The sequence below is a fragment of the Haematobia irritans genome, chromosome 5, assembly GCF_050003625.1.
Source record: "Haematobia irritans isolate KBUSLIRL chromosome 5, ASM5000362v1, whole genome shotgun sequence".
Lineage (NCBI taxonomy): Eukaryota > Metazoa > Arthropoda > Insecta > Diptera > Muscidae > Haematobia > Haematobia irritans.
This window is the reverse complement of record NC_134401.1, coordinates 128,462,791-128,606,969: the sequence shown is the minus strand read 5'-3', so window position 1 is coordinate 128,606,969 and position 144,179 is coordinate 128,462,791. Positions and strand designations below refer to the sequence as shown.

Here is a 144,179-nt window from a genome sequence, read left to right as displayed (position 1 = left end):
CATATCCTTAGGCTTTTGTTTTGCTGCAGTGGAGGTATGGGGCTGCATTTGTATGAGCGTGTGTAATGTTCTGGGAAATTGCATTAATTATTCTATTAGAAGCGTAATACTTTCTTAATTGCATGATAAACTTTATTGCTTTTTATTATATTGTATTTCCATTATTTATATAACTTGTTTAAGTGTATGGGAGTGCAGATGAGGGGAGATTATTTCAAAGGTATTAGAAATTTAAAATAATAAGACATTTCGAGAATAATAATAAATTTACAATAATTTTTATACCCTCCATCATAGGATGGGAGGGTATATTAACTTTGTCATTCCGTTTGTAACACATCGAAATATTGCTCTAAGACCCCATAAAGTATATATATTGTGGGTCGTGGTGAAATTCTGAGTCGATCTAGCTATGTCCGTCCGTTTGTGGCTAACTTCCTAATGAAACAAGCAATGGACTTGAAACTTGGTACAAGTAGTTGCTATTGATGTAGGTCGGATGGTATTGCAAATGGGCCATATTGGACCACGTTTACGTATTGCTCCCATATAAACCGATCCCCAGATTTGGCCTGTGGATCCTTTTGGAGGAACAAATTTCATCCGATCCGGTTGAAATTTGGTACGTGGTGTTAATATATGGTCTCTAACAACCATGCAAAAATTGGTCCTTTAGGCGCATACTTATATATAGCCCCCATATATACCGACCCCCAGATTTGACCTCCGGCGCCTCTTGGAGGAGCAAAATTCATCCGATACGGTTGAAATTTGGTACGTGGTGTTAGTATATGGTATCTAACAACTATACAAAGATTGGTCCATATCGGTTCATAATATTACATAGCTCCCATATAAATCGATCCCCTGATTTAACCTCGGGAGCCTCTTGGATGAGCAAATTTTTCGGATTCGGCTGAAATTGGGTACGTTGTGTTAGTTTATGGTCGCTAACAACCAATCCAAACGTGGTCCATAGTTATGTATAGCGCCCAGATAAACCGATACGCAGATTTTACTTCTTCCTAGATAAGCAAGTTTCATTTGATCTTGGTAAAATTTGGTATTAATCACACAAAAATTGGACCATGTAGGTTCGTAATTGTATATAGCCCTCATATAAACTGATATTTCATTTCTGCCTCTCTCGACTGTGGATGACAATCTTTAGTAGACGTTTCTACGCAATCCATGGTGAAGGGTTCATAAGATTCGGCCTGTCCGAACTTACGGCCGTTTATACTTGTTTTTTACTAGAGTTCATCTCTCGCTTATGGTAAATATTAATCACTCCTGTTTTATTACTAGAAACTATTTTTATACCCTCCACCATAGGATGGGGGTGGGGTATATTCACGTTGCTATATTTGATATTTTGGAAATTATGAGCCGATCTAACGATGGTCGTGCGTCCGTTGAAATCACGCTAATTTCCGAGGGAAACAAGCTATCGACTTAAAATTTGACAAAAGTAGACGCTATTGATGTAGGATGGATGGTGTTGTAAATGGATCATATCGGCCACTTTTAGGTATAGCCCCCATATAAACCGACCTCAATCCAAGAGGATCCGCACGCAAAATCCGGTTGAAATTTTGTACGTAGTGTTAGTATATAGCCTCCAACATCCATGCCAAAATTGCTTCATATAAGCCGATCTAAAGATTTTGGTTGCTGATCGTCGTGGAGGAGCAAATTTAGTCCGATTCGGTTGACTGTTGGTATGTGGTTGAAATTTTGTACGTAGTGTTAGTATATAGCCTCCAACGCTCATGCCAAAATTGCTCCATATAAGCCGATCCAAAGATTTTGGTTGCTGATCGTCTTGGAGGAGCAAATTTCGTATGATTCGGTTGACTGTTGATATGTGGTGTTAGTCTATGCTATTTAGCAACCATACTAAAGTTGGTCCATATAAACCGATCTCCAGATTTGGATTACGGAGCCTCTTGGAGGAGAAAATTTCATCTGAACCGGTTGAAATTTGATATGTGGTGTTAGTTTATGGCTTGTAACAAAAAATTGTTACAACCCATAAACTGAGTGCTGCCCGATTCCATGTTAAGCTCAATGACAAGGGACCTCCTTTTTATAGCCGAGTCCGAACGGCTATACCTAACCTAACGTAGTAGGAAACTTTAGATCCGAAGAACATGACAAATTCGAAGGTTCTTGCTCGCAGTATTGCAGAACTAGTCTCTATATGTCACCTTGCCGTGTTTATCTTCGTTGAAAGGGTAAATCCGAAAAACTGGACAATGTCGAAGATCCTTCGTTCTTTATCGATTTATTAGAGAAGTGCATGCAGAACAATGAATATCTGACTGCAAGCAAAAATATGCTTCAATGTACTAAGTCTCTGGCTGTCACTTTTCGGAATATACTTTTTGTTGGTGCGAAATCAAACCGAACCGGTGAGCTAGTTGAGCATTAATTACTTTAAAGTCTATTTTCTTTGCCAACCTAGAAGTGCATTTTTAACAAACATGCGGCCAGAGTAGTGACTAAAGGGTGATACGGTCAAAATTTGGTCAAGGGAAAATGCGTGTAAATCGGTGAAATCGTTTATTTAAAAAATCAAATTAAATTTATTTTTCAAGTTCAATTAGTATAAAATTCAGGCAAAATATTCAGTTAGGCTTTCGCTTTTCCAAATCCGAATTGCCGGGCCTCACGCTTGACACCTGCCATCAGATTTTGTACAGCCACCTTGTCCACCTTCTTCGCCGCAGAAAGCCAGTTTGCCTTGAACTGCTGCTCGTCCTTAGCAGTTTTTTTGGTCTTCTTTAGGTTCCGCTTGACAATAGCCCAGTATTTCTCAATTGGGCAGAGCTCTGGCGTGTTGGGAGGGTTCTTGTCCTTGGGAACCACCTGCACGTTGTTGGCGGCGTACCACTCCATGGCCTTTTTACCGTAATGGCAAGATGCCAAATCCGGCCAAAACAGTACGGAACAACCGTGTTTCTTCAGGAAAGGCAGCAGACGTTTATTCAAACACTCTTTCACGTAAATTTCTTGGTTGACAGTCCCGGAAGCTACGAAAATGCTGCTTTTCAAGCCACAGGTACAGATGGCTTGCCAAACCAGATATTTCTTTGCGAACTTTGACAGTTTTATGTGCTTGAAAATATCTGCTACCTTTCCTTCCTTTTGCCGTATAAAACTCCTGTCGCAGAAGCTGCTCGTAGTCGGCTTTGACGTAGGTTTCGTCGTCCATTACCACGCAGTCAAACTTCGTCAGCATCGTCGTGTACAGCCTCCGGAATCGCGCTTTGGCCATCGTATTTTGTTTATCATCGCGATTAGGAGTCACTACCTTCTTGTAAGTCGATAGACCGGCTCGTTTTTTGGCTCGATGCACGGTTGTAGACGATACACCCAGCTTATTTGCGGCATCTCGGAGAGAGAGGTTAGGGTTTCGCTTGAAACTACTGGCAACTCTCTTTGTCGTCTCAGCGGCTTCCGGTTTTCGATTTCCCCCCGATCCAGACTTCCTGGCTGTCGACAAACGTTCCCCAAACACTTTAGTTACATTTGTAACGGTTGATTTGGCAACTTTTAGCGATTTTGCCAGCTTTGCGTGCGAGTAGCTCGGATTTTCGCGATGCGTGAGCAAAATTTTGATACGCTTTTGCGTGGACGGCATTTTGACAACTGAGGAGTGAATTCCAAAATCAAAATAGGAGCAACATTCTACACACACACACCTTCAAAATGAGGGGTGTTCAGGTTTTTTAAATGCAAAATTGAAAGAAATATGTCAAGTTTATATTGACCAAAATTTGACCGTATCACCCTCTAAGTATTCAGCCTAAAAAAAAAATAAAAAATCCCCACACTGTTTTTCCAAGCAAACTGAAAAACTTAACCAAACCAGCTGAAATTTCGACCTAAAAATTTATGAGAACGTAGAACACTATACTACATTGATTTTGCACTAGAGGGTGAGGCTACTTACTTATTGAACTACTATTGAAATTGGCATATTTTATATCGGTCGAAGGGTTTCAACATACTGGAAGAAGATATGACAGTCAACAACTTGGCAGTACGAGAGGACGAGAATAAAATGGGAAATCCGAACAATATCACCGGACCACTAGAACTTTGGGATGAATTTTTGGAGCGTGTTTTTTCCGGAAGTCACAAACTTGGATATGCCTTGTATTTCAATTGTAGATAGCTTAGGAAATACGCTGAGGAATCGAAGTTTCAAAATGAATTAAGTTATATTGGACGTCTGCCATTACGAGATCGTGAATTTTTATCACATTGAGGTAGCTGTTTTTATGACGCCTAGAAACGGCTGATCAAAAACAAATGCCCGGCCGTGGTGGTATAAAAAAATATATTCTCCTTATCTTTTTATCTGACAGCAGTTAAAACCAACTGCGTGCTCAACAATTATTATTTCCTACAAATAAATATTACATATAAAGGCCTAAGACAAAATACAAAATTAATATTTGCCATTGCAATAGTACTCCATCTCTTCATAATATATCAATTTGCATTCTTTCTTGTTTAGAAGATATTTTATTTTTTATGTATGTAAATTTTTATGACGTTTCAGATAAGCCTCTAAAGTCCTTTAATGATAAGAACCACAAAAGTAAAATGAAATAAAAAGAAAAAAAAAACAAATCACTGTCACAAAATACCCAACCACAACAAGACATTCGAAGCTAACCACATACAATGAAATATTTGCTAATTTATGATTATTACGAGTATTCGAATGTGTAACGGACAAACCCTCGTTTTACTGCTACAGAGATTTGCCAAATGTTTAGAGAATATTATTTATGGCCTACTTTTAGGCATATGCATAGAATGCGAATACAATTACTGGGGCAAGTACTGCAACGTTATATGCCACGTTATGGAAAAATTAAAACAGCGAGAAAACATATTCGATAAAGACGATGATGTCTTTTGTATTTGCCTGGGTATGAGTAACTGTATGGGGAAAGACGACTTCTACAATACTCTACAATAAATGTTTAGTGGTTCAACATATATATTTTATCTTATATATGATTAGGCATAAGCCTGCATCCCATCAACATTTTTTTATACCCTCCATCATAGGATGGGGGTATATTAACTTTGTCATTCCGTTTGTAACACATCGAAATATTGCTCTAAGACCCCATAAAGTATATATATTCTGGGTCGTGGTGAAATTCTGAGTCGATCTAAGCATGTCCGTCCGTCCGTCCGTCCGTCCGTTGAAATCACGCTAACTTTCGAACGAAACAAGCTATCGACTTGAAACTTGGCACAAGTAGTTGTTATCGATGTAGGTCGGATGGTATTGAAAATGGGCCATATCGGTCCACTTTTACGTATAGCCCCCATATAAAGGGACCCTCAGATTTGGCTTGTGGAGCCTCTAACAGAAGCATATTTCATCCGATCCGGCTGCAATTTGGTATATGGTGATGGTATATGGTCTCTAATAACCATGCAAAAATTGGTCCACATCGGTCCATAATTATATATAGCCCCCATATAAACCGATCATCAGATTTGGCTTGTGGAGCCTCTAAGAGAAGCATATTTCATCCGATCCGGCTGAAATTTGGTACATAGTGTTGGTAGATGGTCTCTAACAATCATGCAAAAATTGGTCCACATCGGTCCATAATTATATATAGCCCCCATATAAACCGATCCCCAGATTTGGCTTGTGGAGCCTCTAAGAGAAGCATATTTCATCCGATCCGGCTGAAATTTGGTACATGGTGTTGGTAGATGGTCTCTAACAATCGTGCAAAAATTGGTCCACATCGGTCCATAATTATATATAGCCCCCATATAAACCGATCCCCAGATTTGGCTTGTGGAGCCTCTAAGAGAAGCATATTTCATCCGATCCGGCTGAAATTTAGTACATGGTGTTGGTAGATGGTCTCTAACAATCATGCAAAAATTGGTGCACATCGGTCTATAATTATATATAGCCCCCATATAAACCGATCCCCAGATTTGGCTTGCGGAGCCTCAAAGGGAAGCAAATTTCATCCGATCCGGCTGAAATTTGGTACATGATGTTGGTATATGGTCTCTAATAACCATGCAAAAATTGGTCCACATCGGTCCATAATTATATATGGACCCCATATAAACCGATCTCCAGATTTGGCTTGCGAAGCCCCAAAGAGAAGCAAATTGCATCCGATCCGGCTGAAATTTGGTACTTGGTATTGTTATATGGTCTCTAACAACCGTGCCAGAATTGGTCCACATCGGTTCATAATTATATATAGCCCCCATATAAGCCGATCCCCAGATTTGGCTTGCGAAGTCTCCAAGAGAAGCAAATTTCATCCAATCCGGTTGTAATTTTGAACATGGTGTTAGTATATGATCTTTAACAACCGTGCCAGAATTGGTCCATATAATTATATATAGCCCCCATATAAAACGTTCTCCAGATTTGACCTCCGGAGCCTCTTGGAGGAGCAAAATTCATCCGATCCGGTTCAAATTAGGAACGTGGTGTTAGTATATGGTCGCTAACAACCATACAACAATTGGTCCAATCACTCAAAAATTGGTCCATATCGGTTCATAACCATGGTTGCCACTAGAGCCAAAATTAATCTACCAAAATTTTATTTATATAGAAAATTTTGTCAAAATTTTATTTCTATAGAAAATTTTGTTCAAATTTTATTCGGTTCATAATCATGGTTGCCACTCGAGCCAAAAATAATCTACCAAGATTTTATTTCTATAGAATATTTTGTCAAAAGTCTATTTCTATAGAAAATTTTGTTAAAATTTTATTTCTGTAGAAATTTTTATCAAAATTTTCTTTCTATAGAAAATTTTGTCAAAATTTTTATTTCTATAGAAAATTTTATGGACTTACATACAAGTTAGAAGATGGTGTTAGGAGCTTTTAAGATACCTTGCCATCGGCAAGCGTTACCGCAACTTAAGTAATTCGATTGTGGATGGCAGTGTTTAGAAAAAGTTTCTACGCAATCCATGATGGAGGGTACATAAGCTTCGGCCTGGCCGAACTTACGGCCGTATATACTTGTTTTTAAGTTAAAAAACTTATTGACTTTTAAGAGTCAATGAAAGATGTAGCATATCGATGGACTCAATGAATTGCCACGAAAAGCTACGTGCCCCAGAAATTTGTTTTGCATTAATATTGGCCACAAAAATGTCCCCTTCTTCGGTCTTGCTAAGAATACTCTATTTCTTCTCGATGGACTTATGGTAAGGAACACTAAGAACATAAACGCATGTTTAAAAAAATTGAAATGTAAAATCACTGTTGGTGTTGTGTTTGTTATTGTTTTATACCCCTCCCACCCTCATCAATGGTAAACGGAGGAGATGCGGTTGTTGTTCATTTGTTCACACAAAGCAAATTGCCTTTGTTGTCTCCCACGACAACATCAGGAGAACATTAAGCGATGATGTTGAATACATCCTCAAAACAAAAACCTTGGAGAAAAAATTTGCATATGAGCTCAATTTCAAAGCTGAACTAGTGAAAGAAAAAAAAATTTCGAGACGCGTGGCAAAAATAAAGCCCTTGCAATTCTACATCGTCCTCCCATCCAACAATGTTCCCTTTAGGACACACACGACCATAATGCTAGCTGCCACAAGTCAACAAAATACACTCACCCTGCCATCCACCCCGGTTATTAGGGCTTATCATTCTTATGTGTAAGGATGACAAACCACTCCTTCCCACCCCATCCCCATTCTCGGTGGAATACCAAATTTTGGTTATTGCTGGTAAGTGATAAGAAAGTACATCATGGTGTATTTCCGGTGGCTTTTCCGCTTTATTTCGCAATGCAGTATCTTGGGTTGTTTTTTTTTTTTTTTTTGGGTCTTTCTCAATTTTGTCAGCTCCTTGGCATTTTAGCGTAGTTGTTCTTGGTCTTTGTCAAATGAACTTAAATTCCATATACGCGCAAACATCTTCCCCTTCTTTGCCCTTATCAAAGTGGTTCCCATATTCTTAACAGGCATAGGTCATTGAATTAAAATTGGGAGGTTACAATGGTATAGCCTATGGGAAATTAAAAATTTCACGAAGGCGAGTATTAACAGAACTATAGAAAGACTACAATTTTTTAAATTAAGAATTTAAGTGAATTTTAAAAAATATTCAATTAAAAATTTAATTGACTCAACAATTGTTTTAATTAAAACAAAAATCAATCACCAAAATTAATTGTATCAATTAATTTTTTAATTGACTTTGCATTGATAGTATCATTCCCGTGATTGGATCAATTAATTTCGTTATTGAAGACAAAAACTATTTTGTTCTGTGTAGTCAGGATAGAATTAAAGGCCAACGTTGTAGGGGGCGTGAACAATGTTCCATTCTCTGTTGTACCTCGACCATGCTCTTAGTCGATATTAAGGAAACTTCGCCCATGAGGAATAAACGAGGCCTGCTTCACGGAGTCCCTCTATTAGCGGAAACCAATAAGGAAATCTTTGATTGTACAAACTACTGCGAATTTCAAGAAAGAACACGTCAAAGTGGACTTTTGTCCTACCTTCTTTTAAACAACCACCGTTCATAATCTGAAAACGAAATCGTTAACTGTTGCCTTCACTGAATCAAATGCATGAGCCGATCTAAAGATTTTGTCTTTAAAGATTTTGGTATAGACTTCGAGCCAAAGAAACCGAGATTTGAAGTAACTATACATTTAAGACACAATTCTCTTTTAAATTTAATTTTTGCGTAATTGATTCTAGGAAACAAATTTTAAATTAATCGTTTTTTCAGTTTTTTTATACCCTCCACCATAGGATGGGGGGTATATTAACTTGGCCATTCCGTTTGTAACACAAAGAAAATATTGCTCTTAGACACCATAAAGTATATATATTCTGGGTCGTGGTGAAATTCTGAGCATGTCCGTCCGTCCGTCTGTTGAAATCGCTCTAACTTCCGAACGAAACAAGCTATCGACTTGAAACTTGGCACAAGTAGTTGCTATTGATGTAGGTCGGACGGTATTGCAATTGGGTCATATCGGTTGGTACATGGTGTTAGTATATGGTATCTAATAACCATGCAAAAATTGGTCCACATCGGTCCATAATTATATATAGCCCCCATATAAACGGATCACCAGATTTGACCTACGGAGCCTCTTGGAAGACCAAAATTCATCTGATTCAGTTGATATTTGGTACGTGGTGTTAATATATGGCCTCAAACATCCATGCAAAAATTGGTCGAAATCGGTCCATAATTATATATAGCCCCCATATAAACCGATCCCCAGATTTGACCTCCGGAGCCCCTTGGAAGAGCAAAATTCATCCGATTCGGTTGAAATTTGGTACGTGATGTTAGTATATGGTATCCAACAACCATGCATGAATTGGTTCATATTAGTCCATAATTATATATAGCCCCATATAAACCGATCCCTAGATGTGACTCCGGTGCCTTTTGGAGAAGCAAAATTCATCCGTTCTGGTTGAAATTTGGTACGTGGTGGTAGTATATGATATTTAACAACCATGCCAAAAGTGGTCCATATCAGTCCATAATCATATATAGCCCCCATCCATCCATATCGGTCTATAGTTATATATAGCCCTCAGATAAATCGATCCCCAATCACACAAAAATTGGTCCATATCAAGTTCATAATTGTATATAGCTCTCATGTAAGCGACCCCCATATTCTAAGTCGAATCACTTATTTATAATTGAAAAGTTGATCGTCTTTTGGACAAGAATGGAAAAAAGAGGAAGCACGCTCAAAATAAACCCACCCAACTGCACTCAAATCGATGATTTGACGGTGGCAAAGGAAAAGAGATTTGTTTGTACGCATTTATTTCGGCATAACTTGAACATTCCTTTGTTCGGAAGGTTCAAGTGTGGTTTACTTTTGGGTTTAGTGAACTGCCTCAATTTATTCTGATAATTGGTTGATTGTTTTGCTGCAAGTAGAGGATGCTGATGAGGAATGTGGTAATTCCGAAACGTGCGTCCATCCAACCATCTTGCAGTCTATAGGACTTTGCCCAAATAAATTTGACAAACATTCTTTTCCTCTGTTGGTTAAGCTACACTTGTAGTTTAGTCAATGCCTTGTTTTAAGCTGAATTTATGTATTTTATGCTACGCAAAAAACGCCTCACAACAATATTTTTTCAGAGTTACCACATTACATCACCGACGGAGTTGCCGTAAGAACGTCTAACGAATATTTTAAGACTTTTCATGGCCAAAGAAAAACGGAACGTTTCCCATTCATTTTGGTGATGACGATTTTTGAACGTAATTTGTTCTGTTTGTTTAAGAAGACCAGTCGATCTACTGGTTTTGATCGCTATAATACTAACTTTGTCATTCTTTTTGAAACGCATAGGAATATTAGTCTCAGACCCTAATAAAGTATTTATTCTAGGACGTAATGAAAGTTCAAGTCGATCTAGCGATGTCCACCCGTCCGTCTGTTGAAATCACTTTATCTTGAGAACGAGTCTGCTAATTTTTCTCATTCCATTTGTAACGAAATGTTAGTCTCAGTGGAAATTCTGAGTGCATCTAACGATGTCCTAGGCGGACCCGTCCACCCGTCTGTTGAAATCACGTTAACTTTTGAAAGAAACAATCTGTCAAATTGAAACTTTTTACAAAGCAAATCGCACTTTTAGATATGACCTTGATAAAAACCGATCCTCCCATTTGACTTTCAGAGCCATAAGTACCCAGCAAAAAAATTGGAAGTTCTTCTAAAGGCAAAACTTTAAAATACTGTTACGTTTTTATATTTAGGCGTTTTTAATTACCCGACAATTAAAAAACAGTTCTTTTAAATAACGACAATCTACAATTTATTTACTACGACTTCACACTTTACAATTCATTCACACTGAAGTTATTCGTTTGACGCTTTAATTAAGACTGACTCGTTAGCAGCATGCGAGCGCTTTTATATATGACAGTGTGGCAATACGAGAACATTCTGGTAGCACTACAATATTCTGGCAACGCCAGAACATTTTTAGACAATGTTAGAAGGATCTACGACCATTAAGCTGTTCATCTGGTGGCTGCCAAACACATACACACTCACATAGATATATGCTCGCATTACTACAACAACAATGACAATAGACAATGAGATGAAATGAGAATGCAGAATAACAAAGCAAAGGGGTTGCTATTCTATGAGAGAGTAAGAACTAACATTTCGGTAAGCAAACAAAAGAACATAAAAGAACTTCAGGAAAATACTAGAAAATGAATAGATGATTCTAACAAGTGATAGCGAAATTTTATCGTTACAATTTGAAGTTTTAAATTAACGGAAACTAATTTAAATAAACTTATATCTATATACCATATCACATCCGTGTTGCGGGCTATATATAAAGGTTTGTCCCACATACATACATACATTTAAATATCACTCGATCTGGACAGAATATGATTGACTTCTAAAAAATCTATAGACTCAAAATTTAAGTCGGCTAATGCACTAGGGTGGAACACAATGTTAGTAAAAAACAAGTAAAGAAAGTGTAAAGTCGGGCGGGGCCGACTATATTATACCCTGCACCACTTTGTAGATCTAAATTTTCGATACCATATCACATCCGTCAAATGTGTTGGGGGCTATATATAAAGGTTTGTCCCAAATACATACATTTAAATATCACTCGATCTGGACAGAATTTGATAGACTTCTATAAAATCTATAGAATCAAAATTTAAGTCGGCTAATGCACTCGGGTGGAACACAATGTTAGTAAAAAATATGGGAAACATTTAAATCTGAAGCAATGTTAAGGAAACTTCGCAAAAGATTATTTATGATTTATCGCTCGATATACATGTATTAAAGTTTAGGAAAATTAGAGTCATTTTTACAACTTTTCGACTAAGCAGTGGCGATTTTACAAGAAAATGTTGGTATTTAGACCATTTTTGTCGAAATCAGAAAAACATATATATGGGAGCTATATCTAAATCTGAACCGATTTCAACCAAATTTGGCACGCATAGCTACAATGCTAAATCTACTCCTTGTGCAAAATTTCAACCAAATTGGGCCAAAACTCTGGCTATTAGAACCATATTAGTCCATATCGGACGAAAGATATATATGGGAGCTATATCTAAATCTGAACCTATTTCAATCAAATTTTGCACACTTAACTGCCAAAAATCTGGCATCTGGGCCAAAAATCTGCCATCTGGGGATATATAAGTCCATATCGGGCGAAAGATATATATGGCAGCTATATCTAAATCTGAACCTATTTCAATCAAATTTTGCACACTTAACTGCCAAAAATCTGGCATCTGGGCCAAAAATCTGCCATCTGGGGATATATAAGTCCATATCGGGCGAAAGATATATATGGCAGCTATATCTAAATCTGAACCTATTTCAATCAAATTTTGCACACTTGACTATACAACTAAGTGTTATGTTTGTACAAAATTTCAAGCAAATCGGTAAAAACTCTGGCTGCTGGGTCCATATTAGTGCATATCGGGCGAAAGATATATATGGGAGCTATATCTAAATCTGAACCGATTTCTTCCAAAATCAATAGGGTTCTATTCTGACCCAAATTAGGAACATGTGCCAAATTTGAAGGCGATTGGACTTAAATTGCGACCTAGACTTTGATCACAAAAATGTGTTCACAGACAGGCGGACGGACGGAGGACGGACAGACGGACATGGTTATATCGACTCAGGGACCCACCCTGAGCATTACTGCCAAAGACACCATGAGTCTATCTCGTCTCCTTCTGGGTGTTACAAACATATGCACTAACTTATAATACCCTGTTCCACAGTGTGGCGCAGGGTATAAAAAACGTATGTCTTAAATCCTAAATCAATGACCCGCCACTGTCGACTTGTATCCGTTTACACATGTGCTTTAGCAATGTAATTTCATTTTAACTGGTATTTGTGGTTATTTATGTTAAGCTCTTTGTGTGCCACAGATTCTCGGTCTTGTGTACACGCCTGTGTGTGTGTGTGTGTGTGCGAGTGTCTATGAGGATATGACTTCATAGTGTAACAAAGGAAGTTACTTTGTTTCCTTCGGAATATATATTCTATTTGCTATTTTTCTTTTCAATTCTCCTTTTGATTTCCTTTCATTTTTTGCCATTTCCCGATTTCTCTGCTACATTTTCGATACTCTATTCCTTATTGTCTCTGGTAAATATAGCAACACCATAAACATTGAAAAAGAGGGTGGGTATTTTTTTAAGGATTTGTTTTTTATTGTATCCCTTATTTGTTGTTGCTAGTAAATAAATTCGTGCGTTCTGCGATTGTATCCATGTATCTGTTACCCATTTCAAAATCTATTGGTTTTTCATTGAATTAAATTGCCTATGGATGACAGGGATTTTCTTTCAAAGCCACTGTTAGTGTTGGTACTTTTGTTATGTTTGGTATTGATGGTGGGAGGGGTGGGGTTTTTGCGTGTACGGGTGAGAGTAAATAAAATATTTATGAAATGTTTGTTGTGATGTGGGGTGAAGAGTAGATCATAAAATTAGGCTTTTTGATTTTTATTACCCTTATGGAACATATGATGCTCATGTGTAATTGGCATTCATACTCTTCGGTGTTCCTCAAAAACGTACTTACACCCTTCCCCACATATGATGTTGTGTTTGTTTTTTTTTTATTATATTGTTTTTTTTTTTTGAAAATTGATATTTAAATGTAGGCCATTTAAATGTATGAAAATTGTATGAAGGATTATGGACATATGTTCCAGTTCGAGCTATTATTTAATATATGAGTATAAAATATGGTTTGAAATCTAAATTTTGATTTTATATCTCTAAATTAAATCGTGAAACCGACATATATGGCGGCTATGTCAAATACTTACGGATATAAACAAAATTTTACTTTGATATCTTTGTTTCTTTGCGGTCCTATAATACCTCTCGATTTTCAATTGCAGGCAAATCGGATAAAAAATTGTGGTGTCTAGATGCCAAAACATCGACCGATACACACTATATTCGGCACACCTATTTGTGGGCCCAAAATATTTCTAGATTTTCAATTGGAAGCACATAAGATAAATATTACGATGATTCTCAAGATATCAAATCGCCATTCGTATTACATTTTTATTTTCAGGCGAATTGGATAAAAGTTCGGAGTATATTAGACTAAGAAATCAAATACAAAACATGGACCGACACGCACCATAGACCAGACACCAATTTCTGGACTCGAAAGACCAAAGGGGTTTTTGCGCTTGCGTGGCGCGTTTCCCAACGAGTTTCCTTAAGAAAATAATTTCTCAATTGAGCCATGCGTAAAATAGTCACTTCCGAGGGCATGATAATAAATTGGCTGATAAGTCCCCGGTCTGACACATAGATGGCGTCGCTAGTATTAAATGCATATTATTTTTATATGACATAGTACCAACCTTCAAATGATTCGTGTTAAAATTTGACGTCTGTAAGTCAATTAGTTTGTGAGATAGAGCGTCTTTTGTGAAGCAACTTTTGTTATTGTGAAAAAAAATGGAAAAAAGGAATTTCGTATTTTGATAAAATACTGTTTTCTGAAGGAAAAATACGGTGGAAGCAAAAACTTGGCTTGATAATGAGTTTCCGGACTCTGCCCCAGGGAAATCAACAATAATTGCTTGGTATGCAAAATTCAAGCGTCGTGAAATGAGCACGGAGGACGGTGAACGCAGTGGACGTCCGAAAGAGGTGGTTACCGCGAAAACATCAAAAAATCCACAAAATGATTTTGATTGACCTAAAATGAAGTTGATCGAGATAGCAGAGGCCTTAAAGATATCAAAGGAACGTGTTGGTCATATCATTCATCAATATTGGGATATGCGGAAGCTTGCACAGAGCTTACGTGCCGCGCGAGCTCACATTTGACCAAAAACAACAACTTGTTGATGATTCTGAGCGGTGTTTACAGCTGTTAACTCGTAATACACCCGAGTTTTCCGTCGTTATGTGACAATGGATGAAACATGGCTCCATCACTACACTCCTGAGTCCAATCGACAGTCGGCTGAGTGGACAGCGACCGGTAAACCGTCTCCGAAGCGTGGAAAGACTCAAAAGTCCGCTGGCAAAGTAATGGCCTCTGTGTTTTGGGATACGCATGGAATGACTATTATGCATGGAGTGACTATTATATGGCGTTATTGGAGCGTTTGAAGGTCGAAATCGCGGCAAAACGACCCCATATGAAGAAGAAAAAAGTGTTAGTCCAACAAGACAACGCACCGTGCCACAAGTCATTGAGAACGATGGCAAAACTTCATGAATTGGGCTTCAAATTGCTAGCCCACCCACCGTAATCTCCAGATCTGGCCCCCAGCGACTTTTTCTTGTTCTCAGACCTCAAAAGGATTCTCGCAGGGAAAAAAATTGGCTACAATGAAGAGGCGATCGCTGAAACTGAGGCCTATTTTGAGGCAACACCGAAGGAGTACTACCAAAATGGTATCAAAAAATTGGAAGGTCGTTATAATCGTTGTATCGCGCTTGAAGGGAACTATGTTGAATAATAAAAACGAATTTTGACAAACATTTTTTTCTTTGTTAGACCGGGGACTTATCAGCCAACCGTTAATTTGTGCATCATAATGACCACCAAAAGTATTTCTTCATCTGAAATGATATTATGGGCAGTTGTGACCGCCGAATACCGAATTCAAGCATTTTCATGCCTGCGGAGACTACATGAGATTCAGGATTCGAAAGTTCTTAAATTAGGAGAATGCGGTGTATGGGGCAGGAATTTGTAAACTGATTTGACCGAAGCGAGTTGGAAAGTGTGAGGACTATTTCTTCTTTTTAATTCAGCGTCTAACGTGTCCCATTTTATGGGTAGTACAGTCATGTCATTGTTTTGCTATTTTCTAGGTAGTATATTTTGTTAGCTGATTGTGAGTCTTACAGAAGCTATGATACCACTACCCTTTGGACCGTTGGAAGAGTCTTCGTATATACAGGAGCACGTTCGCTGCATTCATTTTGATGTTGGACTCATCCTTAGACGCCTGTGGATTAACGTCTCGTTGACAGTTATGAAATAAAAATCCCCTCGGATTGTGACAATCACCGCCAAATACTGCTCAAAATTGATCTCAAAATTGCACGCAAACTCTGCTCCCAGTTTTCTCATGCACAAATTTGTTTGCACGGTATGACTCACGGAATTGATTAAAAATTTTAAATGTCTTCTTATTCAGCTTATACACCATTAAAAGATACACAGAAAAAAATATCCCTAATTTAATTGAGTTTTAAAAAATATTCAATTAAAAATTTAATTGATTTTACAAATGTTTTAATTGAAATAAAAATCAATTACATAAATTAATTTTATCAATTAATTTTTTACTTGAATTAATTAATTATACCCTGTGCCACACTGCGGAACAGGGTATTATAAGTTAGTGCATATGTTTTGCAACACCCAGAAGGCGACGAGATAGACACATGGTGTCTTGGGCAATAATGCTCAGGGTGGGTCCCTGAGTCGATATAGCCATGCCCGTCTGTCCGTGAACACATTTTGTAATCAAAGTCTAGGTCGCAGTTTTAGTCCAATCGACAAATTTGGCACAAGTATGTGTTTTGGTTCAGAATAGAACCCTACTGATTTTGGAAGAAATCGGTTCAGATTTAGATATAGCTCCCATATATATGTTTAGCCCGATATGGACTTATATGGCCCCAGAAGCCAGAGTTTTACCCTAATTTGCTTAAAATTTTGCACAAGAAGAACAATTAGTACTATAGTCAAGTGTGTTAAATTCTATTGAAATCGGCTCAGATTTAGATATAGCTCCCATATATATCGTTCCACCGATTTACACTCATATGACCACAGTGGCCAATCTTTTGCTCCGATTTAATTGAAATTATGCATAGGGAGTAGAATTAGCATTGTAGCCATGCGTGCCAAATTTGGTTGAAATCGGTTCAGATTTAGATATATCTCCCATATATATGTTTTTTCTGATTTCGACAAAAATGGTCAAAATACCAACATTTCCTTGTAAAATCGCCACTGCTTAGTCGGTAAGTTGTAAAAATGACTCTAATTTTCCTAAACTTCTAATACATATATATCGAGCGATAAATCACAAATAAACTTTTGCAAAGTTTCCTTAAAATTGCTTCAGATTTAAATGTTTCCCATATTTTTTTACTAACATTGTGTTCCACCCTAGTGCATTAGCCGACTTAAATTTTGAGTCTAAAGATTTTGTAGAAGTCTATCAAATTCTGTTCAGATCGAGTGATATTTAAATGTATGTATTTGGGACAAACCTTTATGTATAGCCCTCAAAACATTTGACGGATGTGATATGGTATCGAAAATTTAGATCTACAAAGTGGTGCAGGGTATAATATAGTCGGCCCCGCCCGACCTTAGATTTTCCTTACTTGTTTTTAAATTGACTTTAGTGATTAATACTATCATTTCTGTGATTGAAGACATTTCAATCAAAAACAAGTGCACAGAAAATAATATTATAATTTTTGAGCGAACAATAAATTATTGTTACAGAAAATTTTAAAGTTCAACAAAATTTTTGTTGATATAACAAAATGTTTGTTGATATAACAAAATTGGTTGCTAAAGTGATTAAATCGTAATTGTATTTACAAATTACGTTGTTAGCTCAAATTTAAACATAATTTTAATTGTATTGACAATCAAACAATTTGATATTTTTTGTGTGTATATACAGCCGTAAGTTCGGCCAGGCCGAATCTTATGTACCCTCCACCATGGATTGTGTAGAAACTTCTACTAAAGACGGTAATCCACAATGAAATTACTTGGGTTGCGGCCGATGGCAAGGCATCTTAAAACTTCTTAACATCATCTTCTAAATTGTAAGTTAGTTCATGCGGCATATATAGTAGACAAAAGAAAGGCCGTTTACATACGTATATATTCAGTTCTTGACCGGTATATATAGGGAAGAAATAATTACGAACCAATATGAACTTTTGTGTGGTAATTATAGAGGCAGAATTGAAATATGGGGGTCGCTTTGTATGGGGGTCTACCAAAAATGGCAGATTTTTTACTGTTTGGTAGATTGGTAGAATTCTTGATGTTTTGGAAGATTTTGCAAAATATTCCTCTCCAACTATGAAACGCTTCATAAATTTTCTATAGAAATAACTTTTTGACAAAAGTTTCTAGAGAAATAAAATTCTGACAAAATTTTCTACAGAAATAAAATTTTGATAAAATTTTCTATAGAAATATAAAATTTTTGGGGGCTATATATAATATAGATCGATACGGACCAAATTTGGCATGGTTGTTATCGCCCATACACTAGCGAAATGTACCAATTTTCAACCGGATCGGATGAATTTTGCTCGTCCAAGAGGCTCCGGAGGTAACATCTTTTTGCACGATTGTTAGAGACCATATACCAACCCCATATATCAAATTTCAGCTATATCGGATGAAATTTGCTTCTCTTTGAGGTTCCGCAAGCCAAATCTGGGGATCGGTTTATATGGGGACTATATACAATTATAAAATTATGGACCGATGTGAACCAATTTTTGCATGGTTGTTAGAGACCCTGTACCATCAGTCAAATCGGATGAAATTTGCTTCTCTTTGAGGCTCCGAAAGCCAAATCTGAGGATCGGTTTATATGGGGGGCTATATATACTTATGGACCGATGTGGACCAATTTTTGCATGGTTGTTAGAGACCATATACCAACACCATATACCAAATTTCAGCTGTATCGGATGAAATTTGCTTCTCTTTGAGCTTCCGCAAGCAAAATCTGGGGATCGGTTTATATGGGGCCTATATATAATTATGGACCGATGTGAACCAATTTTTGCATGGTTGTTAGATACTATATACCAACATCATGTACCAAATTTCAGCTGTATTGGATGAAATTTGCTTCTCTTTGAGGCTCCGAAAGCCAAATCTGGGGATCGGTTTATATGGGGGCTATATATAATTATGGACCGATGTTAACAAATTCCTGCATGGTTGTTAGAGACCATATATTATACCAACAACATGTACCCAATTTCAGACGGATCGGATGAAGTTTGCTTTTCTTTGAGACTCCGCAAGCCAAATCTTGGGATCGGTTTATATGGGGACTATATATAATTATGGACCGATGTGAACCAATTTTTGCATGGTTGTTAGAGACCATGTACCATCAGCCGAATCGGATGAAATTTGCTTCTCTTTGACGCTCCGCAAGCCAAATCTGGGGATCGGTTTATATGGGGTCTATATATAATTATGGACCGATGTGGGCCAATTTTTGCATGGTTGTTAGAGACCATATACCAACACTATGTATCAAATTTCAGCCAGATCGGATGAAATGTGCTTCTCTTAGAGGCTCCGCAAGCCAAATCTGGTGATCGGTTTATAATGGGGCTATATATAATTATGGGCCTATGTGGACCAATTTGTGCATGGTTGTTACAGACCATATACTAACACCTGTATCAAATTTCAGCCGGATCGGATGAAATTCGGTTCTCTTAGAGGCTCCGCAAGCCAAATTTGGGGGTCCGTTTATATGGGGGCTATACGTAAAAGTGGACCGATATGGTCCATTTGCAATACCATCCGACCTACATCACACGACAGCTACTTGTGCCAAGTTTCAAGTCGATAGCTTGTTTCGTTCGGAAGTTAGCGTGATTTCAACAGACGGACGGACGGACGGACATGCTCAGATCAACTCAGAATTTCACCACGATCCAGAATATATATACTTTATGGGGTATGAGAGCAATATTTCTATGGATGGAGGGTATAATTGATTCAATTAATTTCGTGATCGAAGACAAAAAATATTTTTTGTGTGTAACCTGCGGACTATTTTATTTAACCGATAACGCAATTGGTCTTAATTTATGGAGAAATACAAGTTCGGCGCTGCTTAGACTTAATTCTCGAGGGTTTAAATCCTGTGAAAGACCAGGAGACGTCGTCTGTCAGTCTGAACTTGGATTGATGGGGCGTAACGCTCGCTCATTGCTAAATTTAGTAACTTCAGTAGAAACCCGTCCAATGGCCTCGGAATTTGGTAGACCACTTGATGACATGGAATTTCTTTGAACAACAGATCGCTTATTACGACGAAACTCTAGATATGAGAAATCCAATAAAAAAATACGTCCTTCATTTCGACTATTGAAAGACGTTGGCCTAACTCTTGGTCTGTAGGAATCTGTCCACTGGGCCTTGAAGTTTCCTTGATGTACCACCATATAAGAAGAAATACCAATTACGATAGAATCTACACCTATTAACCCATTCAACAAAACCTATTGGCACTTTTCTTATAACGACATTTATCCATTGTTAAGGTTATGGGAATTCCATCATATGTTGCTGGAATCATATAAAAGCATATAAAGATTTCTAATAAACCGCAACCTTTCTAGCAAATTAGTACGCAAATAGGTTTTAAACCCTTAATGATTATTTCCTTTGTTTTTTTCTTCCACTAGAAATCTTCTTTAACACTTCAACTCTTTTCACAGACAATACCTACTTTTAACAAAACTCAAAAATCTTCCAAAATCCTTTTTTGTATGGAATGTCTAATTCATCTCCGAAATACTTCACCTGTGGTTTTCCGTTTACTTAGCAAAATCTTAAGTTCATTCCTATGCCTAATACCATACAAGACGCATAAACGGCTTATTGACACCATATTCACACTCATGAAAATGCGCTCACCCATGACAATGTGTGAGACGAAGTGCCGTTTTACACTTGTAAGGACATTCATATCGCACATGGAAATCCTCGTCATCATCATCATCTTCATCGTCGTCGACATCGATATACTTTGTTAAACGGATGTGTAACCCTTTTACTCGTAATATAACATTTCCTACTTCCAACTTCCTTGGTACGCAAGGATATCAGAAAGCGTGCCAATAGCTTACATGTGTGGTTGGATGGATCTTAAGTTTATTATGCCCTAGAAATACCACGAGCGTCCTTCAGTCATTTGTGGAAAATTTGTTAAATACTCTCATCATCATCTATGTCACCATTTCATCTCTGACACATGCCATCACCATCCCCATTTCTAGAGTAGGCATAGCCATCAAAATCTTCATTGACATCATCATTGTCAGCGTAGTCGTCATTGTGATTATTGGTGTATATTACACGCACATTTCCCCTTTAGATAACTCTTCCTTCCATCATACGAGTAAAATGCTCACACACTCATTTCATAGAGTGTGTAGTTATCCTTATAACCACATACGTATTGAAAGGGGTTCCATATCCCAGAGGCGGAAAATGAGACTTAAGAAGAACGATTTGGTTCTGTATCCGAAATTATATTTAAAGTTTCTATATGCGGAAACGATGTCAAGTTCAGGATTTATATATTGAGGATTATTAAAAAGATTCCGATATAAACCAAATCTGACGTATTTTTTATGGGGCTAAAATACCTCCAGAATTCCAATTTCAGGCAAGTCGGATGGAAATGGTGGTGTCTAGACAGAGAAGAGGTCTAATCGGTAGACAAGCCTATATGGGTGCTAAATGAGGGTTCTTATTTGCCGCTGACAGCTTTATCGTAAAGCTTGAAATTTTTGAACGTTTAGACATACAGGCGTTTTTCGGGTTATTTACAGCCACACAATTCATCTCGCCCAAAAAATTGAATTAAATCGTGAACATTTTCGTGCGATTTTTACAAAGGCATTTTGATCTATTGCATTCAGAAATTATTCGTGATTGAATTCAAGCGTGATAGTGCAAATGATGTATGCTTTCTTCCAGCCAAAGACCACAAGAGGCTGTTGTTAACCCTTCATCATTTAAATGTAAATAAATCTTTCTCGTATCAGTACTCGGTACCGTGATACTGGGAGTGTTGCATCGCATCTAGAAACTGGACGAAAAATAAACGGCCGGATTTGGTGGAAATGAAGGCCAGATTTGGTGGAAATCCACACCACTCCGGTAGAAAACTTGCTCGTGTGCTGACTATATTGCGAGAACGGATGTAACACAGTGAGAAATGAGCGGACTAAAGCCGATGTTCCCAAAAGTGCAAGAGCGCCATGCTTGCACGAAAGTGACCAGGTGCCGGATTTTGTTTTCTCCGATGAGAACCAATTCCAAATTGGGGGATTTCTTAACAAAAAATAAAAATATCGAGTTTACTTGCCAAAGAGCTGAACAGCTGAAAATTTACATCTTCGATTGGCCAAATGTTGTACGGAAAATATCCTAAAGACCGTATTGAAGCCATGGACAGACAAATTTTTCGGCCGCATAAATAGCACCCAGTATGCATTAATGAATGGCTTAAAAACGAGGTTTCTACCGCACAATGACCAAACAATCATTGAATCTCAATCCGTTGGACTTTTGAACCAGGAGCATTTTGGAGAGTAAGGTTGGTCAAAATGGCACTTCGCCAGGAATGGGCCAAAATACCGCAGAGCCACTTTCGTGCAGAGTGTGATGGCTTTGTCGGCCGTGTCATTTGTCATTTGTGCTAAAGATATCCAATTCGCACAAATATAAACAGATTCTAAATTTTGATATTATTTCTGAACAATAAAAGAATTAATAGAATCAGAATCTCATGGACCCTCCTCCTAAAGACTAGGTACCCAGCAAAAAAAGAGCTTCCAAAAAAGTAGTTTGGATCCCCAATCTGTGATCCGGAAGTAGTGCAAACTTGGATCATATCCAATGAATTTTACATGGGCTTATCATAGGACGGAAGTACTTCCTTTTTGGATATTTTGCATTGCTTTAGAAGTTGTGCACTGGAAGTTAATTTGAATGAAGAAATTTAAAAAGCGAAAAAAAAATGTTCAACCAATTTCACTTTTTTTCATCCACATTTTTTATTAACACTATTATTTTCCTATTATCTAATTTTTACAATTTGAAAAACTTTTTCGCTCTGAGCAGGGGTCGAACCTGGGTTTGCAGGCACCATAACAGAACACCTTAGCACACTCAGCCACAAACGCCATTGAACATAAAGCGTCGAAAGGTCAATCCAAATGTTTGTGATATGATCGTAATACGACACCAAGGAATAACATTCTAATTGCTACTCGAGATGTTCTTTATAAGTGTGAACGAAAAAATAAGAAATGCAGTTCAAATCCCAGCGGGGATGAAATTTATTTTTATTATTATTATATTTTTACTTTTTTATTAATTTTTATTATTATACCCTCCACCATAGGATGGGGGTATATTAACTTTGTCATTCCGTTTGTAACACATCGAAATAATGCTCTAAGACCCCATAAAGTATATATATTCTGGGTCGTGGTGAAATTCTGAGTCGATCTAAGCATGTCCGTCCGTCCGTCCGTCTGTCCGTCTGTCCGGCTGTCCGTCCGTCTGTGGAAATCACGCTAACTTCCGAACGAAACTAGCTATCGACTTGAAACTTGGCACAAGTAGTTTTTATTGATGTAGGTCGGATGGTATTGAAAATGGGCCATATCGGCCCACGTTTACGTATAGCCCCCATATAAACCGATCCCCAAATTTGGCTTGCGGAGCCTTCCGGAGCAGCAAAATTCATCCGATCCGGTTGAAATTTGGTACGTGGTCTAAGTATACGGTCTCTAACAACCATGCAAAAATTGGTCCATATCGGTCCATAAATATATATAGCTCCCATATAAACCGATCCCCAGATTTGACCTCCGGAGCCTCTTGAGGAGCAAACTTCATCCTACCCGATTGAAATTTGGTACGTGGTGTTAGTATATGGTCTCTAACAACCATGCAAAAACTGGTCCATATCGGTCCATAATTATATATAGCTCCCATATAAACCGATCCCCAGATTTGACCTCCGGAGCCTCTTGGAGGGGCAAAATTCATCCGATCCGTTTGAAATTGGGTACCTGATGTTAGTATACGGTCTCTAACAAGCATGCAAAAATTGGTCCATATCGGTCCATAATTATATATAGCTCCCATATAAACCGATCCCCAGATTTGAACTCTGGAGCCTCTTGGATGAGCAAAATTCATCCGATCCAATTGAAATTTAGTACGTGGTGTTAGTATATGGTCTCTAACAACCATGCAAAAATTGGTCCATATCGGTCCATAATTATATATAGCTCCCAAATAAACCGATCCCCAGATTTGACCTCCGGAGCCTCTTTTAGGAGCAAAAGTCATCCGATGCGGTTGAAATTTGGTACATTTCGTTAGTATATGGCCTCTAACAGCCATGTAAAAATTGTCAAATTTTATTACTATAGAAAGTTTTGTCAAAATTTCATTTCTATAGAAAGTTTTGTAAAAAGTTTATTTCTATAGCAATGTTTGTCAACATTTTATTTCCATAGAAAATTTTGTCAAAATTTTATTTCTATAGAAAATTTTGTAAAAAATTAATTTCTGTAGAAAATTTTGTCAACATTTTATTTCTATAGACAATTTTGTCAACATTTTATTTCTATAGAACATTTTGTCAACATTTTATTTCTATAGAAAATTTTGTCAACATTTTATTTCTATAGAAAATTTTGTCAAAATTTTATTGCTATAGAAAATTTTGTCAACATTTTACTTCCATAGAAAATTTTGTCAACATTTTATTTCTATAGAAAATTTTGTCAAGTTTTTATTTCTATAGAAAATTTTGTCAAAATTTTATTTCTATAGAAAATTTTGTCAAACTGAATTATATACGTATTTAATCGGCCTTTTTTTTTGTTTTATTACCCCTTTTTTTATACCCCTTATGGACTAACTTACAATTTAGAAGACAGTGTTAAAAAGTTTTACGATACCTTGCCATCGGCAAGTGTTATCGCAACCCACGTAATTCGATTGTGGATGACAGCCTTTAGTAGAAGGTCCTACGCAATCCATGGTGGAGGGTACATAAGATTCGGCCTGGCCGAACTTACGGCCGTATATACTTGTTTTTCTATTTTTTTTGTAAACTTTAATTATCCAAAATTTGCACTTATAATAACCTGATTGCGTTTTTTTAACACTTGTCTACAAGGACAGCATTGGAAATAGAAAAAAATCATTGGGGGATCCCAAGATGCGCTTTAGAAGAAATTTTTGTGCACTTGTCCAAAAGGACTGCATCAGAAGTGGAAACAAACATTGGGGGATCCCACGATGCGCTTTAGAAGAAATGTTTGTAGACTTGTGCAAAAGGACTGCATTGGAAGTTGGAAAAACTCGATGGGGGATTCTGAGATGGGCTTTAAAAGAAATGTTTGTGGAACAACTTCCAATTTTTTTTGCTGGGTATCTAATGACAGTTGTCGATCGCAATGTAGAGTTCAATTTCTTAATATTATATCAAAAAAATATTGACAAACATTTTCTATAGAAATAAAATTTTGACAAAATTTTTTATAGAAATCAAAAGGTTGAAAAATTTTTCTAAAGAAATAAAAAGGTTGACAAAATTTTCTATAGAAATAAAAAAAATTGAAAAAATTTTCTATAGAAATAAAACTTTCACAAAATTGTCTATAGAAATAAAATTTCGACAAAATTTTCTAAAGAAATAAAACTTTGACAAAATTTTCCATAGAAATCAAATTTTGACAAAATTTTTTATAGAAATAAAATTTTGACAAAATTTTTCATGGAAATAAAATTTTGACAAAATTTTCTATAAAAATAAAATTTTCTATAGACAAAATTTTCTATAGAAATAAAACTTTGACCAGATGAAATAAAATTTTGACAAAGTTTTCTATAGAAGTAAACTTTTGACAAAATTTTCCATAGAAATAAAATTTTAACAAAATTTTCCATAGAAATAATATTTTGACAAATTTTTCTATAGAAAGAAAAAGGTTGAACAAATTTTCTAAGGAAATAAAAAGTTGCCAAAATTTTCTACAGAAATAAAATTTTAACAAAATTCTCTACAGAAATAAAATTTTGACAAAGTTTTCTATAGAAATAAAATTTTGACAACATTTTTCATAGAAATAAAATTTTGATAAAATTTTTAATAGAAATAACATTTTGACAAAATTTTTTATAGAAATAAAATTTTAACAAAATTCTTTATAGAAATAAAATTTTGACAAAGTTTTCTATAGAAATAAATTTTTGAAAAAAAAAATCCATAGAAATAATATTTTTACATTTCAATAGAAATAACATTTTGACAAAATTTTCTATAGAAATAAAATTCTGACAAAATTTTCCATAGTAATAAAATTTTGACAAAATTTTCTATAATATAATTTTTATAAAATTTTCTACATAAATAAAATTTTGACAAAATTATCTATAGAAATAAAATTTAACAAAATTTTTATAGACATAAAATAAACAAAATTCTCTATAAAAACAAAATTTTGAAAAAATTTTCTATAGAAATAAAATGTAGACAAATTTTTTTATAGAAATAATATTTTGAAAAAATTTTCTATAGAAATAAAATTTTCACAAAATTTAAAATTTTTAATTTTTGATAAAAACAAAATTTTCTCCAAATTTTGGTAGATTATTTTGAACTCGAGTGGCAACCGTGTCCGGGATTCAAATCTTGGTTCGGTTTGTATGGGGGCTATACCTAAAAATGATCCCACATGGTTCATTTTCAATGCCATTTGACCTACATCAATATCAACTACTTGTGCCAAGTTTCAAGTCAATTGCTGGTGTCCTTAGGAAGTTAGCGAGATTTCATCGGACAGACGGACATCACTAGATCGACTGAAAATTTCATCACGAACCAAGATATATACATTTTATGGAGACTGAGACCAATATTTCGATGTGTTACAAACGGAAAGACAAAGTTTGTATACTTCCATCTCTCACTGCATTAATAAGGCCACAGAACAGGTACATGCCTCCGGGATTTCCTCAAATAGTTGTACAAGAAACAATAATAGCATTACTAAAAGGAGCTAATGTGAGGCCTAAGTGTGGAGGAACTAACCAAATTTGCCGCTGGGATACTACATGCTCATCAAAACACAAACTCAAACGCACATGTGTCGACACTTTGTTAGTGATTTCCGTTTCCTTTACTGATGGGTCTATGATAATGGTGGGCGATATGTGAGCGTTAAGGCGTTGTTACAAATTTTATGCTCATATGGAGATTTCCGTTGTATGAAGCTTTTTCCTTCTGTCTGGGAGTAGCGGTATTTGTGGTGGGCGATAACATCTTTATCAAGGCAATTGTCATTCAGTCGTACATTTATTATCCTTCCTATAGTATGTCTATTTTCCTACCCCCTTCGATTCACTTTTGATGTTTTATTATATACTCTTCTTCTCATCTCGATATTCATTGGCATTGCACATATGTTGATTCCGAAGGAAATATTAGTATTTTACTTTATGAAAAGATGTGAATTATTTGTAGGATTTTGGAGAATGTATTGTGGTGTTTATTTTATCACCCGTTTTGTGTTCTGGTTGAACTTTAACCTTAGAAGGGTAAAATGCCCCTTTTTCCAAATTTATCTTTTATAATTGTATTGTCCGTTTGGTGTGTGTGTTTTTTTTTTCGCTTGAGCAAAACAAATTAGGGTTAATCCTATTTATTGTTCAAGCTCAAACAATTAAATTGAAGAACAAAAAGAAAAAAAATATAACTGAGGACAATTGAGTACAAACGAAACCGATTAAAATTGTTGCTTTGTTTTATTTTTACCAAGGGGTTGAATCCATTTAATGTATATCTTACTATGATTTTTAGAGCTTACTCAATGGGATCGTGGTAGAAAATTTTTTTTCTTTACAGCGCATTGATATACTGAAATGAACTCTTCTAAAATATGTGTGCAATATTTTTAAATGCCCTGCAATTCTTGGAAAATCTGGCAATATCGTTTGCCTGGAGCATCTCATACAAAAATCAAAATTCGACTCTTCGAATAGTGCAAATTTTGTTAAAGAAAAAGTCGAAGTGGCTTTTTGTAATTAAATTTAATTTAATTTTATATATTTTTTGTAAATTAAGTCAAATCAACTAATCGGCGAATTGACTTTTGACAAATGGGATCATATTGCGCTTATTTACTAACAGATTGTTTTCAATTTTAACACAAATTTTTATAGCACCCTTCAATCGAATTTGGTTCAGATTAAGATATAGCTCCCATGTATATGCTACACTCTACAGGTTTCAATTCTTGCGCTATGGTCCTGCAATAGATTTTTTTTTGTCTGCAAGCAGGTTAAGTTGAAAAATTTATTATTTCGATCTATGTTTTGGTATATCCCATATATTGATCGATATCCAATATTTTTATGATATTTTAATTAAAATAAAGTTTGTAATCTTTGCTTCAAATTTTTTCCATTAAATTTAGGACACACATCTTGAAAATTTGCATCGCTTCGTTAAAGTTGCACGTCTTTAAACTAAGGCAAACTTTCTTTAAAGTAAAGAGACATATTTTTGATTTAAAGAAATCGTCCTTAAATTAACTGAAATAATGAACCTTTAGATTGAACATAAAAACGGTTCAAATATAGGCTAAGACTTATTTTGACGATTTAGCATCTTTGGTTTAACGTTTTTTTTTTTTTTTTGGTATTAAGAAAATATTTTTTACTTCGAAGTATACGTCATAATTTGGATTTTAAAGTGGCATACGTTTGTACGTGAATACCGGAATAATATACCGGAAAAATGGAATGAAAATTCGATAAATGAGATCTGCATCCTAATTTTAATTTTATAGATCCTAACTCGTATCTTTGGCTCGGAAGCAATACCAAAAAAAAAATTCGTTTTCATTGAAAAATTTATCGATTTTTGGACTAGGAAAAACAAAAAAAAAACTTTATATCAGAGAAATCGTGTTCTATGCTAAGCAAAATTCCCATTAAGATTTTAAGGACAAGAAAAGATCTGTGTACATAAAAAACTCCACACAAAAGGAAAGTCCCCCTACCCTACCACATATCGAAAACTGAATTAGCGGATCTCTGTCCAGAGGCCACCTTCAATCATCCCTGAATTTTTTAAGCAAATCGAAGAACTTAAGCCCCCTACCAGATATCTAAATATGAGGTACTACATTTTCTCTTTTTTCCTGGAAATTGCAGCCGTTTCCGAGCTATCCTGGAACATACAAACAAACATTACTCGGTTTTCATACCCTAAGCCACACTTTGGCAATAGTGCTCCGAGTCGCCCCCTAAGCCGATCTAGCCATGTCCGTCTGTCTGTGAAAACATTTTTTTAATCAAAGTCTAGGTCGTAGTTTTGGTTCAATCAACTTCAAATTTAGTTCGTGTACCCATTGTGTGTCAGAATAGAACTCTTTTGATTTTTTGGGAAGTTTTCAAAAAAGGCTTTTCATAAAAATATTTCCCACATTTTTTACTAACACTGTGTTCCTATGCTTTAGTTAGCATTGTAATTCTTTGTAGAGATATAAAATTTATATCCAAGTCTAGTTCATAAATTTTTTGAGAAATACTTGGAATAAAGAAAATTTCATTGGGTTGGGAAAAATTTCTTAAAAAATGCAAAAAATATATTTAACAAGTATATACGGTCGTAAGTTCGGCCAGGCCGAATCTTATGTATACTCCACCATGGATTGCTTAGAAAGTTCTACTAGAGACTGTCATCCACAATCGAATTACTTGGGTTGTGGTAATCCCTGCCAATGACCTTTCCATCTTAATACTTCTTAACATCGTCCTCTAAATTGTAAGTTAGTCCATACGTGGTATATATTAGACAAAAGAAAACATATTAAATACGTATATAATTCAGTTTTTGACCCGGTATTTGGTATATAGGGTAGTGTATAAATAATTACTAACGGATATGAAGTTTCGAACGGTAATTAGAGAGCCGAATTGAAATATAGGGGTCGCTTTTTAAGGGGGCTATATAAAGGGTGGTTAAATTGTTAGGGCCGATGTTGAATGTGAACCACACCTAAACGCCAAGTTTTTTTTCGAATTTTATTTGACATTTCTCTATTTCAGACTTACTCAATTTGAACCATGGAGGGAAACACAATCCAACAACGTGTTAAATGGTTCCAAGAAATGGCAACAGTGGATGATCAATTTTCGAAGAAAATTATCTTCAGTGATGAGGCACATTTTCACCTCAGTGGATTCGTCAATAAACAGAATTGTCGCATTTGGGCGAATGAGAATCAAAGAGTGATTGTCGAAAAACCAATGCACCCACAAAGAGTGACTGTTTGGTGCGGTTTATGGGCTGGCGGCTTCATCGGGCCGTATTTTTTTCAAAATGAGGCCGGTCAGGCAGTTACTGTGAATGGTGCTCGCTATCGTGAGATGATAACGAACTTTTTATGGCCCGAATTGGAAGATATGGATGTGGACGATATGTGGTTTCAGCAGGACGGTACCACTTGTCACACAGCTAACGAAACAAGGGCTCTTTTGCGCAACAAATTCAGTGGCCGTGTTATCTCACGTAATGGCGATGTCAATTGGCCGCCAAGATCATGTGATTTGACACCGTTGGACTTTTTTCATTGGGGTTATTTGAAAGAAAAGGTGTACGTCGATAAGCCAGCAAAAATTAAAGAGCTAAATGATGAGATAATTCGGCATATTAACGGCATAGAACCTCCATTATGCCTCAGCGTCATCGAAAATTTGGACCATCGGATGAAGGTGTGCCACCGAGGTCGCGGCGCCCATTTGGCCGATATTTTGTTCCGTACATAATTGAGTAATACTACCAACATATCATAATAAAATAAAATTACAATAATTTCCTAAATAGTTTGTGTTTTATTCAAAATCAACATCGGCCCTTGAAATTTTAACCAACCTTTACAATTACGAACCGATATGGACCAATTTTTGCATGGTTGTTAAAAACCATATACTAAAACCACATTCCAAATTTTAACCGGATCAGATGAGTTTTCCTCCTCCAATAGGCTCCGGAGGTCAAATCTGGGGATCGGTTTATATGTTATGGGGTCTATATATATAGTTATGGATCGATGTGGACCAATTTTCGTTTGGTTGTTAGGGACCATATACTAACACCATGTACCAAAGTTCTGCCGGATCGGATGAAATTTGCTTCTTTTATAGGCTCCGCAACCCAAGTTTGGGGATCGGTTTATATGGGGGCTATATATAATTATGGACCCATGTGGACCAAGTTTTGCATGTTTGTTAGATACCATAGAGACCACCCGGAGCCGTGATTTCATCCGATCCGGCTGAAATTTGGTACATGGTGTAGGTATATGCACTGAAAAAAAAGCATACTCGGTTCCAAAGATTTTATCTTTACTTTAAAAAATTTTGTATTGATTCCGAGCCAAAGAAGCGGAGAATACAAGTAAGGATACTTTTAAGACACAATTCTCTTTTAAATTTAGGTTTTGTGTACTTGCTTCTAGGAAGCAAATTTTAATATTTCGCTTTCTCAGCTTTTTTTCTTCATATGCTATCAAAGTCCTTTAAAAACGAGTTAACGGCAACTTTATTTTCCAAATTAGGACTCGACTTCCAGTAGAAATTATGCTATGTTTGAAGTAAAAAACTTATTTAAAATAAAGTTTTGAAAAACATGTCCTATATTTGAACGATTTTTTGCTTTGTAGTCAAGATGCAAAAAGACAACAAATTTAAACACAATTTCATTAAATTTAAAGAATTTTTCTGAATTATTAAAGTCCAGTTGACCTTAGCCTATAAATTTTTTCTTTCATGTTAAGATACCCATTTTTAAGTCAAATCACTTAATTATAAGGACAATACGACTTCATTGAAAAGCTTATCGACTTTTGGACAAGGAAAATAACTTTATTTTAGAGAAATGCGTCTTCTATGCTAAGCAAAATTTGTATTCGTATTTTAAAGACATGAAATCTTTGACCTCACGACAATATTTTTTTCAGTGTGGTCTCTAACAACTGTGCAAAAATTGGTCCACATCAGTTCGTAATTATATATAGCCCCCATATAAACCGATCCCCAGATTTTGCTTGCGGAGCCTCTAAGAGAAGCAAATTTCATCCGATCCGGCTGAAACTTGGTGCATGGTGTTAGTATATGGTCTCTAACAACCATGCAAAAATTTGTCCACATCGGTCCATAAGTATATATAGCCCCCATATAAACCGATCCCCAGATTTGATCTCCGGAGCCTCGTGGAACAGCAAAATTCATCCGATTCGGTTGAAATTCGGTACGTGGTATTAGTATATTGTCTCTAACAACCATGCAGGAATTGGTCCATATCGGTCTACAATTATATATAGCCCTCATATAAACCGATCCCCAGATTTGAACTCCGGTGCCTTTTGGAGAAGCAAAAATTCATCCGATCTTATTGAAATTTAGTACGTGGTGTTAGTATATGGTCTCTCACAAGCATGCAGGTATTGATCCATATCGGTCTATAGTTATATATAGCCGATCCCCTGTCACACAAAAATTGGTCCATATCGGTTCATATTCATGGTTGCCACTCGAGCCAAAAATAATCTACCAAAATTTTGTTTCTATAGAAAATTTTTTCAAAATTTTATTACTATAGAAAATGTTATCAAAATTTTTTTACTGTAGAAAATTTTTTCAAGATTTTGTTTGTATAGAAAATTTTGTCAATGTTTTATTTCTATAGAAAATCTTGTCAAAGTTTTATTTCTATAGAAAATCTTGTCCCGATTTGATTTCGTTAGAAAACTTTGTCAAAATTTTATTTCTATAGAAAATTTTGTCGAAATTTTATTTCTATACAATATATTGTCCAAATTTTATTTCTATAGAAAATTTTGTCAAAATGTTATTGCTATAGAAAATTTTGTCAAAATTCTATTTCTATAGAAAATATTGTCAAAATTTTATTTCTATAGAAAATTTTGTCAAAATTTTATTTCTATAGAAAATTTTGTCAAAATTTTATTTCTATAGAAAATTTTGTCAAAATTTTATTTCTATAGAAAATTTTGTCAAAATTTTATTTCTATAGAAAATTTTGTCAAAATTTTATTTCTATAGAAAATTTTGTCAAACTGAATTATTTACGTATTTAATCGGCCATTTTTTTTAGTTTAATATGTACCACGTATGGACTAACTTACATTTTAGAAGACGGTGTTAGGATGTTTTAAGATACCTTGTCATCAGCAAGTGTTACCGCAACCCAAGTAATTCGATTCTGGATGACAATCTTTACGCAATCCATGGTGGAGGGTACATAAGCTTCGGCCTGGCCAAACTTACGGCCGTATATACTTGTTTCTATGTAACATAGCGAACTAAATTAGTTTTAACTTCAGAAACCACCCTCTCGAATATTTCACCATGCCTTAAATATTCCCATGGCCTGCTTTTAGGCATCATAAAAAATTCATCGTGGTATAAAATTGTGTCTGTTTTACTGATAAATTTTCCAATTTCGAACATGAAAATACAGTTGTATACTTCAAACGATTTTTCTAATTGCCTCTTATAATTGACGAACAAATCTTCAATTCCCTTACCGATGAAATAGACAGTTCGTTTAAGATACAAAATATGGACATTTACCGGCTTTTTCAATCACCGTCATTATCAACATAGGAAACAGTAGCAGTAGCTATAAAAAAAAAAACTATGTGGTGTAACATAATATCCCAAGAACAGAAAAAAGATAATACATAAAAATCTACGAGTATTGTTGTTACACATTTTATTATTATATATTTTTGGTTTTATTTATTATGACTACGGGTATAACTAAAGCAGTATAAGCGACTTAGCTTATGGGCAGTTAGTTATTTTGAGAAGGCGAAGGAGGAGTAGGAGTGTTATCAGTTTTGGTTCATTTCAATTAATCTATGAGGGGGTGGGTGGCTGATACAGTGGCTGTTTTTCTTCTGAGAAATATATAAATAAATTCCTAGAAGTGCATTAGAAAAAAAAAAAAAAACAATAATAATAATAAGCGTGACAATGTTGTTTTTCTGTTTTGGTGAATTGTGCCTTCTCCCCATATCCAGTGGTTTTATGGATGGTTATTTAGTCATAAAGAAGCATAGGCTAATTTAAAGGTATTAAGGCGGCAAATGATATCAAGAGATCATCACTGTCAGCGTCAACAGCATCGTCATCATCATCATCATCAGTCTATAGGGGTAACCATGGAGTCAAAACAACAACATAAATTTAATAAACTTTTTACGTCTTATGAATGCTTGTCTTAAGATAAAATACCAGAAATAAATACCCATGAGATTGAGGACTAAGATTTGTGTTTGTTTTTTCACCAAAAAATGGTAATATTTTGTATATTTTTATACCCTGCGCCACACTGTGGAACAGGGTATTATAACCCAGGCGAAAAAAGCGTCGCCAAAAATGTAATTAAAATGTTCTTTTTGGATCCGGAAGTAGTGCAAGATTAACGCAGAAGCGATGAATTTAACATGGGCTTGTCATAGGATGGAAGTCCTCCATTTCAACAGCCGGTGCACTGAATTTGCATCACTTTTTTAGGTGTGATCCGTATACAATGTTTTGGATGTAAATTAAAAAATTCTGTGATATTTTGTCAAATAAATAATTTCTTTAATCATTGTTGTTGTTGTTTTGATTTCAGCTTAAAACCATGCATTGACTAAACTAATAGTGTAGCTTAACCAACAGAGGAAAAGATATATGTTTGTACGAATTTATTTCGGCATAAGACGGCTATCAATGTAAAAGCTTTTTTCGGAAGGTTCAAGTGTGGTTCATTGTTGGGTTTAATGAACTGCCTGAATTTATTCTGATAATTGGTTGATAGTTTTGCTGCAAGTAGAGGATGCTGATGAGGAATGTGGTAATTCCGAAACGTGCGTCCATCCAACCATCTTGCAGTCTATAGGGCTTTGCCCAAATAAATTTGCAAACATTTTTTATAATTTTTAATGGATTCTAACGCTTGTCTGAAACGTTTGGCCTCAAATATTTTCAAAAAATTCACAATTTCTTCAGATTGGATTTAGCATTTTTTTCGACAAAATTGAAATAATTTGTACCATTTTATGAATTCTTAAACTGTTTTTAACCAATTTGAAACAAAAAAAGTTTAAATTACCCATTAAAAATATGAGAAAAAGCAGGTTATAGAAAATTTAATGTAAAGAACTTCCTGTGTAGTTAAAATAAAGAGCATCATTGGGAGTACATCTTCTGGAAGTGCTTTTAAAGTTTTGCCTTTGGAAGAACTTCCAAATTTTTTTGCTGGGAAGTTAGTGCATATGTATGCAACACCCAGAAGGAGAGGAGATAGACACATGGTGTCTTTGGCAATAATGCTCAGGGTGGATCCCTGAGTCGATCTAGCTATGTTCGTCTGTCCGTCGGTCCGTCCGTCTGTCTGTCTGTCTGTGAACACATTTTTGTGATCAAAGTCTGGGTCGCAGTTTAAGTCCAATCGCCTTCAAATTTGGCACAAATTCCTGTTTTGGGTCAGAATAGAACCCTATTGATTTTGGAAGATATCGGTTCAGATTTAGATATAGTTCCCATATATATCTTTCGCCCGATATGGACTTATATGGCCCCAGAAGCCAGAGTTTTACCCTGAGTTGCTTGAAATTTTGCACAAGCATAACACTTGGTCGTATAGTCAAGTGCGCTAAATTTTATTGAAATCGATTCAGATTTAGATATAGCTCCCATATATATCTTTCGCCCGATTTTCCGTCATATGACCACACAGTTCAAAGTTGTAGTCCGATTTACGTGAAATTTACGTAGAATTAAAGTACTAAGTGTGCATGTCAAATTTGGTTGAAATCGGTTTAGATTTCTCTATACCTTCCATATATACGCCACATTTTCCTTATAAAATCGCCACTGCTAAGTCGAAAACTTATAAAAGTGACTCAAATTTTCCTTTATTTCTAATACATATCTATCGACCGATAAAGCATAAATACACTTTTACCGAAGTTTTGCGGTATTATAAGTTAGTGCATATGTTTGCAACACCCAGAAGGAGACGAGATAGACACATGGTGTCTTTGGCAAAAATGCTCAGGGTGGGCTCCTGAGTCGATATAGCCATGTCCGTCTGTCCGTGAAAACATTTTGTAATCAAAGTCTAGGTCGCAGTTTTAGACCAATCGACCTCAAATTTGGCACAAGTATGTGTTTTGGCTCGGAATAGAACCCTATTGATTTTGAAAGAAATCGGTTCAGATTTAGATATAGCTCCCATATATATCTTTCGCCCGATATGGACTAATACGGACACAGAAGCCAGGGTTTTACCCCAATTTAGTTGAAATTTTGCACTAGAAGTACAATTAGAAGTGTAGTCAAGTGTGCCAAATTTTATTGAAATCGGTTCAGATTTAGATATAGCTCCCATATATATCTTTCGCCCGATTTGGACTAATACGGTCCCAAAAGCCAGAGTTTTACACCAATTTTGTTGAAATTTTGCACTAGGAGTACAATTAGTAGTGTAGTCAAGTGTGCAAAATTTTATTGAAATCGGTTCAGATTTAGATATATCTCCCATATATATCTTTCGCCCGATTTACACTCATATGACCACAGTGGCCAATCTTTTACTCCGATTTAATTGAAATTTTGCACAGGGAGTAAAATTGGCATTGTAGCTATGCGTGCCAAATTTGGTTGAAATCGGTTCAGATTTAGATATAGATCCCATATATAGCTTTCGCCCGATTTACACTCATATGACCACAGAGGCCAATTTTTTGCTCCGATTTAGTTGAACTTTTGATTGGTTGATAAGTCCCCGGTCTAACAAAGATAAACAAATTTTTTTGTCAAAATTCGTTTTTATTATTCAACATAGTTCCCTTCAAGAGCGATACAACGATAATAGTGACCCTCCAATTTTTTGATACCATTTTGGTAGTACTCCTTCGGTTTTGCCTCAAAATAGGCCTCAGTTTCGGCGATCACCTCTCCATTGCAGCCTCATTTTTTCCCTGCGAGCATCTTTTTGAGGTCTGAGAACAAGAAAAATTCACCGGGGGCCAGATCTGGAGAATACGGTGGGTGGGGAAGCAATTCGAAGCCCAATTCATGAATTTTTGCCATAGTTCTCAATGACTTGTGGCACGGTGCGTTGTCTTGGTGGAACAACATTTTTTTCTTCTTCATATGGGGCCGTTTTGTCGCGATTTCGACCTTCAAACGCTCCAATAACGCCATATTATAGTCACTGTTGATGGTTTTTCCCTTCTCAACATAATCGATAAAAATTATTCCATGCGCATCCCAAAAAACAGAGGCCATTACTTTGTCATCGGACTTTTGAGTCTTTCCACGCTTCGGAGACGGTTCACCGGTCGCTGTCCACTCAGCCGACTGTCGATTGAACTCAGGCGTGTAGTGATGGAGACATGTTTCATCCATTGTTACATATCGACGGAAAAACTCGGGAGTATTACGAGTTAACAGCTGCAAACACCGCTCAGAATCATCAACACGTTTTTTGTTTTTTCAAATGTGAGCTCGCGCGGCACCCATTTTGCTCAGAACTTCCGCATATCCAAATACTGATGAAAGATATGACCAACACGTTCCCTTAATATCTTTAAGGCCTCTGCTATCTCGATCAACTTCATTTTACGGTCATTCAAAATCATTTTGTGGATTTTTTTGATGTTTTCGTCGGTAACCACCTCTTTCGGGCGTCCACTGCGTTCACCGTCCTCCGTGCTCATTTCACCACGCTTGAATTTTGAATACCAATCAATTATTGTTGATTTCCCTGAGGCAGAGTCCGGAAACTCATTATCAAGCCACGTTTTTGCTTCCACCGTATTTTTCCCCTTCAGAAAACAGTATTTTATCAAAACACGAAATTCCTTTTTTTCCATTTTCTTCACCATAACAAAAAATGCTTCACAAAAGACGCTCTATCTCACAAACTAATTGACTTACAGACGTCAAATTTTGACACGAATCATATAAAGGTTGGTACTATATAAAAATAATATGCATTTAATACTAACGACGCTATCTATGTGTCAGACCGGGGACTTATCAGCCAACCTGTTATAACTATGGACCGATGTGGACCAATTTTTGCATGGTTGTTAGAGACCATATACTAACACTATGTACCAAATTTCAAACGGATCGGATGAATTTTGCTCCTCCAAGAGGCTCCGCAAACCAATTCTGAGCGTCGGTTTATATGGGGGCTATACGTAAAAGTGGACCGATATGGCCCATTTGCAATACCATCCGACTTACATCAATAAAAACTACTTGTGCCAAGTTTGATGTCGATAGCTTGTTTCGTTCGGAAGTTAGCGTGATTTCAACAGACGGACGGATATGCTGAGATCGACTCAGAATTTCACCACGACCCAGAATATTTATACTTTATGGGGTCTTAGAGCAATATTTCGATGTGTTACAAACGGAATGACAAATTTAATATACCCCCCATCCTATGGTGGAGGGTATAAAAATAAGGTCGTGTTTCAAGAAACAAGGAGCCGAAATCTGTTCGTATAAAAGGACGTCAGACAAATTATTGACAGAGAACAAAATGCTATTGTAGAAAAATTATAATAATCAAAGGAGAATTCCAAAGTTGTCAGACAAATTATTGACAGAGAACAAAATGCTATTGTAGAAAAATTATAATAATCAAAGGAGAATTCCAAAGTTGTGCAACAAACTAAGCTGAATCAGTTAAGAAATTGAGAAATGTAAGAAAACGGTCAGCATTTTCGATAGCATGAACAATTTTCAGAAAATTCTACAAAATAATTTCGATACTAGCTTCACGTTAATGGCGGTCATCATTACATCCCGACTCAATTATGTTCTTTGAATAAATATAGACGTATACAAGCATGATATACAGAATTATCCACAAATTTATTTTGGAACAAAAATCTATTTACCTCCTGGAATGTTCACATCGTAATGTTAATCGTCTTTAACCTGAGCTTGGATCCGAAATTCGAACAAAATAGGACCAGAGACAATGAATTTTACATTGGCCGGAAGTCATCTTTTTAAGCATTCACTTCAGGTATGATGCTATTTCCGTATTTCAAACATCATTTGAAAAGATAAGAAAAAGGTAAAAAATAGAATTTTTGCCCTATTTAGGTTAGGTTAGGTATAGTGGCAGCCTGATATTTCAGGCTCACTTAGACTATTCAGTCCATTGTGATAACACATTGGTGAACTTCTCTCTTATCACTGAGTGCTGCCCGATTCCATGTTAAGCTCAATGACAAGGGACCTCCTTTTTATAGCCGAGTCCGAACGGCGTTCCACATTGCAGTGAAACCACTTTGAGAAGCTTTGAAACCCTCAGAAATGTCACCAGCATTACTGAGGTGGGATAATCCACTGCTGAAAAACTTTTTGATGTTCGGTCGAAGCAGGAATCGAACCCACGACCTTGTGTGTGCAAGGCGGGCATGTTAACCATTGCACCACGGTGGCTCCCTTTGCCCTATTTAAAGACGTTTTGAATAACACTACCACATATCTAAGGACAGATTTTAGATCAGCCAAGAAAACTTGACCATATGCTAACATACTAGTGATATTTTAATGATTTTTCTCGTTTTATGAAAAAAAATTTCACAATTTTTTTTTATGGCTCATGATCCTCTTCTATAACTCATTCAAATTCGATATTGCATTTTTTGCACTTCTAATTCAAAATTAAATACGAAAAAATGCACTTAAAACATTTCTCAAAATAATCCAAGCTTCTATATAATTCTATGGAATTGATCATAGCAGCTAAACATATGAAAATATATATTCACGGGCAATGTGCTCGCATATTACGAAGAAAATTTCAAAAGAAAAATTAACGTTGAAGGTTCTGTGTTTAGAAAGGAAGGCGAAAATATTTACAAAGCAAATACGATAACAAACAAAGAAAACACAATAGACACCAAGATAATGTGATGATCATCATCCCCATACCGTCTGACCCATTGACCACAGGTCACCGATGTGAGAGTAGGAGAAAGAAAGAACAGTAAATGATTGTTGATCCCCCCAGTCGTATGAGCGTTATTCTAATTGAAAATATCACATTTCAAGACATCGCAGCATCGTTTCGTGTCTTTTTTTTTGTCTTCGCTATACCTACAAAACAATTGTCGCAGTTATTTTATTTACTCAATTTAAAGGTAGATTAAAGCACAGACGAGAAAAGTGAATTTAGTCTAAGTTAGTCGGGCGGTAAGCGCGCTTTAATTCGAATATCGCGATTATCTCGTTGCAGATATGAGCCAAGTAATAAAACTAAAATATATTGAAGTGATTTAAAAAATTATTGTAATGGCATAAGTGTAGTGAATTTATTTATAACAAATGAAGTGGAATGATGATAAAAAATAAAATAATAAAAATTAAAAATAATTGATTATAAGGATAATGCAATTGCAAACACAGAAAATTATTTTAAAAATGTGTTGTGAATATTTGTGATATTTTCAGTTACATAATCCCTAATCGTTGATTATTCAGTAAAATTGGATAGCAATTTCTTCATCAGCGTTTTTGAAATTACGTTGTGTAAGGAGGATGGATGGTTACTTTTTGGAATGATAAATCCAATGTCTAATATTGAGTTGTGGAAGACATAAATAATATACATATGAAAAACAAAAATAAAAACAAACTAGTGCTGAGGGTGTGCAAAGAAAAGTTTTATAAAAGATTATAAGTCAGGCCATAATAAAATTTAATACGAGATAAATTGTTATGTTCGCCTGATATCAATGCAAGCTGGTATTTCATCCAAATTAATTATTCTACATACACAGAAAAAAATTTTACGAAAATGTTTCCAATTAAAATCTTAATTGAGTTTTAAAAAATATTCAATTAAAAATTTAATTGTTTCAACAAATTTCTTAATTGAAATAAAAATCAATCACACAAATTAATAGTATCAATTAAATATTTAATTGGATCAATTAATTTTTTAATTGACTGTCAATTAATTTTTTAATTGATACTATCATTTCTGTGATTGAAGACATTTCAATTAAAAAATTAATTGGATCAATTAATTTCGTGATTGAATCAAAAAAATTTTTTTTGTGTGTATTATTGAAATTTTCATACGAGCTTATTGGACATAAAGATTATGGAATTAGGGTACTATTAAGTTATTGGAAAGAAAATGCCAGATTGCAATCTACACAAACCTAACTATACACATGTTTCATCACTGGCTAATTCGAATTTCCATAGCTTTTAATATAGATCTGGCTGTGGGAGATGATTCGTTTCGGATTTTATATTTTTACTTCTTATGTATATTACATACGAGAATTATTCTTCCCAAGTTGCACTATTTATCACTACATTGTCCATAATTTTTTCCATATAACTACAATCCCTTAATTTTGTTTTGTACTTATCTAAAATATTGATTTAGATCTAACAAAATATACAATGTTCAACTCAGAATCACTTCCTTAAATTTTCATCTGTTCATCTGTTTATTGAAACATTGATCTCAGATGGAGAAAAACGCATTGTGTCGAGTTCTAAAAATAATGGGGGTAAAAAGAGTCTATAGGATGTTCATGTAAAAAAAACTGTAGATCGGACATATCTAATTATAAAAGGGCCCGTTTCTATGGTTCTTGAGAGGTATTGTGGATCAATGGTTGGTCAAACGTTCTCTCGCAGCGTGCGCCAAAGACAATTTGTCATTCAGTTTTCACCTTTTCTCAGTAATGTTTCTGACATTTCGGATTATCCCAAAGCTTCTCTAATGTAGCATATCAATTTTGCAGGATATCTGGCGATAGAGACAATTTCAAAAATGTTTTTTATATTATTTAATGTTTTAGTTATTGAGCTGCGGACCTAAAAAGTTCTGAGATTGAACTGCGAACCAGATGGTTACTATCGTTGAACTACTGACCCATGTGTTTTTTGATAAAACTGCTAAAGCAAAAGGCTCGATAATTAAACGCCTTGTCCGAAGATGGCAAGATCTTTATCATTTCATATAGATTTCTACACTGAGCCACCGTGGTGCAATGGTTAGCATGCCCGCCTTGCATACACAAGGTCGTGGGTTCGATTCCTGCTTCGACCGAACACCAAAAAGTTTTTCAGCGGTGGATTATCCCACCTCAGTAATGCTGGTGACATTTCTGAGGGTGTTAAAGCTTCTCTAAGTGGTTTCACTGCAATGTGGAACGCCGTTCGGACTCGGCTATAAAAAGGAGGTCCCTTGTCATTGAGCTTAACATGGAATCGGGCAGCACTCAGTGATACGAGAGAAGTTCACCAATGTGGTATAACAATGGGCTGAATAGTCTAAGTGAGCCTGATACATCGGGCTGCCACCTAACCTAACCTAACCTACACTGATGGCTCCAAATTGGATGGGTTTCTGAGTACATTCTACAGACCTGGAATTGGAATAGCGAAAAGATTACCTAATCATTGTAGTGTTTTTCAGGCTGAATTGGCTGAAAACAAATGTTGGCATTAATATATACTCAGACTGTCAACCCACAATAACATAAAATCCTTGGATTCTGTGTTCCGTACCTCGATAACGGCCATAGACTGCCGCAAATCTCTCAACGAGAAGGCTGAGTAGTACAATATTCACCTAATATGGGTGCCTGGTCATAGAAACATACCGTGGAACTGCCAGAACAATCTGGATGGTTCAACAGAAGAAAATAATCGAGAAGGTTTTGCGGTTAAAACTAGAAGTGCCCATATGTAATAGGTAGTTTTAGTTAATGTGGTACCACAATGGACTGAATAGTCTAAATGAGCCTGAAACTTAATCGGGCTGCCAGAATCAAAAGTCTCAGTGATTGAAATAGCGACCCGAAGATTTTAATGCATAAGCTACCTCTTCGAAAATCTCAGTGATTGAACTGCAGACCGAACGGTTCTTTGGTTTAAATACGGAACTGAAAGTCACCGGTATTGAACTACATACTTTAGAGTTGTAGTTATTGAATTGCCAACCTGAAAACTTCAGTAATTAAACTGCGAACCAGGTGGTCTCTGTCGTTAAACTACTGACCAAAGAGCCCTAATGATTTAACTGCTTAACTGAAGAGCTCAGTAATAAAACGTCTGGTCCAAAGTTGTCAATCTCTAGGGATTCTTCATCATTAGTGTTTGCCGTAGAACCGAAGGTCTCAGTGATTGAACTGTTTGATTAAACGTCTTGCCCGAAGGTGTTAGTGTCTAGATGCTCTCCATCCTGCCAATCAGTAGGTCTCTGTCGTTGAACTACTGATCCAAGACTCGTAAAGATTAAACTGCTGAACCAAAGGTCTTTCCATCATGAGTGTTTATTGTACAACCGAAGGTTTCTGTGATTGAACTGCAGACAGGGTGTAGTCTTTGGTTAAACTACGGTATATCAAAGTATTCAACGGTGTCGGTAAATAATCGTCTGGCCCAAATATGTCAGTGATTCGACTGTAGATACTATATTTGGGAGGCTTTCTAGCAGACCAGAAGGTCTCAGTGTTTAACTTCGGTAACGGAAGTCACAGAGATTTATGGTTCCGGCAATTGGGGTCAAAGGAAATCCTTTATCATTGAGTTAAAGAGAGAATCGGTCAGTACACTATGATAAGAGACAAGTCCACCACTTGTGGTATAACAATGGACTGAATAGTTTAAATGAGCCTAAAATAACGGGCTTTCACTATACCCAACCTAACCTAACCTATACGAGACGAAGCGAGGTTGGAATTGTGACTGAAACAGAATGGTGTAAAAAAACAGAGAGAGAGAGAGAACCCCTGTACCCTCCACCATGAATTGCCAAGAAACTTGTACTAAAGATGGCAAGATGGCCGATGGCAAGGTATCTTAAAACTTCTTAACACCGTCTTCTCAATTGTAAGTTAGTCCACACGGGTATATATTAAACAACAAAAGGCCGATTAAATTCGTATATAATTCAGTTTGACAAAATTTTCTATAGAAATAAAATTTTGACAAAATTGTCTATAGAAATAAAATCTTGACAAAATTTTGTATAATTATTTTCTATAGAAATAAAATTTTGACAACATTTTCTATAGAAATAAAATCTTGACAAAATTTTGTATAGGGATAATATGTTGACAAAATTTTCTATAGTAATAAAATCTTCACAAAATTTTGTATAGTTACAAAATTTTGACAAAATTTTCTATAGTAATAAAATTTTGACAAAATTTTCTATAGAAATAAAGTTTTGGTATATTATTTTTGGGGATCGGCTATATAAAACTATAGACCTATATTGACCAATTTTCGCATGGTTGTTAGCGGCCATATACTAGCGCAATGTACCAAATTTCACCACGTATCAAATTTCAATCGGATAGGATGAATTTTGCTTCTTCAAGTACCAAATTGCAACCGGATTTGGTGAATTATGCTCTTCCAGAGGCTCCGAAGGTCAAATCTGGGGATCGGTTTATATGAGGGCTACATATAATTATGGACCGATATGGACCAATTCCTGCATGGTTGTTAGATACCATATAGTAACAATACGTACCAAATTTCAACCGAATCGGAAGAATTATGCTCATCCCTGAGGCTCCGGGATGTGTTCATATGGGGGCTATATATAATTATGGGCCAATGTCGACCAATTTATGCATGGTTGATAGAGACAATATACTTACACAGTGTACCAAATTGCAGCCGGATCGGATGAAATTTGCTTCTCTTAGATGCTCCGCAAGCCAAATATAGGGATCGTCGGGAAGTGGACCAATGTTTGCATGGTTGTTAGAGGCTATATACTAACACCATGTACCAAATTTAAACCGGATCGGAGGAAGTTTGCTCCTCCAAGAGGCTCCGCAAGCCAAATCTGAGCAAAATCTGAGCATCGGTTTATATGGGGGCTATACGTAAAAGTGGTCCGATATGGCCCATTTGCAATACGATCTGACCTACATCAATAACTACTAGTTGTGCTAAGTTTCAAGTCGATAGTGTGTTTCGTTCGGATGTTAGCGTGATTTCAACAGACGGACGGACGGACGGACATGCTTAGATCGACTCAGAATTTCACCACGACCCAGAATATATATAGTTTATGAGGTCTTAGGGCAATATATCGATGTGTTACAAACGGAATGACAAAGTTAATATACCCCCATCCTACACTGAAAAAAATATTGACCTATTATGGAATTATGCAACTTAAATTTTATTATTTATATAGACAAAATTCTTTAAAATAATAACATTTTAATTAAAAGAAAATGTTAAATGTTTCTCTTAATTAAAAAGTTATTCTTTAAAATAATAACATTTTAATTAAGAGAAAGTTTATAATCCTGGCTTCAAAATTTTTTTTCATTAAATTTAGGACACAAATCTTGAAATTTTGCGTCCCCCTGTTGAAGTTGTAGATCTTTGAAGTAAGGCAAATGTTCCTTAAAATAAAGAAAAACATTTTTAATTTAAAGAAATCTTTAAGTCTTTTTAAGAAGTCTTTAACTCCACTGACATATTGAATTTTTAAATTTAAGATAAATTTAAGATATTTTAAGGATTTGCGTCATTGGTTTGAAGTTTTTTTTTAGCATCTTACTTTGAAGTACTTGGCATGATTTGGATTTTGAAACTGGAATTTCTTTGTACATGAATACCTTAATTAATATATCGCAAACAGCAAATAAACAAGTATATACAGCAGTAAGTTCGGCGGGGCCAAATCTTAAATACCCACCACCATGAACCAAATATTAGGGTTTCCTTTGAAATTTCAGGAGGGCTTGAGGACTTGAGAACACTTCCCGGAGATAAATTTAAAGATTTCACCTATGAGGACTATATCAGATTCTGGATTAATAAGAACCATTTTTTTTTTGAGTTTTAGAGGAATCCTTAACATCTCTTGTAAGTGTGCAAGAAAATTATGAAATAACGTCATGATTTGAAATCTTAAATCTGTAAAAGTAAAATCTGGAAATTTTGCATTGAGTTTCAAACAATTTTCATGATCAGTGCGCCTTCTACACCATCAAGAAGTGAAGTCGGTCTATATGGAGGCATTACCAAATGGACCGATAAAAACTTAATCCGATACACGTTTTTGTGAGCCTAAAATACCAGAATATTTACAATTTCAGCAAATCAGATAAAAACTACGGTTGCTAGAAACCCAAGGGGTTAAATCGGGAGATCGTTCCTATGGGAGCTATACTAAAATATGGACCGATACTCACCGTTTTCGGCACACCTCTTTATGAGCCGAAAATACCTCTAGATTTCCAATTTCAGGCAAATAGGATAAAAACTTCGGATTCGGGAAGCCCAATAAATAAAATCGGAAATCGGTCTATATGGAGTCTATACCAAAATATGGACCGATACTCACCATTTTCGGCACACCTCTTTATGGTCCTAAAATACCTCTAGATTTCCAATTTCAGGTAAATTGAATAAAAACTACGGTTTCTATAAGCCCAAGACCCCAAATCGGGAGGTCGTTTTATATGGGGACCATACCAAAACATGGACCGATATAGCCCATCTTCGAACTTGACCTGCCTGCAGACAAATGACGAGTTTGTGTCAAATTTCAGCACGATTCCTCCATTATTGAAGACTGTAGCGTGATTACAACAGACAGATAGACAGCCAGACGGACATCGTCATATCATCTTAGAATTTCTCCCTGATCAAGAATATATATACTTTATATAGTCGGAAATCGATATTTCGATGTGTTACAACCGGAATGACAAACTTATTATACCCCCGTCACCATCCTATATATAACAAGTAAGTAAAGTCTAAAGTCGGGCGGTGCCGACTATATTATACCCTTCACCCCTATGTAGGCCAAAATTTGTGTTACCATTTCAACTATTTCACATTTGCTGGAAGCTATATAACATAAAGGAGACAACTTTTTTACTTCTACAAAATCTCTAGAATTAAAATTTAAATCGGCTAATGCTATCCAGTTAATTGGAGGACACTTCCATTGAAAATGGGTCTAAAATGTGTAACAGTCTACCATATTTCCCCAACTCTGGTGTACGTATATATGGAAGCTTTATATAATCTGAACCGATTTTGATTAAATTTGACATGTATAGTTAGAATAATAATTCTGCTATCTATGCGAAATTTCACGTAAATGGCAGTATAACTTTGGCCCCCTGGTCATATGAGTGCAAATCGGACGGAAGATATATATGGGAGCCATAACTAAATCTGAACCGATTTCAACCAAATTTGGCACAATTACCCATACTACCAAACCGATACTTGTGCGAAATTTGAAGCAAATCACGGCAAAACCCTGGATTTTGAGGCCATATAAGTTCAAATCGGACGAAAGATATATATGGGAGCTATATCTAAATCTGAATCGATTTTGACCATATGTGCCACATACAATAGTATCGTTAAAAGTACCGCTTGTGCAAAATTTGAAGTAAGTCAGGGTAAAACTGTGGCTTCTGGGACCGTATTAGTACATATCGGGCGAAAGATATATATGGGAACTATATCTAAATCTGAACCGATGTCAACCAAATTTGGCGCGCATAGCTACAATGCTAATTGTACTCCCTATGCAAAATTTAAACTAAATCGGAGTTAAAAATTGGACTCTGTGGGCAAATGAGTGTAAATCGGGCGAAAGCTATATATGGGAGATATATCCAAATCTGAACCGATGTCAACCAAATTTGGCACGCATAGCTACAATGCTAATTCTACTCCCTGTGCAAAATTTCAACTAAATAGGAGTTAAAAATTGGCCTCTGTGGTCATATGAATGTAAATCGGGCGAAAGCTATATATGGGAGATATATCCAAATCTGAACCGATTTCAACCAAATTTGGCACGCATAGTTGCAATGCTCATTCTTCTCCCTGTGCAAAATTTCAACTAAATCGGAGCAAAAAATTTGCCTCTGTGGGCAAATGAGTGTAAATCGGGCGAAAGCTATATATGGGAGCTATATCTAAATCTGAATCGATTTGGCTGATATTTTGCAAGTTTTTCGAGACTCATAAAATATTCGGATGTACGGAATTTGAGGAAGATCGGTTGATATACACGCCAATTATGACCAGATCGGTGAAAAATATATATGGCAGCTATATCTAAATCTGAACCGATTTTTTCCAAAATCAATAGGGATCGTCTTTGAGCCGAAACAGGACCCTATACCAAATTTTAGGACAATTGGACTAAAACTGCGAGCTGTACTTTGCACACAAAAATACATCAACAGACAGACAGACGGACAGACAGACAGACAGACGGACATCGCTAAATCGACTCAGAATTTAATTCTAAGACGATCGGTATACTAAACGATGGGTCTCAGACTTTTCCTTCTTGGCGTTACATACAAATGCACAAACTTATTATACCCTGTACCACAGTAGTGGTGAAGGGTATAAAAATTCGATGAATAAGATCTGTATCCAATTTTAATTTTATCGTTCATAGATTTAAAGCCAAGGAGGTCCGTAAAAAAAGTTCTTTATTTTAAAGAAGGCGCATCTTTGGCTCGGAATCAATACCAAAATCATTAAAGGAAGGTCAAAATCTTTGGATCCAAGTAAACTTTGTTTTGAGTGTATGGTGGAGGGTATAGAAAAGTATATTCCAATGACCCTGCGGACAAAAATCCGTTCCAAACAGTCGCTCGTTGAGAACGGTAAGGGCTATCGAAAATAATTTTGGGGTTGTGCAGACAGCATGTGCGACAATTTCATCAATAGAGCCATGAAAACACATTTTCTCTCAGTTATCTTGGCGACATTTCTTAATATTTCTGAGCGGTTCAACGAACGTTCTCGACGAAATTTCGGTTCGGTTTGGACATTAGTTAGTCTTATTTGGCTAAAAAATCTCGTGTTCCGCAAAGCACTCAACTTTAGATCTTTCTTACTTGTGTTCATTGAGTTATGTAAAACTCATCATTCTTATAAGTAACGCCTATGTATACATGTGTAGATGAGAACGGAAATATTAATTATCAATTGCAATTTTTCGTAAAGCGTTATCTTGATCAAATCGTTCGTTCTGGTCGCACTTGACAGAGAAAATAAGTGAAATGTCTTAGTCTAAAGAAAAGCATACTAAACAATTAAAAGATACAAATAAATGACAATTGAAGAATATCACATAAATTATCTAAAATCTGAAGCTAAATGCTACAAAGTTAGATTGATAGGCAATTCAAATATATGGACATATCCGCTGTGTGATACATTAAGAAATGTCATTATTTATTTTGCTTTTTTTAGGATTAGTTTTAATTCGAAATTTACCCCAAAATATTTTCAACGGGATTAAGATTTGCTCAGTTTTTAGCAACTCAATTTCTAAATCTTGAATACGTTTGTGTATTAATGTTAATACGTCTACATCAACACATTTTATGATGTGAAAGTTAGATAATCCTTTTATTTAATTTCGACACAATCTTATCAATCATATAAAAAAATATATTATTAGTTTTATAATCTACCCAAAGGCCATACTATCACTCAAACATTTTGTATATCTAATATCATAAAAAAAGTGTTGGATTTCTTATTTTTTTAGCTAATTTATTTACAAACATTAATTTGCAAAAACAACAGGGGACATATTAAAACAAGTATGACAAGTTAAAAGTCGAGCGGGTCCGACTGTACCATACCCTTAACCAGACCTACTGAATTAGTAAACTAATCATTTTTTGGGTATCTTTGATATAGTTTTGGGAGATAAACCACATTAAGGGGTACATGCTTTCACTAATAGAAAAAATTACGTTCAACAATCGTGAACAGACGGTGACAAAATGAAACGGAAACGTTCACAAAAAATCAAAACGTAATGTTCACGATATCGTACACGGCATTAGTTTTTCTTTGGTCATGAAAAGTCTTAAAATAATCTTTAGACGTTGTTATGGCCAAGCCTATGGAGTCAGAGCCGGAGGCGGAGTCTGAAGATTTTGCTGGAGTCAGAGCCGGAGTCGTAGAAATTTTGCTCGACTCCTACTCCGGCGAAACAAAATTTGAAAAACACTTCACATCTCTCTAACTGAAGAAATATGTCGACAAATTAGATTCCAGTCGAACAACGAAAAACGAAGTACTGGAATTCAGGCCATTCAAAGTGTATTTATACGGTTTAAATTTCACGGTGAATTAGGTTTGACTAGAATATGGGCTGAATTGGTCAATTGCATTGTCCATTTTTATACCCTCCACCATAGGATGGGGGGGGTATATTAACTTTGTCATTCCGTTTGTAACACATCGAAATATTGCTCTAAGACACCATAAAGTATATATATTCTGGGTCGTGGTGAAATTCTGAGTCGATCTGAGCATGTTCGTCCGTCCGTCCATCTGTCCGTCCGTCCGTCTGTCCGTCCGTCCGTCTGTTGAAATCACGCTAACTTCCGAACGAAACAAGCTATCGACTTGAAACTTGGCACAAGTAGTTGTTATTGATGTAGGTCGGACGGTATTGCAAATGGGCCATATCGGTCCACTTTTACGTATAGCTCCCATATAAACGGACCCCCAAATTTGGCTTGCGATTGCTCTAAGAGAAGCAAATTTCATCCGATCCGGCGGAAATTTGGTACATGGTGTTAGTATATGGTCTCTAACAACCATGCAAACATTGGTCCATATCGGTCCACTTTTACGTATAGCCCCCATATAAACGGACCCCCAAATTTGGTTTGCGATTGCTCTAAGAGAAGCAAATTTCATCCGATCCGGCGGAAATTTGGTACATGGTCTTAGTCTCTAACAACCATGCAAAAATTGGTCCACATCGGTCAATAATTATATATAGCCCCCATATAAACCGATCCCCCGATTTGGCTTGCGGAGCCTCTAAGAGAAGCAAATTTCATCCGATCCGGCTGCAATTTGGTACATGGTATTAGTATATGGTCTCTAATAACCATGCAAAAAGTGGTCCATATCAGTCCATAATCATATATAGCCCCCATATAAACCGATCCCGATATTTGGTTTTGGAGCCTCTTGGAGGAGCAAATTTAATCCGAGTCAGTTGAAATTTGGTACATTGTGCTAGTATATGGCCGTTAACAACCATGCCTAACTAGGTCCATATCGGTCTATAGTTATATATAGCCCTCAGATAAATCGATCCCCAATCACACAAAATTTGGTCCATATCAATTTCATAATTGTATATAGTCCCCATATAAGCGACCCCTATATTTCAATTCTGGATCCCTACCATGCAAAAGTCCATATCGATTCGTAATTATTTCTAGACTTACCTACAAATACCTTTTTTGTCTAATGTGTACCACGTATGGACTAACTCACAATTTAGAAAACGATTTAAGATACCACCACCCAAGTAATTCGATTGTGGATGACAGTCTTTCGTAGAAGTTTCTACGCAATCCATGGTGGAGGGTACATAAGATTCGGCCTGGCCGAACTTACTGTCATATATACTTGTTTATAACTGGCTTTTTTCATACTTTTAAAGGGCAATTTTAACATCTTTTGTTTCAAATATGTTAAAAACAGGGTAAGGATTAATAAAATGGTATAAATTATTTAAATTTTGTCGAAAAATTTTCTAAATTCATTCTAAAAAAATTGCGAAATTTTGAAAATATTTGAGGTCAAGGGTTTCAGACAAGCGTTAGATTGCATGAAAAATCACAAAAAATTTTAATAATTAATTATTTGTCAAAATACCACATTTTTTTAAATTCACATCCAAAACACTGAATTCGGATCACATCTAAAGAAGTGATGCATATATTCAGTGCAACGGATGTTGAAATGGTGGACATCCGTCCTATGACAAGCCCATGTTAAGTTCATCGCTTCTGCGCTAATTTTGCACCACTTCCGGATCCAAAAAGAACATTTTCACTACTTTTTTGGCAGCGCTTTTTTTGCTGGGTACTTATGGACCGATATGGACCAAGTTTTGCATTGTAGTTAGAGAGCATATACTAATATCACTTACCAAATTTCAATCGGATCAGATGAAATTTGCTCTTCCTCGAGGCTCGGGAAATCAAATATGGGGATCGCTTTATATGGAGGCTATATATAATTATGGACCGATTTCGACCAATTTTTGCATGGGTATTTGAGGTCATATATTAACACCATGTACCAAATATCAACTGAATCAGATGAATTTTGGCCTTCCCAGAGGCTCCGGACCGATATGGACCAATTTTTGAATGGTTGTTTCGTGGCGTATACCACAGTGAGTCGGCATGCTCACCTTGCACACAAAAGGTTATGCGTTCAATCCTAGTTTCGACCAAACACCAATAAGTTTTTCCGAGTGCCGTCTTTTGCTATAAAAAGGAGGTCATTGAGCTAAACGTTGAAATGGGCAGCACTCATTGATGAGAGAGAAGTTCACCACTGATCATTCTAACCATGTTTCAAGAGCAAAAAGTTATTTTTGGACGGGAAACATATAACATATTTGTCGCAACCATGTCATATTCTCGGTAATTATTTATTTGATTTGGTGAGAGAACAACATTTTTGCGACAAAAATGTTCCATGTTTCCCGTTTAAAAATAACAACCAAATTTCAACCGGACAGGATAAAATTTGCTTTTCTCTGGAGAGTCAAATCTGTGGGTCGTTTTTTATGGGGTCCATACCTAAAAATGACCCGATATGTTCCGTTTGCGTGGCCGTTTAACCTACATCAATGGGAGCAACTTGTACCAAGTTTCAAGCCAATAGCTGGTTTTGTTCGGAAATTGGACGAGGGGATATTGCATGATCGTATCAGAATTTCACCACGACCCAGAATCAATATTTCCAGTGATCAATATTTCGATGTGGTACAAGTGGAATGACAAACTTAGTGAAGGCTATCTATATAAAAACAAAAACCGCAAATACCATGAGGCTAAATTTAAGTTATAATACCCTCCCCTTATGATGGGATTAGGGCATAAAAATCACAGAAAAATATTTACTTAAATCACAATGTTTGATGTAAAGAGTCTTATAAAGATCAGAGATGAGTTAGTATTAGTATAATTTCTTTTAATTAAATTCAGTGTCGAAATGAAACTTTTTCGTGTTTGAATGTGTGAACATCACTTTCTTCTCCTTCGCCATTCGCTTAGTGCAAATATCAACTGGATAGTTACACATCAAAGTAAATGATCAAATGTCATCCATTTCGCTTGGAAAACAGTTCATCATCACGTTTTATTTTCAAACTTTTGCCAGCAAACCATCATCGTACGTAGATCGTAAATAATAGTCAATGGGATCAACTTAAGAAGCCAAGATAAACAAATCACACATCCAATTCGCAAACACATCTTTGAGCATTCTCTATGTCTTTCGTCCGTCCGTCGGCGTATCGTAGCGTAGGCAGAGGGAATTTCAAACAACATTTAAAAACGGTCGAACAATGTTTGCCTTTAGTGTTGATCACTTACTACCTCCTCTTTTGCTTTCTGCTTTCAAAATGCAAGATTAGATAAACGGCGCGAATAGTGAATACCTCCCTTGGAATAAACACCCCCATGCACTTACCCTTGTCGAAGAAGATTAAAATTGTAAAATTATTCTAATTCCATAGACACTTGAAATTGAGGAGGAATCAACAGAGAAGAAATCAAATTATATTTCATTTTTATTTCAACAGAGTGCACAAAGATAGACAAATCACAGTTGTAAAAAATAAAACTATATCGTGTAAATAAATATTGCTCTCTGTGTAATAAAAATGATATTTTGAATTGAATATCGGATTAATTCAAAAGAGGTTTATATTTGATATCGCAATTTTTTGCTTCAAACTACAAAATATTATAACAGGTGAAAAAAAATAATTATGTCTTCTTGAATTTGTCGCAAAAATTTCTACTTATCTTTGCGATATAGACGTTTATAATACAGTTTAGTTAACATTTTCTTAAACTAATCTACATTTTTCTTTCTAGTTGGTTTAATTTTTTTTAATGGTGCTTGTGAGTTGATATAAAATCAAAATTTTCATTGATTTTTTGGCTACTCTATTGTGGTGGGTAGATGATGTGTTTCATGTTATATGACCAGTTTTATGTTGGTGGAGATGTATTTCCGTTTCCTATAATTGTTACCAATCCTTTACAAATATTCGATTCTAATATAGCTCCCAATAATCACGTCACCATTTAAAAAAAGCTCCAGGAATTGATGGTATTATGGAGGCTAAGGTAATCCAAATTAACAATTCCCAGCAAAAAAATTTGGAAGTTCTTCAAAAGGCACAACTTTAAAAGAACTTCCAGAAGATGCACTCCCAATGATGTTCTTTATTTTAACTACCCAGGAAGTTCTTTTAATTCAATTTTTTATACCCTCCATCATAGGATGGGGGTATATTAACTTTGTCATTCCGTTTGTAACACATCGAAATATTGCTCTAAGACCCCATAAAGTATATATATTCTGGGTCGTGGTGAAATTCTGAGTCGATCTAAGCATGTCCGTCCGTCCGTCCGTCTGTTGAAATCACGCTAACTTCCGAACGAAACAAGCTATCGACTTGAAACTTGGCACAAGTAGTTGTTATTGACGTAGGTCGGATGGTATTGCAAATGGGCCATATCGGTCCACTTTTACGTATAGCCCCCATATAAACGGACCCCCAAATTTGGCTTGCGATTGCTCTAAGAGAAGCAACTTTCATCCGGCTGAAATTTGGTACATGGTGTTAGTATATGGTCTGTAACAACCATGCAAAAATTTGTCCATATCGGTCCACTTTTACGTATAGCCCCCATATAAAGGGACCCTCACATTTGGCTTGTGGAGCCTCTAACAGAAGCATATTTCATCCGATCCGGCTGAAATTTGGTATATGGTGTTGGTATATGGTCTCTAACAATCACGCAAAAATTGGTTCACATCGGTCCATAATTATATATAGCCCCCATATAAACCGATCCCCAGATTTGGCTTGCGGAGCCTCAAAGAGAAGAAAATTTCATCCGATCCGGCTGAAATTTGGTACATGATGTTGGTATATGGTCTCTAACAACCATGCAAAGATTGGTCCATATCGGGCCTTAATTATATATAGCCCCAATATAAACCGATCCCCAGATTTGGCTTGTGGAGCCTCTAAGAGAAGCGTATTTCATCCGATCCGGCTGAAATTTGGTACATGGTGTTGGTATACGGTCTCTAACAATCGTGCAAAAATTGGTCTATATCGGTCGATATTTATATATAGCGTCCATATAACCCGATCCCCAGATTTGGGTTGCGGAGCCTCAAAGAGAAGCAAATTGCATCCGATCTGGCTGAAATTTGCTACATGGTATTGGTATATGGTCTCTAACAACCGTTCAAAAATTGGTCCACATCGGTCCATAATTATATATAGGGTCCATATAAACCGATCCCCAGATTTGGGTTGCGGAGCCTCAAAGAGAAGCAAATTTCATCCGATCCGCCTGAAATTTGGTACATGATATTGGTATATGGTCTCTAACAACCATGCAAAAATTGGTCCACATCGGTCCATAATTATATATAGACCCCATATAAACCGATCTCCAGATTTGGCTTGCGAAGCCTCAAAGAGAAGCAAATTGCATCCGATCCGGCTGAAATTTGGTACGTGATGTTGGTATATGATCTCTAACAGCCATGCAAAAATTGGTCCACATCGGTCCATAATTATATATAGCACCCATATAAACCGATCCCCAGATTTGGGTTCCGGAGCCTCAAAGAGAAGCAAATTTCATCCGATCCGCCTGAAATTTGGTACATGATATTGGTATATGGTCTCTAACAACCATGCAAAAATTGGTCCACATCAGTTCATAATTATATATAGCCCCCATATAAACCGATCCCCAGATTTGGCTTGCGAAGTCTCCAAGAGAAACAAATTTCATCCAATCCGGTTGTAATGTGGAACATGGTGTTAGTATATGATCTTTAAGAAGCGTGCCAGAATTGGTCCATATCGGTCCATAATTATATATAGCCCCCATATAAAACGTTCTCCAGATTTGACCTCCGGAGCCTCTTGGAGGAGCAAAATTCATCCGATCCGGTTCAAATTAGGAACGGGGTGTTGGTATATGGTCGCTAACAACCATACCAAAATTGGTCCAATCACACAAAAATTGGTCCATATCGGTTCATAATCATGGTTGCCACTAGAGCCAAAAATAATCTAATTTTATTTATATAGAAAATTTTGTCAAAATTTTATTTCTATAGAAGATTTTTTCAAAATTTTATTTCTAGAGAAAATTTTGTTAACATTTTATTCGGTTCATAATAAAATTTTCATCATTGTCAAAATTTTATTTCTATAGAAAGTTTTGTTCAAATTTTATTCGGTTCATAATCATGGTTGCCACTCGAGCCAAAAATAATCTACCAAGATTTTCTTTCTATAGAATATTTTGTCAAAATTTATTTCTATAGAAAATTTTGTTAAAATTTTATTTCTGTAGAAATTTTTGTCAACATTTTCTTTCTATAGAATATTTTGTCAAAATTGTTATTTCTATAGAAAACTTTGTGAAAATTTTATTTCAATAGAAAATTTTGTTAAAATTTTATTTCTGTAGAAAATTTTGTCAAAATTTTATGTCTACTTTGTCAAACTGAATTATATACGTACTGGATCGATCTTTTTTGATTTAATTTATACCACGTATGGACTTACATATAATTTAGAAGATGGTGTTAGGAGGTTTTAAGATACCTTGCCATCGGCAAGCGTTACCGCAACTTAAGTAATTCGATTGTTGATGGCAGTGTTTAGAAGAAGTTTCTACGCAATCCATGATGGAGGGTACATAAGCTTCGGCCTGGCCGAACTTACGGCCGTATATACTTGTTTTGTTTCAAATAGGTTAAAAACATAGTAAGAATTAATAAAATTGTACAAATCATTTAAATTTTGTCGAAAAAAATGCTAAATCCAATCTGAAAAAATTGTGAGTTTTTGAAAATATTTTAGGTCAAACGTTTCCGACAAGCGTTAGAATCCACTAAAAATTATAAAAATTATTTATTTGGGAAAATATCACAGAATTTTTTAATTTACATCCAAAACATTGAATTCGGATCACACCTAAAGAAGTGATGCAAATTCAGTGCAACGGCTGTTTCAATGGAGGACTTCCGTCCTAAGACAATCCCATGTTAAATTCATCGCTTCTGCGTCAATTTTGAACCACTTCCGGATCCAAAAAAAAAAAAAAATATTTTCATTACTTTTTTGGCGACACTTTTTTTGCTGGGAAACCTAATAAGCCTCTGCATATTCTTATCGACCTATCAGTTTATTGACGACAGTGATTAAAGTTCGGGAGAAAGTTGTTAAGGACCAGGTAATATAGTTTGTCGACAATAAAGATATTTTGCCTTCGGACCAATTCGCTTTTCGAAGGGAACACAATACTGCTGTTCCCTTAGATTGGACAATAGGAATGTTGTCAAAACTAATTTTAATCTACAAAACTCCACAGGCTTTCTACTGCTCAATACTAAAGCTGCGTTTGATTCTGTCTGGCATGATGCACTGGTCTACATGTTCATAAGGTTTAGATTCCCGACGTTAGTAGCGCGGATAATAAGAAGTTCCGTACATTCTAGATCCTTTGAATTGCTGTAATTGGAAAACCGAAAAAATTTTAATTTTTCGACTTTTTTTTGGAGTTTTGAGCATGAAGATATGTTATATTCAGAATTTTTGTTTTTGTTAGTCAAGAGCTACATGTTTGCTGAAGGCTGCAAAAAAATCACACCATTTTTCGAAGTATTTATATTATCATTTTTATATCTACAATTCTACTCACCAAATTTTGTGAAGCTAACTTTTTACCGCTAAAATCATGATTTCGCCCATAGTTTAATGGTTTGGTGAAATCTAACCATTAGAGATGGCTTCGTGATTTTAAAGAAATTGATTCATTCAATGAAAAAATTACATAAACACAATAAAATTTTTGCGACAAAAATGTTCCATGTTCACCGTCCAAAAATAACATTTTGCTCTTGAAACATGTTTAGCTTGATCATATTTTTTCTCTGCGTGCACGACGTCAAAATTCGAGTTTTAAATAATCGCAAAATCAAAAAATCGACTTCTGAAAATATCGAAAGTCGAATTTAATGGCCTCCACCATAGGATGGGGGCATTGCCGTTTCTAGACATTTTTAACACTTTTAACCAGGGGGGACTATATACTACAGTAACAATATATAATGGAAAATCATATATAGGTTTTCATATTCTAGGAGGGGGCTAAGATTTTTCTGGAGGGGGCTAAGCCCTCCCTAAGACCCCATAAAGTATATATATATATATATATATATATATATATATATATATATATATATATATATATATATATATATATATATATATATATATATATATATATATATATATATATATATATATATATATATATATATATATATATATATATATATATATATATATATATATATATATATATATATATATATATATATATATATATATATATACTGGGTCGTGGTGAAATTCTGAGTCGATCTAGCTATGTCCGGCTGTCCGTCCGTCTGTGGAAATTACGCTAACTTCCGAACGAGATCTTCTATCGACTTGAAACTTGGCACAAGTAGTTGTTATTGATATAGGGTCTAATGGTATTGCAAATGGACCATATCGAACCACTTTTACGTATAGCCCCCATATAAACCGACCCCCCCCAAATTTGGCCTACGGAGCCTTGTCTTGGAGGAGCAAAAATCATCCGATCCGGTTGAAATTTGGTACCTGGTGTTAGTAGATGGTCTCTAACAACCACGCAAAAATTGATGCATATCGGTCCATAATTATATATAGCCCCCATATAAACCGACCCCTCAGATTTGACCTCCGGAGCCTCTTGGATGAGCAAAATTGATCCGATCCGGTGGAAATTTTGTACGTGGTGTATGTATATGGTCTCTAATAACTTTGCAAAAATTGGTCCATATCGAAACGTGGTTTTATATAGCCCCCATATAAACCGATCGTATCAGTCTATTTTTATATATAGCACCCAGATAAAACCGATCCCCAAAGCACACAAAAATTGGTCCATATCGGTTGATAATTGTCCGTATAAGGCGCACAATGGACTATGTTAAATAGTCTAAGTGAGCCTGATACATCAGGATGCCACCTAACCTAACCTAAGATAGAGTCTACATTAGATAAAAAATACAAAAAAAAAACAAGTCATCCACAATCGAAATACTTGGGTTGTGGTATCTTAAAACTTTTTAACATCGTTTTCTAAATTGTGAGTTAGTCCATACGTGGTATATATTAGACAAAAAAGTTTTGTAAAGTTAAGTCTACAAATAATTACGAATCGATATGGACTTTTTGTACGGTACGTAGAGAGCCAGAATTGAAATATGGGGGTCGCTTATATGGGGGCTATATACAATTATGAACTTGATATGGACCAATTTTGTGTGATTGGAAATCGATTTATCTGAGGGATATATATAACTATAGACCGATATGGACCTAATTAGGCATGGTTGTTAACGACCACATACTAGCACAATGTACCAAATTTCAACTCACTCGGATGAAATTTGCTCTTCCAAGAGACTCCAAAACCAAATCTTGGGATCGGTTTATAGGGGGCTATATATGATTATGGACTGATATGGACCACTTTTGGCATGGTTTTTAAATAGCAGATCGGATGAATTTTGCTTCTCCAAAAGGTACCGGAGGTCAAATGTGGGTATCGGTTTATATTGGAGCTATATATAATTATGGGCTGACAGGAACCAATTCCTGCATGGTTTTTGGATACCATATACTAACATCACGTACCAAATTTCAACCGAATGGGAAGAATTTTGCTCTTCCAAGGGGCTCTGGAGGTCAAATCTGGGGATCGGTTTATATGGGGCCTATATATAATTATGGACCGATTTCGACCAATTTTTCCATGGGAGTTTGAGGCCATATATTAACACCACGTACCAAATTTCAACTGAATCAGATGAATTTTGGTCTTCCAAGAGGCTCCGGAGGTCAAATCTGGTGATCGATTTATATGGGGGCTACATATAATTATGGACCGATGTGGACCAATGTTGGCATGGTTGTTAGAGACCATATACTAACACCATGTACCAAATTTCAGACGGATCGGATGAAATTTGCTTCTCTTAGAGGCCTCGCAAGCCAAATCGCGGTATCGGTTTATATGGGGGCTATATATAATTATGGACCGATGTGGACCAATTTTTGGATGGTTGTTAGAGACCATATACTAACACAATGTACCAAATTTCAGCCGGATCGGATGAAATTTACTTCTCTTAGAGGCCTCGCAAGCCAAATCGGGGGATCGGTTTTTATGGGGGCTATATATAATTTCGGACCGATGTGGACCAATTTTTGCATGGTTGTTGGAGACCATATACTAACACCATGTACCAAATTTCAGCCGGTTCGGATGAAATTTGCTTCTCTTAGAGGCCTCGCAAACCAAATTTGGGGGTCCGTTTATATGGGGGCGATACGTAAAAGTGAACCGACATGGCCTATTTGTAATACCATCCGACCTACATCAATAACAACTACTTGTGCCAAGTTTCAAGTCGATAGCTTGTTTTGTTCGGAAGTTAGCGTGATTTCAACAGACGGACGGACGGACATGCTCAGATCGACTCAGAATTTCACCACGATCAGAATATATATACTTTATGGGGTCTTAGAGCAATATTTCGATGTATTACAAACGGAATGACAAAGTTAATATACCTATGGTGGAGGGTATAAAAATACAAAAAAATACCCATGCAAGTCACTCCCGTTCTTAATAGATTTATATGGAGATGTCATCGCATGAAATTTGTTCCTCTATGAAGGTCCAGAAATCAAATTTGGTCGGCATACAACCAGAGAAGCAAGTTTATCACCTCAAACATGTTTCAAGAGAAAAATTTTATTTTTAGACGGTAAACATGATACATGTTTGTCGCAACCATGTTATTTTCTCGAAAACTGTGTATATGATTTCAGCAACCATGCATATATTTACCGAGGAAAACACTTTTTTGCGACAAAAATGTTCCATGTTTACCGTCCAAACATAACATTTTGTGCTTGAAAATGTTTGGCCGATCACATTTTTTCTTTGTGTGTATAAGGTGGCTGTATGTAATTATGGACCGATATGATGATTGTTAGAGAATCTATTTTGACATCGCTTACAACTTTGCATTATATTGGATGAAATGTGCTCCTTCAAGAGACTCAGGAAGTGAAATCAAGGGATTAGTTTATATTTACCATATATATCGGCCCATTAGCCAATACCGTTCGACCTACGTAATTAAAGCCTACTTGTCACAAGTTTGAAGCCGATATCTTTTTATGTTCGGGAGTTAGAGTATTTTCAACAGGCGGACGGACGGACATCTAGATCGACTTAGAATTTTACCACGACCCAGAATACATGTGCTCTATATAAAGGGAATGACAAAGTTAGGATACCCCCTCCTTATGATGGAGTGCATAAAAGATATCAAAAAGTAGATTTTTTAACATTTCGACCCTAATTGCAATGTCTAGTTTCTACCAAACACCAAAAAGTTTTTCAGCGGTGGCTTATCCCACCCATTAATGCTGGTGACATTTCAGAGTGTTTCAAAGCTTCTCTTAGTGGTTTCAACTGCAATGTGGAACGCCGTTCGGACTCGGCTGTAAAAAAGGAGGTTCCTTGTCATTTAGCTTAACATAGAATGGGACAGCACTCATTGTTAAGAGAGAAGTTCACCACTGTGGTATCACAATGGGCTGAATAGTCTAAGTGAGCCTAAAATATCGGGATGCCACTATATCTAACCTAACCTAACCTAGTATATACCCAGGATACTATAATATCTATTCAAAAAAAATTGAGAAGACCAAAAAAAACATCACTTCTTTCACAATCCACAGTTCAATTACCTCCAACTATGATCACCTTGAGATTAAACAGTTTATAAATGACATCCTGAATGATTCTATTTTTGCATGATTTTTATACCAGACATTTAATAATGTAGAATGTTTTAATAAAACAAATTCATATTTTGCTTCCTTCATCAAAGATACGGAGGAGTTAAGGCAATGATTATCACAATATTGGTTGTTAATATAAATATCAACGATTATGTATATGTGTATATAGTGCAAACAATTAAAAAGTATCTTCTACTACTTAGCCTCCTACTATGTACCATATATAACCAACCCCCCAATATAAAGAATCAACATTAAAATAATAAACGAAAGCAAATTATTTGGTTAAGTGAAAATGACATGTAGAAATATAAAAAGGCACTCTGATAACGGACAGAGACAATCAGCTATCACTCAGTCCGTCATTTTAGATAGATGTGGCTCCAGTTCATGCCACTACTGTTAATCTTTAACGCGTCTTCCTGAGGAGTAATTATCACCAACATCTATATTTAAACTAACACTTTGGTGCTGACTGATCTCGAGTACAGTCGCACAGCATCGGAGTACAAGCAAAGACAACCATCCGGAAATTTTGTGAATAAGAAGTGCAAAAATAGAAAAAAAGTACATAAAAGTGACAAGCCTTAATACAAAGAAGGTGTAAAAAAACCGTATATGATATCCATGTGATAAATCTACCTGCTAGTCATTGTGTTAACTCAAATGTCCTCTGGAAAGAAGTGTTAATTCCTTAGATTAAAATTTAGACATTTTATGTTATTAAAATTTTAAATCATTCAAAATGGTGGAATTTGATAGCAGCCCAAATCATAAGACGGAGGCGAATGATAAACGGGTGATGAGTGATCGTGAGGATGATGTGGAGGCTCGTCTGCTTAAATCTTCTCAAAATGGTTCTGCCACCAAGAATGGTCTTAAGAAAAATGAAAAATCTGATTTGGATCGTACCACCACAGAGGAAATTAATAAATTACTTCGAGATATGCCCTTAACAGAGGATATGACATGTGGTTTTTGGATATTCAAAGGAAAGTTCTTTCAGAGGTAAGTAGCATGATACACATTTAAGAAATTATATATCCCATGATCCGAAACCCGGAATCGGGGGTATATGTCGGAATAATTTTTTTTTTTTATAAATAATAAGTCAAGATACTAACGGACTTTAATCCAATATCAATTTGTACTTTCCTCGAAATCCTCTATAATTCTTTGTGGACAACTTCTACTATATCAAAAACTTAATTTTTATCTAAAGGATAAGGTGTGTCATACAATTTATGAAGAAGTTTCTGCAATGACGAAGAACAGAGAAATGTCATTCAGAAATCAGTCTGGTAGATATAGTTGTTCCTACATATTTGGTATCTCCCTCGACATCCAAAGAAGACCTCTTAATTTTTGCCTGAATGGAACCGGGTTGGCCATTCCAGAATCCTTACATTCAAAAAACAACTGAACGCTATTTTAGTTCATTCATTTGAGAAATTTTACTTGACATTAGTTAAATGAACTTTTTGTTCATAGGGGGGAAATTTAAAAACATGAAGCATAAAGATTTACCAAATTCGTGTCTCTCACAAAATAGATCAGAATTTCTTAAAATTTGTTAATTTTATCAATAATTCTCCCATCTTGGACTTCATCTGGCACTAAAGACACTTCTGCAACTTTGAACTCAAATTTTTTTACAGAAAATTACAAAATTTTCTTTAACACTTAAAAAAAAACAAAAGTTCGGCCAGGCCGAATCTTATGTACTATCCACCATGGATTGCGTAGAAACTTCTACGAAAGACTGTCATCCACAATCGAATTACTTGGGTTGTGGTATCTCAGTGTTGCCAGGTTGGGGTTTTCCCCCCAAATTTAGGGGTTTTATACACGTTTAGGGAGATTTTTAGGGGTAACATTTATTTGGGGGGATTTTTGGGGGTAAAAAATTATTTTAGACCCTATAAAATGGAGCAATTCTCAACAACATTTGGAACAATTCTGGCATGAATTTTGAAAAAAAATGAGGGAAGTCAACCCGTGTTCTTAAATACAAGCAAGTAAGCAATGACATTCTGTTTTAAACGCATCTGTTGAAGGGGCATTTTTAATATTTGATACAATTAAAAACAAATTAAGAAATGGTATTGAAACCATTTCTTAATTTTGAAACCATTCATAATTTCACGCCTACAATTTTGGCGAATAATGTATATATTTACTGAACTTTAATTTTTGTTTATTTTCTATTTCTATTATTTATACTTTATAAGCCGTTGTTTTAACTAATTTGAAATTTTATACATTGAAAGATTTATACATTGAATAATATTGTTTTGTTTGCTCTTTATATTGATATACATTTTGTATTATTATACCCATAGAAAAATTACTTTTCTCAGGAACGAAATTTTAGACAAATAAACCCGAAATTGTGAAAAGTGGTATAATGATGTTATCTACTGATTTTTATTTAATTCAAAAAAATCTTGTTCTTCAGAAAAAAAATCGTTCAGTCATCGTTAAATTTAATTTGTAAAGTGTATCGTTGCAGGATTTTTTAACGAAATTTGGACACCTTTTTGACTTAGTAACATTCTTAAATTTAGGGGTTTTTTTTCTTAAGATTTGGGGAGAAGAATCAAAAATCACCTGGCAACACTGTGGTATCTAAAAACTTCTTAACATCGTTTTCTAAATTGTGAGGACTAACCATACGTGGTAGAGAGCCAGATTTGAAATATGGGGGTCGCTTATATTGGGGTTTTATACAATTATGAACTTGATATGGACCAATTTTTGTGTGATTGGGGATCGATTTATCTGAGGGCTATATATATAACTATAGACCGATATGGACCTAGTTAGCCATGGTTGTTAACGGCCATATACTAGCACAATGTACCAAATTTTAACTGACTCGGATGAAATTTGCTCCTCCAAGAGGCTCCAAAACCAAATCGCGGGATCGGTTTATATTTGGGGCTATATATGATTATGGACTGATATGGACCACTTTTGGCATGGCTGTTAAATATCATATACTACCACCATGTACCAAATTTCAACCAGATCGGATGAATTTTGCTTCTCCAAAAGGCACCGGAGGTCAAATCTGGGGATCGGTTTATATAAGGGCTATACATAATTATGGACTGATATGAACCAATACCTGCATGGTTGTTGGATAGCATATACTAACATCACGTACCAAATTTCAACCGAATCGAATGAATTTTGCTCTTCCAAGGGGCTCCGGAGATCAAATCTGGGGATCGGTTTATATGGGGGCTATATATAATCATGGACCGATTTCGACCAATTTTTTCATGGGTGTTTGAGGCCATATATTAACACCACGTACCAAATATCAACTGAATCAGATGAATTTTGGTCTTCCAAGAGGTTCCGGAGGTCAAATCTGGTGATCGGTTTACATGGGGGCTATATATAATTATGGACCGATGTGGATCAATTTTTGCATAGTTATTAGAGATCCGTTTATATGGGGGCTATACGTAAATGTGGACCGATATAGCCCATTTGCAATACCATCCGACCTACATCAATAACAACTACTTGTGCCAAGTTTTAAGTCGATAGCTTGTTTCATTCGGAAGATAGCGTAATTTCAACAGACGGACGGACGGACAGACATGCTCAGATCGACTCAGAATTTCACCACGACCCAGAATATCTATACTTTATGGGGTCTTAGAGCAATATTTCGATGTGTTACAAACGGAATGACAAAGTTAATATACCCCCATCCGATGGTGGAGGGTATAAAAACAATAATTATATCTAATACATTTTCTTAAAATTTTCGAAAAACATTAAGTTGTTGTAGTGAAATCGGCGTGATATCTGCGTTTTTAATAACGTTTAGTTAAGATTTTAAAAAATTAACCAAAATGTTCCTTCCTGGTTGGTTCACTGTCTTTTCAGTGTAGACTGACCACTTTTGTATAACTCCGTACTGATATTAGGGAAGCCATAACTCACACGGCCCCGTGATATGCTAGATAAGGCAATCTAATAAAATTCCATATCGTCTTGGTCCATCCACTTTATCCAAACGACCAACCTTACAATCAGCGGTTGGAAGATTTAGGTTTCTTTATCCTGTTTAATATTGATTGCAAGTATTCATGCATGTGATCGAGGTCCAGTCGGTATGTTCTCACTTTCGACTTGACCCAAAAAGGCTCCTTCCTAGACTTCACCAATTAGTATCAGAGCAGCTTTGATCTTCCCAACATAAGTTGCGATTTTGGAATTTTGGACAATAAGTGACCAAATCAAGCAATATTTAACTTAATTTTAATCGATTTTCTGAAAACATATGTAATTGGCGTTTGTAGGATATGACTACAATATGGATAACTCATTATTGGTTTCGTGTTTAAAATATGGATATTCTGGCCATATCTGATGAGCTGATGTGGTTCAAATTCGGCACACCAAAATAGAACATTAAATTTACTCTCTATGTAAAATATCAAGTCTATGGACTAAAATCTCGCGGGTAAAATGTGGGTATTCTAGCCATATGTCCCCCATTGAACAAACATATATGCGGGCTATATTTAAGTCTCAACCGACTTTGACCAAATTTGACACACATTTCTGAAATGTTCATTCTACCGTCTTAGCGAAATTAAAATTTTTTTGGAGTAAAGCTTTAGCTTCTCTGGACATATATTTGAGTCTAAATCAGGCGAAATAGATATGTATTTGGGAGCTATATATAAATCTGAACCGATTTCAATCAAATTTAGTACACTTGACGATACTATCAATTGGACTCCTTGCGAAAATTGTGAAGCAAATCAGGCTAAACAAGTATATAAGGCCGCAAGTTCGGTCAGACCGAATCTTGGAATTCGTAGAAACTTACACTAAAGAATGTAATCCAAAATCGAATTACTTGGGTTGCAGTAATACTTGCCGATGGCAAGGTACCTTAAAACTTCTTAACATCGTCTTCTAAATTGGAAGTTAGTCCATACGAAGTATATGTTTGGCAAAAAGGCAAATTAAAAACCTTTATAACTCAGTTTTTGATCGGTATGCATTTTTGCGCTGTAAAAAAAGGCAGAAGTGAAATATGAGGGTCAGTTTATATGAGGGCTATATACAATAATGAACCAATATGGTCCAGTTTTTGTGTGATTAGTATCAAAATTTTAGCAAGAACCAATGAAATTTGCTTATCCAGGAAGAACTAACATTTGGAGATCGCTTTATCTGGGGCTATATATATAACTATGGACCGATATGGACCACTTTTGACATGGTTGCTAGCGACCTTATACTAACACAACGTACCAAATTTTAGCCGAGTCGGATAAAATTTGCGCCTCCACGAAGCTCCGGAGGTCAAATCTGGGGATTGGCTTATATGGGGGCTGTATAAATGTTAGAGACCAATTTTATACATATAATTATGGACTGATATGGACCAATTTCTGCAGGGTAGTTAGAGATCATATACGAATATCACTTACCAAATTTCATCCAGATCGGATGAATTTTGTTCTTCCAAGAGGCTCCGGAGGTCAAATCTTGGGATCGGTTTATATGGGGGCTATATATAATTATGGACCGATATGGAACAATTTTTGCATGCGTGTTAGAGACCATATACTAATACCTCGTACCAAATTTCAACTGAATCGGATGAAATTTGGACTCGGCAAGCCAAATCTGGTGGTCGGTGTATATGGCGCCTATACGTAAAAGTGGTCCGATATGGCTCATTTGCAATACGACCTACATCAATAACAACTGCTTATGTCAAGTTTCAAGTCGATAGTTTGTTTCGTTCGGAAGTTAGAGTGATTTCAACAGACAGACGGACAGACCTGGCTAGATCGACTCAGAATTTCACCACGACCCAGATGTGTTACAAACGGAATGACATCTTTTTATACCCTCCACCACATACATACTCGTATGCTAATGTCTTTGAAAGTTAAACGTTTCTTGAAGAGGCGGATATGGCAAGGTCATCGAACACAATTATATTTTTCCAAATCTTTTTTTATACCCTCCACCATAGGATGGGGGTATATTAATTTTGTCATTCCGTTTGCAACACATCGAAATATTGCTCTAAAACCCCATAAAGTATATATTCTGGGTCGTGGTGAAATTTTGAGTCGATCTGAGCATGTCCGTCCGTCCGTCTGTTGAAATCACGCTAACTTCCGAACGAAACAAGCTATCAACTTGAAACTTAGCACAAGTAGTTGTTATTGATGTAGGTCGGATGGTATTGAAAATGGGCCATATCGGTCCACTTTTACGTATAGCCCCCATATAAACGGACCCCCAAATTTGGCTTGCGATTGCTCTAAGAGAAGCAAATTCCATCCGATCCGGCTGAAATTTGGTACATGGTGTTCGTATATGGTCTCTAACAACCATGCAAAAGTCCATATCGGTCCACTTTTACGTATAGCCCCCATATAAACGGACTCCCAAATTTGGCTTGCGATTGCTCTAAGAGAAGCAAATTTCATCCGATCCGGCTGAAGTTTGGTACATGGTGTTAGTATATGGTATTTAACAACCATGCACAAATTGGTCCATATTGGTCCATAATTACATATAGCCCCCATATAAACCGATCCCCCGATTTGGCTTGCGTAGCCTCTAAGAGAACCAAATTTCCTCCGATCCGGCAGAAATTTGGTACATGGTGTTAGTATATGGTCTCTAACAACCATGCAAAAATTGGTCCATATCGGTCCATAATTACATATAGCCCCCATATAAACCGATCTCCCGATTTGGCTTGCGGAGCCTCTAAGAGAAGCAAATTTCATGCAATCCGGCTGAAATTGGGAACATGGTGTTGGTATATGTTCTCTAATGACCATGCACAAATAGGTCGAAATCGGTCCATAATTATATATAGCCCCCATATAAGCCGATCCTCAGATTTGACCTCCGATCCTCAGATTTGACCTCCGGAAAATTTTGTCAAAATTTTATTTCTATAGAAAATTTTGTCAAAATTTTATTTCTATACAAACTTTAAACTTAATTATATACGTATTTAATCGGCCTTTTTTAGTTTAATATATACCACGTATGGACTATGTGGTATATATTACGGTGTTAGGAAGTTTTAAGATACCTTGCCAGCGGCAAGTGTTACCGCAACCCAAGTAATTCGATTGTGGATGACAGTCTTCAATAGAAGTTTCTACGCAATCCATGGTGGAGGGTACATAAACTTCGGCCTCGCCGAACTTTCGGCCGTATATACTTGATTTTTTTTTCTAAATTACCGTTTTCATAACACGACATATTTCTTATTTTATATTATTTTTAGATTTGCCAATCAAACGTCATATGTTGTCCTATACGGCTTGGTGGGTTGCATCTTCTCAATGACATATGCCTACTTCAATGGAACGATAACAACGATAGAAAAACGATTTAAAATACCATCGAAAAACACTGGATTGATATCGGTGGGAAATGACATCAGTCAAATGATGGTATCTGCGGTCTTAAGTTATTATGCTGGCAAGGGGCATAGGCCAAGATGGATAGGATTTGGTAAGAAAATGTGAACTGATATCTCAATATCTCTTGATTTTAAATTTCTCTTTACTTACCTCACATATGATATATTCGATCTTGTAGGTCTTCTAACAATTGTGGCATTTTGCTTACTAACAGCGGCTCCTCACTTTCTTTATGGCCCTGGTGAAGATGCTTTGGCCTTAACCATGGAATTTGGAGCTACACCCGATGAGAATGCCACCTTTGAAGCGATCAAAGAACAACGTTCAAAGACTTTATGCCGGCTAAGTGGGGCAACTGAATGTGAGATGGGCGAAGGAAATTTTGCACCTCAGGTTGTGCTATTTTCTGCTCAATTTATTTCGGGTATTGGAGGTTCCCTATACTATACTCTGGGTGTATCATACATGGATGATAATATCAAGAAATCAAAAACACCAGCACTTTTAAGTAAGTCCATAAAATCAAGGAAAAAAATTCCAAACTAAAGATAAAAATGAAGATAAAGTCAATTAACTTTATTTTGCTTGAATTCTAGGCTATGATAATTCCATGTAAATAGAGATAAGCCCTATATATTATAAACTTGTTAGAGATTTTAGTGCCAAAAATAAACCCCTCTTTTTAATTGTGATTTATGTATTTATTTGCAGGCTTATCGTACTTTTTGCGAATGTTGGGTCCAGCCATAGGCTATGCTTTGGCTTCATTTTGCTTGAGAGTTTTTATTGCACCTCAATTACATCCTGTGATTAAAATGAATGATCCCCGTTGGCTGGGAGCTTGGTGGATGGGTTGGCTTATTATTGGTACCATGATTTTTATTACCGGTATCCTATTGACAATGTTTCCCAAAGATTTACCAAGAGCTGTAGCCCGACGAATGGTTGAAGAAGAGAGAAGAAAACAAAAACTGTCCATAAAAGATAAAACCAAAACTGAAAAGGAATTGCTTAACGAACAATTGGAAGAGAAGCCTGTGGTGGAGCATAAGGCCTCATTTAGAGATATGATGAAGACTTTCAAACGTTTAACCACCAACAAAATTTTGATGTACAATAATTTCTCTTCAGTGTTCTATCTGTTTGGTTACACTCCATATTGGATATTTGCTCCAAAATATATTGAAATTCAATATAGGCAATCGGCTTCGGTATCCAGGTAAGTTAGAGAACATATTAATATTTAAATTTAAAAGTAATCTGGTGGCTGGCGAAGAAGTTGTAGAGCTAGATTTTAAGACCTTCGTCGCCATAGTGATGACACCTCTAATTATAGTCGGAAGGCGCAAGATTCGAAGAGTACGTAGGATGCTGCAGAATCTTCCGTTCAAACTCTTGGAATGTTGTTTTGACGACTTAGGATTTGGGCCTGGTGTTGTTATGGAGCAAGATCACTTGGCATTGTCGAACAGTTGTATATCAACAAAAAGAATATAATGATCTTTTTGGGTGAATTTTTTCAGAGCCATCCAGCCCTTTCGTTGCTTCGCATTGACGTACAGTCACCATTTCACATTTTCTGTGATGATTCGATATAAAAAGCTCTTTTTTTGTCCACGACCAATTTGTTGATGCCGTTTCACAAAAAATCCGATTTGGTATCGAATAATTTGTTGAGCGAAGTTTTGAGTTCCTCTTCGCCATACAATAAAAAACACCCCCTTTTAAGTTTGAAGCAAAATGCGGAGAGTACGGTGGATGCTTACACAGAAAAAAATTCACGAAAAGTTTTCTAATTACAATCTCAATTGAGTTTTAAAAAATATTCAATTAAAACTTTTATTGATTCAACAATATTTTTAATTGAAGCAAATAAACGATCAAAAACTTTATAGTATCAATTAATATATTATTTGGATCAATTATTTTTTTAATTGATACTATCTTTTCTGTTACTGAAGACATTTCAATTAAAAATTAATTGGATCAATTAATTTCGTGATTGAATCAGAAAAAGAAAAATGTGTATAAGAACCTCCAGTGCGAGTACTTGGAGTGTTATTTTGGTGACTTGGCAACATAGAGCCTGGAGTTGTCGTTGTGCAAGATCACTTGGCCTTGGCCATCAGGACTTTTCAATCGAGTAGCTCCTTGATGGCAGTGGCGTTTAGTTCAATAATTTCCCAGTGCATAATACCTTCCCGGTAAGTGGCGTTTTGTACGAGCATTGGCTTGTGCACAATGCTTTCTCAGTCCATACAAAATGCAGATTATGGTCTTATCTCTTTAAATATCTTGCTTGACTTCGTCGTCTGGCCTGGGGATACCCATTTACTTCATTGCTTTACATTGAATCACATACCATATCTAATGCTCAGTTATGATTCGAAGCAAAAAGCGCTTTTTAGGTCCATGGCCAATTTTTGATGCCTTTCCGCCAAAAATACGGTTAGTCTGGTGTCGAGGAAGTTGTTGAGTGAGATTTGAAAGCCATCTCTGCTTTGTTGAGCAGAAAAGACGATAGTCCGAAGGTGTATGATTCTGATAGTACACTGGATGCTGAAGAACAAGACGAAACAGTTATTGAGCATTTAGTTCGACAGAAGGGTAAAATTATGACAATTGGTAGGTGCAAGATACGGAGAGGACGGGGGTTACTGTCAAACCTCCAGTTTGAGCTCTTGGAGTGATGTTTTAACCATTTGAGCAACATGGGACGCGATCAGATATTTCCATCCGAATGTCGCCTTGATGTCAGTAGCGATTCGTTTGAGAATTTCCCGGTGCACAATGTCTTCCTGATCTCCCCAAACCCAGATCATAGATTTAGGGGGTTAAGATCTTGTATGGCTCTTGGCTGGCTCTTTTCCCTTGTTTTCTGTGTTGAGCTCGTGAGGCACCCAAGTTCTAATTTTTCGGTTATATCGAACGGATATACCACCCACCTCAGTAATGCTGGTGACATTTCTGAGGGTTTCAAAGCTTCTCTAAGTGGTTTCACTGCAATGTGGAAGAGCTTAACATGGATCGGGCAGCACTCAGTGATAAGAGAGAAGTTCACCAATGTGGTATCACAATGGACTGAATAGTCTAGGTGAGCCTGATACATCGGACTGCCACCAAACCTAACCTAACCTAACCTAAGGTGGCGAGAAATTGCAAACTCTGAAATTTTTGGCAGAAAATCACAAACAAAAACTAGTAAGTAAAGTCTAAAGTCGTGTTACCATCTCAACTACTACAAAATTGCTGGGAGCTATATAAAGGTTTGCATTTCCAGATGCAAATATGTTACTTATAATGGAGACAATTTTTTGTACTTCTACAAAATATCTAGAATTAAAATTTAAATCGGCTAACGCCGAAAATTCCATTGAAAATGGGTCTAAAATGTGAAACAGTCTACAATATATCCCCAACTCTGGTGTACGTATATATGGGAGCTATATATAATCTGAACCGTTTTTGACTAAATTTGACATTCATAGTTAGAATAATAATTCTGATATCTCTGCAAAATTTCACGTAAATGGGAGTATAACTTTGACCCCCGTGGTCGTATAAGTATAAATCGTGCGAAAGATATATATGGGAGCTATATCTAAATCTGAACCGATTTTAACCAAATTTGGCACACATAACGATACCATTAAACGTACCCCTTGTTCAAAATTAGAAGCAAATCACGGCAAAACCCTGGCTTTTGAGGCCATATAGAGTTCAAATCGGATGAAAGATATATATGGGAGCTATATGTACATCTGAACCAATTTTAACCTAATTTGGCACACATAACGACACCATTAAACGTACCCCTTGTGCAAAATTTGAAGTAAGTCAGGGCAAAACTCTGGCTTTTGAGGTCATATAAGTGCAAATCGGACGAAAGATATATATGGGAGCTATATCTAAACCTGAACCGATTTCAACCAAATTTGGTACACTTACCGATACTATTAAACGTACTCCTTGTGCCAAATTTGAAGCAAGTCAGGGGAAAATCTGGCTTTTGAGGTCATATAAGTGCAAATCGGACGAAAGATATATATGGGAGCTATATCTGAACCTGAACCGATTTCATTCAAATTTACCACGCATTGGTAGAATGTCAATTCTACTCTCTGTGCAAAATTTCACGACAATCGGTAGTAAACTTTGGCCTCTGTTGCCATATGAGTATAAATCGGACGAAAGATATATATGGGAGCTATATCTAAATCTGAACAGATTTGGCTGATATTTTGCAAGTTTTTCGAGACTCATAAAATATTCGGATGTACGGAATTTGAAGAACACCGGTTGATAAACACGCCAATTATGACCAGATCGGGGATAAATATATATGACAGCTATATCTAGGTTAGGTTAGGTGGCAGCCCGATGTATCAGGGTCACTTAGACTATTCAGTCCATTGTGATACCACATTTGTGAACTTCTCTCTTATCACTGAGTGCTGCCCGATTCTATGTTAAGCTCAATGACAAGGGACCTCCTTTTTATAGCCGAGTCCGAACGGCGTTCCACATTGCAGTGAAACCACTTAGAGAAGCTTTGAAACCCTCAGAAATGTCACCAGCATTACTGAGGTGGGATAATCCACCGCTGAAAAACTTTTGGTGTTCGGTCGAATCAGGAATCGAACCCACGACCTTGTGTATGTAAGGCGGGCATGCTACCCATTGCACCACGGTGGCCCCACAGCTATATCTAAATATGAACCGATTTTTTCCAAAATCACTACCGATTGTCTTTGTTCCACAAAATGACCCTATGCCAAATTTGAGGACGATCAGACTTAAACTGCGACCTGTTCTTTGCGCACAAAAATACAGGAACGGACAGACTGACAGACGGGCGGACAGACAGACAGACAGACGGACATTGCTAAATCGACTCACAATTTAATTCTAAGACGATCGGTATACTAAACGATGGGTCTCAGACTTTTCCTTCTTGGCGTTACATACAAATGCACAAACTTATCATACCCTGTTCCACAGTAGTGGTGAAGGGTATAAACAGTTTTTGCGACAAATATGTACTCTTGAAAAATGTTCGAGGTAATCCTATTCCTTTTCTGGGTGTTTAAATTCAAACCTGTCATTTGTTAATTTCAGATTCATATTTTTTGGACACTCCTAAAAACCTTCTCCGTTGGGCTTAGGCTGCTTTTTGACCTCGATGAAAAGCAAAGAAAAGCAGATGACAATTGAATTATAAAAAAAAAAAAACAAAACAAAAACAAGTATATACGGCCGTAAGTTCGGCCAGGCCGAATCTTATGTACCCTCCACCATGGATTGCGTAGAAACTTCTACGAAAGACTGTCATCCACAATCGAATTATTTGGGTTGTAGTATCTTAAAACTGCTAAATTGTGAGTTAGTCCATACGTGGTATATATTAGACAAAAAAAGTTATGTATAGGTATGTCTACAAATAATTACGAATCGACATGGAAATTGAAATATAGGGGTCGCTTATATGGGGGCTATATAGAATTATGAACTTGATATGGACCAATTTTTGTGTGATTGGGGATCGATTTATCTGAGGGCTATATATAACTATATATACCAATATGGTCCTAGTTAGGCATGATTGTTTGCGGCCATATACTAGCACAATGTACCAAATTTCAACTCGGATGAAATTTGCTCCTCCAAGATTCTCCAAAACCAAATCTCGGGATCGGTTTATATGGGGTCTCTATATGATCGGATGAATTTTGCTTCTCCAAAAGGCACAGGAGGTCAAATCTGGGGATCGGTTTATATGGGGATATATGTAATTATGGACTGATATGAACCAATTCCTGCATGGTCACGTAGCAAATTTCAAACGTATCGGATGAATTTTGCTCTTCCAAGGGGCTCCGGAGGTCAAATCTGGGTATCGGTCAAAATCATTGTTAAACCCAGTTTAACAGTCTTCGTCTATTTTCTAATTACATCCTAAAATGTATCTTTAAGAACATGAATTACTTTCAAATGAATTGAATTATTGAATTTATCATCTTAACTTTCATTGAAAATAATTGCTCTAGTTTTATATCCTATTAGTGGTAACTCTACTTTAAATCGTCAAGCAAGAAAAGCTTTTTATATCTAAGACTACACTGTTAGAAAAATATGTTTTTCATATGTTCCGATATAAACAAAATGTGTTTCGGGCACGATTTTAAACCACAATATATTTAAGTGCGAACATGTAATGTTCCTAAACTAACACTAAATGTTTGGGACATCTATGTTTATATGTTAGAATATATTATGTTTGGGGCATGAATATTTCATAAAAATCATATGTGTGAATACAAACATATATAAATTTACAAATTTCGACTAAACATACATATGTTGTGATATTTTATTCAAAGCGACAGAGAGAGTATAGAGAGAAATAGAGATGGAAACCGGGAGAGTTGACGAAAGATATCAATATAACACAGCAAAAGAGTCAAAAACAATTTCTGTGAAACCGCTTGTATGTTGTTTCGGAAAACTGTTTTATGATAAGGCCAAAAATTTGATATGCTTAAGTCTAAATATTATTTAATTTGAATAAAGAGAATAGACATTCGGAACCAAGAGAATAGACATTTGAAAAACAAACAGCATATGTTTTCGCCTTGAGAGCAGCATTTTATGTATGTGTGGACATGTGTTTTGTTTATCATTTTGGCATTATGGGCACAATTTTTTTCTTGGTTCGTTAAAAGAAATCAGGGGTCTTCATAAAAATAACGAAAGGGCACTATACTCTTTTTAGAATTGGGACAGTAAAATGAAATAAAGAGGAAATAGTGAAAAATTACACAGTAAAATGTAAAAAAACAAACTTTAGTTCCTTTTTAGTAGTCCACGAGGAGTTGACGGACACCATCAAATATAAAAGCGGACATTAAGTTCGAGTTTTACAGCTAAAACAATTTAAAAAGTTTATTTTCTTTAAAATGAATTATTAAAGAAAAATAAAAGTAATTTTAGAGCGATGGTGTTAAATGCTAGTAAAAAACTGTTCACTCCTAAATAAATGTATGTTTATATTATAAAATTATGTATGTATGTTTATACTCGACTCCACGTTCTTCTTTTGTTAGTTTTTGAATTCCTTCCAAATTTTAAAGTTTTGTCCAAAAACAGTTTTTTATTACAATATTGTTATTTTTGCAATAAAAAATAATATTTTATCCAAAAATCAGTCAATTTCGTTTATATCAAGCACTGTTACTGACTATAAATCTTTAATAACGCACATTTCGAAGTTTCATTTAAAAAAATTTAATATAGTATAAATATAAATGTGTAAATTAAAAAAAAAAAAAAATGTTCGGTCGGAGCAGGGATTGAACCCACGACCCTTTGCATGCAAGGCAGACATGCTAATGTATGTTTCTGTTAAATAATGTAATGTTTGCATGGGCTCGTGGGCGCTGCAAACTATGCTATATAAATGTAACTTAAAACGATAATTATCTACTGGTGACTATAACAGCTACGTAGCCCAGTGGATAGTGTGTTGGCTTACAAACTGTATGGTCCTCGGTTCGATTCTCCGTGCAGACGAAAGGTAAAATTTAAAAAATTTATAAAAGTGAATAATTTCTTCAACATTATTTGTATTACAGAAAAAGGTGCCAATAACTAAAAAATTTGAAAATTACGAGTATGTTAGGGAATGAGCACAATCGTGTTTGGGAAAAATTCTTCCAAGCATATAATATTTTTGGCTCAAAATGCTTCCAAACATATAATATGTTCACATAAAACAAACATATTAATGTTTCGGCAGTATGCAATAATATATGTGCTTCCTGCAAAATATGTTTGGAACATATGTTAAAGAAGCGATTTTTTTTAAGGGTGTAGTTGTCTCATTTTCACTGAAGTGTACTCTTTTTTTGATTGTAATAGTTGTTCATAGTTTACCACTTTTTTCATTACTTACTTCAATTTATCACTTCAACCTGGTAAGCAGCAGCGATCCTTAAATAAAACTGTCACATATTCTGAATCTGAAACCTGTCTTTGTTCTATTTCTTTTGCTTTTCTTTTACTTGGCACTCCTTACATTTTCCGAGCTTCGATAAAACCGAATACAGTCCACTTTCAGAAGACCAAGCCAGGAAATTGTACAATCATTATAGGTCTATTTTCATTTTAGTACGGGATGTAATATTTCTATGAACGACCCAGAACATACACCCTCAAAAATATCGCTTCTTTAACATATGTTCCAAACATATTTTGCAGGAAGCACATATATTATTGGATACTGCCGAAACATTAATATGTTTGTTTTATGTGAACATATTATATGTTTGGAAGCATTTTGAGCCAAAAATATTATATGCTTGGAAGAATTTTTCCCAAACACGATTGTGCTCATTCCCTAACATACTCGTAATTATCACTTCCACGAAATTTTTTAGTTCTTGGCACCTTTTTCTGTAATACAGATAATGTTGAAGAAATTATTCACTTTTATAAATTTTTTAAATTTTACCTTTCGCCTGCACGGAGTAACAAGAAAACTGTTTTTGGTACAAAATTTTAAAATTTGGAAGGAATTCAAAAACTCTAACAAAAGAAGAACGTGGAGTCGAGTATAAACATACATAAATAATTTTATAATATAAACATAAATTTATTTAGGCGTGAACAGTTTTTTAATAGCATTTAACACCATCGCTCTAAAATGCCTTTTATTTTTCTTTAATAAATCATTTTTAAGAAAATAAACTTTTTAAATTGTTTTAGCTGTAAAACTCGAACTTAATGTTCGCTTTTATATTTGATGATGTCCGCCAATCCTCGTGGACTACTTATTAATAAAGAGGTACAAAACTTTGTGTAATTTTTCACTATTTCCTCCTTATTTCATTTTACTGTCCCAACTCTAAAAAGAGTATAGTGCCCTTTCGTTATTTTTATGAAGACCCCTCATTTCTTTTAACGAACCAAGAAAAAAATTGTGCCCATAATGCCAAAATGATAAATAAAACACATGTCCACACATACAGAAAATGCTGCTCTCAAGGCGAAAACACAGGCTTTTTTTCAAATGTCTATTCTCTTGGTTCCGAATGTATATTCTCTTTATTCAAATTAAATAATATTTAGACTTAAGCATATCAAATTTTTGGGCTTATCATAAAACAGTTTTCCGAAACAACATACAAGCGGTTTCACATAAATTGTTCTCTTTTGATTCTTTTGCTGTGTTATGTTGATATCTTTCGAAAACTCTCCCGGTTTCCATCTCTATTTCTTTCTCTGTAATCTCTCTGTCGCTTTGAATAAAATATCACCACATATGTATGTTTAGTCGAAATTTGTAAATTTATATATGTTTGCATTCACATATATGATTTTTATGAAACATTCATACTCCAAACATAATATATTCTAACATATTAACATAGATGTCCCAAACATTTAGTGTTAGTTTAGGAACATTACATGTTCGCACTTAAATATATTGTGTTTTAAAATTGTGCCCGAAACACATTTTGTTCATATCGGAACATATGAAAAACATATTTTTCTAACAGTGTAGTTGTATATCTAACCAGTGAAAGTGTTGCCAGGTTGAATTTACAGAAAGTGACATTTCTTTGATTGACAATAGCTATTTATTGCGATTAATGTGTTCAATAAGATGAAATTAAAAGTCAATGATCTACTTACTTACTTACTTACTATTTGAACAATTTAAGCATTAAAAATTAAATAATAGGGCAAGTGATTATGAGCAAATTTTGCGCTTAATCAATTTATTTAAACTTTGTCGACTTAAACTTACCTTAGATGTGTTGAATCTGCAGAGTATAGAACCCTTTGTTTATAGTTGGGTGTAAGATGAACCGAGAGCTTTCACATGTTTTTAGATCTCGTTCTGCAAAGACAAAAGAATTTACCTGGGTGAGGATACGATCTTCTACTTATTTTTTTTTCTAATCTAGAACGCTAGAATGTTAAATGATACATATAAACCAGTCCTTTTACACCCCACACTAACTCTGATTTTCTTAAATCTTCATTTAAATGAGATCTTCTCTTTCCCAAACATTTCAGTATGGTTACCGGTACTGTGGCTCTAGCTTTCTCAGCCATAGGTGTACTACTTTCTGGTTTTGTAATATCAAAATATAAACCTAGTGCCCGTTATATGGCTGGTTGGAATGTGATTGTGGGCTTCCTAACTGTGGTGGGTATTGTGACATATGCTTTCATAGGATGTCCAGGAAATGAACAATCTGTAGTGGTCAATATTCATGATAAGTAAGTCAAATGATAAAAATAAAAATTATCATAAATGAAAATTTAATTTGTTTATTCCTTTCAGAGCCCTCGATAGTACTCCGACCTGTAATTCAGCTTGTGGCTGTGACTACGTTCGTTATTCACCGGTTTGTGGTGAGAATAATATGACATATATTTCACCATGCCATGCAGGTTGTAAGAAGCAGCATATAACAAAAACTGGGAAAAAGGTGAATTATTGCGATTTTAAAAGAATTAAAAAATAACAATAATTATATTTGTGTTTGCCTTAGTATTTCTATGAATGTTCCTGTATACCCAGTGTTAATTCTACTTTAAGTGGCAGACCAGCATTTGAGCGCTTGACCTCGGTAAATCTAACAGAAGATGCTGACTTTATTCTAACGACTCCATCACCTTTAGCACTTTCAGCTATAACTTCATCATCAACACCAGATGTAAGTATTACAGCTTCACTGATTGAATATTATAACATACTTCCTTGAAAATATTACGAGCTAGTAAAAACTACAATTGGAAATTGGAACTAAGGCTCCTCACTATCTTCGTGAATATTTACATGGGTGCAATTGTTTCTCAAGAAGATTGCATGAGTTGATATATGTTTTATACAAAAAGACAAGACTATTAGCGAAAATATCCTTAATAATCGGCGAAGCGCAGCCTAGAGATGATCTTTACTTTTATATTTTTTAGTGCCAACCTTCGTCTCCCAAATACACTAGAGGCAAAAGCCCAACAGATTGACATCTGGAGATATTGGAGGCCATTTTTGAACGACGTGTACTGAGTGCGATAGTGATAAGTCTTGGTGCAATTCCATGGTCTGCGACCGAAATCTTTTTCGGCCCCGGGCTTCAATAATGTCTTTAGGACATTTTCCCGATAATAAACTCATAGAAAAAACAAGTAAAGAAAGTCTAAAGTCGGGCGGGGCCGACTATATTATACCCTACACCACTTTGTGGATCTAAATTTTCGATACCATATCACATCCGTCAAATGTGTTGGGTGCTATATATAAAGGTTTATCCCAAATACATACATTTCAATATTTGGACAGAATTTGATAAACTTTTACAAAATCTATAGACTCAAAATTTAAGTTGGCTAATGCACTAGGGTGGAACACAATTTTAGTAAAAAACTAGGGTGGAACACAATTTTAGTAAAAAACAAGTAAGGAAAGTCTAAAGTCGGGCGGGGCCGACTATATTATACCCTGCACCACTTTGTAGATCTAAATTTTCGATACCATATCACATCCGTCAAATGTGTTGGGGGCTATATATAAAGGTTTGTCCCAAATACATACATTTAAATATCACTCGATCTGGACAGAATTTGATAGACTTCTACAAAATCTATAGACTCAAAATTTAAGTCGGCTAATGCACTAGGGTGGAACACAATGTTAGTAAAAAACAAGTAAGGAAAGTCTAAAGTCGGGCGGTGCCGACTATATTATACCCTGCACCACTTTGTAGATCTAAATTTTCGATACCATATCACATCCGTCAAATGTGTTGGGTGCTATATATAAAGGTTTGTCCCAAATATATACATTTAAATATCACTCGATCTGGACAGAATTTGATAGACTTTTACAAAATCTATAGACTTAAAATTTAAGTTGGCTAATGCACTAGGTTGGAACACAATTTTAGTAAAAACAAGTATATAAAGCAGTAAATTCGGCCGGGCCGAATCTTAAATACCCACCACCATGAATCAAATATAATAGTTTACTTTGAAAACTCTTCGTCGTAGTGGGTTACTTTATAATATATAGAATTGTAGGGGGTTTGATGACAAATCTTCTCCCAAGCAAGTCAATGAAGACCAGATCAGATTCTGGATTTATGAGAACCAATTTTGTTTGAGTTTTAGAGAATTAAAACATATCGTGTATATGATGAAATTACGAATTGATTTGAAATCTTAAATCTGTAGATTTTTTCCGCCATTATTTAAACAAATACGTTGAGTTAAATCTGGAAAATTCTACTTTCAGTTTCAAGCAATTTTCATGACCATGAAAGAAGTGTTTTCTTTTTTGAGAAACGTAATTTTAGACAAGCACAGTTTTTTTTTTTTTGACACAAATTTTAGAGACAATCGTTGAATATATTTACGATTTATTTATACGAAAAGGAAATTTCGTTTGTCTAAAATTTCATTATAGATTACTAATTTCCAGCAAATCGGATAAAAAGTACGGATTCTAGAAGCCCAAGAAATAAAGCCGGGAGATCGATCTATATTGGGGCTATACCAAAACATGGACCGATAGGCATCATTTGCTACTCACATATGTGTGATAAGATCACTACCTCCAGATTTTCAATTTCAAACAAAAATATAGTCTCTAGACGCCCAAGAAGTAAAAATCGAGAGATCAGTCTATATGAGGGTTATACCAAAAAATGGACCTCGATATACCTCAATTTCGGCACACTTATTAGTGGTCTAAAAATACATCTCGATTTCGAATTTCAGGCAAATCGGGTAATAAATAAAGTTTATAGAAGCTCAAGAATTTCAGGCAAATCGGATGGTAAATATAGTTTTTAGAAGCCCAAGAAGCAAAATCGGGAGATTGGTCTATATGGGGGCTATACCAAAACATGGACCGATGGGCACCATTTTCGACACACCTTTTTATGGTCCCAAAAGAACTAGATTTTCAATTTCAGGAAAATCGGATAGAAAATATAGTTTCTAGAAGCCCAAGAAGCAAAATCGGAAGATCAGTCTATATGGAGGCTATACCGAAACATGGACCGATGAGCACCATTTTCGGCACACCTTTTTATGGTCCTCAAATACCTCTAGATTTCCAATTTCAGGCAAATCGGATGGTAAATATAGTTTCTAGAAGACCTAGAAGCAAAATCGGGAGATCGGTCTATATGGGGGCTATACCAAAACATGGACCGCTACGGACCATTTTCGACACACCTCTTTATAGTCCCACAATACCTCTAGATTTTCAATTTCAGACAAATCGGATAGAAAATACTGTTTCTAGACGCGTAAGAAACAAAATCGGGAGATCGGTCTATATGGGGGCTATACCAAAACATGGACCGATACGAACCATTTTCGACACACCTCTTTATAGTCCCACAATACCTCTAGATTTCCAATTTCAGGCAAATCGGATGGTAAATATAGTTTCTAGACGCCCAAGAAGCAAAATCGGGAGATCGGTCTATATGGGGGCTATACCAAAACATGGACCGATACGGACCATTTTCGACACACCTCTTTATGGTTTCAAAATACCTGTAGATTTCCAATTTCAAGGAAATCGGATGGTAAATATAGTTTCTAGACGCCCAAGAAGCAAAATCGGGAGATCGGTCTATATGGGGGCTATACCAAAACATGGACCGACACGGACCATTTTCGACACACCTCTTTATGGTTCCAAAATAGCTCTAGATTTCCAATTTCAGGCAAATCTGATAAAAAGTACGGTTTTTATAGGCTCAAGACCCCAAATAGGGAGGTCGGTTTATATGGGGACTATATCAAAACTTGGACCGATATAGCCCATCTTCGAACTTGACCTGCCTGCAAACAAAAAACGAATCTGTGCCAAATTTCGGGACGATAGCGCCATTATTGAAGGTTGTAGCGTGATTACAACAGACAGGCAGACAGACAGACAGACAGACAGACAGACGGACAGACGGACATGCTTATATCGTCTTAGAATTTCTCCCTGATCAAGAATATATATACTTTATATAGTCGGAAATCGATATTTCGATGTGTTACAAACGGAATGACAAACTTATTATACCCCCGTCACCATTTTATGGTGGTGGGTATAAAAATATGGGAAACATTTAAATAAGAAGCAATTTTAAGGAAACTTCGCAAAAGTTTATTTATGATTTATCGCTCGATATATATGTATTAGAAGTTTAGGAAAATTAGAGTCATTTTTACAACTTTTCGACTAGGCAGTGGCGATTTAACAAGGGAAATGTTGTTATTTTGACCATTTTTGTCGAAATCAGAAAAACATATATATGGGAGCTATATCTAAATCTGAACCGATTTCAACCAAATTTGGCACGCATAGCTACAATGCTAAATCTACTCCCTGTGCAAAATTTCAACCAAATTGGGCCAAACCTCTGGCTATTAGAACCATATTAGTCCATATCGGGCGAAAGATATATATGGGAGCTATATCTAAATCTGAACCGATTTCAATCAAATTTTGCACACTTAACTACACTACTAATTGTACTCCTTGTGCTAAATTTCAAACAAATTGGGCCAAAACTCTGGCTTATAGGATCATATTAGTCCATATCGGGCGAAAGATATATATGGGAGCTATATCTAAATCTGAAGCGATTTCAACCAAATTCGGCACGCATAGCTACAATGCTAAATCTACTCCCTGTGCAAAATTTCAACCAAATTGAGCCAAAACTCTGGCTTTTAGGACCATATTAGTCCATATCGGGCGAAAGATATATATGGGAGCTATATCTAAATCTGAACCGATTTCAATCAAATTTGGCACACATGACTATATTACTAATTGTACTCCTTGTGCAAAATTTCAACCAAATTGGGCCAAAACTATGGCTTCTGGGGCCATATAAGTCCATATCGGGCGAAAAATATATGTAGAAGCTATATTTAATCTGAACCGATTTCAATCAAATTTGGCACACTTGACTATACTGCTAACTGTATTCCTAGTGCAAAATTTCAACCAAATTGGGCCAAAACTCTGGCTTCTAGGACCATATTAGTCCATATCGGGCGAAAGATATATATGGGAGCTATATCTAAATCTGAACCGATTTCAATCAAATTAGGCACACTTGACTATACTACGAATTGTACTTCGTGTGCAAAATTTGAACCAAATTGAACCAAAACTCTGGCTTCTAGGACCATAATAGTCCATATCGGGCGAAAGATATATATGGGAGCTATATCTAAATCTGAACCGATTTCAATCAAATTTGGCACACATGACTATACTACCAATTGTAATCCTTGTGCAAAATTTCAAGCTAAACGGGATAAAACTCTGGCTTCTGGGTCCATATAAGTGCATATCGGGCGAAAGATATATATGGGAGCTATATCTAAATCTGAATCGATTTCAACCTAATTTGGCACTCATAGCTACAATGCTAAATCTACTCCTTGTGCAAAATTTCAACCAAATTGGGCCAAAACTCTGGCTTTTAGGACCATATTAGTCCATATCGGGCGAAAGATATATATGGGAGCTATATCTAAATCTGAACCGATTTCAATCAAATTTTGCACACTTGTTTGTTATGTTTGTACAGAATTTCAAGCAAGTCGGTATAAAACTCTGGCCGCTGGGTCCATATTAGTGCATATCGGGCGAAAGATATATATGGGAGCTATATCTAAATCTGAACCGATTTCTTCCAAAATCAATAGGGTTCTATTCTGACCCAAATTAAGAACATATGTCAAATTTGAAGCCGATTGGACTTAAATTGCGACCTAGACTTTGATCACAAAAATGTGTTCACAGACAGACGGACGGACGGACGGACGGACAGACGGACGGACGGACAGACGGACAGACGGACATGGTTATATCGACTCAGGAGCCCACCCTGAGCATTTTTGCCAAAGACACCATGTGTCTATCTCGTCTCCTTCTGCGTGTTGCAAACATATGCACTATCTTATAATACCCTGTTCCACAGTGTGGAGCAGGGTATAACTATGGGAAACATTTAAATCTGAAGCAATTTTAAGGAAGCTTCGCAAAAGTTTATTTACGATTTATAGCGCGATATATATGTATTGGAAGTTTAGGAAAATTAGAGTCATTTTTACAACTTTTCGACTAAGCAGTGGCGATTTAACAAGGACCATTTGACCATTTTTGTCGAAATCAGAAAAACATATATATGGGAGCTATATCTAAATCTGAACCGATGTCAACCAAATTTGGCACGCATAGCTACAATGCTAATTCTACTCCCTTTGCAAAAATTAAACTAAATCGGAGTTAAAAATTGGCCTCTGTGGTCATATGAGTGTAAATCGGGCGAAAGCTATATATGGGCGATATATCCACATCTGAACCGATTTTTTCCAAAATCAATAGGGATCGCCTTTGAGCTGAAACAGGACCCAAAATACACCAACAGACAGACAGACGGACAGACAGACAGACAGACAAACGGACATCGCTAAATCGACTCAGAATTTAATTCTAAGCCGATCCGTATACTAAAAGGTTGGTCTATGATTACTCCTTCTTGGCGTTACATACAAATGCACAATGCACTTATTATACCCTGTACCACAGTAGTGGAGAAGGGTATAAAAACATGAACGTCGTGCACGTTTCAAAGCGATGCATTCATGAAAATGAATCAACACACATGTGATGTCAAACAGAGAACAGACGTTTCAATCTGACAACGATAAAACGACATTAAACCAACATCAAGCATTCTGATCTGAAAACGTAATGGTTACGAATTTATAAAAAAAACATCGGTATCGTGACTCGAACCTAGATTGTCCGATCCATATGAGCTAACAGTCGCCTTATAACATTGCACCACCAACGGAGTGGCCATAAGAACGTCTAACGAATATTTTAAGAATTTTCTTCGCCACGAAGGCGGTTCACGAAATCGTGGACGAAACCGTGAACATTCCGTTTTTATACCCTCCGCAATAGGATGGGGGTATATAAACTTTGTCATTTCGTTTGTAACACATCGAAATATTGCTCTAAGACCCCATAAAGTATATATATTCTGGGTCGTGGTGAAATTCTGAGTCGATCTGAGCATGTCCGTCCGTCCGTCTGTTGAAATCACTCTAACTTCCGAACGAAACAAGCTATCGACTTGAAACTTGGCACAAGTAGTTGTTATTGATGTAGGTCGGATGGTATTGGCCATAGCGGTCCACTTTTACATATAGCCCCCGATTTGGCTTGCGGAGCCTCTAAGAGAAGCAAATTTCATCCGATCCGGTTAATATTTGGTACATGGTGTTAGTATATGGTCTTTAACAACTATGCAAAAATTGGTCCACCTCGGTTCATAATTAGATATAGCCCCCATATAAACCGATCCCCCGATTTGGCTTGCGGAGCCTCTAAGAGAAGCAAATTTCATCCGATCCGGTTGAAATTTGGTACATAGTGTTAGTATATGGTCTCTAACAACTATGCCAAAATTGGTCCACATCGGTGCATAATTATATATAGCCCCCATATAAACCGATCACCAGATTTGACCTCCGGAGCCTCTTGGAAGACAAAAATTCATCTGATTCAGTTGATATTTGTTACGTGGTGTTAACATATGGCCTCAAATACCCATGCAAAAATTGGTCGAAATCGGTCTATAATCATATATAGACCCCATATAAACCGATACCAAGATTTGGTTTTGGAGCCTCTTGGAAGAGCAAAATTCATCCGATTCGGTTGAAATTTGGTACGGCTTGTAAATTTGGTACATGGTGTTAGTATATGGTCTCTAACAACTATGCAAAAATTGGTCCACATCGGTCAATAATTATATATAGCCCCCATAAAAACCGATCCCCAGATTTGGCTTGCGGAGTCTCTAAGCGATCAAAATTTCATCCGATCCGGCTGAAATTTGGTACATGGTGTTAGTATATGGTCTCTAACAACTATGCAAAAATTGGTCCACATCGGTGCATAATTATATGTAGCCCCCATATAAACCGATCACCAGATTTGACCTCCGGAGCCTCTTGGAAGACCAAAATTCATCTGATTCAGTTGATATTTGTTACGTGGTGTTAACATATGGCCTCAAACACCTATGCAAAAATTGGTCGAAATCGGTCTATAATCATATATAGCCCCCATATAAACCGGTACCAAGATTTGGTTTTGGAGCCTCTTGGAAGAGCAAAATTCATCCGATTCGGTTGAAATTTGGTACGTGATGTTAGTTTATGCTATCCAACAACCATGCAGGAATTGGTTCATATCAGTCCATAATTATATATAGCCCGAATATAAACCGATCCCCAGATTTGACCTCCGGTGCCTTTTGGAGAAGCAAAATTCATCCGATCTGGTTGAAATTTGGTAGGTGGTGGTAGTATATGATATTTAACAACCATGCCAAAAGTGGTCCATATCAGTCCATAATCATATATAGCCCCCATATAAATCGATCCCCGAGTCAGTTGAAATTTGGTACATTGTGCTAGTATATTGCCGTTAACAACCGATCGATAACAACAATCGATCCCCAATCACACATAAATTGGTCCATATCAAGTTCATAATTGTATATAGCCCCCATATAAGCAACCCCCATATTTCATCTGATTCAGTTGATATTTGTTACGTGGTGTTAACATATGGCCTCAAACACCTATGCAAAAATTGGTCGAAATCGGTCTATAATCATATATAGCCCCCATATAAACCGGTACCAAGATTTGGTTTTGGAGCCTCTTGGATGAGCAAAATTCATCCGATTCGGTTGAAATTTGGTACGTGATGTTAGTTTATGCTATCCAACAACCATGCAGGAATTGGTTCATATCAGTCCATAATTATATATAGCCCGAATATAAACCGATCCCCAGATTTGACCTCCGGTGCCTTTTGGAGAAGCAAAATTCATCCGATCTGGTTGAAATTTGGTAGGTGGTGGTAGTATATGATATTTAACAACCATGCCAAAAGTGGTCCATATCAGTCCATAATCATATATAGCCCCCATATAAATCGATCCCCGAGTCAGTTGAAATTTGGTACATTGTGCTAGTATATTGCCGTTAACAACCGATCGATAACAACAATCGATCCCCAATCACACATAAATTGGTCCATATCAAGTTCATAATTGTATATAGCCCCCATATAAGCAACCCCCATATTTCAATTCTGGCTCCCTACGTACCGTGCAAAAATCCATATCGATTCGTAATTATTTGTAGACTTACCTAACCATACCTTTTTTGTATAATATATACCACGTATGGACTAACTCACAATTTAGAAAACGATTTAAGATACCACAAGCCAAGTAATTCGATTGTGGATGACAGTCTTTCATAGAAGTTTATACGCAATCCATGGTGGAGGGTACATAAGATTCGGCCTGACCGAACTTACGGCCATATATACTTGTTATTTTTTATAAACTTTTCCGTTTGATTTTCACTTTAAATCTGGGAATCGATTTATATGGGGCCTTTACCCAAATTGGGCCGTTATGACTCATTTGCAATACCATCCGACCTACATTCCAATAGCTTGTTAGCGCAGGTTACCGCAATTTAAACAGACTGACAGACGTCGCTAAATCGACTCAGAATTTCACCAAGATCGGGAATATGTCTGAGATAAATATTTTGATGCATTGCAAACGGAATAATCAAGTAAGTAATTGATGAAGATACTCCTCTCCATCTGAATATCGAAAATTTACGAACTGAATTCTTATCGCCAGACCACTATTTACTTCCCTGGCATTTTTGGCAGATTATGAGAACTCAACACAGTGGATTTGTTTTATGGATATTTGAATACTTTTATAAATCTCTCTTTTTTTTTCTCTCTCCACAGTACATGCTTGGTGAGGGTGGTCAGGCTGTCTATGGTGCTTGCCCCGTAAATTGTTTCACACAATTCGTCACATTTTTGGCTGTGATGTGTGCTTTGAAATTTATTGGTGCCACAGGAAGAGCTTCAAATTTCTTGGTGACTGTGAGATGTGTACCGGAAAAAGATAAAACAGCTGCCATGGGTTTCGGTATGATGATGATGTCTATGTTGGCCTTTATACCAAGTCCAATATTCTTTGGATGGGTATTGGATCGTTTATGTTTGGTTTGGGGTAAAACTTGTACCAACAAGGGAAATTGTTGGCTATATGATCCAGAATCGTTAAGGTAACAAAAAAAGAATTAACAACAATATCTAACTGAGAGTATAACATAATCGGGTGATATTTTTTCTCTTTCAATTTCAGATACATTCTAAATATGACAGCTGCTGTTTTCATAGCCATTGGTGCTGTATTCGACTGTGGTGTTTGGTATTATGTTAAGAATTTGAAAATATTCGATGAAGAAGTACAAGATGTTGAAATGGAACTTGTCCAAAAGGAAGAGGAGACAATGAAACAGGAAATTTAATAGGAACTCCCAAACATTTCTATTAAGTTATCATCTCATTTTCTTGCCCAATAGTTCAATCTATAGTTTTTTTCGTTTTGTTTAATAATTTTATCATTTCTATTGAATGATTGATATTTAGTGATATAGACATGCTTTGCAGTCTAAGCATGTGTGAGTGGGCGTGTGTGTATGTGTGCTAGTGTGTTTGAGAGAAAGAGTGAATGCGGATTATTTGATTTAATCATGTATTTAATTGATAGAACAAAAATCAAATGTTATTGTTGATAAAATGTAATAATTTTGTACATGCTAAGTTTTAATTTCCATATTGTATTTGTAAAAATTGCCACACAAATATTATTAAAACAAAATGGTTCTTTATATATAAGGAAATAAATCGAAAAATATTAAATATTTGTGGAAGGGCTTATTTGGGCTAAAAAAGGTAATAGAGCCAAAAGTTTGGCCGAGTCGAAACTTGTGTACCCTCCACTATGGATTGGTGGTTTATTTTCATATTACGTTGTGGTAAAGGGCATAAATGTCAATGTACTGTTCCAATGATGTATATTTTTTTCATTTTCGTTCGTTTTTCTTCCAGTTGGTCTTATTGCTTACGTTAGAGTAAGCAATGATTTGTACTTTTCAGGCGGATAGGGGTCACTTTAAACCATGATATTTTTGAAATTTTGCCTTTTGGCATCGATATTTTTGAACCACTTAACTTATCGCTGATCCAATTATACACGATTATTCATCATCTCAATATCTTTCATTTAAGTACCAACAACTATATAAACGGACATTTCTAACTCGAGATATAATTTGGTTAGTGAAAAAAGAGCGAAAAACTAAAAATAACGGGATATCTCAACAACTGTTGCATAAAAAATTTTAATTTTTTTTCGAATTCAGCAGATCAAAATACATAAAAAAGTGACATCTTATCAAATGTACATGAAAAAATTTTATTTTGTAAACTAGTGTAATCTACCAAAATTTGGAGAAAATTTTACCAAACAACTACAAAACAAAGAAATGTTATATTGCAAAATTTTATTTCTATAGAAAATTTTGTCAAAATTTTATTTCTATAAAAAATGTTGTCAAAATTTTATTTCTGTAGAAAATTTTGTCAAAGTTTTATTTCTATAGAAAATTTTGTCAAAATTTTATTTCAATAGAAAATTTTGTTGAAATTTTATTTTTATAGAAAATTTTGTTGAAATTTTATTTTTATAGAAAATTTTGTCAAAGTTTTATTTCTATAAAAAATGTTGTCAAAATTTTATTTCTGTAGAAAATTTTGTCAAAGTTTTATTTCTATAGAAAATTTTGTCAAAATTTTATTTCAATAGAAAATTTTGTTGAAATTTTATTTTTATAGAAAATTTTGTTGAAATTTTATTTTTATAGAAAATTTTGTCAAAATTTTATTTCGGTAGAAAATTTTGTCAAAATATTATTTCAATAGAATAATTTGTCAAAATTTTATTTCTATCGAAAATTTTGCAAATAATTTTATTTCTATATAAAATTTTGTCAAAGTTTTATTTCTATAGAAAATTTTGTCAAAATTGTATTTCTATAGAAAATTTGTGAAGTATCTCTTAGTTAAAGACGAATATTTTGCAAAATCTGCCAAAAATCAAAAAAATCAAGAATTCTTCCGATCTATCAAATAGCAAAATATCTGCAATTTTTGGTAGAATTCTACCAACTGTGGCAACAGTGCTATAGACCCGAAATGAATGATAACAAGTATATACGGCCGTAAGTTAGGCCAGGCCGAATCTTATGTACCCTCCATCATGGATTGCGTAGAAACTTCTACGAAAGACTGTCATCCACAATCGAATTACTTGGGTTGTGGTATCTTAAAACTTCTTAACATCGTTTTCTAAATTGTGAGTTAGTCCATACGTGATATATACTACACACAAAAAAAATTTTTCTGATTCAATCATGAAATTAATTGATCCAAATAATTTTTTAATTGAAATGTCTTCAATCACAGAAATGATAGTATCAATTAAAGAATTAATTGAAGGTCAATTAAAAAATTAATTGGTCCAATTAAAAAATTAATTGATACTATTAATTTTTGTGATTGATTTTTGTTTCAATTAAAAAAATTGTTGATTCAATTAAATGTTTAATTGAATATTTTTTAAAACTCAATTAAAATTTTAATTGGAAATTTTTTCGTGAATTTTTTTTCTGTGTAGGCAAAAAAGGTATATATAGGTAAGTGTACAAATAGTTACGAATCGATATAGACTTTTGCACGGTACGTACAGACCCAGAATTGAAATATGGAGGTCGTTTATATGGGGGCTATATACAATTAAGAACTTGATATGGACCAATTTTTGTGCGATTGGGGTCGATTTATCTGAGGGCTATATATAACTATAGACCGATATGGACCTAGTTAGGCATGGTTGTTAACGGCCATATACTAGCACAATGTACCAAATTTCAACTGACTCTGATGAAATTTGCTACTCAAAGAGGCTCCAAATCGGTTTATATGGGGGCTATATATGATTATGGACTGATATGGACCACTTTTGGCATGGTTGTTAAATATCATATACTACCACCACGTACCAAATTTCAACCAGTTCGGATGAATTTTGCTTCTCCAAAAGGCATCGGAGGTCAAATCTGGGGATCGGTTTATATGGGGGCTATATATAATTATGGACTGATATGAACCAATTCCTGCAAGGTTGTTGGATACCATATACTAACATCACGTACCAAATTTCAACCGAATCAGATGAATTTTGCTCTTCCAAGGGGCTCCGGAGGTCAAATCTGGTGATCGGTTTATATGGGGGCTATATATAATTATGGACCGATTTCGACCAATTTTGGCATGGTTATTAGAGACCATATAGTAACACCATGTACCAAATTTGCTTCTCTTAGAGGCTCCGCAAGCCAAATCGGGGGATCAGTTTATATGGGGGCTATATATAATTATTGACCGATGTGGACCAATTTTTGCGCAGTTGTTAGAGATCATATACTAACACCATGTACCAAATTTCATCCGGATCGGATGAAATATGCTTCTCTTAGAGGCTCCGCAAGCCAAATCTGGGGATCGGTTTATATGTGGGCTATATATAATTATGAACCGATGTGAACCAATTTTTGCATGGTTGTTAAGGATCATATACTAACACTATGTACCAAATTTCAGCCAGATCGGATGAAATTTGCTTCTCTTAGAGAGTCTGCAAGTCAAATTTGGGGGTCCGTTTATATGGGGGCTATACGTAAAAGTGGACCGATATGGCCCATTTGCAATACCATCCGACCTACATCAATAACAACTACTTGTGCCAAGTTTCACGTCGATAGCTTGTTTCGTTCGGAAGTTAGCGTGATTTCAACAGACGGACGGACGGACGGACGGACATGCTCAGATCGACTCAGAATTCCACCACGACCCAGAATATATATACTTTATGGGGTCTTAGAGCAATATTTCGATGTGTTACAAACGGAATGACAAAGTTAATATACCCCCATCCTATGGTGGAGGGTATAAAAAATTCCAATGACGAATAGATGAATAGACAACTTTTTATGGTCAATCTCTTTACATCATTTGTTTCTGAGGTTATGAGAAGATGAATGCTAAAATCACATATCGTGTGGTTCGCATACAAATTTGGAGATCAAGTTTCAAAACAGGATCTTATAATAATAGAAAAATCTTCAAAGCAAATTCCACACAATTAAGCCTATAGACCACGGTTGCCACTCGAGCCCAAAATTATCTACCAAAATTGGGAGACAATTTTAGCAAAAAACTACCAAACAAAGAAATGTTGTGTCAAAATTTTATTTCTATAAAAATTTTGTAAAAATTTTGTTTCTATAGAAAATTTTGTAAAAATTTTATTTCTTTAGAAAATTTTGTCAACATTTTATTTCTCTAAAAAATTTTGTCAAAATTGTATGTCATATGGCGGAAAATCGGGCGAAAGATATATGTATGTTCTACAGTGTGGCGCAGGGTATAAAAATTTATTTAAAAACAAGTATATACGGCCGTAAGTTCGGCCAGGCCGAAGCTTATGTACCCTCCATCATGGATTGCGTAGAAACTTCTACGAAAGACTGTACTCCACAATCGAATTACTTGGGTTGTGGTAACTTAAAGCTTCTTAACATCGTTTTCTAAATTGTGAGTTAGTCCATACATGGTATATACTACACACAACAATTTTTTTTTCTGATTCAATCACGAAATTAATTGATCCAAATAATTTTTTAATTGAAATGTCTTCAATCACAGAAATGCTAGTATCAATTAAAAAATTAATTCAAGGTCAATTAAAAAATAATTTGGTCCAATTAAAAAATTAATTGATACTATTAATTTTTGTGATTGATTTTTGTTTCAATTAAAAAAAATTGTTGATTCAATTAAATGTTTAATTGAATATTTTTTAAAACTCAATTAAAATTTTAATTGGAAATTTTTTCGTGAATTTTTTTTCTGTGTAGACAAAAAAGGTATATATAGGTAAGTGTACAAATAGTTACGAATCGATATAGACTTTTGCACGGTACGTACAGACCCAGAATTGAAATATGGAGGTCGTTTATATGGGGGCAATATACAATTATGAACTTGATATGGACCAATTTTTGTGTGATTGGGGTCGATTTATCTGAGGGCTATATATAACTATAGACCGATATGGACCTAGTTAGGCATGGTTGTTAACGGCCATATACTAGCACAATGTACCAAATTTCAACTGACTCGGATGAAATTTGCTACTCAAAGAGGCTCCAAAACCAAATCTCGGGATCGGTTTATATGGGGGCTATATATGATTATGGACTGATATGGACCACTTTTGGCATGGTTGTTAAATATCATATACTACCACCACGTACCAAATTTCAACCAGATCGGATGAATTTTGCTTCTCCAAAAGGCATCGGAGGTCAAATCTGGGGATCGGTTTATATGGGGGCTATATATAATTATGGACTGATATGAACCAATTCCTGCAAGGTTGTTGGATACCATATACTAACATCACGTACCAAATTTCAACCGAATCAGATGAATTTTGCTCTTCCAAGCGGCTCCGGAGGTCAAATCTGGGGATCGGTTTATATGGGGCTATATATAATTATGGACCGATTTCGACCACCATTTTCATGGGTGTTTGTGGACATATATTAACATCACGTACCAAATATCAACTGAATCAGATGAATTTTGGTCTTCCAAGAGGCTCCGGAGGTCAAATCTGGCGATCGGTTTATATGGGGGCTATATATCATTATGGACCGATGTGGACCAATTTTGGCATGGTTATTAGAGATCATATATTAACACCATGTACCAAATTTCAGCCGGATCGGATGAAATTTGCTTCTCTTAGAGGCTCCGCAAGCCAAATCGGGGGATCAGTTTATATGGGGGCTATATATAATTATTGACCGATGTGGACCAATTTTTGCACAGTTGTTAGAGATCATATACTAACACCATGTACCAAATTTCAGCCGGATCGGATGAAATTTGCTTCTCTTAGAGGCTCCGCAAGCCAAATCTGGGGATCGGTTTATATGTGGGCTATATATAATTATGAACCGATGTGGACCAATTTTTGCATGGTTGTTAAGGATCATATACTAACACCATGTACCAAATTTCAGCCAGATCGGATGAAATTTGCATCTCTTAGAGAGTCTGCAAGTCGAATTTGGGGGTCCGTTTATATGGGGGCTATACGTAAAAGTGGACCGATATGGCCCATTTGCAATACCATCCGACCTACATCAATAACAACTACTTGTGCCAAGTTTCACGTCGATAGCTTGTTTCGTTCGGAAGTTTGCGTGATTTCAACAGACGGATGGACGGACGGACGGACGGACATGCTCAGATCGACTCAGAATTCCACCACGACCCAGAATATATATACTTTATGGGGTCTTAGAGCAATATTTCGATGTGTTACAAACGGAATGACAAAGTTAATATACCCCCATCCTATGGTGGAGGGTATAAAAAATTCCAATGACGAATAGAAGAATAGACAACTTTTTATGGTCAATCTCTTTACATTATTTGTTTCTGAGGTTATGAGAAGATGAATGCTAAAATCACATATCGTGAGATTCGCATACAAATTTGGATATCAATTTTCAAAACAGGATCTTATAATAATACAAAAATCTTCAAAGCAAATTCCACACAATTAAGCCTATAAACCACGGTTGCCACTCGAGCCAAAAATTATCTACCAAAATTGGGAGACAATTTTAGCAAAAACTACCAAACAAAGAAATGTTATTTTGCAATTTTTTTTTTAATTTTGTCAAAATTTTATTTCTATAAAAAATTTTGTAAAAATTTTATTTCTATAGAAAATTTTTTCAAAATTTTATTTCTTTAGAAAATTTTGTCAACATTTTATTTCTGTAGAAAATTTTGTCATTCAATTTTATGTCATATGGCGGAAAATCGGGCGAAAGATATATGTATGTTCTACAGTGTGGCGCAGGGTATAAAAATTTATTTTAAAAAAATTGTAAAAGTACTAGTGCATAATATGGAGGGTATGAAAACTCCCCCATAGCATGAGGGATGTACACACAAAGAACGGAACGAAACATTGGCCAAACGAAATTTTCTTTTTTTTTTTGGAGCCACCTGGTATCAATCCCAGTGTCGAACGATCCTTTTCAATAATTCTGGTGGCATTTCTGAGTTTTTAAAAGCTTGTCTAAGCTTAAAGCTTATCGTAATATGAACACCGTTTGGTCTCAGCTAAAAAGAAGATCCCTTGCCATTGAACGAAACATGGAATCGGGCAGCACTCAGTGACAAGAGAGATGTTCACTACTGTGGAATCACAATGGCCTAAATAGTCAAAGTGGCCTAATTATCAAGCCAAGTTTTTGCTTCCACCGTATTTTTCCCTTCAGAAAACAATATTTTATCAAAGCACGAAATTCCTTTTTTTCATTTTTTTCACAATAACAAAAGTTGCTTCACAAACTACGCTCTATCTCACAAATTATATGACTTACACACGTCAAATTTTGACACGAATCATTTGAAGATTGGTACTATATAAAAATAATATGCATTTAATACTAGTGACGCCATCTATGTGTCAGACCGGGGACTTATCAGTGATTTTGAAGGAAAAAATATACAAAGCCTCAGCCTCATGAATTTTTGAATACTGCCCTTTAGCGACCTTCAAAACTAACAAATAAAACAAAGTAATCGTTATATCAAAATGTTGCTATAGAAGTTAACTAATTAAAAACTAATTTGTACAATCAATTAATAACTTCCAACAATCGATAGCATAATCTTATCAAAGTTTGCATTTCCGCAGTTAAGTTTTGAAGGTACCCAATTAAGATTACCAAAAAAACAAAAAATCTTTCGAACTGCAGGCGCTTATTCTAAAATTACTCAAGTTTATACAATTTGTATGACTGGCAGTTTTCTCTTCCATAAATGTTTTCTACAACAATATTCTTAAAAATAAAATTGAAAATATTTATTTGATTTATATCGTCTTATAAAACGATGTTATGAAATTATATGAAATAAATAAATCTTTTCAATTTTAAGGAAGGAAATAACTATATTTTTAATTTATTAATTCCCATATATATAGTAAGCCAGCCTTATACATAATAGTAAATTAATATTAGTGTGGTTCAACTATCACCAATGTTTTAAAATGATATTGCATCTGATAAGAGTATTTTGATTACAATATTTTCATTTTTATACCCTCCACCATAGGATGGGGGGTATATTAGCTTTGTCATTCCGTTTGTAACACATCAAAATATTGCTCTAATAGGTTAGGTTAGGTGGCAGGCTCACTTAGACTATTCAGTCCATTGTGATACCACATTGGTGAACTTCTCTCTTATCACTGAGTGCTGCCCGATTCCATGTTAAGCTCAATGAAAAGGGACCTCCTTTTTATAGCCGAGTCCGAACGGCGATTCACATTGCAGTGAAACCACTTAGAGAAGCTTTGAAACCCTCAGAAATGTCACCAGCATTACTGAGGTGTGATAATTCACCGCTGAAAAACTTTTGGTGGTCGGTCGAAGCAGGAATCGAACCCGCGACCTTGTGTATGCAAGGCGGGCATGCTAACCATTGCACCACGGTGGCTCCGTGGTGCAATGGTTAGCATGGGTCGTGGTGAAATTCTGAGTCGATCTAAGCCTGTCTGTCCGTCCGTCTGTTGAAATCACGCTAACTTCCGAACAAAACAAGCGATCGACTTGAAACTTGGCATAAGTAGTTGTTATTGATGTAGGTAGCCCCCAAATATACCGATCTCCAGGTTTGATTTTCGGAGCCTCCAAGAGGAGCAAAATGTATCCGACCCGGTTGAAATTTGATACGTGGTGTCAGTATATGCTCTCTAATAACCATACAAAAATTGGTCTATATCGGTCCATAATTATATATAGCCCTCATATAAACCGATCCCCAGATTTTAACTCCGGAGCCTCTTGGATGAGCAACTTTTATCCGATTCGGTTGAAATTTGCTATGTTGTGCAAGTATATGGCCACTAACAACCATGCAAAAATTTATCCATATAGGTACAAAATTATATATAGCCGCCATATAAGCCGATCCCCAGATTATACCTTCGGAGCCTCTTGGAGGAGCAAATTTCGTCCGATTCGGTTAACATTTTGTACGTTATATTAGTATATGGTCTATAACAACCATGCAAAAATTAGTCCATATTGGTCCACAATTATATATAGCCCCCATATAAGCCGATCCCAGATTTGAGCCTCTTGGAAGAGCAAATTTCTTGGAGCGCAAGTTTCATCCGATTCTGCTGAAATCTGGTAAGTTGCGTTAGTATATTGTCGCTAACAACCATACGAAAAGTGGTCCACATCGGTCCATAGACCCAGATAAACCGATCCCCAGATTTTACTTCTTCCAACATACACTGAAAAAAAGCATGCCCGGTTCCAAAGATTTTGTCTTTACTTTAAAAATTTTGGTATTGATTCCGAGCCAAAGAAGCGGAGAATACAAATAAAGATACTTTCAAGACATAATTCTCTTTTAAATTTGGGTTTCGTGTACTTGCTTCTAAGAAGCAAATTTTTTGTCATTCCGTTTGTAACACATCGAAATATCGATTTCCGACTATATAAAGTATATATATTCTTGATCAGGGAGTAATTCTAAGACGATATAACGATGTCCGTCTGTCTGTCTGTCTGTCTGTCTGTCTGTCTGTCTGTCTGTCTGTCTGTCTGTCTGTCTGTCTGTCTGTCTGTCTGTCTGTCCGTCTGTCTGTCTGGCTGTCTGTTGTAATCACGCTACAGTGTTCAATAATGAAGCAATCGTGCTGAAATTTTGCACAAACTCGTCTTTTGTCTGCAGGCAGGTCAAGTTCGAAGATGGGCTATATCGGTCCTGGTTTTGATATAGTCCCCATATAAACCGACCTCCCGATTTGGGGTCTTGGGCTTATAGAAACCGTAGTTTTTATTCAATTTGTCTGAAATTGGAAATCTAGAGGTATTTTAGGACCATAAAGAGGTGTGCCGAAAATGGTGAGTATCGATTCATATTTTGGTATAGCCTCCATATAGACCGATTTCCCGATTTTACTTCTTGGGCTTATAGAAACCGTAGTTTTTATTCAATTTACCTGAAATTGGAAATCTAGAGGTATTGTAGGACCACAAATACGTGTGCCAAAAATTGTGAGTATCGGTCCATGTTTTGGTATAGCTCCCATATAGACCGATCTCCCGATTTTACTTCTTGGGCTTATAGAAACCGCAGTTTTTATTCAATTTACCTGAAATTGGAAATCTAGAGGTATTTTCGGGTCATAAAGAGGTGTGCCAAAAATTGTGAGTATCGATCCATGTTTTGGTATGGTCCCCATAAAAAACGACCTCCCGATTTGGGGACGTGGGCTTATAGAAACCGTAGTTTTTATCCAATTTGTCTGAAATTGGAAATCTAGAGGTATTTTAGGACCATAAAGAGGTGTGCCGAAAATGGTGAGTATCGGTTCATATTTTGGTATAGCCTCCATATAGACCGATTTCCCGATTTTACTTCTTGGGCTTCTAGAATCCGAAGTTTGCCTGAAATTGGAAATCTAGAGGTATTTTCGGGTCATAAAGAGGTGTGCCGAAAACGGTGAATATCGGTCCATATTTTAGTATAGTCTCCATAAGAACGATCTCCCGATTTAACTCCTTGGGTTTCTAGAAACCGTACACACAAACAAAAATTCACGAAATTTTTTCCAATTAAAATTATAATTGAGTTTTAAAAAATATTCAATTAAAAATTTAATTGATTCAACAAATTTTTTAATTGAAACAAAAATCAATCACAAAAATAATAGTATCAATTTATTTTTTAATTGGATCAATTAACTTTTTAATTGACCTTCAATTAATTTTTTAATTGATACTATCATTTCTGTGATTGAAGACATTTCAATTAAAAATTAATTGGATCAATTAATTTCGTGATTGACTCAGAAATTTTTTTTTGTGTAGTTTTTATCTGATTTGGCTGAAATTGTAAATATTCTGGTATTTTAGGTTCACAAAAACGTGTATCGGATTAAGTTTTTATCGGTCCTGTTGGTAATGCCTCCATATAGACCGACTTCACTTCTTGAGAGTGTAGAAGGCGGACTGATCATGGAAATTGCTTGAAACTCAATGTAAAATTTCCAGATTTTACTTCTACAGATTTCAAATCAAGACGTTATTTTATAATTTTCTTGCGCACTTACAAGAGATGTTAATGTTTCCTCTAAAACTCAAACAAAAATGGTTCTTATAAATCCAGAATCTGATATAGTCCTCATAGGTGAAATCATTAAATTTATCTTCGGGAAGTGTCCTCAAGCCCTCCTGAAATTCCAAAGGAAACCCCAATATTTGGTTCATGGTGGTGGGTATTTAAGATTCTGCCCGGCCGAACTTACTGCTGTATATACTTGTTTTTCTTCATATGCTATCAAAGTCCCTTAAAAACGAGTTGACGGCAACTTTATTTTCCAAATTCACACTCGACTTCCAGCAGGATTTATGCCATGTTTCAAGTAAAAAACGTCTTGAAAATAAAGTGTTGAAAAACATGTCCTATATTTGAACGATTTTTTGCTTTGTAGTCAAGATTCAAAAAGACAACAAATTTAAAGACAATTTTATTAAATTTAAAGAATTTTTCGGAATTATTAAAGTCAAGTTGACCTTAGGCCAAACATTTTCTCTTTCATGTTATAAGGACAATATGATTTTATTGAAAAGTTTATCGACTTTTGGAAAAGGAAAAAACTTTATATTAGAGAAATGCGTCTTCTATGCTAAGCAAAATTTGCATTCGTATTTTAAAGACATGAAATCTTTGACCTCACGACAATATTTTTTTAGTGTATATATGTATACATACCGCTCGATTTTTCAAATATGTATTTTTCATTTATTTTTTTTTATTATTAAAAAATTTCGAATGCCAAATTTCCGCATATATTTAAACAGGTCATTGATCTCCTTTTGTTGTAAAAAATATTTGCATCTTCCTCTCGACCAACAAATAAACCATGATAAAATTTTATTTACGTATCAATCAGTAGGGTGCAAATATTTGTACCCAATGTCCTCATACGAATACAAATAAAATAGAAAACATATTATACGCATATCATGCTGATAAGACGTTTCTTTACTCTTAACCATTATTTTGTCATTCATTTGGCCAATACAATTCGAACAAGTTTAAAAGATTGCATTTCATTTAGTTGGTGGACGTTAAGATTAACTGAACATAGAAATATTTGGCTTTGTAATAAGAAAATCGTTTGACTCGCTATTTAGATCGGATTTAATAAAAATATCTCAATTTTAAAAGGCACATATTAAAATGGCCAAAACGGATATCGATTCGAAAAATGATGCCGAAACAAGAAAAAAACTTTTGGATACCCAAAAGTCCATAGATGCCGAGGAATTGAAACGGGTCTTGAGTGAAACACCTTTAACAAAGGATACCACATGCGGTGTTGGATTCCTACGAGGATCTTTTCTTCAAAAGTAGAGTTTTTCCTATTCACTAAAATGATTTTACAAAAAGTGTCTATGGGTGTGTAATGAAATTTATTATTTGCAAAAATTATAGATTTGCAAATCAAACGGCTTATACGATTATCTATGGCTTGGTCGGTTGTGTTTTTGCTATGGCTAGTGCTTATTTTAATGCCACCATATCGACATTGGAGAAACGATTTAGGATACCTTCACGCAATACTGGCATGATTATGATTGGCAATGACTTGAGTCAGGTCTTGTGTTCGGCATTTTTGGGTTATTATGCTGGCAAAAAACATAGACCCAGATGGATGGGATTTGGTAAGTAAAGGATCGTGAGGAGTTGACATTTTCATTATTTTTTGCAAATATATTAAGCCGTATTTGTACCCTGCGCAACACTGTGGAACAGGGTATTATAAGTTAGTGCATATGTTTGCAACACCCAGAAGGAGACGAGATAAACACATGGTGTCTTTGGCAAAAATGCTTAGGGTGGGTTCCTGAGTCGATATAGCCATGTCCGTCTGTCCGTGAACACATTTTTGTAATCAAAGTATAGGTCGAAGTTTTAATCCAATCGACTTCAAATTTGGCACAAGTATGTGTTTTGGCTCAGAATAGAACCCTATTGATTTTGCAAGAAATCGATTCAGATTTAGATATAGCTCCCATATATATATATTTCACCCGATATGGACTTATATGGCCCCAGAAGCCAGAGTTTTACTATAATTTGCTTAAAATTTTGCACAGGGAGTAAAATTAGCATTGTAGCTATGCGTGCCAAATTTGGTTGAAATCGGTTCAGATTTAGATATAGCTCCCATATATATCGTTCGCCCGATATGGACTAATACGGTACCAGGAGCCAGAGTTTTACCCCAATTTGGTTGAAATTTTGCACTAGGAGTATAATTAGTAGTGTAGTCAAGTGTGCCAAATTTTATTGAAATCGGTTCAAATTTAGATATAGCTCCCATATATATCGATCGTCCGATTTAAACTCCTATGACCACAGAGGCAAATTTTTTGCTCCGATTTAGTTGAAATTTTTCACAGGGAGTAGAATTAGCATTGTAGCTATGCGTGCCAAATTTGGTTGAAATCGGTTCCGATTTAGATATACCTCCCATATATAGCTTCCGCCCGATTTACACTCATATGACCACAGAGGCCAATTTTTAACTCCGATTTAGTTGAAATTTTGCACATGGAGTAGAATTAGCATTGTCGCTATGCGTGCCAAATTTGGTTGAAATCGGTTCAGCTTTAGATATAGGACCAATATATATGTTTTTTCTGATTTCGACAAAAATAGTCAAGATAGCAACATTTTCCTTGTAAAATCGCCACTGCTTAGTCGAAAAGTTATAAAAATGACTCTAATTTTCCCAGACTTCTAATACATATATATCGAGCGATAAATTTTTTTATACCCTCTACCATAGGATGGGAGTATATTAACTTTGTCATTCCGTAACACATCGAAATATTGCTCTAAGACCCCATAAAGTATATATATTCTGGGTCGTGGTGAAATTCTGAGTCGATCTGAGCATGTCCGTCCGTCCGTCTGTTGAAATCACGCTAACTTCCGAACGAAACAAGCTATCGACTTGAAACTTGGCAAAAGTAGTTGTTATTGATGTAGGTCGGATGGTATTACAAATGGGCCATATCGGTCCACTTTTACGTATAGCCGCCATATAAACGGACCCCCAAATTTGGCTTGCGATTGCTCTAAGAGAAGCAAATTTCATCCGATCCGGCTGAAATTTGGTACATGGTGTTAGTATATGGTCTCTAAGAACCATGCAAAAATTGGTCCATATCAGTCCATAATTACATATAGCCCCCATATAAACCGATCCCCCGATTTGGCTTGCGGAGCCTCTAAGAGAACCAAATTTCATCCGATCCGGTTAAAAATTTGGTACATGGTGTTAGTATATGGTCTCTAACAACCATGCAAAAATCAGTCCACATCGGTCTATAATTATATATAGCCCCATATAAACCGATCCCCCGATTTGGCTTGCGGAGCCCCTAAGAGAAGCAAATTTCATCCGATCCGGCTGAAATTTGGTACATGGTATTGGTATATGTTCTCCAATGACAATGCAAAAATTGGTCCACATCGGTTCATAATTATATATAGCCCCCATATAAACCGATCCCCCGATTTGTCCTCCGGAGCCTCTTGGAGGAGCAAAATTCATCCGATCCGTTTGAAATTTGGAACATAATGTTAGAATGTCGTCTATAACAAACACGTAAGAATTGGTACATATCGTTCTATAATTATATATAGCCCCCATATAAACCGTTCCCCAGATTTGATCTCCGGAGCCTCTTGGAGGAGCAAAATTCATCCGATCCGGTTGAAATTTGCAACGTGGTGTTAGTATAAGGCCGCTAATATCCACGCCAAAATTGGTCCATATCGGTCCATAGTTATATAGCAGATCCCCAATCACACAAAAATTGGTCCATATCGGTTCATATTCATGGTTGCCACTCGAGCCAAAAGTAATCTACCAAAATTTTATTTTTATGGAAAACATTGTCAAAACGTTATTTCTATAGAAAATTTTGTAAAAATTTTATTTCTATAGAAAATTTTGTCAAAATTTTATTTCTAGAGAAATTTTGTCAAAATTTTATTTCTATAGAAAATTTTGTCAAAATTTTATTTCTATAGAAAATTGTTTTCCAAATTTTACTTCTTAGAAAATGTTGTCAAAATTTTATTTTGTCAAAAATTTATTTCTATAGAAACTTAAAACTTTATTATATACGTATTTAATCGACCTTTTTTAGTTTAATATATACTACGTATGGACTACCTTGTAATTTAGAAGACGGTGCACCGCGGTGTTAGGAAGTTTTAAGATACCTTGCCATCGGCAAGTGTTACCGCAACCCAAGTAATTCGATTGTGGATGACAGTCTTCAGTAGAAGTTTCTACGCAATCCATGGTGGAGGGTACATAAGCTTCGGCCTGGCCGAACTTACGGCCTTATATACTTGTTTTTTACTAACATTGTGTTCCACCCTAATGCATTAGCCGACTTAAATTTTGAGTCTATAGATTTTGTAGAAGTCTATCACATTCTGTCCAGATCGAGTGATATTTAAATGTATGTATTTGGGACAAACCTTTTATATAGCCCCAAACACATTTGACGGATGTGATATGGTATCGAAAATTTAGTTCTACAAAGTGGTGCAGGGTATAATATAGTTGGCCCCGCCCGACTTTAGACTTTCCTTACTTGTTATAACTCGCTTTGTTCATATTTTTATACCCACGGGGGTATGATAAGTTTGTCATTCCGTGACGGGGTGACGGGGGTATAACAACTTTGTCATTCCGTTTGCAACACATCGAAGTATCGATTTCCGACTATATAAAGTATATGTATTCTTAATCATGGAGAAATTCTAAGACGATATAACCATGTCTGTCTGTCTGTCTGCCTGGCTGTCTGTTGTAATCACGCTTTAGTCTTCAGTAATAAAGCACTCGTGCTGAAATTTTGCACAAACTCGTCTTTTGTCTGCAGGCAGGTCAAGTTCGAAGATATCGGTCCAGGTTTTGATGTAGTTCCCATATAAACCTACCACCCGATTTGGGGACTTGGGCTTCTAGAATCCGCAGTTTTTATCCAATTTACCTGAAATTGGAAATCTGGAGGTATTTTAGAACCATAAAGAGGTGTGCCGAAAATGGTGAGTATCGGTCCATGTTTTGGTATGGTCCCCATGTAAACCGACCTCCCGATTTGGGGTCTTGGGCTTATAGAAACCTTAGTTTTTATCTAATTTGCCTGATATTGTAAATATTCTGGTATTTTAGGCTAACAAAAAACGTGCATTTTAGGCTCACACAAACGTGTAGCATGCACTGATCATGAAAATTGCACAAAACTCAAAGTAAAATTTCCAGATTTAACTCCTCGGGTGAAAATCTACAGATTTAAGATTTGAAATCAAGACGTTATTTTATAATTTTCTTGTACATTTACAAGAGATGTTAATGATTCTTCTAAAACTCAAACAAAAATGGTTCTTATAAATCCAGAATCTGATATAGTCAGTAAAATCTTTAAATTTATTTTCGGGTGCACTGGTTGAATATTTGATTCATGGTGGTGGGTATTCAATTGGTAATTTTAACTTTTCTTATTTCAAATAGGTTAAAAACAGAGTAGGTTAGGTGGCAGCCCGATGTATTAGGTTCGCTTAGACTATTCAGTCCATTGTGATACCACAGTGGTGAACTTCTCTCTTATCACTGAGTTCTGCCCGACCTCCTTTTCAGGCAATCGTTAGAATGCATAAAAAATTACATATTGTTTTTTTTTTTTTAGCAAAATATGCAAGATTCTTTAATTCACATACAAAACACTGAATTCGGATCACACCTTGAGAAGTGATACAAATTCAATGCAACATCCGTCCTATGACAAGCCCATGTTGAATTCATCGCTTTTGTGCCAATTTTGCACTACTTCCAGATCCAAAAATAAAATTTTCACTGCTTTTTTGTGACGCTTTTTTGTTTTGCAGGAATATTATATTAGACCACTAATAGTTTTCACATGTACGTTGTTGCTGTAGAATATAAAATAAAAGCAACAATCCAGCAATCATTTTTATCGACACTGTTTTTAATCTATTTGAAAGAAAACAAGTATATACTGCCGTAAGTTCGGCCAGGCCGAATCTTATGTACCCTCCATCATGGATTGCGTAGAAACTTCTACGAAAGACTGTCATCCACAGGGTTGGCCTGTCACAAACTGTGACTTTTGCGACATACATTTGCGACGGTATAATACGTATGTCGCAAAAGTCGTAAACCTACTGTAGAAAACATAATTTTGAATAGAAGAAATCCTGAACATTTTTTAATTTAGCTTGACAGCATTCACTGTGAGTTTCTGCAGAAATTTGTGAAAGTTTTTCCACGGTCAAGCCTATTTTCTTAGGTGGTATCGAAATTCCCGTTGGTGAGTGTGCAAAATACCTTGAGGTTATATTGGACAGGAGACTGAACTTAAAGCTAAGAAAGGACGAGAAAATCCACGGTTATCCTGTACTCGTGCAAAAGGCAATAGGGAAAATGTGGGGACTAAAACCTTCTCTTCGCACATACCATCGTCTTGGATATCATCGAATTTGCTGCGACTTTTGTTACTTTTTCTACATTTACGACACGTATGTGACGTTTACGACGTTTACAACTTTGCGACAGTCGCAAACCTAAAAAAGTTTGATACAGACCATCTCCGGTCATCCACAATCGAATTGAAATATGAGGGTCGCTTATATGGGGGCTATATACAATTATGAACTTGATATGGACCAATATTTGTGTGATTGGGAATCGATTTATCTGAGGGCTATATATAATTATAGACCGATATGGACCTAGTTAGGCATGTTGTTAACGGCCATACACTAGCACAATGTACCAAATTTCAACTGACTCGGATGAAATTTGGTCCTCCAAGAGTCTCCAAAACCAAATCGCGGGATCGGTTTATATGGGGGCTATATATGATTATGGACTGATATGGACCACTTTTAGCATGGCTGTTAAATATCATATACTACCACCACGTACCAACTTTCAACCATATCGGATGAATTTTGCTTCTCCAAAAGGCACTGGAGGTCAAATCTGGGGATCGGTTTATATGGGGGGCTATATATAATTATGGACCGATTTCGACCAATTTGTTTGAGGTCATATATTAACACCACGTACCAAATTTCAACAAATCGGATGAATTTTGCTCTTCCAAGGGGCTCCGGAGGTCAAATCTGGTGATCGGTTTATATGGGGGCTATATAATTCTGGACCGATGTGGACCAATTTTTGCATGGTTGTTAGAGACCATATACTAACACCATGTACCAAATTTCATCCGGATCGGATGAAATTTGCTTCTCTTAGAGACTCCGCAAGCCAAATCGGGGGATCGGTTTATATGGGGGCTATATATAATTATGAACCGATGTGGACCAAGTTTGCACGGTTGTTAGAGATCATATGCTGACACCATGTACCAAATTTCAGCCGGATCGGATGAAATTTGCTTCTCTTAGAGGCCTCGCAAGCCATATTTGGGGGTCCGTTTATACGGGGGCTAAAGGGTGATACGGTCAAAATTTGGTCTAGAGAAAACGCGTGTAAATCGGTGAAATCGCAAAATTTTGATACGCTTTTGCGTGGACGGCATTTTGACAACTGAAGAGTGAATTCCAAAAGCAAAATAGGAGCAACATTCTACACATACACCTTCAAAATGAGGGGTGTTCAGGTTTTTTAAATGCAAAATTGAAAGAAATACGTCAAGTTTATATTGACCAAATTTTGACCGTATCACCCTTTAGAATTAGCATTGTAGCTATGCGTGCCAAATTTGGTTGAAATCGGTTCAGATTTAGATATAGCTCCAATATATAGCTTTCGGCATTTACACTCATATGACCACAGAGGCCAATTTTTTGCTCCGATTTAGTTGAAATTTTGCACAGGGAGTAGAATTAGCATTGTAGCTGTGCGTGCCAAATTTGTTTGAAATTGGTTCAGATTTATTTCGACAAAAATGGTCAAAATACCAACATTTGCCTTGTAAAATCGCCACTGCTTAGTCGATACATAATACATATATATCGAGCGAAAAGTTGTAAAAATGACTGTAATTTTCCTAAACTTCGAGCGATATATATAGAGCGATAAATCATAAATAAACTTTTGCGAAGTTTCCTTAAAATTGCTTCAGATTTAAATGTTTCCCATATTCTTTTACTAACATTGTGTTCCACCCTAGTGCATTAGCCGACTTAAATTTTGAGTCTATAGATTTTGTAGAAGTCTATCAAATTCTGTCCAGATCGAGTGATATTTAAATGTATGTATTTGGGACAAACCTTTATATATAGCCCCCAACACTGATGTGTTATGGTAACGAAAATTTAGATCTACAAAGTGGTGCAGGATATAATATAGTCGGCCCCGTCCGACTTTAGACTTTCCTTACTTGTTTTTTACTAACATTGTGTTCCACCCTAGTGCATTAGCCGACTTAAGTTTTGAGTCTATATGTTAGATTTTGTAGAAGTCGATCAGATCGAGTGATATTTAAATGTATGTATTTGGGACAAACCTTTTCTATAGCCCACAACACATTTGACGGATGTGATATGGTATCGAAAATTTAGTTCTGCAAAGTGGTGCAGGGTATAATATAGTCGGCCCCGCCCGACTTTAGACTTTCCTTACTTGTTATAACTCGCTTTTTTCATATTTTTATACCCACGGAGGTAAGATAAGTTTGTCATTCCGTTTGTAACACATCGAAGTATCGATTTCCGACTATATAAAGTATATATATTCTTGATCATGGAGAAATTCTAAGACGATATAACCATGTCTGTCTGTCTGTCTGCCTGGCTGTCTGTTGTAGTCACGCTTTTGTCTTCAGTAATAAAGCACTCGTGCTGAAATTTGGCACAAACTCGTCTTTTGTCTACAGGCAGGTCAAGTTCGAAGATGGGCTATATCGGTCCAGGTTTTGATATAGTCCCCATATAAACCGACCTCCCGGTTTGGGGTCTTGGGCTTATAGAAATCGTAGTTTTTATCCAATTTCCCTGAAATTTGAAATCTAGAGGTATTTTATGACCGTAAAGAGATGTGCCAAAAATGGTGAGTATCGGACCATGTTTTGGTATAGCCCCCATATAGACCGATCTCCCGATTTTACTTCTTGGGCTTCTAGAGTCCGAAGTTTTTATCCAATTTTCCTGAAATTGGAAATCTAGAGGTGTTTGAGGACCATAAAGAGGTGTGCCGAAAATGGTGAGTATCGGTCCATGTTCTGGTATAGGCCCCATATAAATCGATTTCCCGATTTTATTTCTTGGGCTTCTACAATCCACAGTTTTTATCCAATTTACCTGAAATTGGAAATCTAGAGGTATTTTAGAACCATAAAGAGGTGTGCCAAAAATGGTGAGTATCGCTTCATGTTTTGATATAGCCCCCAAAAAAAGCGTCGCCAAAAAAGTAGTGAAAATGTTCCTTTTCGATCCGGAAGTGGTGCAAAATTGACGCAGAAGCAATGAATTTAACATGGACTTGTCATAGGACGGATGTCCACCATTTCAAAAGCCGTTGCACTGAATGTGCTACACTTCTTAAGGTGTGATTCGAATTCAGTGGTTTGGATATGAATTAAAATTTTTGTGATATTTTGCCAAATAAATAATTTTTATAATTTTTTATGATTTTTAATGCATTTTAATGCTTGTCTGAAACGTTTGACCTCAAATATCTTCAAAAATTCACAATTTTTCTAGAATTGATTTAACATTTTTATCGACACTTTTTTTAACCTATTTGAAACAAAAAAAGTTAAAATTACAGCGAGTTATAATAAATTGAATTAAAAGAATTTCCTGTATAGTTAAAATAAAGAACATCTTTGGGAGGACATTTTTGGAAGTGCTTTTAAAATTGTGCCTTTAGAAGAACTTCCAATTTTTTTTGCTGGGAAACTAATGTATAAGCGACTATCTAATTGCATCACCAGTTTTCACATGTTATAATGCTGTAATGTATAAAACATTAGAAATCTAGACATTTCAAATAAGTACACAAACAAGTACATTGTCAAAATGTAAAATATGAAGACATTATACAAATTTAATTTACAGTTTTTTTCTCATTTAGATAATAGTTAATAATATTGCTAAACATATATTGCAAATGTTTGAATAATGTCTGTAGACAGCTTGATTGGCATGTGTAAACGATACAATTTATTTTATATTTTTAGGTCTTCTAACACTGGTCGTGTTTTGTATGTTGACGGTAACACCGCATTTCATTTACGGCCCGGGAGAAGATGCTCTTAGTCTAACAAAAGAATATGGTGCGGTATCTGATATTAATATATCCTTGCAAGATTTAGAAGAGCAAAGACAAAAAATTCTATGTCGTGATGATGGTACCGGTGTGGAATGTGAAACACGAGAAGGTAGTCTACCACCGCAAATTCTTTTATTTATAGCACAGTTTATAGCCGGTGTCGGAGGTTCATTGTATTATACCCTAGGAGTTTCTTATATGGATGATAATACAGAAAAAGCCAAAGCTCCAACTATGTTAAGTAAGTAACTTTAAGATTAACCTTTGGAAAAATAGTCAAACAATTTTTGAAAATTTCGTTTTAGGTATTTCTTACTTTTTCGGATTATTGGGCCCTTCAATGGGTTACACTTTGGCCTCCATATGTTTGCGTATCTATATAGCTCCCCATCTAACACCCATAATAAATAATCGTGATTCACGATGGTTGGGTGCCTGGTGGATGGGATGGCTTATTATGGCCTGCCTTATTTTTCTTTGTGGTCTCTTCATGTTTCTCTTCCCCAAGGAATTACCATTAACTGCTGCCCGAAGAAAAATTCAAGATCTTCGAGCAAAAGAAGAAAATATGGGAAAATCTGTGGAGCGTATACAACAGAAGGCTTCATTCTCTGATATGTTGAGAACCTTCAAAATGTTCTTTAAAAACAAAATTGTTTTATTCAATTCATCATCGAATGTTTTCTTTTTCTTTGGTTATGTGCCATATTGGATATTTACAGCAAAATACATTGAAATTCAATATCGACAATCGGCAGCAACATCGAGGTAAGTCATGGCCAATAAATAAAACCTTATTGGTGAAATACATAAAAACAAATCTACACAAACAAAATAATTTACTTCTAGGAAATGAAATTTTAGACCAAAGTAACACTTTAGCTATGCTCTTGAAACATGTTTGATAAAAAAAAAGATTTAGATATAGCACCAATTTTCATTTATTTGTTTATCAATTAATTTTTTAATTTAATCAAATAAATTATTAATTGATAAAGGTATAAATTCACCTTAATTTTTATTCGTAAAGTCTCTCTCCTCTTCTCCCTCTTTATTTACAGCATTGTTACCGGTACAGTGGCATTGGCCTTTTCTGCGATAGCAATCCTACTATCTGGTGTTATCATATCAAAATATAAGCCACGAGCTCGCTATTTGGCTGGTTGGAATATTTTAGTCGATATCGTTACCATGTCTGGTATGGTTGCTTATGCCTTTATTGGATGTGATGGTAACGATATTTCACTGATTAGTAATTCTTATGATAGGTAATGGTTTAGGGTTTTGAGAGCTCCTAATCTTAAATTTAATTTGATTAATTTTTCACAAACAATTTTTTTTTGTAGTGTTTTAAATACCACCGTTAGCTGTAGTACCTCTTGCCATTGTGATTATGTGCGTTATATGCCTGTATGTGGAGAAGACCAAATGACTTATATTTCACCATGTCATGCGGGATGCAAACGGGAACATATGGATTCACAGGGAATTAAGGTAGGCAGATCATTTGTTTATTATTAGTAATTTTACATATTTATCACCTATGGATCAACGACTTTATTTTATTGACTTTTTCTATAAAATCTTTGTTTTTTTTCAGAGTTACTATGATTGCTCTTGTATTCCATCGTTATCGAATGAAACCCTAAATGTGAATCCCCTTTTTGAAAGACTTACTACAACAGATATTAACAGCTCCAGTTTAAATGTAACTAATGTAAGTAAGATTTTATACAGAGCTCAAGAAATAAAACAGATGATCGGTGAATACTGTTTTGAGAATATAGGAAAAAATATTAAACGTCTTCGGATATAACCCCTATTCGGTAGGGTCTGGCGAATATACATAGGCAACTTATGAATCTATCCAAAGAGGGATTTTGACCCAATCAATAACAAACCTACGGATGTCATATGACTGGATAAGATTTAGGGATCAGAAGCATCTATAAAGGCTAAACAATATTCCTGATAACCAAATATAACAAAGAATTCAATATAACGAAACAAGCTTTCTAGGTAAATATCATATCTTGGAAGTCACCCTGGTGTAATGGTTATTATGTCTGTCTTGCATACCAAGAACCATAGATTCAGTTCCAGTTTCGACCGAACTAAAAAAAAAACAGTATATACGGCCGTAAGTTCGGCCAGGCCGAAGCTTATGTACCCTCCACCATGGATTGCGTAGAAACTTCTACTAAAGACTGTCTTCCACAATCGAATTACTTGGGTTGCGGTAACACTTGCCGATGGCAAGGTATCTTAAAACTTCCTAACACCGTCTTCTAAATTGCAAAGTAGTCCATACGTGGTATATATTAAACTAAACAAGTATATACGGCCGTAAGTTTGGCCAGGCCGAATCTTATGTACCCTCTACCATGGATTGCGTAGAAATTTCTACGAAAGACTGTCATCGATAGTCGAATTACTTGGGTTGTGGTATCTTAAAACTTCTTAACATCGTTTTCTAAATTGTGAGTTATTCCATACGTGGTATATATTAGACAATACGTAGAGAGCCAGAATTGAAATATGGGGGTCGCTTATATGGGGGCTATATACAATTATGAACTTGATATGGACCAATTTTTGTGTGATTGGGGATCGATTTATCTGAGGACTATATATAACTATAGACCGATATGCACCTAGTTATGGATGGTTGTTAACGGCCATATACTAGCACAATGTACCAAATTTCAACTGACTCGTATGAAATTTGCTCCTCCAAGAGGCTCCAAAACCAAATCTCGGGATCGGTTTATATGGGGGCTATATATGATTATGGACTGATATGAACCACTTTTGGCATAGTTGTTAAATATCATATACTACCACCACGTACCAAATTTCAACCAGATCGAATGAATTTTGCTTCTCCAAAAGGTACCGGAGGTCAAATTTGGGGATCGGTTTATATGGGGGATATATATAGTTACGGACTGATATGAACCAATTCCTGAATTGTTGTTGGATACCATATACAAACTTCAGGTACCAAATTTCAACCGAATGGGATGAATTTTGGTCTTCCAAGAGGCTCCGGAGGTTAAATCTGGTGATCGGTTTATATGGGGCTATATATAATTATGGACCGATGTGGACCAATTTTTGCATGGTCATTAGAGACCATATGTTAACACCATGTACCAAATTTCAGCAGGATCGGATGAAATTTGCTTATCTTAGAGGATCCGCAAGCCAAATCGGGGGATCGGTTTATATGGGGGCTATATATAATTATGGACCGATGTTTACCAATTTTTGCATGGTTGTTAGAGACCGTAGCACGTACCAAATTTCAGCCGGATCGGATGAATTTTGCTCCTCTAAGATGCTCCGGAGGTCAAATCTGGGGATCGGTTTATATGGGGTTATATATGGACCAATTTTTGCATGGATGTTAGAGACCATATACTCACACCATGTACCAAATTTCAGCCGGAACGGATGAAATATGCTACTCTTATAGGCTCCGCAAGCCAAATCTGGGGGTCCGTTTATATGGGGGCTATACGTAAAAGTGGACCGATATGGCCCATTTGCAATACCATCCGACCTACATCAATAACAACTACTTGTGCCAAGTTTTAAGTCGATAGCTTGTTTCGTTCGGAAGTTAGCATGATTTCAACAGACGGACGGACATGCTCAGATCGACTCAGAATTTCACCACGACCCAGAATATATATACTTTATGGGGTCTTAGAGCAATATTTCGATGTGTTACAAACGGAATGACAAAGTTAATATACCCCCCATCCTATGGTGGAGGGTATAAAAAGGCCGATTAAATACGTATATAATTAAGTTTGACAAAATTTTTTAGATAGAAATAGAAATAAAATTTTGACAAAATTTTCTATAGAAATAAAATTTTGACAAAATTTTCTATAAAAATAAAATTTTGACAAAATTTTCTAAAGAAATAAAATTTTGACAAAATTTTCTATAGAAATAAATTTTTGACAAAATTTTCTATAGAAATAAAATTTTGACAACATTTTCTATAGAAATAAAATTTTGACAAAATTTTCTATAGAAATAAAATTTTGACAAAATTTTCTATAGAAATAACATTTTGGTAGATATTTGGGTCGAGTGGCAACCATGATTATGAACCGATATGGACAAATTTTTGTGTGATTGGGTATCGGCTATATATAACTATAGACCGATATGGAACAATTTTAGCATGGTTGTTATAGGCCATATACTAACACCACGTTCCAAAATTCAACCGGATCGGATGAATTTTGCTCCTCCAAAAGGCTCCGGAGGACAAATGGGGGGATCGGTTTATATGGAGGCGATATATAATTATGGACCGATGTGGACCAATTTCTGCATGGTTGTTATAGACTTACACTATGTGCCACATTTCAGCCGGATCGGATGAAATTTGCTTCTCTTTGAGGCTCCGCAAGCCAAATCTGGGGATCGGTTTATATGGGGGCTATATATAATTATGGACCGATATGGACCAATTTTTGCATGGTTGTTAGAGACCATATAATAACACCACGTACCAAATTTCAAACGGATCGGATGAATTTTGCTCCACCAAAAGGCTCCGGAGGACAAATGTGGGGATCGGTTTATACGGAGGCTATATATAATTATGGACCGATGTGGATCAATTTCTGCATGGTTTTTATAGACCATATACTTACACCATGTACAAAATTTCAGCCGGATCGGATGAAACTTGCTTCTCTTTGTGACTCCGCAAGCCAAATCTGGGGATCGGTTTATATGGGGGCTATATTTAATTATGGACCGATGTGGACCAATTTTTGCATGGTTGTTGGAGACCATATACTTACACCATGTACCAAATTTCAGCCGGATCGGATGAAATTTGCTTCTCTTAGAGGCTCTGCAACCAAATCTGGGGATCGGTTTATATGGAGGCTATATATAATTATGGACCGATGTGGACCAATTTTTGCATGGTTGTTAGAGACCATATACTTACACCATGTACAAATTTCAGCCGGATCGGATCAAATTTGCTTCTCTTAGAGGCTCTGCAAGCCAAATCTGGGGTCGGTTTATATGGGGCTATATATAATTATGGACCGATGTGGACCAATTTTTGCATGGTTGTTAGAGACCATATACCAACACCATGTACCAAATTTTATCCGGATCGGATGAATTTTGCCTCTCCAAGAGGCTCCGCAAGCCAAATCTGAGCTCGGTTTATATGGGGGCTATACGTAAAAGTGGTCCTATATGGCCCATTTGCAATACCATCCGACCTACATCAATAAAAACTACTTGTGCCAAGTTTCAAGTCGATAGCTTGTTTCGTTCGGAAGCTTAGATCGACTCAGAATTTCACCACGACCAAGAATATATATACTTTATGGTGTCTTAGAGCAATATTTCGATGTGTTACAAACGGAATGACAAGGTTAATATACCCTCATCCTATGGTGGAGGGTATAAAAATTATAGGAAAATAAAGAATTGGTGGGAAAGGCTGCTAATATAGTAATAATTTCTTAAAGGGTCGACGTTTTGGAAAATAAACCCCAGATCTTATTCCCACCATCGCTTTCAGTACAATCCAAATGCACATTTGCACGATAGGTTTTATACAATAAAAATAAGGGTAGCTCGCCTCGTTGGAGTAAGTGTAAAGAATAGTGACCTGCGGAGGATATCCGCAGGTCACTATTCTGCACCATCTGGAGGTTCCTCAATTGGGTCTCGCTTATACTCGGAGTCCAAGGGGGAACGCATGATCGATAATGAGACGAGCAATTGACTCAAAGGTCTTTGTAATCGTCTCCATATCCTTCCGTTAAGTGCTATAAACAATGCCTTCAGGATCTTGTTCTACTCCCAATGTTCTTAGGTTAGGTATAATGGAAGCCCGTTATTTTAGACTCACTTACTCTATTCAGTCCATTGATGCACCACAGGTAATGAACATTTGTTTTATTAATGAGTGCTGGCCAATTCTATTGTTACTTTAATTATATGGAACCTCCTTTTTATAATCGAGTCCGAACGGCGTTTCACTTTCCGAGAAGATTTGGAGCACTCAGAAATGTCACCAGCATTACTGAAAAGCGAATGCTGGAATAATCCACCGCTTAAAGCTTTTTTCTGTTTGTTCGAAACTCGGATTGAACTCATGACCATTTGTATGCAAAGTGGGCATGCTAACCAATGCACCACAGTGGCTCCCCAACGTTCTTGGTAATAAGTTTTTGGTGTTTACAAAATAGCAAAAGTTTATCAAGCGTCACGTCAAGAATCTTTGGGTTTTTGCACGTGGAAATGCGCCGACCACGAAATTGGATGTCGAGCTCACCTCTTTAGTCCACGACGTGAAAAATGGGGTTGTAGTTTCCTGTCGCCCAAGAAGTCTCTTAGTGAGGGAGGCAAGTCATTATTCTTCACCTCAAGCGCTTGACGTAACTATAGAACTGTCATCCGTTCAGGTTATCAGGAGGACATCTGGTGATGATAGGGTATTCTCTTCAGAAGTTAAATGGAAGGGGGAGCACAACGCCTTGAGGTATGTCCTGCTTATTCCAACTGGGTGAACATTTAGTCCCTTTAAATTCCACATAGGATTGTTTACCATATAGTTAGTCAACCATATCTGCAGATTATTAGTGCGGGAGGTTTCCATAATATCCCCTAAGAGGTTGGCATGACTTAGCATATCAAAGGCGTTCGACAAATGCTACGGGAATGCAACCTTCGGCTTCACACAACGCAGTCGAGTCGTACTCCTGTTCAATCGAAAATCACGCTGATGTTGAGCCAACATTAAGTGTTCTGTGAAGTAAAGGGTGATACGGTCAAAATTTGGTCAAGGGAAAGCGCGTGTAAATCGGTGAAATCGTTTATTTAAAAAATCACATTAAATTTCTTTTTCAAGTTCAATTAGTATAAAATTCAGGAAAAATATTCAGTTAGGCTTTCGCTTTTCCAAATCCGAATTGCCGGGCCTCACGCTTGACACCTGCCATCAGATTTTGTACAGCCACCTTGTCCACCTTCTTCGCCGCAGAAAGCCAGTTTGCCTTGGACTGCTGCTCGTCCTTAGCAGTTTTTTTGGTCATCTTTAGGTTCCGCTTGACAATAGCCCAGTATTTCTCAATTGGGCGGAGCTCTGGCGTGTTGGGAGGGTTCTTGTCCTTGGGAACCACCTGCACGTTGTTGGCGGCGTACCACTCCATGGCCTTTTTACTGTAATGGCAAGATGCCAAATCCGGCCAAAACAGTACGGGACAACCGTGTTTCTTCAGGAAAGGCAGCAGACGTTTATTCAAACACTCTTTCACGTAAATTTCTTGGTTGACAGTCCCGGAAGCTATGAAAATGCTGCTTTTCAAGCCACAGATACAGATGGCTTGCCAAACCAGATATTTCTTTGCGAACTTTGACAGTTTTATGTGCTTGAAAATATCTGCTACCTTTCCCCTTCCTTTTGCCGTATAAAACTCCTGTCCCGGAAGCTGCTTGTAGTCGGCTTTGACGTAGGTTTCGTCGTCCATTACCACGCAGTCAAACTTCGTCAGCATCATCGGGGATCGCGCTTCTTGTAAGTCGATAGTCCGGCCCGTATTTTGGCTCGATGAACGGTTGTAGACGATACACCCAGTTTATTTGCGGCATCTCGGAGAGAAAGGTTGGGGTTTCGCTTGAAACTACCGGCAACTCTCTTTGTCTCTTTGTCGTCTCAGCGGCTTCCGGTTTTCGATTTCCCCCCGATTCAGACTTCCTGGCTGTCGACAAACGTTCCCCAAACACTTTAATTACATTTGTAACGGTTGATTTGGCAACTTTTAGCGATTTTGCCAGCTTTGCGTGCGAGTAGCTCGGATTTTCGCGATGCGCGAGCAAAATTTTGATACGCTGCTCTTCTTGCTTGGACGACAGGTTCAGGTTTTTTAAATGCAAAATTGAAAGAAATACGTCAAGTTTATATTGACCAAATTTTGACCGTATCGCCCTTTAGGGCGGAAGAAAGTGTGTAGCAGAAGAAAGTAGAGTAATCGGTCATTACGAATCTCCAAAGTGTGCCTATTTCCCTGGTTTCAGAACCAGAAAACCCTTTCCTTTTTGTCCACATATCTGATATTTCAAGGAGGCTGAGACAAAAATTGAAGGTGTGGAACGAAAACCTATAATTTTTTGGACACCTAAAAGCCCAAAACTTAGATAACTGCCTGGTGACCATATAGGCTGCTTGGTCTGAGGCATGGACGTCTCGCCTTTGTCCTCTGCTTCCACGGCCTACAATCTAGGTTGTTCGAGAAATTATCAACAAAATGAATTTTGTTCCGGTCACAGATTCATTTTTATTTGTTTTCCCCTTTTAGCTCTCCCTAGGAACTGGAGGTCAAGCTATGTCTGGAGCATGTCCCGTTAAATGTTCTCAACAATTTATCACCTTCTTGGCCGTTATGTGTGTCATCAAATTCTTTGCGGCCACAGGCAGAGCTTCGAATTTACTAATAACAATGCGTTCAGTTTCCCCAGAAGATAAATCGGCCCTTATGGGTTTTGGTATGATGTTCATTTCGTTGGTGTGTTTTGTGCCAGCTCCCATATTTTATGGTTGGATATTTGATAAGAATTGTTTGGTTTGGGGTAAAACATGTACCAACAAAGGCAATTGTTGGCTCTACGATGCGGCAAGTTTAAGGTGAGACTGAAAGAATTCAATTGCTTTATTATATTAATGAGTTTTCTATTTTCTTTTCAGATTAACTTTGAATTTAGTTGCAGCCTTCTTTGTGGGCATTAGTACATTCTGTAATGCTGGAGTTTGGTATTATGTAAAAAATCTCAAAGTATTCGATGATGAAGATGAAAAAGTTAAGGAACTACAAATGTTGGCCAAAAACCAGGGTCAAAATGGAAACCAAAGTGAAGATATGTAGAAAAGGGAAATTATATAGGAGATACTTATTAAAAAACGACATTATTTCTCACATTTAGCATATTGCTATTTTCATAATAAGCGAACAAATATTAACATTTTACATGTATTTATATAAGTATTATTTTAAAACTAAAATTTTGGATTTTACTGTATAAGGTGTATTAAAATTGAGATTTGACAGGGAAAACGTTAACATAATTATTACCACGATGAATCTTATGTACCCCCTACCACGGATTATATCCAAGTAATTCGATCATTTTATAATCTTGGTATGTATCTAGGTTAGGTTAGGTGGCAGCCCGATGTATCAGGCTCACGTAGACTATTCAGTCCATTGTGATACCACATTGGTGAACTTGTCTCTTATCACTGAGTGCTGCCCGATTCCATGTTAAGCTCAATGACAAGGGACCTACTTTTTATAGCCGAGTCCGAACGGCGTTCCACATTGCAGTGAAACCACTTAGAGAAGCTTTGAAACACTCACCAGCATTACTGAGGTGGGATAATCCACCGCTGAAAAACTTTTTGGTGTTAGGTCGAAGCTGGAATCGAACCCATGACCTTGTGTATGCAAAGCGGGCATGCTAACCATTGCACCACGGTGGCTCCCCATCCCCATGCATATAGCTTCCTGGCAGAAGAGATTCCAGTTCCCCTTGAATATTTAAAGTAGTTCTTAAGATTGCTAGCTCATCCGACCATATTAGGTGAATATTGTACTCAGCCATCTCGTTAAGAGATTTGTAGCAGTCTTAGGCCATTTTCGAGTTAAATAACACATACAGAAAAAACTTGCATGAACATTTTCCCAATTAAAGTCTTAATTGAGTTTTAAAAATTATTCAATAAAAAATTCAATTGATTCAACAAATTTTTTAATTGAAACAAAAATCAATAACAACAAGTATATACGGCCGTAAGTTCGACCAGGCCGAATCTTATGTACCCTCCACCATGGGTTGCATAGAAACTTATACTAACGACTGTCATCCACAATCGAATTACTTGGGTTGCGGTAACACTTGCCGATGGCAAGGTATCTTATAACTTCATAACACCGTCTTCTCAATTGTAAGTTAGTCCATACGTGGTATATATTAAACAAAAAAAGCCGATTAAATACGTATATAATTCAGTTTGACAAACTTTTCTATAGAAATAAAATTTTGACAAAATTTTCTATAGCAATAAAATTTTGCCAAAATTTTCTATACAAATAAAATTTTGACAACATTTTCTATAGAAATAAAATTTTGACAATATTTTCTATACAAATAAAATGTTGACAAAATTTTCTATAGCAATAAAATTTTGTCAAAATTTTCTATAGAAATAAAATTTTGACAAAATTTTCTATAGCAACAAAATGTTGACAAAATTAAAATTTTGGTAGATTATATTTGGTCCGATATGGACCAATTTTGGCATGCTTGTTAGCGGCCATATACTAGCGCAAGGTACCAAATTTCACCACGAACCAAATTTCAACCGGATCGGATGAATTTGGCACCTCCAAGAGCTCCGGAGGTCAAATCTGGGGATCGGTTTAAATGGGGGTTATATATAATTAAGACCGGTATGGACCAATTCCTGCATGGTTGTTAGAGACCATATACTAACACCTCGTACCAAATTTCAACCGAATCGGATGAATTTTTCTCAACCGCGAGGCTCCGGAGGTCAAATCTGAGGATCGGTTTATATGGGAGCTATATATAATTATAGACCGATGTCGACCAATTTTTGCATAGTTGTTAGAGACCATATACTTACACCATGTGCAGCCGGATCGTATGAAATTTGCTTCTCATAGAGGCTCCGCAAACCAAATTATTAATTAAATAATTGTGGACCGATGTGAACCAATTTTTTCACGGTTCTTAGAGATCATATACTAACACCATGTACCAAATTTCAGTCGAATCGGATGAAATTTGCTTCTCGTAGAGGCTCCGCAAACCAAATCTGGGGATCGGTTTATATGGGGGCTATATATAATTATGGACCGATGTGGACCAATTTTTGCATGGTTGTTATAGATTATATACTAACACCAGGTACCAAAATTCAACCGGATAGGATGAATTTTGCTCCTCCAAGAGGCTCCGCAAGCCAAATCTGAAGGTCGGTTTATATGGGGTCTAAAGGGTGATACGGTCAAAATTTGGTCAATATAAACTTGACGTATTTCTTTCAATTTTGCATTTAAAAAAACCTGAACACCCCTCATTTTGAAGGTGTGTGTGTGTAGAATGTTGCTCCTATTTTGATTTTGGAATTCACTCTTCAGTTGTCAAAATGCCGTCCAAGCAAGAAGAGCAGCGTATCAATATTTTGCTCGCGCATCAAAAATCCGAGCTACTCGCATGCAAAGCTGGCAAATCGCTAAAAGTTGTCAAAATCAACCGTTACAAATGTAATTAAAGTGTTTGGGGAACGTTTGTCGACAGCCAGGAAGTCTGGATCGGGGGGAAATCGAAAACCGGAAGCCGCTGAGACGACAAAGAGAGTTGCCGGTAGTTTCAAGCGAAACCCTAACCTCTCTCTCCGAGATGCCGCAAATAAGCTGGGTGTATCGTCTACAACCGTGCGTCGAGCCAAAAAACGAGCCGGACTATCGACTTTCAAGAAGGTAGTGACTCCAAATCGCGATGATAAATAAAATACGACGGCCAAAGCGCGATCCCGGAGGCTGTACTCGACGATGCTGACGAAGTTTGACTGCGTGGTAATGGACGACGAAATCTACGTCAAAGCCGACTACAAGCAGCTTCCGGGACAGGAGTTTTATACGGCAAAAGGAAGGGGAAAGGTAGCAGATATTTTTCAAGCACATAAAACTGTCAAAGTTCGCAAAGAAATATCTGGTTTGGCAAGCCATCTGTACCTGTGGCTTGAAAAACAGCATTTTCATAGCTTCCGGGACTGTCAACCAAGAAATTTACGTGAAAGAAAGTTTGAATAAACGTCTGCCACCTTTCCTGAAGAAACATGGTTGTTCCGTACTGTTTTGGCCGGATTAGGCATCTTGCCATTACGGTAAAAAGGCCATGGAGTGGTACGCCGCCAACAACGTGCAGGTGGTTCCCAAGGACAAGAACCCTCCCAACGCCAGAGCTCCGCCCAATTGAGAAATACTGGGCTATTGTCAAGCGGAACCTAAAGAAGACCAAAAAAACTGCTAAGAACGAGCAGCAGTTCAAGGCAAACTGGCTTTCTGCGGCGAAGAAGGTGGACAAGGTGGCTGTACAAAATCTGATGGCAGGTGTCAAGCGTGAGGCCCGGCAGTTCGGATTTGGAAAAGCGAAAGCCTAACTGAATATTTTTCCTGAATTTTATACTAATTGAACTTGAAAAAGAAATTTAATTTGATTTTTTAAATAAACGATTTCACCGATTTACACGCGTTTTCCCTTGACCAAATTTTGACCGTATCACCCTTTATACGTAAAAGTGCTCCGATATGGCCCGTTTGCAATACCATCCGACCTACATCAATAACAACTACTTGTGCCAAGTTTCAAGTCTATAGCTTGTTTCGTTCGGATGTTAGCGTGATTTCGACGGACGGACAGACGGACGGACGTGCTTAGATCGATCCAGAATTTCACCACGACCCAGAATATATATACTTTATGGGGTCTTAGAGCAATATTTCGATGTGTTACAAACGGAATGACAAAGTTAATATACCCCCCATCCTATGGTGGAGGGTATAAAAATTAATAGTATCAATTAATTTTTTAAGTAACATAGATCAATTAATTTTTAATTGATACTATCATTTCTGTGATTGAAGACATTTCAATTAAAAATTAATTGGATCAATTAATTTCGTGAAGACAAACAATTTTTGGTGTGCATAGTAAAGAATTTTATTGCTTAACAGTCAGGGTATTTATATTTATGGCAAAATTTTGCCGTGTTTTTGCTCTGACCACAGCGATAGTTTGCGCAGCGGACTGTTTGGCCAATATGTACAATACGAGAATAAGGGAGATATACAAGGATAGGTTAGGTGGTAGCCCGAATCGAACCCACGACGTTGTATATGCAAGAGCATGCTAACCATTACCCCACAGTGGCTCCCAATAGGGGAATATACAAACACGCCATTCGATAAACGTTATCTAATCATATCAAAAAGGTACCGTGGTTTTCCCACCTTTCTTCAATATTAAGCTTAAAATTCAGCCTCCTCTCTGACACACTGTTCGAAGGAAATTTCAATACCACCTAAGGAGATGGGCTTAGCTCAAAAAAAAAGTTTACTTGGATCCAAAGATTTTGACCTTCCTTTAAAGATTTTGGTATTGATTCCGAGCCAAAGATGCGGGTTCTTTAAAATAAAGAATTTTTTTTTTAAATCTAGGACCAATAAAATTAAAATTATGTTAGAGATTTGTAAAAAATAATAGGTTAGATTTAGTTAAGGAAATGATTTTAACGTATGCGAAATGAAATCGCAACAAAAAAAAACTGTTTTCTTTTAAACAAAAACTAAAATTTTATTTCATTGTTTTTTTTTTGTTTTATTTTTAACTTTTTCCATGGCTATCAAAAATGTCGATATTGGCATAGTTTGAAGCTCCTTTCGAATTTTTGATTCATTTTGTACATTTTTTGTACATGGCTTCCAATGTCTTTTTGGCGTAATGAGTTGATGCTAAGTCGGAACAGAAAATTACATTTAAGTTTCTATGCTTCTTATTCATAAACTATTTAATTTTTGGTAAGCAGATATTAATATATCTTTCAGAATTGACGGCTAAACCGAACCATACTGACTAATTGCAAGCCAAAATAAAACTTTTTTAGGAAGTTTTTTAATTATCCACATACTTGATTTTATTGTATACATTTTTTTCCTTCAAATAGTTTCCATCCACACTGAAAAAAATATTGTCGTGAGGTCAAAGATTTCATGTCTTTAAAATACGAATACAAATTTTGCTCAGCATAGAAGACGCATTTTTCTAATATATCGTTTTTTCCTTGTCCAAAAGACGATAAAGTTTTCAATGAAGCCGTATTGTCCTTATAATTAAGTGATTTGACTTAAAAATGGGTATCTTAACATGAAAGAAAAAATTTTGACTTTAATAATTCAGAAAAATTCTTTAAATTTAATGAAATTGTCTTTAAATTTGTTGTATTTTTGCATCTTGACTACAAAGCAAAAAATCGTTCAAATATAGGACATGTTTTTCAAAACTTTATTTTAAAGAAGTTTTTTACTTCAAAGATAGCATAATTTCTACTGCAAGTCGAGTCCTAATTTGGAAAATAAAGTTGCCGTTAACTCGTTTTTAAAGGACTTTGATAGCATATGAAGAAAAAAAGCTGAGAAAGCGAAAAATTAAAATTTGCTTCCTAGAAGCAAGTACACAAAACCTAAATTTAAAAGAGAATTGTGTCTTAAAAGTATCCTTACTTGTATTCTCCGCTTCTTTGGCTCGGAATCAATACCAAATTTTTTAAAGTAAAGACAAAATCTTTGGAACCGAGTATGCTTTTTTTCAGTGCAATGTGAAATATTACTCATCGTCCATGATGCACACAATAATGTCCCTTTTGGACTTGAATGTATTTTTGACCTAAAGACTTTTAGGTAACATCTTGAGTTTCTGACGTTTTTGCCTTCTTTCCTCTGGACTTTCTCTGAATTCCCATATCACTTTGATACTTTTTCATTATTTTTTTCGACACATTGGAAAATTTTCCCAAGCTAACTATAGTATTTAGCAACTTTACCATCGGTAATTTTTCGAAGTCGGCTTCTCATAGAAGAGTCGTTCAAACTACACATTTTGACAGTTTGTCTTTTCGCATATATCACCAGTTTTCTATGTACCGAACTTCGATTTTCTCCTTGCTCTACAAAATGAGAAACGATATCGGATTTCTTCCAATCATGATGATGGTCAAAAAAATTACAAATGAATTTTCGACGTTGTTTTTCTTTTGACGACATTGCAAATAAAATAAATGATCAACTTCAGCAAAAATCAAAAGCAATATCACAAAACATATGATAAATGAAAAAGAACTGTAGTTTGTTTTCTGTGTTTTTCTTTGTACCCTGCGTTGTAAAATTTGTTTTGATTTCATTCCGCAAACGTTAATTCTGTATTCTAGATGCTCTCCAAACCCAATGGCAGGCAGATGTCGTTCAATGCTGGCTGAACATAATAATATCTCAGTTTTTTAGCAAATAATTCTAGTCCTTGTAAAATTTCCTTTTGCAACATATCGAATAATCAGTATCTTGATCATAATGTTATTGTATGAAGATGTAGATAACATATGTCCATATGTCTGTAATTAGGAACCAATCAGCTTTCAAAACTGCATCATAGCATTTGTGCATGTTATGATATAGCCCTTAAAGGCTTCCGATTTTATGATTTCGTATAAGGAAAGATATGTAGTAAATCTGATAGTTATGATCGAATATTCTGGTGGGTCTAAAATAATTTTTTTTCTCGGAGAATTAGCCCAAAAAAATTTGCATAGGGTGAGAAATAATAGCTCAGAGGTAATATTAGGTGGCCCAATTATATATTTCATTATTGATGGATATGACACAACTTTTGTGCGATCGCCAGAGAGTGAATAATTTAAATTTGATCAAATGAAAAATAAAACTGAATGCTTAAGAAATAAGATTGTTAGGTCGGTTTATATGGGTACTACATCTAACTATGAGCTGGTGAAGTAGTGTTTCGATCGATAAAGCAGTTTCTCAGTACAATTCTCTTTTTCTCTACAAAATTTTCAGAGAATTTGAATCTGATTACCATCGATGGAAATATAGGGAATTCTTGCCAATTAAATAGCATAGCATATCTTTAAGAACAATAATCGAAGGTTTTATCAGCGCATGTTGATAAAGTTACTATGGAGTCTTTATTGTGGTTATATTCCAACTTAATGGAGCGCTATATAGTGAAATCTTTTGAGATGGCTATTTTAAAAAATAAATAAAAATAAAATAAAAAAATGTAGCTATAACACAGCCTTTAGTAAAGATTTGCAGATGCTGATATTCTATATTTAACTTCCTTTTCCTCGCTTAGCCCCACTCCAAGATTCCAAAAAGGTCTACTTGTTTTAGGGGTTCAGCCCCGATGTTGTGTTGTTTAGATTTTAACATACTATTTTTTTTTTGTTTGCTAACTGGCAGTAACTTGATATTAGGTTAGGTTAGGTATAGTGGCAGCCCGATTTTTCAGGCGTGGTGAACTTCTCTCTTATCACTGAGTGCTGCCCGATTCTATGTTAAGCTCAATGTTCCTTCCTTTTTATAGCCGAGTCCGAACGGCGTTCCACATTGCAGTGAAACCACTTAGAGAAGCTTTGAAACCCTCAGAAATGTCACCAGCATTACTGAGGTGGGATAATCCACCGCTGGAAAAATTTTTGGTGTTTGGTCGAAATCGGGTCGCTTGGTATTGGAAACACTTCTCAGGTATTTTACTGGCAGCTCAGTATATTGTTCCCACGCTACCAAAAGCATTTATGGTAGATCTTTATTTATTCCTTATGGAGCTTAATTTTGTTGTTGCGTTTTATTTGTATGAAAAACAGAGTTGTCATATTAGGCGATTTCTCCCCAAACTGGGGATTTTTTCCATGGTTGGGGATATATTTTCAATTTGGGTATCTGGGGATTTGGCTGGGGATTGATTTGGGGATTTTTCTGGGGATATTTCCACCTTCAATAATATTAAATTTGTTATAGAAAGTGTAAAATGGGACTTATGAGCTAAACCGCGTTCCTGTTTACCATGGCAGCTTTATATTTAAAGAGTGATACGGTCAAAATTTGGTCAAGGGAAAACGCGTGTAAATCGCTGAAATCGTTTATATAAAAAATCAAATTAAATTTCTTTTTCAAGTTCAATTAGTATAAAATTCAGGAAAAAATATTCAGTTAGGCTTTCGCTTTTCCAAATCCGAATTGCCGGGCCTCACGCTTGACACCTGCCATCAGATTTTGTACAGCCACCTTGTCCACCTTCTTCACCGCAGAAAGCCAGTTTGCCTTGAACTGCTGCTCGTCCTTAGCAGTTTTTTGGACTTCTGTAGGTTCCGCTTGACAATAGCCCAGTATTTCTCAATTGGGCGGAGCTCTGGCGTGTCGGGAGGGTTCTTGTCCGTGGGAACCACCTGCACGTTGTTGGCGGCGTACCACTCCATGGCCTTTTTACTGTAATGGCAAGATGCCAAATCCGGCCAAAACAGTACGGAACAACCGTGTTTCTTCAGGAAAGACAGCAGACGTTTATTCAAACTTTCTTTCACGTAAATTTCATGGTTGACAGTCCCGGAAGCTATGAAAATGCTGCTTTTCAAGCCACAGGTACAGATGGCTTGCCAAACCAGATATTTCTTTGCGAACTTTGACAGTTTTGTGTACTTGAAAATATCTACTACCGTTCCCCTTCCTTTTGCCGTATAAAACACCTGTCCCGAAAGCTGCTTGTAGTCGGCTTTGGCGTAGGTTTCGTCGTCCATTACCACGCAGTCAAACTTCGTCAGCATCGTCGTGTACAGCCTCCGGGATCGCGCTTTGGCCGTCGTATTTTATTTATCATCACGATTTGGACTCACTACCTTCTTGTAAGTCGATAGTCCGGCTCGTTTTTTGGCTCGATGCACGGTTGTAGACGATACACCCAGCATATTTGCGGCATCTCGGAGACAGAGGTTAGGGTTTCGCTTGAAACTACCGGCAACTCTCTTTGTCGTCTCAGCGGCTTCCGGTTTTCGATTTCCCCCCGATCCAGACTTCCTGGCTATCGACAAACGTTCCCCAAACACTTTAATTACATTTGTAACGGTTAATTTGGCAACTTTTAGCGATTTTGCCAGCATTGCGTGCGAGTAGCTTGGATTTTCGCGATGCGCGAGAAAAATTTTGATACGCTGCTCTTCTTGCTTGGACGGCATTTTGACAACTGAAGAGTGAATTCCAAAATCAAAATAGGAGCAACATTCTACACACACACCTTCAAAATGAGGGGTGTTCAGGTTTTTTAAATGCAAAATTGAAAGAAATACGTCAAGTTTATATTGACCAAATTTTGACCGTATCACCCTTTATGTAACAAATTAGAAAAAGGCCCAACTTCAATTATTACTTGGGGTTATATATCTGTATATATCTGTCCGGTCTTACACAATTCCGTGAGTATTTTCTTATAGTTTCATTTCGCTTTCTTTCGTTTGTTTCTACGGTTGGTCATCAGAAAACCAATTTAAAATGGGAATACCCTAATTGGTTAATTTATAGAATTAAATTTACATACATAAATTAATTATATGAAATTTCCTTTTGGGGATTTTTCAGGCCAAAAATATTTCAGATGGGGGTTTTTTGGGGATATAACTCCGAAATTTTGGGGATCTCTCTCGAAAAAATCTAGCAACCGTGATAAGAAATTTCAACTGGCTTTCGCTTGAGAGAGTAAACTCTTCATAAATAACAACAAGTTTGTGTATCACACTATAAGTTGTTATTATGATACTGGTACAATTGCAAAACTAATTGAGGGTAGTCCAAATAAGACAACTGAAAGCTATTAAACGGATTTTACCAATTTAGTTTACATCATAACTATGCAGACTATAGAGTGTTCCAAAAATATTCTTTATTATAGGTAAGCACTTTGATAAGAAATCCATATATTTTTTGGCAGAAATATAAAACGTTTACCTTACAACTCATTCGGTGAGTGGACGTTAAGATTAGAAGAGCTCGGTGGAAAGTGAATTTCGAATAACCATAAAACCAAAATGGCTCAGTTAGAAATAGAAGAACAAAATGACCCCGAATCAAGTAAAAAACTTTTGGATACACAAAAATCAGAAGATGCAGAGGAACTCAAAAGGATTTTTAATGAAATGCCATTAACAGAAGATACCACATGTGGATTTTGGTGTTTTAAGGGGCCTTTTCTGCAAAAGTAAAAGCAAAGTGGACTTCGATTTTTCAATTTGTTTACTATTTATTAATTTTTTATTTTTTTTTTTAGATTTGCCAATCAAACAGCCTATGTGATAATTTATGGTATGGTAGGTTGCGTATTCTCCATGTCCTACTCATATTTCCATGGTACAATTTCTACACTGGAAAAACGTTTTAAAATTCCCTCACGCAATACTGGATTAATTATGATTGGTAACGATTTGAGTCAAGTGTTGTGTTCGGCCTTTTTGGGCTATTATGCTGGTAAAAAACATAGGCCAAGATGGATGGGTTTCGGTAAGTAAGAACAAAGTAACAACGAATTATAAGAGAGTAAATAAAAATTGTAACTTATGACTTGCCATCATGGTTGCCACTCGAACCAAAAATAATCTATCAAAAATTTGAAAAACTATCAAACAAGAAAATTTTATTTTGCAAAATTTTATTTCTATAGAAAATTTTTTCAAAATTTTATTTCTATAGAAAATCTTGTCAAAATTATAGAAAATTTTGTTAACATTTTATTTCTATAGAAAATGTTGTCAAGGTTTCATTTATATAGAAAATTTTGTCAAAATTTCTATAGAAAATTTTCTCACAATTTTATTTCTATAGAAAATTTTGTCAAAATTATAGGAAATGTTGTTAATATTTTATTTCTATAGAAAATGTTGTCAAGGTTTCATTTATATAGAAAATTTTGTCAAAATTTTATTTCTATAGAAAATTTTGTCAAAATTTTGTTTCTACAGAAAATTGTTTCAAAATTTTATTTCTATAGAAAATTGTTTCAAAATTTTAATTATATCGAAAGTTTTGTCACAAGTTTATTTCTAAAGAAAATTTCATAAAAATTTTATTTCTAAAGAAAATTTTATAGAAATTTTATTTCTACAGAAAATTTTATCAACATTTTATTTATATAGAAACTAGCCCGCTTCGCTGCGCCTTCCGAAGTGTTTTTGTAGGAACATTTTGCGTTAACTTAGTCAACCATATCCTTCGTTCTGAAAACAAATTCGAAAAGATTTGAATTCTTTCAAACAAATCGGACTACTTGCTTTTTCGTTTATAGGTACAAATACGGCGGATATGCATTTGTAAAACGGTTCGTCTTAAAAAATGTCGGGGAGAGGGTGTACCCTTTCCTCCCAATTTTTTAAATAATGTTCTGTATTCAAGTAGTTGGACAATCTTCTATATTTCTTGTGAATTTTAAGTGTGGAAATGTATCCTTCTCCTCAACATATCTGAAAATTAAGCACTATATTATAATAACATAACATACAAAGAATTACTGTTTCAAATTCAATAAAACGGAAAAAGCAAAAGTAGTAAAAATTTTTACCACATTAACATTGGCTAAAATGTTGGAAAAAGATGCACCCTCTACGTTGGCTGCACATTTCCTGTAAATTTCAGTTCTTTACTAAAAAGAAGTCTGGCAGAAGCTTGTTCAAAAATCATGAAATTATGTACCGAGTTCCCATTTACGGACAAGCCTCTACTTTCAATTTAAGAAAAAAAAAACGGACAAAAGGGAACCCTCGGACTATACGTACCCCTATATTAATTTCACAACTACTCAATGGTCCCTATAAATTCTATTGAAGTAAATCGACAAAGTTTATTCAAATTTTCCCCTTAAGTTAAGTTAAGAACAAAGGGGAGATCCCCTCCGCCACCAAATATCGAAATATAAAGTAGCGGATCTTTATCTAGATGCCAACCCCAACCTTCAATGAAAATTTCAAGCAAATCGGTTAACTTTGGTTCAATTTTCAAAAAGTCCGACAAAGGGAGGTCCCCCTCCGCGACCAGTTGTCCAAAAATGAGGTACCCTATTTTCACCACATGAACGCCCCCTACGATCTCTGAAAGCTTCAAGTAAATCGGTTCAGCTGTTTCGGAGCCAACTCGGAACATAAAAACAAACAAATTTTATATATATAGATTTTTTCCAAAAAATGCTATTTCTATTGAAAATTTTGTGAAAATTTTATTTCTATAGAAGATATTGTCAAAATTTTATTTTTATAAATGATTTTGGCAAAATTTTCTTTCTATAGAAAATTTTTTCAATATTTTATTTCTATAGCAAATTTTTCAAAATTTTATTTCTTAGAAAATTTTGTCAAAATTTTATTTCTATAGAAAATTTTGTCAAAATTTGATTTCTTCCGAACATTTAGTCAAAATTTTGTTTCTATAGAAAATTTTGTCAAAATTTTATTTCTTTATAAAATTTTGTCAAAATTTTATTTCTTTATAAACTTTTGTCAATATTTTATTTTTATAGAAAAATTTTGTCAAAATTTTATTTCTATAGAAAATTTTGTCAAAATTTTATTTTTATAGAAAATTTTGTCAAAATTTTATTTTAATTGAAAATATTGTCAACATTTTATTTCTTTAGAAAATTTTGTCAAATTTTTATTTCTATAGAAAACTATATCAAAATTTTATTCCTTAAGAAAATTTTCTAAAAATTTTATACCTAAAGAAAATTTTCTAAAATTTTATTTCTAAAGAAAATTTGATAGCAATTTTATTTCTATAGAAAATTTTTGTAGCTTAGTCAATACATGGTTTTAAGTTGAAATCAAAAACAACAAAAATAATTGAAGAATAAACCAACAAAAAAAGGGAACAAAGGAAAACTTTTATTTCTATAGAAAATTTTGTCAATTTTTTTTTTGTATATAAACTTTTGTCAATATATTATTTTTATAGAAATTTTTTTCAAAATTTTATTTCTGTAGAAAATTTTTTGTCAAAATTTGATTTCTTCAGAACATTTAGTCAAAATTTTGTTTCTATAGAAAATTTTGTCAAAATTTTATTTTTATAGAAAATTTTGTCAAAATTTTGTCAAAATTCTATTTCTATAGAAAATTTTGCTAAAATTTCATTTCTAAGAAAATTTTGTCAAAATTTTATTTTTTTAGAAAATTTTGTCAAAATTTTATTTCTATAGAAAATTTTGTCAAAATTTTATTTTTATAGAAAATTTTGTCAAAATTTTATTTCTATAGAAAATTTTATCAAAATTTTGCCAACATTTTATTTCTATAGAAAATTTTGTCAAACTGTTATTTCTATGAAAACTTTGTCAAAATTTTATTTCTATAGAAAATTTTTTCAGTATCTTATTTCTATAGAAAATTTTGTCAAAATTTTTTTTCTAAGAAAATTTTGTCACAATTTTATTCCTATAGAAAATTTTGTCAAAATTTTATTTCTATAGAAAATTTTGTCAAAATTTTATTTCTATAGAAAATTTTTTCAATATTTTATTTCTATAGAAAATTTTGTCAAAATTTTATTTCTATAGAAAATTTTGTCAAAATTTTATTTCTATAGAGAATTTTGTCAAAATTTTATTTCTATAGAAAATTTTGTCAAAATTTTATTTCTATAGAAAATTTTGTCAACATTTTATTTCTATAGAAAATTTTGGCAGCATTTTATTTTTATAAAAAAATTTCATCAAAATATATTTCTACAGAAAATGTTGCAAAATTTATTTCTATAGAAAATTTTGCAAAATTTATTTCTGCACAAAATTTTATTTCTAAAAAAATTTATAAAGTACTTTTAGTAGGAGTAATATTTTGCAAAATCTAAAACAATCAAAAATCTACAATTGTGGCAACCGTGCCTGCTATCCTTTGAGTAACCAGATATGGAGTTAAAAATTGAATGGAATTCACAAGATTTTCATTTAATTAGAAAACGGTTCCATTTCTTTTGAAAAAAGTGTCATTTTATGTAAAATGCTTTGAAGATATAATCTAAAATGTTATGAAGAAGTAATGTTCTCTCTCCTTCAGGTTTATTAACACTAATTGTCTTCTGTATGTTGACGGTAACCCCACATTTTATTTATGGTCCCGGTGAGGATGCCCTCAGTTTAACCAAGGAATATGGAGCTGTATCAGATATGAATATATCGTTGGAAGATTTAGAAGAAGAGCGACAGAAAATCTTATGCCGCACCGATGGTACCGGGGTAGGATGTGAAATCCGAGAGGGAAGTTTAGTACCACAGATTCTGCTGTTCATAGCACAATTTGTGGCAGGAATAGGAGGTTCCCTATACTATACATTGGGAGTATCATACATGGATGATAATACAGAAAAAGCCAAAGCACCAGCTATGCTGAGTAAGAATTTTAAACTAAAACTTAATAACAATCCTGTTTAAAAGTCTTTTCTTAGGTATTTCATATTTCTTTGGCCTATTGGGTCCCTCATTGGGCTATACATTGGCCTCAATGTGTCTACGAGTCTATATAGTGCCCCATCTAACACCCATTATAACAAATCGTGATTCTCGTTGGCTTGGAGCCTGGTGGATGGGTTGGCTTTTTACTGCTGGCCTAATATTCTGTTTTGGCCTATTTATGTTTATGTTTCCCAGAGAATTACCAATGACAGCGGCTCGTCGAAAGCTTCAGTTTATCAAAGCAAAAGAAGAAAATATGGGTGAATCTGTAGAACGTGTCGAACAAGTGACTTCTTTCAAGGATATGATAAGAACATTTAAAGTGTTCTTTAAAAACAAAATAATATTTTGCAATATGCTTTCGAATACATTCTTCTTTTTCGGTTATACTCCCTATTGGATTTTCACAGCTAAATACATCGAAATTCAATATCGACAATCAGCGTCCACTTCAAGGTGAGTTGAGTTTTGATAACAAGTCAAAATGCTTGTTGTACCATATTAGGGTAATTGCTTTTAAGTGAGTATGCGGCTTTGCTTTTAATCGATATCAAAATATTATTATTAATTATGAATGACAAGGTATAGTTGGCAGATGCAGATAAGGCCATAGGAAAGTTTTTTTTTTTTTTTTTGTTGACCATATATAAAAGTTTATTGTTATTAAACAATTTGTATATGAAATCTGTAGAATTGCAAAAAAATGACATTTATAAATCGAAGGTTGAGAGGTTTCCGTTTTTCAGAGTGTCCAAGTTTGAGAGGTTTCACTGTATACCCTTTACCACTGCTGTAGTTCAGGATATAAAAAGTTTGAGCATTTGTATGTAACGCCATGAAGGTTCAGTCTGAGACCCATGGTTTCGTACACCGATCGTTTGTTTTGTTTTGCTTTATTATACCCTCCATCATAGGATGGGGGTTTATTATCTTTGTCATTCCGTTTGTAACACAGCGAAATATTGCTCCAAGACCCCATAAAGTATATATAGATTTGGCTTGTGGAGCCCCTAACAGAAGCATATTTCATCCGATCCGGCTGAAATTTGGTACATGGTGTTGGTATATGGTCTCTAACAACCATGCAAAAATTTGTCCACATCGGTCCATAATTATATATAGCCCCCATATAAACCGATCCCCAGATTTGGCTTGCGGAGCCTAAAAGAGAAGCAAATTTCATCCGATCCGGCTGAAATGTGGTACATGGTGTTGGTATATGGTCTCTAACAACCATGCAAAAATTGGTCCACATGGGCCCATAATTATATATAGCCCCCATATAAACCGATCCCCAGATTTGGCTTGCGGAGCCTCAAAGAGAAGAAAATTTCATCCCATCCGGCTGAAATTTGGTATATGGTCTCTAACAACCATGCAAAAATTGGTCCATATCGGTCCTTAATTATATATAGCCCCCATATAAACCGATCCCCAGATTTGGCTTGTGGAGCCTCTAAGATAAGCATATTTCATCCGATCCGGCTGAAATTTGGTACATGAGCTTGGTATATGGTCTCTAACAACCATGCAAAAATTGGTCCACATCGGTCCATAATTATGTATAGACCCCATATAAACCGATCTCCAGATTTGGCTTGCTTAGCCTCAAAGAGAAGCAAATTGCATCCGATCCGGCTGAAATTTGGTACTTGGTATTGGTATATGGTATCTAATAACCATGCAAAAATTGGTCCACATATAATTATATATAGCCCCCATATAAACCGATCCCCAGATTTGGCTTGCGAAGTCTCCAAGAGAAGCAAATTTCATCCAATCCGGTTGTAATTTGGAACATGGTGTTAGTATATGATCTTTAACAACCGTGTCAGAATTGGTCCATATCGGTCCATAATTATATATAGCCCCCATATAAAACGTTCTCCAGATTTGACCTCCGGAGCCTTTTGGAGGAACAAAATTCATCCGATCCGGTTCAAATTAGGAACGTGGTGTTAGTATATGGTCGCTAACAACCATACCAAAATTGGTCCAATCACACAAAAATTGGTCCATTTCGGTTCATAATCATGATTGCCACTAGAGCCAAAAATAATCTACCAAGATTTTATTTCTATAGAAAATTTTGTCAAAATTTTATTTCTATAGAAAATTTTGTTCAAATTTTATTCGGTTCATAATCATGGTTGCCACTCGAGCCAAAAATAATCTACCAAGATTTTATTTCTATAGAAAATGTTGTCAAAAGTTTATTTCTATAAAAAATTTTGCTAAAATTTTATCTCTGTACAAATTTTTGTCAAAATTTCCTTTCTATAGAAAATTTTGTCAAAATTTTTATTTCTATAGGAAATTTTGTGAAAATTTTATTTCTATAGAAAATTTTGTTAAAATTTTATTTTTGTAGACAATTTTGTCAAAATTTTATGTCTACTTTGTCAAACTGAATTATATACGTTTTGGATCGATCTTTTTTGATTTAATATATACCACGTATGGACTTACATACAATTTAGAAGATGGTGTTAGGAAGTTTTAAGATACCTTGCCATCGGTAAGCGTTACCGCAACTTAAGTAATTCGATTGTGGATGGCAGTGTTTAGAAGAAGTTTCTACGCAATCCATGATGGAGGGTACATAAGCTTCGGCCTGGCCGAACTTACGGCCGTATATATTTGTTTTATTTAAATTTGAATTGATTTAATTTGCTTTGAATTTCATTTACTAAAATCGAGACATAATCAATTTTTTTTTTCAATTGTTTTAATTTATTTCCATATAATTAAAAAAAATTCTTAAATTTATAAAATTTACTCTGTTCTGATCATAAATTTATTTCTATTATTTTCCAGCATGGTTACTGGCACAGTGGCTTTGGTATTTTCTGCAATTGGAATTTTGCTTTCTGGCTTTATAGTTTCAAAATTTAAACCAAGGGCTCGCTACCTAGCAGCTTGGAATATTGTGGTTGATATCGTTACAATGGTTGGTATGATTGCCTATGCATTCATAGGTTGTGCGGCGAATGATAATTCACTAATTAATAATTCTTATAATGGGTAAGTGGCGAAAAAAAATATTTCAAAAATATAAATCATTGAACTAATTGAAATTTTTTAGTGTTTTAAATACAACGCTTAGTTGCAACAGTATTTGTCATTGTGATTATGTACGTTATGTGCCTGTATGTGGTGAAGATCAAATGACATATATCTCACCCTGTCACGCGGGATGCAAAAAGGAGCATATGGATAGCAATGGAATAAAGGTAAGTTTTTGGATGGAGGGTATATTGACATTACCATTCCCTTTGTAACACATATAAATATTGGTCTCAGATACCATAAGTTACATATTCTATGTCGTGGTGAAATTCTGAGTCGATCTAGCCATGTCCACTCGTCTGTTGAAATCACGCAAACTTCCGAACGAAGTTGTAGGTCAGATAGTATTGCAAACACTGTTGCCACAGTTGGTAGAATTCTACCAGAAAGTGTGAATTTTGAAAATACTTCTCTTCAACTAAGTGGTATATCAGAAAATTTTCACAAAGTTTTGTATAGAACTGAAATTTTGACAAAATTTTCTATAGAACTAAAATTTTGAGCTACTATGGTTGTCGTATGAAATTTTGACAAAATTTTATATGGGAATAAAATTTTGGCAAAATTTTCTATAGAAATAAAATTTTGAAAAAAAATTTCTATGAGAATAACATTTTGAGAAAATGTTCTGAAGAAATAAAGTTTTGACAAAGTTTTCTAAAGAATTAAAATTGTGACAAATTTTTCTATAAAAGAAATGAAAAGCAAATTTTCTATGGGAATAAAATTTTGTAAAATTTTATATTTTCTAAAAAAATGAAAAGCAAATTTTCTATGGGAATAAAATTTTGCCAAAATTTTCTATGGTAACAAAATTTTGACAACATTTTCTAAAGAATTAAAATTGTGAAATTTTTTTTATAAAAGTGAAATGCTGAGCAGATTTTCTATGGGAATAAAATTTTTTCAAATTTTCTATAGATATAAATGGAAATCAACATTTCCATTCCATTGTCAACATTTTCTATGGAAATAAAATTTTGACAAAATTTTCTATAGAAATACAATGTTGTCAAAATTTTCTATGGAAATAAAATGTTGACATAATTTTCGATGATGGGAATAACATTTTGACAAAACTTCTATAGAAAAAAAATTTAAAAAAAATGAAATGAAATTTAGATAAAATTTTCTTAGAAATAAAATTTTGGCAAAATCCTCAATAGAAAACAAACATTTTCCATAAAAATGAAATTTAAAAAAAAAATTCAGTATATATAAAATTTTGGCAAAACTTTCTATATATAATAAAATTTTGACAAAATTTTCTATAAAAATTAATTTTGACAAAATTTTCTATAGAAAAAAAAAATTGACAAAATTTTGTATAGAAATAAAATTTTGACAAAATTTTCTATATAAGTAAAATGTTGACAAAATTTTATTTTCTGTAGAAATAAAATTTTGGTATAACTTTCTATATATAATAAAATTTTGACGAAACTTTCTATATAAGTAAAATTTTTACAAAATTTTCTATAGAAATAAAATTTTGACAAAATTTTCTATAGAAAAAACATTTTGACAAAATTTTCTTTAGAAATAAAATTTTGACAACATTTTATATAGAAATAAAAAAAATAAAATGTTTCCAAAATTTTATTTCTACAGAGAAAAAATTTCTACAGAATATTCTATAAAAATAAACATTTTGACAAAATTTTCTGTGGAAGTAAAAAAAATCTATAGGAATAAAATTTTAAAAACATTTTCTATGGGAATAAAATTTTGGCAAAACTTTCTATATATAATAAAATTTTGACGAAATTTTCTATATAAGTAAAATTTTGACAAAATTTGCTATAGAAAAAAAATTGACAAAATTTTATATAGAAATAAAATTTTGACAAAATTTTCTATATAAGGGAAATGTTGACAAAATTTTATTTTCTGTAGAAATAGAATTTTGGCAAAACTTTCTATATATAATAAAATTTTGACGAAATTTTCTACATAAGTAAAATTTTTGACAAAATTTTCTAAAGAAATAATATTTTGACAAAGTTTTCTAAAGAAACAAAAATCTAACAAATTTTTCTATAAAAAATGAAAAGCAAATTTCCTATGGGAATAAAATTATGGCAAAATTTTCTATGGGAACAAAATTTTGACATTTTCTAAAGAATTAAAATTGTGAAAAATGTTTCTATAAAAATGAAATGATGAGCAGATTTTCTATGGGAATAAAATTTTGTCAAATTTTCTGTAGATATAAAATTTTTACAAAATTTTCTATAGAAATAAAATAATGTCAAAATTTTCTATGGAAAGAAAATTTTGAAAAAATTTTCTCAGGGAATAAAATTTTGGCAAAACTTCTTATAGAAATAAAATGTAAAAAAAATTAAATGAAATTTAGATAAAATTTTCTTAGAAATAAAATTTTGGCAAAATTTTCAATGGAAATAAAATTTTGAAAAAAAAGTCTATGGGAATAAAATTTTGACAAAATTTTCTATAAAAATAAAAATTTGACAAAGTTTTCTAAAGAAATAAAAATGTGACAAATTTTTTTATAAAAAACATGAAAAGCAAAGTTTCTATGGGAATAAAATTTAGGCAACATTTTCTACGGGAAAAAAAATTTTGACAACATTTTCTAAAGAATTAAAATTGTGAAACATTTTTCTATAAAAATGAAATGATGAGCAGATTTTCTATGGGAATACAATTTTGTCAAATTTTCTATAGATATCAAATTTTGACAAAATTTTCTATAGAACTGAAATTTTAAAAAAAATTTCTATAGAAATAAAATATTGTCAAAATTTTCTATGGAAATAAAATTTTGACAAAATTTTTTATGGGAATAAAATTTTGGCAAAACTTCTTATAGAAATAAAATGTAAAAAAAATGAAACGAAATTTAGATAAAATTTTCTTAGAAATAAAATTTTGGCAAAATTTTCAATAGAGAAAAATTGACAACATTTTCCATTAAAATAAAAAGAAAAAAAAATAAAATTTTGAAAAAAATTTTCTGTATAAATAAAATTTTGACGAAATTTTCTATATAAGTAAATATTTGACAAAATTTTCTATATAAGTACAATTTTGACAAAATTTTCTATAGAAATAAAATTTGGACAAAATTTTATACAGAAATAAAATTTTGACAAAACTTTATATAGAAATAAAATTTTGACGATTTTCTACAGAAATAAAATGTTGACAAAATTTTATTTCTATATAGAAAATTTTCTACAGAATATTCTATAAAAAATAAACATTTTGACAAAATTTTCTGTGGAAGTAAAAAAAAATCTATAGGAAAAGTTGTTAAAACATTTTCTATGGGAATAAAATTTTGACAATATTTTCTGTAGAAATAAAATTATGGAAAAACTTTTTATATATAATAAAATTTTGACGAAATTTTCTATATAAGTAAAATTTTGACAAAATTTTGTAGAGAAATAAAATTTTGAAAAAATTTTATATAGAAATAAAATTTTGAAAATTTTCTATACAAATAAAATTTCTATAGAAATAAAATTTTGACAAAATTTTCGAATGGAAATAACATTTTTACATTTTCTATAGAAAACATTTTGAAAAATTTTCTATAAAATTAAAATTTTGACAAAATTTTCAATAGAAATAAAATATTGACTACATTTTCAAAAGAAATGAAATTTTGACAAAATCCTTTATAGAAATAAAATTTTGAAAAAATTTTCTATAGAAATATAATTTTGAAAAAATTGTCCATAGAAATAAAATGTTGATAAATTTTCTACAGAAATAAAATGTTAACAAAATTTTATATAGATAAAAAATTTTGACAAATTTTCCTATACAAATAAAATTTTGACAAAATTTTCGAATGGACATAACATTTCTACAACATTTTCTATAAAATTAAAATTTGGACAAAATTTTCTATACAAATATTACAACATTTTCTAAAGAAAAAAAATTTTGACAAAATTTTCTATATAAATAAAATTTTGACAAAATTTTGTAGAGAAATAAAATTTTGAAAAAAAATTTATATAGAAATAAAATTTAGGCAATTTTCTATACAAATAAAATTTTCTATAGAAATAAAATTTTGACAAAATTTTCGAATGGAAATAACATTTTTACATTTTCTATAGAAAACATTTTGAAAAATTTTCTATAAAATTAAAATTTTGACAAAATTTTCAATAGAAATAAAATATTGACTACATTTTCTAAAGAAATGAAATTTTGACAAAATCCTTTATAGAAATAAAATTTTGAAAAAATTTTCTATAGAAATATAATTTTGAAAAAATTGTCCATAGAAATAAAATGTTGATAAATTTTCTACAGAAATAAAATGTTAACAAAATTTTATATAGATAAAAAATTTTGACAAATTTTCCTATAGAAATAAAATTTAGACAAAATTTTCTACAGTAAAAAAATTTGCAAAAAATTCTATAGAAATAAAATGTTGACAAAATTTTCTCATGTTTCCTTCAGAATGTAGATCATGAAACATATAATGGATCAAATTAATAATTTTATCGAGTTGAATTAATTTATGTAAATCATTTTTATTTTTATTTAAAAATGTAATTGATTAAAGGAATTTCTTCACAGAAGAAGTGCTGGTACTAAATGTGTATCTTTGGCGTTTTTCTTCTGTCTAGAAATTATTGCTCTATTTTTTAGCTAAATAAGATTTCCTAATATTAAAATATTTGTCATTTAATTTTAGAGCTATTATGACTGTTCATGCATACCAAATGTATTTAATGAGACCATGAATTCAAATCCTCTCTTTGAACGGATAACACTATTGGACATTAGTGATTTAGCCAGCAATGACAAGAATGTAAGTTTGAAAAATATTTTCCATAGTGCAATCGTTATTCTAATCCATTATTTGCTTTACCCATTCCTTCATCAGGTTTCCTTGGGATCTGGTGGTCAAGCTATGGCCGGGGCATGTCCTGTCAATTGTTCTTATCAATTCATAACATTTTTGGCTGTAATGTGTACCATAAAATTCTTTGCAGCCACTGGTCGAGCCTCGAATATGTTGATCACAATGCGTGCTGTAGCCCCCCAAGATAAAGCAGCGATTATGGGTTTCGGAGTGATGTTCATATCATTGGTGTGTTTTGTACCGGCTCCAATAATATTTGGTTGGATATTTGATAAAAATTGTTTGGTTTGGGGTAAGACCTGTACGAATAAGGGAAATTGTTGGCTATATGATTCCGCCAGTCTAAGGTGGGTTTTAATTTCCTTAACTAAAAAATGTTATCAATTTTACTAATACCAAAAACCATTTTTTGTTTCAGATTAACATTGAATACTGTAGCTGCTTCATTTGTATGCATTAGTATATTTTGCAATAGCGGTGTCTGGTATCATGTCAAAAATCTCAAAGTTTTCGATGATGAAGAAGTTAGTGGAAAAGAGATGAAAGTTATTGCTAAAACTAGAACCACAAATGAGGATATGGAAAATGAATAAAGTTTTTAAGAAGCTTAGAAGCTTTATAGAAATATTTTTTTTTTTTTTGGTTCTCGAAGTTAAATTTTCTACGTATGAAGACTACATAAGAATTTAGATTTATAGAAATCATTTTTGTTTGAGAAAGAAATTCGCGGGAAATAATACCTTTCATATGACTTGATATCTAAATTCCGTATATTTCTACACCCATTACTCGAAATAACACGAGAAGTAAAATCGAGAAATTTTCTTGTAGTTTTGGGGCAATTTAGATGTAGTTTTGGGGCAATTTAGATACCTTCTATCCTCCCAAAAAGTTAAATCGGTAGACTGATATATGTATCAAACATCTCTTCATAGACTCATAATATCTCAAGGTTTTAGATTTCAGGCAAATCGGATAGAGATTGCGGTGTCTAGATGTCCAACAGTTCAAATCGCAAGATCCGTCAAATTTTGGGCTACGCCAAAACATGTACAAATATACACCACATTCGATACACCTATTTATGGAGATGTAGCGTGATTATAACAGACAGACGAATGTCCTCTTAGGATCAGTGTTGCCAGTATTTTTCTAGCTCCCGTCCCCAAATTGGTATACTTTTATCCCCAAAAATCTCCACAAAAATCTCTAATAAATTTTTGACAAGTTTTTATGAAAACTAAAAAAATAATTAAATAGGCTCTGCTGTGGAAAACTAGTAATAATTTAAAAATTGAAAAAATATATAAAATGTTTGTTATACCAGCTCCAATTAGATTTCGAAACACAAAACTAGGAGACCGGCGATCGTCTTTCAAATGCCACCGTAGTGCAGTAAAAATTTTATTTCTTTAGAAATTTTTGTTGAAATTTTGTTTCTATAAAAAATTTTGCCAAAATGTTATTTCTATAGAAAATTTCGTCAAAATTTTATTTCTATAGCAAATTTTGTCAAAATTTTATTTCTATAGAAAATTTTGTCAACATTTATTTCTAAAAAACATTTTCTAAAATTTGTATTTCTATATAAAATTTATATTCATATATAATTTTAAAAATTTTGTTAAAATTTTAGTTCTATAGAAATTTTTGTAAAAATTTTATTTCTATTGAAATTTTTGTCAAAATTTTCTTTCTATAGAAAATTTTGTCAAAATGTTATTTTTATAGGAAATTTATGTTTATAGATAATTTTGTCAAAATTTTCTTTCTATACAAAATTTTGTCAAAATAATATTTTTGTAGAAAATTTTGTAAAATTTTGTTTCTATAGAAATATTTGTCAAAATTTTATTTTTATAGAAAATGTTGTCAAAATTTAATTTCTTTAGAAAATTTATGTCTATAGATAATTTTGAATATTGTTTTAAAATTTTATTTCTAAAGGAATTTTTTGTCAAAATTTTCTTTCTATAGAAAATTTTGTCAAAATGTTATTCCTATAGAAAGTTTATGTCTACACAGAAAAAAATTTCACGAAAAATTTTCCAATTAAAATTTTAATTGAGTTTTAAAAAATAGTCCATT

At 35.0% G+C, this 144,179-nt stretch overlaps 3 protein-coding genes across 4 annotated transcripts; all 3 read left to right on the top strand.

The window, feature by feature from the left end:
* Positions 1-40,184: 40,184 nt before the first annotated feature.
* LOC142238240 (solute carrier organic anion transporter family member 74D-like) lies at positions 40,185-90,357 on the top strand. The gene is made up of 10 exons (XM_075309836.1): positions 40,185-40,271; positions 62,250-63,054; positions 69,350-69,579; positions 69,667-69,996; positions 70,200-70,707; positions 79,569-79,775; positions 79,840-79,987; positions 80,051-80,215; positions 89,392-89,717; positions 89,798-90,357. The coding sequence occupies exons 2-10, from the start codon at positions 62,792-62,794 to the stop codon at positions 89,961-89,963; spliced, it is 2,343 nt and encodes a 780-aa protein (XP_075165951.1). The 5' UTR covers positions 40,185-40,271; positions 62,250-62,791; the 3' UTR covers positions 89,964-90,357.
* An 11,405-nt stretch (positions 90,358-101,762) lies between these two features.
* On the top strand, positions 101,763-120,106 carry LOC142240605 (solute carrier organic anion transporter family member 74D-like). The gene is made up of 9 exons (XM_075312311.1): positions 101,763-102,083; positions 102,169-102,398; positions 110,937-111,269; positions 111,334-111,796; positions 112,090-112,296; positions 112,375-112,522; positions 112,629-112,745; positions 119,386-119,711; positions 119,772-120,106. Exons 1-9 carry the CDS (start codon positions 101,914-101,916, stop codon positions 119,947-119,949), a joined length of 2,172 nt encoding a protein of 723 aa, XP_075168426.1. The 5' UTR covers positions 101,763-101,913; the 3' UTR covers positions 119,950-120,106.
* Positions 120,107-129,704: 9,598 nt separating this feature from the next.
* On the top strand, positions 129,705-142,716 carry LOC142238426 (solute carrier organic anion transporter family member 74D-like). 2 transcript variants are annotated; one of them, XM_075310060.1, is made up of 9 exons: positions 129,705-129,928; positions 129,998-130,227; positions 133,767-134,099; positions 134,155-134,617; positions 136,979-137,185; positions 137,247-137,394; positions 141,921-142,037; positions 142,113-142,438; positions 142,510-142,716. In XM_075310060.1, the coding sequence occupies exons 1-9, from the start codon at positions 129,759-129,761 to the stop codon at positions 142,682-142,684; spliced, it is 2,169 nt and encodes a 722-aa protein (XP_075166175.1). In that variant the 5' UTR covers positions 129,705-129,758; the 3' UTR covers positions 142,685-142,716. The 2 variants fall into 2 exon arrangements, with proteins under 2 accessions (XP_075166175.1, XP_075166174.1); XM_075310059.1 differs by having other exon boundaries at positions 141,921-142,438.
* The last annotated feature ends 1,463 nt before the right edge of the window (positions 142,717-144,179 follow it).

What these genes read in the sequence shown, in the direction of transcription:
- LOC142240605 (XM_075312311.1), top strand. Translation starts at nt 101,914, where the DNA reads ATGGCCAAAACGGATATCGATTCGAAAAATGATGCCGAAACAAGAAAA. An exon ending in CAATCGGCAGCAACATCGAG is followed by an intron (nt 111,797 to 112,089) that starts GTAAGTCATGGC and finishes CTTTATTTACAG; the next exon opens with CATTGTTACCGGTACAGTGG. An exon ending in TACGATGCGGCAAGTTTAAG is followed by an intron (nt 119,712 to 119,771) that starts GTGAGACTGAAA and finishes TTTTCTTTTCAG; the next exon opens with ATTAACTTTGAATTTAGTTG.
- LOC142238426 (XM_075310059.1), top strand. Translation starts at nt 129,759, where the DNA reads ATGGCTCAGTTAGAAATAGAAGAACAAAATGACCCCGAATCAAGTAAA. An exon ending in CAAAGCACCAGCTATGCTGA is followed by an intron (nt 134,100 to 134,154) that starts GTAAGAATTTTA and finishes GTCTTTTCTTAG; the next exon opens with GTATTTCATATTTCTTTGGC. An exon ending in TATGATTCCGCCAGTCTAAG is followed by an intron (nt 142,439 to 142,509) that starts GTGGGTTTTAAT and finishes TTTTTGTTTCAG; the next exon opens with ATTAACATTGAATACTGTAG.
- LOC142238240 (XM_075309836.1), top strand. Translation starts at nt 62,792, where the DNA reads ATGGTGGAATTTGATAGCAGCCCAAATCATAAGACGGAGGCGAATGAT. An exon ending in CAATCGGCTTCGGTATCCAG is followed by an intron (nt 70,708 to 79,568) that starts GTAAGTTAGAGA and finishes CAAACATTTCAG; the next exon opens with TATGGTTACCGGTACTGTGG. An exon ending in TAACAAAAACTGGGAAAAAG is followed by an intron (nt 79,988 to 80,050) that starts GTGAATTATTGC and finishes TGTTTGCCTTAG; the next exon opens with TATTTCTATGAATGTTCCTG.